Below are 144179 nucleotides of genomic sequence, written 5' to 3' on the forward strand. Positions count from 1 at the left end.
CTCCCGAGGCGCTTAAAATTGAGGTGTTTAAAGTGGGCGAGGGCTACAGGGGTGATGGGGAGGGGGAAGGGAGGGGTGGCCTGGGATGAAGGGGAGGGGTGACTCAGGGGGGTGTTATTCAAGGGTTATATATTCACAGGCGTCACGTGACCAAGTGGGGGCGTGTGGTCAGGAGTAGTGGTGGTGAAGGTGGTGGTGACTGAAGGTGGTGATAGTGGTGAAAGGTTATATATATATATATATATATATATATATATATATATATATATATATATATATATATATATATATATATATATATATATATATATATATATGTACAAGGGAACCGAAGGCCCACAAATTTTGCCTTCCCCAAGAAACCCAAGCAAAGATAACCTTAGTTCATATCTGGTTTGCGCCAGGGTTCAAATCTTGGTGCGGGCAACTGGCGTCACTCATTCAGATGTCCATCCACCCCTTGGGGTTGGTAGGTTCAGGTAGTGTCTGGGAACACAGCGAGGGGAGGTAACTGTGGTAACCTGGATAGTAATGTGGCACTGCATATTACGACAGTGGGTGAATAGCCGAACCCTTCACAGGCTCAAAGGCCGAAGTAGTGAAGATGAGCACCGCGGCTGAGGACCATATGGTGTCTGAAGGAAAGTATGCTTGTGGTGGTGGTCGTGAAAACGATGTTAGCGATGGCAGTGATGTTAGTGATGGTGTGGCCATGGGAGTGACTAGTGGTTGGTATGGTGATCCTAGTTGTAGTTTTAATGAGGAGTGATGATGAAAATAGTAGCTAGTTAGTGGTAGTTAGTGGTAGTTACAGTTCATTCACTTCAACCTGGCACGAACTTTCTTCTTTTTGCAGGTTATTTCAGGGACCCGAAGGGCAGAAAAAGACGGTGTTACAGCTCTACATCCTTTTCATAGCACTTCTTCATGATTAACACCATATTCGAGTGTTAACTTATGTTTTACAACCTAGCATAGAAGATGGAGAGATGACAATTTTAGGCCAAGTTAATGTGGACAGAGTATAGTGAACACAGTGATGGTGAAGGTAGTGTCATTGGAGGTTGGCGGGAATTTTAAAGGAACGTCGGTATTGATCCCCCTGCATACGAGAGGAGGCAAACTTCTCCCCTAAAGCTGCGGATCAACTCACAACCATCACATAAAGACATCGGAGTGTTATGCGGTCCGGTCACGCTCTGCCAAGGGGAACATGATCCGTATAAAATTGGAAAATATTTGACTGAAGAAAATACTGCCTCCTAAAGCTCTATACCCGTTTCACTTTGACTTGGCCTAGCATTGCCGTCTCTCCATCCTGAATGCTGAACTGTGACGATAGATTAGTAGTGGAATATGATGCTTGTAGCGATAACGATGGAAAACATTTGAATGAAGAAAATACTGTCTCTGAAATTTCTATACTCGTTTCACTTGGCCTAGAATTGCCATGTCTCCATCTTGAATATTGACTTGTGACAATAGATTGGTACTGGAATAAGAAGCTGGTCACGATCAAGTGCTACGGAAAGGCTGCCCTAGTTATGTCTTTCCTGGCATTGAGCTACGTGTAAAAAGCTGCAGTGAGACGAAAATTTGGGCCAAGTTAAGATGAAAAAACTATAGGCAATATTCAGCTCTTTCTTGCATGATTGTTTTCTGAAATCCATTGTAAATAGTGAGATACGTTGAGACAAACAGGGTTCAGTACAAAACCATCTTCCATTTTGGGTGTAGGAGACAACGGCGAGCAAAATATGTTGTAGAGAAGCAAATAATTTCAAAACACCTTGTATAAAAAACAGAAAAACTAGGATCCTGATGCAAGGCGTAATTAAAACAAGCAAGTGTTGGCAAAAACGTGCTTATGAGACGCCAGACAAGTGTACAAAGAGGTTGCTATCAGGTAAACGACACCTAATACATGCCTGTCTCTCTGACGACGTATGAGGTCCCCGCCACACTCAGGATGGTGGGTAGGGAGAGGTAGAGTGGGACGGAGATGAGTGTAATAGTAGTAGTAGTAGTAAAAGTAGTAGTAGAATAGATGACGGCATTCAACAAATTTATAATGATGATGAATGCTGCTGATGATGATAATAGCAGACGAAGAAGGTCAAGGTAATAACAGAAGACTTCGTACTATAGTAAATTTAATGGTAATGAAGAAAACAAGAGAGGAAAATGATAGAGGTGATGATATGTGCGATGATGAGGTGGGAAATAGGGTCAGGATGATAATGATAAGGCAATAAATGGTGATGAAGGGAGCATTAGTGGGAGAGGGTTTAGGTGATGACAGTAGTGGTGGTGATGAAGTATACTGTGTGGTAATAGTTTTAGTGGTGAGGGTGGTGCCTCAGGGTGATCCCCGGGGCGGTCACCAGCACACCCACACCCACCCACCTACCCACCCCACCCACACACCCACTTACCCTCCAACTCACCCACATCCACCCCACCCACTCGTCCATCCACTACCCCATCCATCTTGCCAGCACTCACACCCACTAGCCCATCCACATCCACCCATTCTATCCACTCATCCACTGTCCCACCCACCTTCCAGACATCCACCACCTCACCCACATCCACTCATCCCCCACCCATCCACCCACCTACTTCACTATTCTAAGCCAACCTACTTGCCTAACATCCACTCCCTCCCGCCCACATCTCCCTCCCACCCACCCATTTTCCTCCCACCCACTAGATGAACAGTGTTATGTTTTCATGTCCCAGATATTTCACTGAACATATAACATGAACAACAGAACATAACTACTTAACAAGAAAACGTAACAGTAACACATAACAGGAGCCCATAACAGGAGCACATAACAGTAACACATAACAGGAGCACATAACAGGAGCACATAACAGTAACACATAACAGGAGCACATAACAGGAGCACATAACAGGAGCACATAACAGTAACACATAACAGAAACACATAACAGGAGCACGTAACAGGAGCACATAACAGGAGCACATATGAGTAACACATGACCGGGTTTGTGATAATTACCGTCATTTTCGTCGAAGCTCGTCACACTCCCTCCCTCCACTTTCAGTCCACCCCACTCCACCCTGCCACACTCCTACCCCACCCTTCCACACCCCACCACACCATCCCTCCACCCTGCCACACCCACACTATCCTCCACCCTGTCACACCCCACCACACCATCCCTCCACCCTGCCACACTCAACTACACTATCCTCCACCCTTCCACACCCAACCACGCCATACCTGCACCCTGCCACACTCCAGCACACCATCCCTACACCCTGCCACACTCCAGCACACCATTCCTACACCCTGCCACACCCAACCACACCATCCCTACACCCTGCCACACCCCACCACACCATCCCCCCACCCTGCCACACCCCACCACACCATCCCGCACCCTGCCACAACATCCCCCATCCTACCACACCCACTACTGTACACCCCAACCCCAATCCCATCTCACCACACTATCCTCCACCCCACACAATCTCACTTACACAATCTCTTACTTCCTCACCCCTACCCTGCGCCCCTCCTCCCTCCTCCTCCCCCGCCTGCGTCAGGTGGTGGGCGGGCGGGCGGGGTGAGCTGGGGGCGGTGGGGGAGAGGACAGATTTAGTACCGGCGGTGTGAGAAGCGTGAGAGCCGCCAGGTAGGGCCACGGGGCTCACTCACGCCGAAGCAGGTGAGACAGGTAGGAAAGGGCAGCAGTAACTATATCAGAGGTAATAAGAACAGTAACATCAGCAACAGCATCAGCAACAATAACATCATCATCATCAACAATAACAGCAATAACATCATCATCAGTATAAACAGCATCAACAGCAGTATCATCATCATCAACAACAACAGCAATAACATCATCAACAGCATCAACAGCAATAACAGTAATCTCAACTACCACCATAACAATACAGAAATCAGCAATCATCATCATCATCATCATCAACGACATTAATTACACTGACATCAACTGCAGCACTAATAATAACATCAAATGCAACATCAACAACCACAGCATCAAATTCATCAGCAACGAGAATAGCAACAACAATAACAACGATAACAACAACAAAAATAACTACAACAAGTTACTGTTACTATCAATACTACGATTACCACCACCACTACTACTATTACCACTACCTGCTACTACTACTACTACATACTACTACTACTATTACTACTACTACTACTACTGCTACTACTACTATCATCACCACTGCCATTATTATTACTACTACACATACACATACACATGCACATGCACAAATATCACACCACACCACACCACACCTCACCACACCTCACCACACCACACCACACCACACCACACCACACCACACCACACCACAGTAACATATTATCAGAGAGAGAGGGGGAGAGGGTCAGAGACAGAGAGAAAGAGAGCTCCATGACTGCTTCAGAGATAAGACAGGATATTAACAGAGTCTAAGTCACTCATTACCCAGACTGAACTGGTTATTGATTAAAAAAACAGAAAGGTGGCTATTAGTTAGAGTCAATTATTGCCCTCAGAGAAAGACTAGACATTTTTTTGCTCAATTCTCTCAGAGCTAAGTATTGCTCATTATTGACAAATTAACCCTTCCAGCCAATGATGCTATCTGTTATTTCATCCTTGGTATCTGACATGAAAGTTATTTAGTTTTAGAGAGACTTTTCAACCTGAAGAAGTTAAGTATAACTTCCATTTACCCATTCACAACTAGACTTCCGTTGAATAAAATCGGCTTGAGTTAAATTAGGCTAGACTAGGTTAGTTTAGGTCAGGGTGTAAGAATTAAAACAAAATACATCATCTGACAGTCTGAAGAACTTTATCCCTTTGGTAAAATCCGAAGCTTTATACATAATTTTCTTACAATTGCCAGACCATTCACCTTGTTAGAGACCCGTAGGAGAGCTTCATTAGGGGACGCGTGACTTACCTGCGAGAAGGAACAGTAGCGACCTTGAGCATACTCCAGACCTTAGCTCCTTAGGACGAGAACCCTCCCCCTCCCCCCGTTTTTTTTTTTTTGTCTACCCACCAATAGACTATCTTCTTTAGCTTAGACATAATTCCTCGCATTTAAGAGGTTAGGACACACTTTTCATTCATCCACTCCCCAAAAAACAGGAGACCTTTATTTTTGCATTTGACTCTACATTTTATCAAACTTTTCCCCAGCTTAGGCATGATCTCTGACCTTCACGGGGTTAAGAAACTATCGCCTCACCTCGCCTCACCTCGGCTCACCTCTCCTGCGCCGCGAGAGTAGTGCTGGCGGTGATGCTGTCCTTCAGGCTAAATAGCTACACCCTCCAGACATGAACTTAGCGGGTTAGGCCACTTGCATATGAAAATCCTGGGAACACTCTCTCTCACTACACCTGCGACGCTTTACATACCGATGCTATGTATAAGTGTACTCGTATATTTTGTCTACACGGTGTTCATTCTGTATCAACACCACAATACTGTACATATTCATCTCCTTCTCTGTCCCCCGAAGAGTGGAATGCGTGCAGGGGAGGGACAGTTTCAGCCTGCAGTTCACCAGGTTCACGTTCAGATGAATCTAGGTCCACAACAACTCTCCTTATAAATTCATATGTATTATTTCCTGTGGACATCAAAGATTTCCCCTCCCCAAAGGAATTCGTTCTGCTGTAGACACATTATATTCCTACATCTGTTGACTTCATAGGGAGGTGTGAATCTGCCCTGTCTGTCTGGCCCTCCTAGCAACCTCCCTAAGCATGAAGGTAGCAGGTTAAGATTGATTAGGTTAGGTTTACGTTAGGTTAGGTTGGGTTAGGTTAAGATGGTTAGACTAGATTAGGTGAGTTTTGACTTAGGTTAGGTGAGGTGCATCAGAAGCCTGTAACCTGGACTACCTATCGACCTGCCGAAGCCTGGAGGTGGCAGGCCTGTGTACACGTGTGATCCATAAATTAGGCCAGTCCTGCCACCTGCCGCCCCTGAAACGCTCCCAGTCCCTCCCTCTGCCCCTCCTACAGCTCTACAACACACCCACCCACCCACACACACACACACACACACCTTCATACCCTCCACACCCACCCATCTTACCCCCCAGCACTCACATCCACCCACTTCTCACCCGCCCTCCCACACCCACATACCACACAGACATATATGCACACCCACAGCCACCTATCCAGCGGGGGGGAGGGTGGCTTTTGGTCTAATATATCCACCGTAATGTTAGCTAATCCGTGATATTGATACAGAATCTGTCTCCTGGGGCAAAAACCACTCACGGGCCACCTGTCACCTCGGGAAAGGACGGGGAGATGAGGGGGAGGGAAAGATGGAGAGACTGGGGGAGGTGGAGGGGAGAGAAAAGATGAGGATGGAAGAATGGAGAGAGAGAGAGAGAGGGGGGGGGGTAGTAGAGGATAGATATACTGTGAAAAAAGTGTAGGTAACCAGAAACAGGAAATGAAGCAATGGAATGGGGAAGTGGATGGGTCTGGAACATCGAGGTTTGGGGAAGAGAAAGTGGGAGGGGTACCAAAAGAGATATCAAGACCAGACACATCAAAAATAACAAAATAAATAAATAAATAAAAGCGTAATTAGGTGAAAGAATAAATTATAAAGCAAGCGGAATACTAAACAAAGAAATATTGACGAAACAGACGAAAAAAAAAGAAAGTAGAAAGCTGAGAAGGAAACAAACACCAACCGCTGCAATATGATAGAAAGAAATTGCAGTTGGTATATTGAAATAAATTACTGTGAAGAAAACGGGACGCTAAGAGAAATTTGGACCGAACAGAGCAGAAAAAAAAACGTGAGAGTGGAGAGCTAATAAAAGAAACGAAGACCAGACGCCGCTATAATGAATAAGAAGATAAATAGATAAATATAAATGTGGATCTAAGTGAAGGCCTGACATAAAGAAAATGGGGTATTAAAAAATGTCTCGCCAAAATAGAAAAGGAAAAAAAAAAACGAGGATGAAGAAGGTTAATAGGAAAATCAAGACCCAGACACAACAATAAAACCAAGTAAAACTGTAACTCGGGGGGACTGAAGGAAACCCAAGGAGAAAGAGAAGACAAAACCTAGACACTCCTTTCTTTTCCCTCGCCTCGCCCCTTCAGTTTTAATGACGAAGGTACGGAAGAGAGAGTAAAAACCTTCAGTCCCCCCTTCCCTAAAAATTCACCGTGATTGTTTCGTGGGTGGGGGGGGGGTGTAGCGGGGAAGGGGGAAAGAGAGGAGAGGGGGAGAAGATGTGAGAGAGAGAGAGGGAGGGAGATAGTGGGAAAAGGATGTAGGAGATGGGAGAGAAAGGGGAAGGGAAAGGAGAGGAGTGAGGAGGTATATGAGGAGAGAGGGAAGAGGAGAAAGAGAAAGGAGGGAGAGGGGTTAGAGGGAGAAATAGAGTTAAAGGGAATGAAGGAAGGATGAGAGAGGGAGAGGGGTGAGGAGGCAGGAAAGAGAGGGGGTATGAGGGTAAGGGGTAGAGGGAGGAGGGAAAGGACAGTGAAAGAGAAAGGCAGAAGAAGGGATAGAAAAAAGGAGGAAATGGAAAGAGGTGTAGGTGAAGAAGAGAGGAGATAGGGGAGAGCAAGAGGAAAAGGGAGCCAAGCAGGGAAGAGGTAAGAAGGAAAAGAAAGAAGAGGGGAAAGAGAGGAAGAGGGGTAAGGGGGGGTTAAGATAAGGGTTGAGAGGGAAGGAGGAAAGAGAGGAGGGGATGAGGCAAATGGGGGAAAGGAGAGGGGAAGGGGGGTATAGAGTGGGGGGATGGGGTGGAGAGTTAGGGCAGGGAGGAGGGGGGTATATTCCGACATACAACAACCGGGTGAGGGAAAAATACTTGAATAATTCTGCGGTAATGAATGGACATGTGGGTGTGTCATTTCCCACACGCAGGCCACAGATTAAAACTGTATTCTGAACTTAATGAGGCCAACTCCCCCATCTCTGTCTGTCTGTTTGTTTCATACACACACACACACACACACACACACACACACACACACACTCCCTCTCTCTGTCTCTGTCTGTCTGTCTGTCTCCCCACCCCCCCTCTCTCTCTCTCGTGACAAAACCAAACTCTATTCCAAGATGACTGGCTGAGCAAAACCCAATACGGGGCGGTGGGTGAGAGCGAGGAAGTGTTTATTCTACGTAATTATTATTCCCGTGACTTAGGAGATGAGGGAGGGGGAGGGTTCAGTGACCGAGGGAGGCAGTCGAGGGTTGCAGGCGCCTGAGTTCGAATCCCTAGACCGCCAGCGGAGTTTTGAGGGGTGCACATTCCCGAACTCACATCTCTCCACCTAGCTTGTGCCATTCCACCGTCTGCTACTACTGTCTACAACCAATGACTACTACTACTGACTACTACCACTGTCTTCTGTTTCTCCGTCTGTTTCTGTATCTTGTCTCTGTCGCGCACTCTTTCTAACCTTCTCTCTCGTTGGTTTTAATACCCTGACTTCCACATTTTTTTTTCTTTTTGAAGGGGGACGCTCACAGACTGACGCAACTATGAAATAATCAAACGCACACCGCATCACTGTTTACTGTCTTCTATTTCATCGTCTATGCTTTGTCTCTGTCCTGCCTTCATCAGCGCCACATCACTGTCTCCTAACAACTATCTTCTGGTTCGCCGTCTGTGTTCTGTCTCTTTCCCACCGTCTTGTGTCAGTTTCTTTTCCCCGCATTTCTTCGTTTAGTCCAGTTATCTTTAGTTATGATCTTATTCACCTCTCCTGTAGTTTTCATTATTTCATTTTCTTTTAATTGCATCCTCATTCCACACGCTGTTCTTTGTTATTGGTGTTTTGAGGTGATACTGACATGGTTCAAAAGGAGAGTTTGCACACACACACACACACACACACACACACACACACACACACACACACACACACACACACACAAACACCATATATATTTTTTTTTCGCTGTGCACTTTTATGGATATCAACCAAAAAAACTTTACAAGTATTTTTCACACTTTTTCACCCTGCCCAACACAAACTGTACACACGGGGTATTTTATATGTACAAATAAATGAATAAGAGTAAGGCAGCGTTCGTGAAAAATCAACTGTGCTTCTTTATCCATCATTTCGGAATGGTTGTGGAAGGGATCGTGTGTCTCCCGAAACGAGCAACAGGACGCACCCGGAGAACCACTGTGACATATTGGCTGCCTGGGCGGTATCCCTCGCTTGGTGGGGCAAAAAAATTACAAAAAGCGAAGGGGAAATAACATATCGCTCTTCCCTCCGTCCAGTGTCCATTCCCGAAAACTCATTAGGGAAATAAAAACCCACAAATTTCCTCAATGTATCGAATAGGGAAAAAACATGAGGAATGGATGGCGTCGTCTTGAATCAGATACGCTGGACGTCAACCTCCGCCGGTGGGGGATGTGAACCAAATAAATTGTCCTTTGTGTCAGGCATTCGCACAAAAATAAAACTCCATTTTCTCCCAGCTCAGCGAATGGACGTTTCTGTTGCTGCCAGTATATAGACCGCCCCTAAAGGGGTATTTGTGGGGAGAGGACGGCACGGGTGAAGGGTTCGGCAGGTACACTTCCTCTTCAGAATTCCTCGACATCTTGAATATCATTTGCCAAAAGTCGGTCGCTTGTTTATAGTTGGTTTATAGTAACTTTCACCCAAAGAAACTAAGTCACTTCCTCAAACTGAATACTAAGTCGTGTTTGCATGTCATTCTATGAGCCTTAGTTATGAAGCAGAAATGAGTCTCCTTAGCTAGTAGCTAAATCGACCTTACATTCTGATTGCACATGGCGACTAAGCTGAAAGTAGGCTAGGGATCTTCATCAGTTATCAACCAATGTGCTATAGTTATCTTATCTTTATTTATGTGACTATAGTGGCATTATCTTTGTCGACGAGTTGTTTATAATAAAAATAAAGATCGAAGGTTCTTGGTAAGGCACCGTTAAGAATAATAAAAATAAACAGACAACCTTAGCCATTAAGGAAAATATACCGCTCACTACCGTATCCCCTTTTTCTCCGGATTCCAGTTAATGTCGTGACTCCTATCATTTATACGCTTCCTAATCTGACGCTTAATAAACTGCGAGCGGGAAAAGCATAAAAATTCCAACGGGTTATAATTCCTCCATTTCAAAGAACCATCCGTTTCAATAAAGGCGAGGAAAGAAAAGCTACCGTGACAGGACCGAACCCTCCCACTATCACCCGTGCGAGCGACATTGGACCTTGACAAAAACATTCCCGCGCAACTCCCGCCCCATTTCTCACTTTACGGAAGATTCACTTGACTCTACACAATTTCCTTTTACACCGAATTCGACTATGAGGGTCTGAGTTTTCCTTTTGGGTCTGTCTGCGTCTTTTCAACCCCCTCTTCCTCACCCTACCGCCCTCAGTGTTTTTTTTTTTTTTTTTTTTTTTTTTAAATCAAAATCCATCTACGTGGATTGAGGTTCTTCGGTTCTGTTTGGCTTTCATTCCATACTCCTACACCTCATCATCCTCAGTGAAGTTGTTATTATTATTTTTCACCAACTTCTACTGTGATCGTTGAGTTTGTTGGATCTGTTTGCGTCTTTCAATCCATACTCTTTTCATCAACTGCAGGTATTATTTTTTTTCTTATTCTTTTTCTTTGTATTTGTTGTATTTCTACACCCAGTTCGACGAGGAGGGTTGACTGTTGTAGGACCTATCAGCGTTTCTCAACCCTTCATCCACATCTGCCCTACCAAAGAGAAAGTTATTTTTTTCCCCTCTTCACTCTCTAGCATTGAATCTAACTGTGAGGACTGAGTTTTGTTGGGGTTTGTCTGCACTCATCAACCTCACTTTCTCCTCTACCAACCCCAGTGAAAAAGTTAACTGTTTTCCCTTTCCAACTTAAGCTCTAGAAAATACTCTAAAGAACGCATTCGTAAACTGAAAGTGACGTCGAGGTATTAAAAAAAATTACTTTCTCCTCGATTTATTAAACTTATTATTAACTTACAAAATCTGTACATTCTGTGTGTAAGAAAAAAAGGGGCATTGGAGCCAAACTGACTGTCAGGCATATACGCATAAAATCTCTCCAGTCTCCATCGTGAGCTTTATGATCTGGAAGCAGGTACACCTTGCTATGAAAATAATAAAAGTAGCGTCACTGTTTTGCGTGGCGGTGATGGTAGTAGAAGTAGTAGTAGTAGTTGTAGTAGTAGTAGCTGTAGTAGTAGGAGGAGGAGCAGTAACAGTGGTAGTAGTAGAACGGTAGTAATAATCCGAGGTTCATCTGAAATGTGAAGCCAGTGGACCACAGATTCAAGTTGTTTTCCTCCTACAGTCCACCATCCTCCCTTGGGGGTACAGAGAGAGAGCTGAGGGACATCTGTGTAACCAGGCAGTGGAGACACCCGGTTACATCGGTGCCACCACGTGAAGGCGTTTCTCTCCAGCACCTGGCCTGTGTAAAGGAGCGAAAACAAACACAGGAGCAACAAGGACTGACCCGCGCACCCTACACACACACACACACACACACACACACACACACACACACACACATACACGTTCCTCAATGATCTGGGGACTAGTTTTTCTTTTTTCTTTCCTATTTTCTTTTTCCTTTTTCCTTTTTTGTGTTCCCCCTTTTTTTGTGCCTGGATGAGAGACAAAGAATGAGGCTTTTCCTTTTTGCATCACTCAGGGGGGGACGTGGGGGCATCATTACTCACTGATAATGAAGTGAGCATCGGAAAAGCACTCTGGCCATCGCTGTCCTTCACGCCTGCCGTATGTCCGTTTTTGGGTACCTTCGCTAAGTTAACTATGGTACGTATCTATCTGTCTATCTATCTATCTGTCTATCTATATTTATCTTTGTCTGCCCATCTATTTATTTATCTGTCAGTCCCTGTCTGTATATCTTCCTGTCTGTCTGTGTGTCTGTCTGCTCTCTCTCTCTCTCTCTCTCTCTCTCTCTCTCTCTCTCTCTCTTTCTCTCTCTCTCTCTCTCTCTCTCTCAGTCTACCTGTTTTTCTGTTTGTCTGTTAGTCTATCTCTATCATCCAGTTCTTTTCTGCCTTGTCAGTAGGGGTCCGGGGCTAGGATACTGAGTGCGGACATTTAAGGTGAGAGAGACCAGGTGCTCGACCATGAGTAGCAATATGTGACCAATAAGCCATAACTGCCCCACGGATATTATATACCGCTTATCGGCCACATCCAATAGGAGCGCCTTACCTCCTTAGACCACCAGGCATCCACTTGGTTATATGGTTACCTCCCAACGTAGTAGATGATTTCTTGGGTAAAAAACACCGTTTAACTTGGCAGAGTCATCCAAAAGTACACTACATCGAGTGGGTGGATGGTAGGCGCCCCGATCTACCATGTCTTGAAACACGTTTTTCCTACGCCATGACATCTTTTTCCCAGTCCACAGCTAGCTCAGTTGGGAGTAGATAATGTGCTGATTTTCTCTGTGGGAGGAGGAGGAGGAGGAGGTGGTGGTGGTGGTGGAGGCGGAAGTAGTTCTGATTTAAAGGATAATAAAAAAAATAAAAACAAACTGTAGGGCTCTAGTACACTTAAGGAAATCGTTGTAGGGCTAAAGATGGACTGATTTGTTGTTGCTGTTAGAGTCTCCTAATTTGGAGTGGAGCTGCACAGTTTTGTTGTGCATGTTTTACTACTTCCCCGTTAACTATCATATGATTTCGATACGCTCATGAAAATCTTGAACTAAGATGATTAGCAACAATTCCCACGAATCCATTCAGTACAATGTTTAACTCTGGCAACAGCCTTATGATTTCATTGAGCGTATGGGACAACTGTCAGTCTGAAGAGCTTACTGTATATAATGTTGGAGATTTTTTTTTTTTTTTTTACATCACTCATCACAATTTCCTTTCACCATTCACATGTTCGACTTGGATATAAACTTCATGGTTTCGTGTCGTATTGTAGGGAAGATTAAGTCTTAGCAAAAAATGGTCTAACTTTATTGACTTACTTAGGCTACTTCTTACTTATGTTAATTGCTTCCGAGAGCAGGTCTTTAAATCTCTATGACCGCCGTATGGTCAACCTCAAGCCTTATTCATTTATAAAATGTTCGTCTTACACAAAACCTAACTTGAGCCCCTCACTGCGATGACGTCTTTTTTACACTTCATACCATCATGTGATTTTGTTCATCTTAGAGGGAGATAATGACGAGATTAATAAAAGCTATACCTAATCCCTCTGTTTCGAAATATGTCTGTTGCACAGAATAAAATGGTGTAGAATAGCAAGACTAAAGTTCAAAGACGTCACTTAACTGAAGGGGTTAATCTTGTGGCACTAATTGCCTCCTCTTACGTAACATTCGTCCTGTAAGTCTGACTTCATTCCTATGTAAGATTTTGGGAAAAATGTTGAAAAGAAATATAGCTGAACCTTTGGATAAAAACAGCATCCTGTCTGCACACCAGCATGACTTGAGATCCAGGAGATCGTGTCTTAATCATCCAGAGTGTTTTGAAGAACTGCAGGACTCAGTAGATGACAAGGACATCGTGGGATGCAATAGGCTATACCTGGAGTGCAAAAAAGACCTTCGATACTGTCCCCCATCGCCGAATACTAGCGAAGCTCAAGGCTGTAGGAACTAGGAGTGACATCTGGAGATGGACTGAAACCTTTCTTAAGAACAGGAAACAAAGAGTTTGCTTCAGAACTGTCCGCTCCAGGTGCTTATATGTCTGAAGCGGCATCCCCTACGGCAGTGTTCTGGGTCCTGTTTTGTTTTTAATCTTCATTAATGACTTAATTGGTGATTAAGTCTAAAGACAAATTATTTCCAGACGACGCAAAGATTAATGGGATGATCAAGGACCCACAGAACGGAAATTTTCCAAACAGATCTTGACAGGCTACAGCAGTGGAGTGAGAAATGGCTCCTATCGTTCAATAGGGACAAATGCAAGGTGATGTATGCAGGGAAGAAGAACCCTCTCTACGAGTGCCACATAGATGAGACTTCATTTTAAGTCATAAAAGAAGAATAAGACTTGGGGTATATATAACCACAAGCCTATCACCGACAGTGCCCAAGGCCAACTCCATATTGGGAAGGATAAAAAGTACGTTCTCCTGGCCCTTTACTCAGCACTTGCCAGACCTTACATGGAGTATGCTGTGCAGGCATGGTCCCCATTATAAGAGAAGGAAATTGATAAACTGGAAAAAGTCCAAAAGAGGGCTACCTGAAGTACGTGAGCGGCCCAGCCATGAGAGACTTGCTGCCCTTGAGCTCACCTCCTTTAGAAAGAGAACTCGAGATGATATGACTGAAGTGTGCAAAATACTGAATGGGTATGAAAATATTGATAGCTGCCAATTTTTCCGGTTGACTGAGAGGGACTCATATTTGGAGACAAGAGGACACTGCTGGAAACTCGTCAAGCCTAAGTACAGTACCACGAAGAGGAGCAACTTCTTTAATGCGAGGGTGATAATCAATAGAATAGTCTGCCGGAGAATGTGATTAATAGCCCCAGTGTACATTCAAAAACAGGTATGATCAGCATCAGACTGAACTTAAGAGGTGAGGCCACCTTTACGAGCTTTAGCTCCCTTACCTTTTTGTCATCACTAACGTAAGCAAACGTCACTTATTTCTTTTTATACAGGACTCAAAATCTGTCAAACTTTTGACATTATATAAGAATAATGAGCAGTCGATGATCATTCCAGCTTACATATTTATAATATGTAGAGGATGAATAGAGTAAAGTTAAAAAAACCATTAAGAACAAAAAAAAAAAACAAAAAAAAAATTAAAACATATTTTACAATAGTTACCTATAAAGCTGTTGATTTTCTATGTCATATTTGTGAGAAAAAATGAGAAACATGATGGGTAACTATAAATATTTTTTCCAATGACACGTAATAACAGAATTATGATAGTTCCTCCTCACTATATATATGCAGAATAATATTGCCTTTATTATGGCATTTTTTTCCTCTATGTTTTGCGCCTGTGTTAGTAATTCAAATACTGATGCAACGATATCGAGAAAAATTTCATAGGAAAGAATTACTATAAATCAAAACACGTCAATATTATGTTATTTTGTAAAAAGGTAATTTCTTTGTTTTTTATACGCTCTTCTTGCCACATAAAACAGCTTCTGAAGTAAAGACGAAATTATGTAGGAATCTTTCTAGTTTACATGACCTGGGGTTAAAGAAGCAACCATGACATCGATGAAGCAACACAATCCTGGTTCCTGCAGGTAAATATTAGTTTCCATGTCCTCCAGCAGCACCCGATAACTTTTTCTGGGTTTCTGTTAATGTTTTAAGCATCCATGGCAATCAATGGTTCACCGAAAACCACTGGAGTTGATTGTAAGACAGAGATAGTGAAGTAGGCGGGGTCGTCGTCAGTGTTCTGTCAACCAGAACTGATACAAGATGCTCATGTTAATATGGTTATCCGTCTGGAGGAATCCAATTTTTTCTCACTGGGTGAAGATGGGGTGGGGAAAAGGTAGGCTTCCATAATTAGAAAGCAAGGGATAATGCCCTGATAAGTGCACTGTAATTCAACCACAAAACACATAGGCTACCTACCTAACCAAAGGGCTACTAGTACTCTGTTATCTTGCTAGAAGAGGTAATACAGAAGACATTGGACCACCTCTTAAAAATTAGCAAAATTTTTTATCTACCTTTGAAATGATTCAGTGACGTAAATGTGTGCAGTAGTGCATTTTAGTGTATGGAGAGGATCCATCAGTAAACAATGAAAACATGATTACATGAGGGATAGGTGAGGTTAGGATAAGTTTGGTTAGGTTTGCATGAAATAGGCAAGGATAAATATGGTTGGGTTATAAAAGTTTAGGTTAGGTTTGGATAAACAGGCACTGATAGGGTACAGTACTTACATTAAAACATGACATTCTAAGAAGACATCTGTTTGTCTTCATGTCACAAGATGGCATCAGACTGTCTTCAATGACTTTTCAGGTTGTAAACAAACACTACTTTTAACACTTCGCCACTTGTAAGAAACAAATAACACTGAAACTTGAAAATGCAGTCAGAAAATACTCAAAGAATCCCATGAAGAACTCAAGCAGAGAAAAAATTAGAAATAAAATAAAATTGCAAAATAAGGTGGTCCTATATGCCCTTCAGGATTATTCAAATTGATGCTGTAGCATTTTAATCAGGTTATAATACTAGATACTTTACTAGGCTAAGTAAAGGAGAACCCCTATTTTTTTAAGGTAAATAAGATTTAATTATGAAAGTGTTTAATGGGCTGTTTGTCCATTGTGTGGCAGGGCCACCTTCACCTGAATAAGATCATCTGGTCGTAGCCATTATCACAGTATATGTGACATCCTGCCCGTCAAAGCTTAGACCCCTGTGTTAAGAAGTGGATGATGGGTGCCCCCACCTAAAAGTTACTGAAATGCTATGCAGACACCGTCAATAGAAAGTCTAAGTATTAAAGGCTTTGATTCAGATTTCAGTATTATCATGTACGTATGTATTTTGAAGGGAAAGATGTTTCTGCAAGAAACTTCATCTTCTGCTGTATACTACAGAAGGACAAAAAACAAATTGTAATAAAATGGTACTTTTATATAACTTTTTCCTTGCACAGTGTGAATGTAGCCAGTGGTGCGGTGGTTTGCCTGGAGGCAGACTTTATTGGTGACATAACTATTGGAGCACGCACAGTTCTTCATCCCAAGGCACGTATTGTTGCAGAGGCTGGACCCATAATTATTGGGGAGGGCAACCTGATCGAAGAACAAGCACAGATTATATTCAGGTAGGATTGTGACACTTGTCCTAATGATGACAGATTTTGTAATCTACAGTAGCAACTGGCACTGCATCTTTAGAAAACACTTTTCATCTTAGTAATTAAGTATTCATACAGCATAAAAGAAATTATGTAGTTACCAGTACAGTATATTTAATTACTCTGTCATTTTTCTGTCTTGTATTAGATGATGTGTTTATGTTGTCATTCCATTTAATAATTTTTCCAAATATCATAGTCTTTCAATCTGTCCCTTCTCTCTCTCTCTCTCTCTCTCTCATTTGTATGTCATCAGTCTTTTATTTTGATCACTTCCATTTCTCCACATTTGTTCCTACATTTTTGTTCTTCTCTCTGTAATTATCATCTAAACCCAGAGACTCACCTAAATTTGGTGAGATGACATTGAGAAACAAAGAAAAGTAGGAGAACTCAGACTATTGAACAGCATACATATCAGTCATGTATGCTGTTGCTCCACCTCACAACCAAATTCATCTGAACATCGCATAAATTTTTAAATAGTTATTCCATGTGATTTTGTATGTTTTTTCTCAGATGCTAATTACAGTTTCTTTGACAGATTACCAGAAGGAACAGAAGTCACTGACCCACCTCCAGTAATGGTCATTGGGAATAACAATGTTTTTGAGGTTGACAGTTACTGTGAGGCTTCAAAAGTTGGAGACAATAATGTCTTAGAAGCCAAATGTAAGTGTCTTCATTAGCTACATGTCATGTTACATATCTGAGTCTTCCTTTTCCCAACATTTTCCAGTGCCGGCAATAATTGGTGAGTAGCCTAATTAGCTGGTTCTGGTGTAGGTTTAAGCTTCCAGCCCAAGGAAAGCCTCAGCTTGACCACTACCAGTCCCAGCATGAGGATTCTGTAAGAGGAAGCATGACATAATTTTAATTTATTTATTGACTGACTAAATATATCTTTGTTCTGAAAAAGAACTAATTTTAATGATATTCAGCTTTATTTATTCTGATGATAGTTAATTATGAACAAAAGAGTCTACTATGATACAGTACCGGTATGTTTATTTCATATCTTAAAATTTTACTTTCTACATAAATGTAACTTAATAGAAGACTGAATGGGACAGCATGTTGAATAAGTATAGGCCTATATTGTCTGTGTTAAGAGGGCATGGCATTGCACCTGAAGAAGTGTGGTGCCTATTAATCCCTTATGTTTGATTATGTCTAGTGTTTTTCTGGATACTATCAGATGATTTAATTCAGCTTATTAGATCTGCTGAATTGGAAGGTTTGGATATAGTCTTCTTTAACTCCATCCACTGCAAGAGATCTCTTCAAGCTGAATAAATCATCTGGTAGTTGCACCAGTAAAATAAGAATGATGTACTTGGGTTGAAGGGATTAAAGGAAGCATGTAGTCATAAACCCTTCAGTAAGTCCTGTCTCAGGGCTATTATTTACAAACAAATTTATTATCAGTTCCCAGTTGGATCAATGAAGTGTTTTTGTATGAAAAACAAGGAGACTGTAGAATTGCCCAATCTCTCATTCTACAAAATCAAATCTTAAATTTATGCAAGAAAAATTATCATGAGCTGGGAGTGCAGAAATTTCCTGTTTCTTGCTTCTGCAGATTAAATTTTAAGTTACAAGAGGGAGTTTATCATAAACTTTTTAAAATCAGGTCCAAATCTGTAATGCCTTTTTGAGAAAATAGTCAGTTCATGCGTAGAGCCTGAGGTGTGTTTTGGTGGAATGCTACCAATACTTTAAGTGAAACATGCTTTTGACCCATAATTTAGATGTTATTATCACAAAAAGAAAATAATAATAATAAGATTGATAATTTAGAAAGATAAAAATTAAGAAAATCATTATTTCAAACTGCTTTATAGAGAGTCAGCTGCAGCTTTATGTGAAAAATATGTATTAATTTATCAGCAACTTAACCACATTGAAACTGTGATGTATGTCAAACATCATAGCAGTCCATGTATGCCAGGCTGTAACGTATGTCAGACGTCATTTATGTACTGTTGTGTATAGAGGAAAGCTGTGATGGTTTGCTTGCTTGCCTGCTACTTTGGGTATGTCTGGGTAAGCTTACCAGGCTACTGTTTAACTTGTCCCACTTCAAATGTTCACCCAGTCATTTCTTATGTTGGTGTCTCGTAATTCCTGCTGCCTGGACACAATAAATATGAACCAGTGTGAGAAGAGAAGCAGTAGCTATTTTCCACCAGAAAAGTCACATGTTTGCACAGTTTTTCTTGCATTTTTTTTTTCCTTAAAAGTAGGTGAAGATAGTGAAAATTCAAGTGATGAATCTGTCAGGTGAAAATGAAGTTGATAGTGATGATCTTGCTGATAGTGATCTGACTGAAGTAGAGGAATATACTTTAGAAGAGCAGGAAGTGGAGGGTGGCTTGGTGCTTGTGCCCAGTGTGTTAGAAGACTGTTGACCACAACCGAAACCACGTTTTTTTTTTTTATGTGTCCAACCCTGGGCATAGGCTTCACAGCCTGCTCTCAAGGCCCAGTAGTCCTCCTACATACCATACACCTCTACATGTCACCACTTCGGCGCTATCACCTACCGTCCATATTCAATACATGCTAGGGCTCTCTCATACAGGACTAATGTCATGGTATCAGTGAGGGTATTTGTACGACATGTCAGCGGGTCTTATGGTAGATCAGTAAAGTTTGATTTCATGAAATTCAAATCCTTAAACTGTTCCCTGCCCCAGCGTGGATTTGAACCTGGGTCCGGTTGGACTGCAGGCCACCTCTCTACCGATTGAGCCACTGCCTCCCCTGACGTGTTCTCAGGTGTAAGTCCTGCATTTGACCCCATACCTTTTCTCACTCCAGATGATGCATATACCGTTAAATATTTTTTTTATGGTAATGCAATGACAGAACTGCATTCATTGATAAATAAAAGAACAGACTTGTTTTTCCAGACATGGGCAGGCAGCTGTTTATTATTATTATTGTTTTAACATTATCATGTGGTAGGTGGGGGCACTCACCATCCACTCACTCGATATAGTGCTGCCCTTGGGTGTCTGCCCTTTCCTCTCCTGCTTCCATCCATCATCTTCTGTCTTTCTTTCTTTCATTCTTTCCTCATCCTTCTACCTACGGGTGACTGTACACCCTCTCTTCTGTCTTTCTTTCCTTCATTCTTTCCTTTCCCTTCTGCCTGTGGGTGACTCTGCAATGAGTGACAAGCCAAATGGTTTCCTGTACGCCAAGAAACCATTTACTATGCTGGGTGGTAACCACATTACCAAATTTTGGCGCCTGGTGGTTTAGTGGGTAATTACAGTGTTCCAGTCAGATTAAGCTGGTGAAGGTTTATATCCAAGAGCTGGTTTGGGTTTATTGTTCATGTAATGCCACTCAGGGATGAGTGAGACTTGTCACTCTCATCTTAAATGTCATGACCAACTTGCCTAGCTCTGGGCTTGTATGCTTCTCATGGGGCAGTGCAAGATTGGGTGATGATGATGATAATGATGATGATATTATCATTATCAACTGTGTCTTCATGAATAATTATTTATGGTATTGATTTCATAAATAATGTTGGTATGAATGAAATTTTGGTAAACTGCCAATTATCATGCATGATGTAGCTTGTGCAAGAAATTGAAATTATGTGGGATACAGGGTGTGAGACTGCAGATGACATCTGGTACTGAAGGGATGATATTGAAGCAGCTTTAAATGAGGACTGTCTTACCCCTCTTACATCCCCTCAGGTTATGTTGGACCTGGTGTGGAGTTGACTCGAGGGTGTGTGATTGGATCCCTTTGCAAACTGAAGTGTCCCCAGGTTATTCCAGAGAATACAGTTATTTATGGTGATCAGCTCAACCGACGAGTGCAGACGGAGAAACCAGCTGTGAGTCAAAAGCTATTTAGCTTATTGACTTTGGAATGTGTTTATTAATTGAATAAAATCATCTGTTGTAAAATATGAAGATTGTTGTTCGTAGCCACACCATTAATAAGCATACTGTACTGTAGTTTAAAAATATCAAGTGCTCTGGTTTTCTCTTGATTTTAATAATAATAAAATTGTCTAATGTGAGCTGAAATTGGGAATTTGCAGCCATAAAGATAATTTTTTTTTATTTTTAAGATGCTTGAACCCAGCATAGGAAAGACTTTGCTAACTAGAGGAAATAGATATAGCCTTCACTAGCCCCTTTAATGCTTGGATGCCCTCTTAAGCTGAATTAAATTGTTTGGTATCAGCAAGAGTAAAAGTGGTTAACCCCATAAATTTGATATTTTTTCATTTAAGTTTGTAGAAGTCACTTACATTGATGGAGTTAGAGTCTACGTTGACCCTTACACAGCCAGATTTATCTCATTAAGCTGAATAAAAGCAGCTGAAAGTAGCAAGAACAGGATTTAAAATTCATCATTGGAGTTTTTATTATTATTATTATTAGCTGTCATTATTATTATTATTATTATTATTAATCTATCTATCTATCTATCTATAGCCCGACGCCCTAATCCCGCAAAGGGTGGCCGCAGACAAAACGCCTCCAAGTCACTCTGTCACCCACCAATTGACTACCCTCCCCCCAACTCACCCCCCCCTCCCTCATATACCTCTCAACTCCATCCCTCCACCTCATCCTCGGTCTACCCCTCCCTCTCCCCCCCTCCACCTCACCTACATACACCCTCTTAGTCAGTCTTTCATTCTCCATCCTCTCCACATTATTATTATTATTATTATTATTATTAGTTATTATTATTATTGTTTTTATTATTAGTATTATTAGTATTTATTATTTTTTTTCTACCTCTTATACCACATACATTATAGGTTATCAAGCAGTCACATATTTTACCTGTTGGTTCAAAGGTTCAGCAGAACATAGTATACAGTATTGGTGGTGTGTGTAAAAATTTGTATCCAGGTAATACCTGTATCTACTAATTACCATAACTCACATTGTTAATAATCGTATAATACATCAGAGACTTTCTTCCCAACATTCGTCAGTACCTGTTGGGAAGTAATTAACTGGTTTTGGTACTTAGTTTAGTTTTCAGTCCGTAGAAAACATCATCTATACCATGACCAACCTTAGCATATGGATTCCTATGGAGGAAGCTTTACATCTTTTGGATTGATTTATTGGTTTATTTGTCATTAGCTATTAATTTCCTCATTATTTTGTTTTCAGCAATTAACACTACAGCTAGATTTCCTAACCAAGATTCTACCGAACTACCACCGTCTCATCAAGCCAAAGAAAAAACCTGCTGCATGAAGAGGGAGTATTAAGAAAAAACATAGAATATATATATTTACTGTACCGAATCTTTACCTTATGGCTTTATTAGGAATGATGCTGAAGGTTTGGGTAAGATTTCTCATAGCTATATGCTTAGCAAAGGTTACCATTGCTTTCTTTCCCTCCACGAAGTGTTAGACTGAATATATTTCAGTACGTAAAGGTTACTACAGTACCGTATTGTTTTGTATACAAGAAGAGGTACAGCGAATATGTTTAGCTTAGCAAAGTTACTGTTTTGTATGCATTCAAGGAAAGCTGGACTAAATGTTTAAATTGCAATCTTACAAATTAAAAAAAGAGTATGCTGTTGCAAGACTTTGTTATAAATCACCTTTAATACATTCCTTTTGCAAGTCATTGCACAGTAAATCACAGAAGAACAATGTTTTTGGATATGGTTTGAAACAAAATACTAAGAATATTTTCAAATAGTCTATATGCACAAAGCAACTAAATGTGTCAGTTTTCACCATAATATGTTTCATATATGCACCAAGAGCAGTAGCGTCACTGCTTAGCTAGCAGTGATGTTATTTCATAGCTAGTGGTTGACATCACCTTATGTCAGTCAGTCAGTGCTTGAGACCCTGGGAGCATTTTTTATTTGCATTGCTTGTTATCTGATTTTTATTTCAAGTTCTGTACTCTGCAGCAGTAAAAAAAAAAAAAAAAAAAAGGAGGGGGTGGGGAAGAGGGGCATTTGGATTGCATGTCATATTGTTGTTTGAAAACTTAACATGTATTGTATTCCTGATAACATCCCATTGCTACCAATAAAACAGATTGACTGGTGTCAGCCAGTATGCAGAACCATTTGTATGAAAAATGTTGATACTGTTATTGAACACAAATATGTGGCCAGAATCTGTATTTATAATATTTGAAATATTATTGCACTGATTTTAGGGATAATGGTTTTATATTCATCCTTTTGATATTGTAAACATATAAGTTATCTACCCATGCTACCACAAGATGATTTTGTGCAGCTGAGGGGAATTCCAGTAGTCAGAGGGTTGATAAATATCTTGATTAACCTTTGGATTGCAGGAAATTGCCTCAGCTGAATAAAATGGCCTGGATGTAGCCTGAATAATATACCCAAGTGTACCCATGACAACAGTATGGTTAGGAAATTTCTATTTTCCTCACTCAGTAGTTGTGATAATTGCTTCTGTAACTGCAGTATAAAGTGCACTTTGGTGTAATTGCCAGTTATTTGGCAGTTAATTCTAAGCAAAGAATGTCTCCCAAGCCTCGGGGAGGGATGATGATTCTGCAGTAATATGCAGTTTATTGCCTCACTAGATATATAAATAATAAATACAGTAAAGAAAGAAAGACAGAAAAAAGGATCAACAGAGTAATAAAAATTTCTCATATGGGTACTGAGAAGGAGGATCATGTAACATAAAATGAGGGAACAAGAATCTGACCAGTGTATAGTATAGTAAATCCGTGTTATATGTTGCCTTTTTCGTGACCCTATTTGCAGTTTTTCAGAGTATATTATAGAAAGATTGCTTATTAAATTCCAATGCAGTGTAGAAATCGGATTTAACATTATGTCAATACGTTATTTACGGTACTGGTTATTTAAAAATAGCTATGGTATTTTGGAACATGTCTCTGACATAGGCAATAATAAAGACTTTCTGTACAATATAGAGCATATGATCACAATCCAAACTAACATGAACTTCATACTATGTTTCAGAAAATTACTTTATATCACAAGGCAGTAACTAAGCAGAATGTAATGATACTTTTTTGAAAGCTTGTCTCTTAATAAATTGGTTATACACTAGAAAGTACTGTATTATACAATCCATTATACAGTAATATTCTCACTTGTGGTTGATCAGCCTCAATCTGTTTTGCTGAGCAGACCCATCAACCATTGGCAAGCAACCACCCCTCCAGGGCTGTCCTGTGCAGTGAACTGATGTTCCATTGTGACTGACAGTAATGTGGAAGTTTGGTTCCTGGATGGTTGGCACATATGCATCTACACCTAGTTAACAGAGACACCATAACGGCCTCCTTATCGCCAGTGAAGGTTATATGGTTACCACCTAGCACTGTAAATAGTTTTTGGAGTATTTTCCCATAAAGAGACAGTTCTCTGAAGCATGTAGGGAGATCAAGGGTGAGCTTTCATGATGTGTAGTGATATGCCGTAGTGCTTTAGCACTGAGGCCCTCAAGTGATATTGAGACACCTGGTGGTCTGTTGATTGGGTTACTCAAACTGGATGTGGTCCATGAAGGCTGATTCCAAGGGGTAGTTAGGGTTTGTTGCTCATGTAATACTTCTAAGGGATGAGCATCAGGTCACTCCATAAATGTCTGGACTGCATATCTTAGCCTCAGACCACTATGCATCTGATGCAACAGTACAGTACTGGATTGGATTCCTCCTTCCCATGGGACCTCCTAATGTTCTTAATCCTGTAGAGGCAGTACTGTAGAGGTCTTGGCCATTCAGTTTCTCCAGTTAGTTGTGAAGGTCACTGAAATGGTTAGTCAAAGGTGCCTTGCCTTTGGTGGATGACTATGTTCGAAAATTATACCAAAGGAATAAATACAATAGATGTAATACTTCACACAAATTATTGTAGAATATATTATTTCATTCAAATCAGGGCATCTCTTCTGGAATTACGCCTATGTTGATATGTGTATGTTTTCAGTACAGGCAGGTCCAAGGGAGGTGTTTGGGTTTCATTATACTTTTGATTTCATGAGTCTTACATCTGTATTAGGATATTTAAATTTTGGAAAACTTCTTGTACTAAGGGGATGAATGGAGGCTATACAGTATTTCGAGAAGTCTCCAGCAATCTCTCTCTCTCTCTCTCTCTCTGAATGGATATTTAATGGTTAGGGAATGTAGGTAGTCAAAAAGTGCGGTAATTATATGGAATGAGTCCCAGCAATTCTATGAACAGTGATATTTTATGGTGAGACAGGTAGAATATTATATATATATATATATATATATATATATATATATATATATATATATATATATATATGTATCATCCTTTTTGATGTCACTGAGGTCAGTGGGTAATTCGTCGCACCCTTTGTTTATTCTGCCGGGTGGTGTTTAGAACTACCGAGAGATTATTTAATCGGGTGGTTATTGGTAGCCGAGGGAATTGCATATGAAAACTTCTTTTTAGAGGGATAAGTGGCAGTTCTAGCACATGAGATCGAGTGGTAACAGGCCTGTGATGCACCCCTTGCCTAAGAAAGTAAAATCCGTTAATTATTATGTATGAACATATACTCCATCTGCGACGCGAGAGTGTAAATCTGGTGATCTGCTGGCCGACGCTCATAACAAACCACCACGAACAAGACCGAGAATGGTAATTGCAGAGGACAAAATCTAGATCTCCCATTCACAGATGTTGAAAAGATGAAGGAAATAAAACAGTGCGGATCATTTGTAATTCATCTGTGACAACCAGTTTCTGTGGAAATAAACATGACACCAAGGATAGGGCATGAATATTGCTTTCAAGCATAGGTTTGGCTCTGTAAGGATTGGTTTGTGTGTAGAATTGATGAGATTATATAACTAATTCTATCCATCTATAGCCAGACGCCATAATCCTGTAAGGGGTGACCGTTTGTCTTGAGTGGTAAATATTTCCTTTATTGCCGTTTCCTATTTTTGGTGTGTTTTTTTATTTTCCATTTGATAGTTTTTTTTTTTAGTTCGTTTGAGTGTGTTGAGGCCTCATTTGTTGTGTAAATGAATAATAACTATAATATGACTGACGGTCTTGGGTGAATTTTTACTTTACACCTATAATGGCTTTCTTGAAAATGAGGCTGATTAAACCATGTTTTTGAACTTCCCTGATATGAATCTGCTTGAATTTTCTGTCAGAAATAATATTTGAATTGAATAATCTGATGGAAAATATTAGTAATTGTGGAAGGGACTGGCCTTATCTAAGTGTTTAACTAAAACTAGCCTAACCTAGCTTAACTGTACCAAATAATTTAATTTGCCCATACCTGACCTAATCTAACTCAACCCAACCTATCCTAACCTAACCCAGCATCCAGTTGGGAAGTTGGGAAACAAAATCCCCCTCTCAGTACCGTATGTTGAGCAAGATTTGGTAATATTCCTTTGCACACACAAAAAACATATAGAGGCATACACTATATGATAGCACAAATGCACTGGGTATGGTAAGATTGCCCACTAAAGGAACAGCAGTAAAGGAAATAAATACCTCTTGAGCTTGTGGTTTTACAGTACAGGGAAGGGCACTGACCCTCCACAAACCTACTTGTTAATACGTAGGGAATGTGTGGGTTGGTTATGTGGTTACCACCGAGTGTTATAAATGGTTTCCTGGCTTACAGGAAACCATTTGGCTTGTCACTCAATGTAAAGCCAAGTGAAAAGGAAAGTAGAGCAATAGAAAGTGATAGGAAAGATGGGAGAAATAGGAGAGGAGGGCAGACACAGAAAAAGAATGATAAAGGTGAAGGAAGAAGTAGGCAGCATTACATCAAGTGAGTGGATGACCAAATAATGCATACCATAGCTTCTTAAATATATTACTTTGATAATTGTGTTATTTGTATTTCAGACTGGAGGCTACGAGAGGATCACGTGAAGGTACAGGTATGTTAGTGCTGACAGTGACTTATGAGTGTTCGAAAACTCAAGAGTTAGAGCAGTGAATACCAGCAGTTTCCAGTAAGTCCTCTCATAAACAGCCTTTAAAAGTGTTTTTCTTATAAGTCCACAGTAAATTACATGAAGTGCTTATTAAACCTTCAGTATGATGACACCAGTTTTGTTTTATTCTTGCTACTTCCAGACAATTTTATACCTTTCAGGAGAGTCTTTTTGAACAGGAATGATTAGATATAGCTCCGTAAGTAGCCTGTTAAAGATGAACACAGTTGCTGAATAAAAGTTGTCTGGCAATACCACGAATAGAACAGATTGCATCACCACAGTGAAGAGGTTAAAGTTCTCATGGTATCTTAAGGTAAATTGCAAGTTCTTCCTATTTTCTGTACAAGTCAGTACTGTTGCAAGTATTTTTTTACGGTACAGTACAAGTGTGTGGAGAAAGATCTGTTATTTTGGAATGCATCATTTACTTAATAAGGAGGGTTGCCTGTATTTTGCTGTTAAGGAATAGGCTTATATGTGGGTTGCATAGAGTGCGTAGGATAAGAACTGTAGAGATTTTCAAAATTCCGGAAGTGAAGAAACCCATCCTTGCTGATAAGAGTAGAAGAAAAGGCTTGTATGGTATGGTCACATAAAGAAAATTTTATGATCAAGGGGAATTTAAGTGACTGAGTTTGCATGGAAGGCCAAGAGGGTGGGGTATAGTAAAATGAGGGTGTAAAAAAACGAGGTATGGGAACTGAGGAAGGTAAGAAATTGACCTTGGATCACATTGGAAGGATGAGATATGTATGGGCAGAGCTGCATCCCATTTTTAACTTTGTGGTTCTTGGAATTATTTCATTCCATGGGTGTATGTAAAGACATAAATAAGGAAAGTTTATCTGTCTGTATACAGCTAGACACCTTAATCCTGTAAGAGGTGGCTAGAAACAAACCGACTCCATGTCACATTTGACTACCCACCATCCAGATTACACCACCCTCCCTCATTTATCTCTCCACTACATCCCTCCTTCTCATTCTTGGCCACTCCACCCTCTCCCCTTCCACCTCATTCACATACACTTCTAGTCAGTATCTCATTCTCCATCCTTTCCACATGGCCAGATAAATTTCTGGGTATTTTTCTGAATGCTGTCAAACACATCGTCATCAATACCACCATGCTTCTTATTCATTTGTTGGTCTGTCTTTCCATGTAGCTTCACGTGCTCCTCTCAGATAACTCAGGTCCATCGCTCTCACACTTGACTTGTGTCCTTCCGGCAGGATCCAAGTCGGGGATCATAGTACTCTCATGTAGTGTCTTTTTCTTCCATGGTCACTTCTCTGTTCCTTATCACTGTTTTCATTGACCCATCAACCTTTCTTCGCTATAGTACCCTATTCAAGCTCATAATCTTATGAACTTCATTCTCACTCATTACGCTTCTTAAGTGCCGTACTTGAATGCACTCAGAATCCCATTTCATCACCATCCAGCTCATGTGCAGTAATATACTGTATAAGGATGATTTTTGTTTGTTATATGGAACCAATATTTTCAAGACTTTGATGATGGTGAATGATTGTATGGCTTGTTTTGCTGAGCATGTTGTTTTATATGTTTCCTTCTTTTGTGGTTCTTTTTTTTTGTTTTTGAACATACCTTATCCCATCTCTTAGATGGGATTTTGGTTGATGATGATGATGATAATGATGATGATGATGATGAGGTCCTGTATTCCAGACCAAAAACTGTGCTTGGACATTACTCATTTTCATAATAACTTCATTCTTTGCAGGAATTGATGCATTTAAAAGTCTTCAGGGTGGTTTATAACACTGGTGAACATGAGGCTTGATCAGCTGCCAGATGATGTGTTGCTCTGTATACTGCAGTATTGTGGAGCCAGAGAGCTTGCTGCTCTTAGTTCAACTTGCAGCCTTTTTCATCGCTTAACTTGTGATGATTTCATCTGGAAGAATTTATCTCACAGAGGTAAGATATAATTCATGTTGTCATCATGACAAATTACTGTATTGGATAGGTACCATACTGGCATAATTTCTGCATAGTAAATAATAATTTAGTTCATTTAGCATACTGCAGCCCTGATGTGATTGATATGAATTTTAGAGTACCTGTTTTCAGAAAATCCATGATGCAAAGTACAGTAGCTGTAGTCTACTTCTTTGTAGTTATAATACAGTATTAAAGAAGAGCTTGTCTGTTGTTGTATGTATCGTTATTAATAGAATTTGAAATGTTAAAAGTCACTGAGGCAGTCTTACAGCATTTTCCTCACTTCTTTTTGTTGTAATCTTCATACTTTTGGCATGGCCTTAGTACAGCTATCCTTTTTAACTTATCCTGACCACATTCTCAGTCTGAAAGGGTCAAAGCAATTTTCTACCTGCTCAGCCAGTGCTGGTGAGGGACAAATTCATGTGGTGGCACCAATAGAAGCAAGTAACTCTGCTGCCGTGTTATACAAACGTCCCATAGCTTTCTCCCTGTCCCCCAAAATAAGAATCATGGATTGCAAGAAAGGGACAACATCAGCCCAAAATGCACTTGGTGCACATCAAGATGAGCCTGGGTTTTCAGCTACTACAACTACTGGTACTAGTCTTTTCAGGTTGAGGATACTTTCATGTACAGTCTGCTTTTTATATTAAAAATTATTTGAGAGCAGTACTAATACTGTATATACTGATTTCAGAATTTGATCTTTCGCTTCTTAACACTGGAGACATAAAGTCATATCGGAAACTGTACACAAATTGTAAGTATAATCTTCAACATGTGTAATTGAAAAGTGAATTGTAGAAGAAGAGTACCCATCCTATAATGATTTCTGATCAGATCAGTATTACATATTACCTGAAGTATTTTAATAATGAGCATGAGGCTTAATTATATAAAGATGACAATAATTAGATGGATGTGTAGTGCGTCCTTGCATGCAGGGCCCTGGGGGCAGGGATAGGAGTGTGCATGAAGAGTTGAGAGGAAGGATGGGACTTGAATGTATTGGTATTACAATGAAGAGAGGTAGATTGAGATGGTCTGGGCATGTTGAGAGGACGGAGGATGACAGTTGGGTGCGGAAGGTGAGGAGCATGAACGTTGGGGGTAGGCTGTGAGAGGCAGACCCAAAAAGACATAAGATGATGTCATAGAATGCAGCTTCAGGGATATGGGACTGAATAGGGAGACTGTCAGAGATTGAACAATGTAATGAGCTGCCATTAGGTGACCAAGGCTGACACATGTAAACATGTTGGAGCCTTATAAATGATATTATACAAGTTTAGTAATGAGCATTGCTGAACTGCACCATCCATGCTTTGTAATGTTAACTGAAAATATAGTGTAATGCAAATGAAAAACAGTTCAGGGCCTTCCTGAGTCCCAAGCCTCATTACAGTAGTGTTACAGACCTTTGCTTTTGAAAGGGTTTAGAGGCTTTATTGGAGCAGCAGCAATAATTACTCTTAATTTTTTATTGTAGTTATTAATATTTACTATTATTAATTCAGTGTATGTGACTTATTTTTCTGGCATTGTTTTGCTGAACAACATCATGTATACTGTAATAACATATATATTTGTTACAGTGCTGCACAAGTATGGCCTTATGTTGGGTCTGTACCAGTCTCAAATTGGACCACTTGGAGGATTGCTGGAAATAAGGGTGAGCTTGAGTAAATACAGTAGGTTTGCAGTGTACAGAGGTATTTTATGTTCATAGTGTACCCATTCAATCCAGTGACATTTTCATTTTTTGTCTTTTTATTTCCACAGTTTTATTCACCTCAGGATAGACTTTTAGACCCTAGGGTAGGAAAGGAGGTCTGGATGATGATGATGATGATTAGATATGACTTTCTTTAATTCTCTTCATTTAGTGTTGTCGTAGTGTGATGAGTAAGGATGGAACTTTGGGGGATGAAGTACGTGAAAGGGTACAGCAGGGAAGAAAGGTTGTTGGTACACTGAAAGCAGTGATGAGAAATAGGGAGGTGAGTATGGAAGTTAAGAAGTCACTGCATGATGGTATTGTGATCCCTACCCTGACGTATGGAAGCGAGGCGTGGACCTTGCAAGAGGGGAACAAGTCAAGAGCGAGAGCAGTGGAAATGAGTTACTTGAGAGGAGCATGTGGAGTGACGTGGAGGGACAGGTTGACGAATGAAGAAGTGAAGGAACGTTGTGGGGTAGATGTGGATGTGGTTGAAAAGATTAGGAGAAATACACTGAGGTGGTTTGGACATGTGGAGAGAATGGAGAATGAAAGACTGACTAAGAGGGTGTATGTAGGTGAGGTGGAGGGAGGGAGAGGGAGAGGTAGACCGAGGATGAGGTGGAGGGATGGAGTTGAGAGGTATATGAGGGAGGGGGGGGGTGAGTTGGGGGGAGGGGAGTCAAATGGTGGGTGACAGAGTGACTTGGAGGCGTTTTGTCTGCGGCCACCCTTTGCGGGATTAGGGCGTCGGGCTATAGATAGATAGATAGATAGTTAATGAGAGATTAGAGATTTTGCCATTCTTAGTGGTATACACATACTGTTTTGAAGTAAAAACTGGATATTTAACAGCCTGGTGTATGTACCATAGTCCTTGATTCTCCTTTTTTTGTGATTTAGCCGGGATTTTAATATCAGCAGCAGTAGTAGTTTAAAAGTATAGTATATTGATGTTATATATATATATATATATATATATATATATATATATATATATATTTTACAGTATTGTGATGGAAAAATAGAGGGAGTTTCATGGGAGCCATCATCAATGCAAGATGTGTCTGCTCCACTGACTGAATGTGTGTTCTTTTCTGTGCCTGGGGACAGATTTCTCACACCCCAGTGTTTCCCTGGACCCAATGCTCACCCCTGCTCCCTCACCTTTGATAAGGTTAGTGAGTAAGAAGGATTAATTTAAGTGCTATTGTTTAACTATTCATCTTATTGCTCACCCCTACTCCCTCACCATTGATAAGTTTGATGAGAGAAGAGCTGAGTTCACAGCTGTTATTTTACTGTTCATCTTGATCAGTGTGAGCGTGATAGTTAGAATTCCTTTGGCTGACAGATTATAAATGAAGGAAAGGTGTCTTTAGGAAGAGTAATACATGTAAAAGTTGAAGTGTTGCTGTGGCTTAGTTTTACATGTGTTAGAGTCTGTATATGCTATTGATAGAACTGTCAAGGTGCAGGTATATGAAAGGGAAGGCAGCTAGCATACCACATTAAATTTTTTCCTAGGCCGAGATTTGAACCCTGGACTCAAGGCACATGTATCTCAGAACAAGTATTCTGGTAACTGGGCCAGTGTAGCTTCATATTGCCTTTAATTTTTCTGTAATTATCCATCTCATAGTGTGTTTATTTATATCCTCAGCAAACTTATAACGTGCTTAGTTAGATTAAAGGAGTGGATTTGTATTTCAAGCCTCAGGAGACTAGCTCTCTAATGCTTCATTCCTATGACAGAGCTGTAGGTGGTGGTGACCATCATCCACTCACATGATGTAATGCTACTTACTTCTTCCCAAGGTGACTCTACACTGAGTGACAAGCCTAATGGTTTCCTGTAACCCAGGAAACCATTTACAGCTGTGAGTGGTAGCCATATAACCAAATAACAGTTTGGTGCCTATTATGGTGCCCCTGATAAATAGGTGGACAGACACAAATTTGGCATTCATCCAGGAACCAACTCTCCATGCTCTTTCTCATGTCATGCTGTGGTGAGTTGTCCATGGCATGGAAATATCAGTTCACTGTATGGGATGGCCCTCCAGGGGTGTTTGCTTGCCTACATTTCATGGGTCTGCTTGGTCAGATGGACTGGGCTTACTCTGCTGCTACCACTGCTACTGTTCCTATGATGTATATCTTGCCATATGCTTGCTATACCCAGGCAGATCTAATCAGCTTAAGGAATAATTTTTGAAGTGGAGAGTTTAAACACAGCATTTATTAGCCCCATCACTATCAGGAGGGTTTCAGATATTAGTAAATTCAACTGGTAGTGTTAGATCATGCTAGAAGAGTTATATTAGCAGTTTTAAAAAAGTTCAGTCAGGTGAATAGGCAGTGAGGTTAGTAAGTTAGGTTAGTGAGACTGACATTAAGGGCACTGATAGGTTTGGATATTAGTTCAAGCTAAACAGATGCTGTTTGGTCATATACAGTATTTCTTTTACTATTAAGTTATGAGATTTACCCATCTTTATCTTAGGCAGGAGAGGATTGGAACACAAACCATTATTCATCCCTACAGCCAGCAGTATATAATTACTGCAGATATATGTCACTGGGCTGAAGTGAATTACTTGTGCAGTCAGATAGCTGCCTATATGAGTCACAGAATTAAATGATGCTGATGAGTAAAGTGCAGTATTTTATTTAGCCATACCAGGTGTCTGATTTGTGTTTTACTCTTTTTCAGTGGCGGGGAATTGTGACCCAGCGCTGCTTCAACTCTTTCAAGCACACTAATGACAGCTCAGGCCTAGATCTCATTCATTTGAATCTGAACCCCAAAAAGCTTCGTCTTATTTTCTTAAATGAGGTTATGGGGTGAGTGCACCATTTTTGTCAACATTATGCTTGGATTCTTACATTTATGTGTATCATAGTTTTTGATTCTGTGCAGTATTTTAATAATAGAATTTAAATGAGCATGGAGGAGTGCATGTACTTGTTGCCACAGGAGCTCTGGCACCTGGAGTCAGTGAATAATCATTTTATGAGGCCATCATGCCATTCCTGTACAAGTTTCTGAAATAAGTATGCAGTATTTACAAATCAGGTTACACACTATTCCCCCCAATTAAAAAAATATGTATGGCTGTAAAGGAAGAGACAATAAAAAAAATTGCTTGAAGAAAAGGTAATTGCAGCAAGTCAAACCATAACAAAAAACAGTTGAATTTGGACAGAATATTATTACTGGATGGATGTTTGCCATACCACATAGCTATGGAACTCATGTAGAAATTTATTCACAAAATTTTAGGTTATCACATTTGTAAATATGTTAACAGCCAGATGGCCTTGGACCACAACAACAGTATGTATGTAGTGTGGTAGTATGTGCGGTAGGTATCGTAGAAATAATGGCAACTGATCTTAAGGATACTTATATAATAAAACACTCAGCACTGTTATTGTGCACAATTCACAACTAAATATAAATTTCAGCCAGGCATTGTAAGATGTACATTGTAACTTATCTCCTCCTACAACACACTGTAGCTCATCATTTGTTATTTCTTCATAAAACCCAATAATCTCTGGGGTATGGTAGTGTTAGATCAAGCCAGAAGAATTATATTAGCAATTTTAAAAAAGTTCAGTCAGGTGAATAGGCAGTGAGGTTAGTAAGTTAGGTTAGTGAGTCTGACATTAAGGGCACTGATAGGTTTGGATATTAGTTCAAGCTAAACAGATGCTGTTTGGTCATATACAGTATTTCTTTTACTATTAAGTTATGAGATTTACCCATCTTTATCTTTGGCAGGAGAGGATTGGAACACAAACCATTATTCATCCCTACAGCCAGCAGTATCCCAAAGTCATTACTCAATAAAGATGGGTCTGTTCCCAAGCAGATCATAACACCAGGCCTCTTTCAGGGATATTATGGGTCGCATGGTCATGAGATTATACTTTTCAAATACAAGGATGAAAATGAAATGTGTGGATATAAGGTGAGTTTTATTATAAAAGTAATATTAGGATTTTATCAACATCATTACCCAGACCTCCTTTCCCACCACAAGATTTTCTATAGGCAGTTATTTCAAAATGGTAATTGGATTGGAGTACAGTATTATATGCATGTTGTTACACAGGAACAAATGATAGGACCCCATCTCTCTTTTCCTTGTATTAGTACTGTATATGCTTGTTGTAATCACACTTCACAATCCTTGTTGAGAGCAACTTCCTATCTCCTGTGGCATAGAGAGGGCTGGGAGAGGCAGAATGTTACTTTCAGTGAAGCAACTTTATGAGAACTATTGAGTTACAAATACATAAAAAGACACATGTGTCTTACTTTAAAGCAACTTTATAGTGAGTTAAGAACAACTTTCAGTAAAGAAAAAGAGTTAATTTTTGGCAGTCTAATGATAGCTTAAAATTAAACACCTTTAAGAAATGACTAATTACAGTATATATTTTTTAGGTTACTGGTGATGTTAATGTGTATGCTAGTAAAGTGACAGTCAAGATACAATTGAAATATCCTGTGGCACCATCTAAAGCAGACCAGAAGTGTTTAGAAACCCTGAAAAACATGGAGCCAGCCCGGACAGATGCTGGAGTCCATAAGATCCTTGAGCAGCCCTTCTATGTGCCAGCCGAGTGCTTCGAGCCCACTACACCTTTCCCCGCTCGTTGCACAGCCAGGTCAGTTTTTCTAGTTGTTGTTATGGCCTCAGGCTCAGCTGAACATGATCCCTGTTATCTGCAGGCCAAATCTGCCATTCCCTTGTAGTCCATCATCCTCTTTTCAAGGGATAGATAGGGAATTGATCAGTGTCTGCATAACTGGGCAGCAGAGCCACTCATTTATACCAGTCCCACTGTGTGAAGACATCTCTTTCCAGCACCTCAGACTTTCATAACAGCCTTAACACCATACAATTCTATATCTTTAATGTCTTCCAAAATATCATAACTTGTCAGTTGGTGCTTTATATTTGGGGAACTGGCAAACCAACTTCTTAAGTAGCAAGGGAACTTTAATAAACAGTATTTCTGTAAGCTGCTGTGGACCTAATACAAAAAAGTAGCAACAGAAAGGTGACAAATAAAGAGGCCTTTCAGCACTTGCTGTACAGTTTGTTCACAGTATCTGCATGTCTTTGGTACTGGGAAAACCACTCAAATTATGAATTCATGAATGCAGTGAACAATCTGTTATATAAAAGCATGTTACATGAGGAATTACTTCATATATAGACAGATAGATACTGAAAATATGAACAGGATCTATGACAGGTCACAAGTTGACAAAAGCATAATTCAAGTAATATTAACTGTGATATTCTTAATATTATACAGAATATGATAAATAACAGTATGTTAACATTTCCCATTTCAGATACCATGGCTTTGGGCAGGTAGCATCCACATGGTATCAGAATCCCAGTTTCACTCCAGTTCAAGTTGTCATCTTTAATAATGATCTGCTTGGTGTTTTATGGTTGGAGATGTCACTATTCAGCCTTTATTCTCGAATAAAGAAAAAATTCACCTCCAATGCACTTAAAATTGGAACTAGTGCTCTGTAACTATAATACTGTGTTCAGCAGTGGACATTAGTGGTAGTATTTGAGTTGCAAGTTCATTTTTTTGAAGAACTGTATTATCCTCCCGAGCCTAAATTTACTCCTTATGCACATTGATGAGATGCAGGGTATTATGACATTAAAAGTAAAGATATTTTGACCAACTTTGGTATCATTTATTAACCATTGTGTTGATACCCAAGTCAGTATGATTGAATCTTAGTCTAGATCAGTCGCTGTTGCTCCCAAGGTATTTTGAGTGATATTGGCTTGATATTGACTTCTCCTTGATGTAAACACACACAGTGAGTCAGCTTCCTAGATGAAATGTAGTCTTTTATGGTAAATTAAAACACTTCAGTGGACATTAGCTTAATGTAAATTGATTTAATGGCACAGTAAACATGGCATGATATGATGAAATGTGACCACATGATCAGTTGATATCCTATTTTGGTAACCCTCTCCATATTCAATATTGTTGGAAAAACTTGGTCAGAATTTATTTTGACTTACCTTTTTTGCTATAACCAACCTATACTGTACAGTAAATCCCCTGCGTAACAAAGTATTGGGGGAGAACAGTGGGTTGTTAACATGAAAGGCTATTCATTCTTGCTAACACCAACCTGTACTGTACAGTAAATCCTCTGCATAACAGAGTATTGGTGGAGAACAGTGGGTTGTTTGATATGAAAGGCTATTAATTCTTTGTTCATTAATCATAAACTCAGACTTGTTATATGCATACACCAATTCACTAGGCATATTGAGTTACCTAAGTGTTCACATATTATGTTTTCGTTTCTGTGGGCTGAATACGATATTATACAACTCTGTATTCTATGCAGTATATATGTGTATATACAAGTATATACAGTAATACCTCGATGTCCGATACCCCTAGATGCAATACCCCAGTTTAATGATGGGGATAGATATACCACTTTACCCTGCATAATGATGGCCAACCCCCAGTTTAACGATGGGTTTTGATTTTTTTCACCAATTTTGATTATATTTTAGACTTAAATTATGTGTTTAGGTCGATTTATAAACTGTTTTTGGACTTAGATTAATGTGTTTTAGCCATAGGTGGGGTGAACATTGTCCTTTTGGGGTACAGTTTACTAAGCTTGATTTTTTACAGACTTATATTTGATGATTTTCAGATTTTATTTGTTGGTTTTATGAGTTATTTACAGATGTTAGGCTTAGGGTAGCTTCCTTGACAGCTGTTAGGCCATTTAGATTGGCTTTAAACTTGTTTTTGGGCTCATTTGGGTGGGTTTTGGGCTTGGTTTTGGGGGAACCCAAGGCTGGTAAATGCTTCACATTACTTTACATGGTAAAAGTACCCCGATATACGATACCCTGCTTAACGATGGGGTTTTTACCGAACCAATTACATCGTTAAACCTGGGTATCCCTGTATGTATATATGTATATATACTGGTGTGTATATATATATATATATATATATATATATATATATATATATATATATATATATATACTGTATATGGTTTGTTGTTTATCACTTAATGTATGGTATTGTACAACTCAGTACTCTATACAGTACATGTATGCTGTACAATTGCTTCGTTAAAGGGTATGCCTGTATGTATATATGTATATATACTGGTATATATATATGGTTTGTTGTTTATCACTTAATGTATGGTATTGTACAACTCAGTATTCTATACAGTACATGTATGCAGTACAATTACTTCGTTAAAGGGTATGCCTGTATGTATATATGTATGCTGTATATACTGGTATATATATATGGTTTGTTGTTTATCACTTAATGTATGGTATTGTACAACTCAGTATTCTATACAGTACATGTATGCTGTACAATTACATCGTTAAAGGGTGTGCCTGTATGTATATATACTGGTGTATATATATATATATATATATATATATATATATATATATATATATATGTATGGTTTGTTGTTTATCACTTAATGTATGGTATTGTACAACTCAGTATTCTATACAGTACATGTATGCAGTATTTTTTTTCACAGAATTTTAAATCAGTTGTAAATTATTACAGTTAGATAAAAAGATTTTTCAACTTATGATCCAGGCTGTCATGTGGTCAGTTTTTCTGTTGACCACAGATGCCTAATAAAGTACTGCACTGTACACCTTTTCATTATGTGAGGAAATTGTTACGTAGGCTCAAAAAGTATGGTAATCCTGAAATTCAGTAAATCACAGTTTGTTATAAAAGAGGCCTGGCCTATCACACTGTACTTTTATTTTTTCAGTATCACAGTATTGTGAATTGTTCAGATGGAAGAATTATACCATTACAGTACTTACATATAGAAATGTTCTCTAATTATAAGGTATATGATAGTACATTACTTTTGACCCAACTTGTACCTTCCCAGTAAACAACATTTCAATATGTGGATATAATTCTTCCACTGTAATTTTCATTTTAAGTCCTTCTGAGGAGCTGTGCTCCCAAGAATTTGGGATTTTGGCTCAAAATAGGATTCAGGAACTGTTGTAGCACAAGCTAAATAAGGGGTATACTCAAATTGATTAATATGAAAGTTCAAATCGTTGAGTGAATACCATCTCCATTTAACACGTTGAAGCTCTGTGATTCGTAGGAAAGGCTTCTAATGTTCAAGGAGTTAAGCTTAGAAAATTTCTCCAGTAAAGAAAGTCTTTCCTTAGCTGAATTTAGTCATCTGTTAGCAGCAAGAATAAATGAAAAGGATGTCACATGATCCCAAGGGTTAAGCACTGCCCCATCAGTTTCTTTGTGTGGTGCTGGGACCCCCTTGACTGGTACCTGTCATTGTATTTTATGCAGCTTCCAGAATCAGGTGTTCTAGACTTGTAAATACTTTGGAGATGGTAAATCACTCTTATACCTGTTTTTTACTTAGTAAAGATGAAAGTGTTCTAAGCAATTTCTAGTATTTGTTATTATTCAAGCATTCTAATGCTGGGATGGTTTTAGGATCACTCACCAGAGTAATTTCTCCAGTACTTGATGTTACTTTAAGTATTGTATATTGAACTGTATATTGTATATTCTTTTGATTAATATTCATATTACAGTAAAACCTCACTGCATTGTACTTTGCTAAATCACATGTTTTCTTTATCAAACACCATAACCCTGTCAGCCTAACGATGTATTTTATATTTTAATTTATATGATACCAAATTACTTTATTCATCTGAAGCAAGACCCCTGGACTGAATGGGGTAAACTTGCCAGACTTACTCTTTTACAACAGATCCAGGGCCATTTTGTAGGTGCCATGGGAGACTTTGTATCTCCTCATTCTTGGTGGTTAATTTCCAATATTGCACTTTAATATCTTCTTGTATGCTGTTTATTGCAATATTGAAGTAGTTTATGTCAGTAGCATATAGGTGGATTCTTAAGTGTGAAGTGAAGAATAGATTGCTAAGGAAGGAGTGGTATGATATCTCTTTAAGTCACAGGAATACAACTCAGTCCAGTGCAAGTGAAACTTCCAAAGTTATCTGTGCAAAACTATACATACTGTACTGTTTTGGCCTTTATAAAAGTTTATAAAGTTCAGTAACTGGTAAATATGTTTCAGCACTTTTTTCCAGAAGTACTTTATTCTGGATTCTTCATTTTATAAGTTTCGGATGGTCAGTTAGCACAGGAGGTTCCATAGCATCTCTTCCTTACTTTTTCTTTTTTCAGTCTTTCACATTAATGTTATTTTTTATGCTTTTAATATAAACACAATTTGCATTAGTAGTAAACACTCCGAAGGATATTGAAATGTAATGTGGAGAATAAATCATGGAGGATGAGGTGTTATGAAGCCCATGAAGCTACTTAGAATATGACTCAGACTCTCACGGTTGTCCTGAACTCATTCCAGACACTGCTATATTGAACTGCAGTCTTTTTATAGAGTAGCCACTGCAAGACTTTTGAAACTGAGAGGTCTTTCCAAACTCTTTGGATCCACATGGTTCCTTTACAGTTTACTCTTGCTGCTACATACTACCCCAGACACCTTCACATTACCCCTTACTACCTCAGACACCCTCACACTGCCACTCACATCCCTTCACGACCCCACTAACTACTACACACACACACACTACCTCACACACCCTCACCACCACACACACCCTCACATCACCATGCACCACTCACACCACCACACACATACACACCACACACACAACTATGCATCCTCACACCACCAGACACACACACACACACACACACACACACACACACACACACACACACACACACACACACACCTTTACATCCATTCTCTCACTCTCACACCACCACCTTACACTCTCAGCTGTAAATATATATATTTTCCCCAGAATGGTCACTGTTCCTTTAACCTTGAGATAAATAAAATTGTCTGAAGGCAGCTATAATAAAACTACAGTTGGTTTGTTTTCATCTGATGGAACTAGGCAACTTCCATAACAGTGTTAAATCAGTGCTCCAGTAATTCAATGAGCCTTAATTATTATGCAGGACTGAGTCTTCTTGTTTACCAGTTGGTTAAACCCTCTAACCTGCCATCAGCTAAATTGAAGAATTGGGGATCATTTGGGAATTATATGTACGTGTGTGTGTGTGTGTGTGTGTGTGTGTGTGTGTGTGTATTAAACATTACTGGGGTACACTATACTGATATTGAAATGTTACTAATATTATAAAAGAGGAGAAAAGGAAGAAAAAAGTAAAAGGTAATAGAGGAGGGGAAAAGGGAGGAGAGGTGATTGGGGAGGAGAGGGGGGGGAAGTGAAAGAAGGGGGTGGGGATCTGAGGAGAGGGATGGGGAGAAAGAGGGGAAGGAAAGGTAAGGGGAAAAAGGCAAGGGGTGATGGGGAAAATGAGAGAGAGGGAGTAAAAATAAGATGATGTGATGAAAGGGGAGATACTAAGAGAAGTGGTGGAGGGATGCAAGGAGAGGGAAAGGGAGTTAGTGGAGGCAGGAGGTAGAAGGGGGATAGAGAATGGGAGGTGATGGGGATTTGGGATGGAAGAGAGGGAAGGGGAGAAGAGGGATAAGACAAAGTAGAGGGGAGAATGGTGGAGTTCTAGAGGGATACCCACTTTTTTTTTGTTTCCACAGAGATTCTTAGTTTCTTTCCGACATTTCATTATTTGTGGTCAATCATCCATCTGTTTATCTATTTATTTGTTTATCTATCTATCTATATCCTGACGCCTTAATCCCGTAAGAGGTGACTACAGACAATAGTCTCCATGTCGCCCTGTCCCCTGCCATTTCGCTGCCCTTCCCCCGCAGTTACCCCCGCCGCTAACATATATCTCTCTTTTCCAACCCTCCATCTCATCCTTGGTCACCCGCTGTCTCCCCTTCTACACCTCACACACTTCCTAATTAGTCTCTCTCCATCCTCTCCACATGGCCAAACCACCTCATTATACAGTGTTTCTCCTAAAATTATAACCTTCACTGGATATATTGCCCCTCTCTTCAGTGCTGCAATGCTTCCGGCGCTATTACCCTGTAATTTCAAGTAATGCTTCTATCCATTCTCGTAAGTATAATCTAAACTCAATGAAAACTACTTAGATTTATACTGCTTGTTCAACGTTTGACCTAGCGAGCGCGGGTGTAAAAATAGCCTACATGCTGGGGATGGGGATGGGCGATGGCATGGTAAAATAACTAACCATGGGCGATGGCAAATGTAGCTGAAAGATATTTAGGTCACCCGTTAAACTGGATATACACTTGGCGAACGAACACCAGCGAACATAGTATTGGGCGGCCTATCTGGCGAGCACAGTCGAACCTTAAACTTATATGAATGACCGAATGTGTCCGGGTAGCCTCCTTTGCTGGGAGGGGTAGCGCTCTCCTGTAACCCTAGCAGGGCTATATGATGTCTAAGAGTCTAACTCGAGGGAAAATTCCCTTATCCAGCACATGCAATTGTCAGAACAAAAACGAATGCTTACGGAAGCAAATTCGGTCATGAACAATCATGCATGCTCGCTCGGCAGTCGTTTCTCGCCTAGGGTAAATCCACCCTTGCATATATCATTTATAAATTCCATAAAAAATTAGCTGAAGAGATGTCAGATTTTTTCTGAATGAGCAATACATCTGTATTATTAAGCTATACCTAAATGACAATATTTGATTAACCTCGTACTCATTTGTTTTCTTCCTTTCGACATCGTCGCGATTTAACAGGTGAGTCTTCTCCGTTATTTACTTTATTTCTTCATTTTTTTTGGCATGTAAAACTGGTGTGAGCATTTCTTTCTGCTATAGGAGTTCTGGGAAATATGTTGAAGTTTTTTTATTTTGCATTTTTGTGTGATTATTTTTAAATACAGATTCTAGGCTTCTAGGTAGGTGAGCTTCAGTCCATATCAGGTTGTATTTATGATTTTGAAGCTTGAGATGGACGCCTTCATGTGGTAACACTGATATAACCGCGAAATGGTTCTTCCTGATTATACAAGCGTCCCACAATTCCCTCCCTGATCCCCAGAAGGAGGATGGTGGACAGCAGAAGGATAACCTTGGCTGGCAGATCACCATCGCACTACTGTATGACAATTTAATATTCTTTACATTAATTAGTTGTTACATCTCAGGACTTAATATAAAAAAGAAAGGATTAAATCACAGAGGTGATTAGGACTGAATGCTTCTGGCCCTTGGTTCCTTCTTGCTTGCATTAAAAAAAAAAAAAAAAAAAAATTATGCTCATTGGCTAGTGAATGGTTATCTTTTAATGACAGGAGTGATGTTAGAAAGGATACCAAACTGCATCATGTATTTTTCTCTGCATTCTAAGACACCATTTTCATCCATCAGTTCCCTAGCGTCATCAGCTTCCATTTCCTTTGCTTTCTTACATAATTTACTATACGGTACCCATTTAAACTTAGGCGGAGTTATTGAAGATGGCTAAGGAGTATGGTGGAGAGTAAGTCATGGATGTAGTCTGGCTGGACAAGGGAACCCCTAGGTATAATGTGATTGTGGTGAAACTATGAAGTGGAAACAGCACAGAAAGTAGTGTTTTAATACACAGAAGAAGTGGTAGAGTTAGGGAGTTACCTAGTGATTAAGCATGAGGCCTACAAGACTAGGACATATAAGGAAATAACTAACAAGACAAATGCAAGAGATAGAAAAAATCTGTACTGTACTAGTGTATTTTTAGATTTGGGGAAGGCATTTGATACAGTCCCTAGGGTGACAGTAAAAATGGGCTGTGGGAAAACAAGTTGGTGGTGAAACTACTAGGCTATATGAAGGGACAACTGTCTGTGAGTGTGAATGGAGGATGAAGCAAGGAATTTAGTCAGTGGGGTGCATCAGAGTTCTGTGTTGAATCCTTTGCTATTATCCTGGCACTTCTGTCATTGTCAGTTAGTTACTAACTTGGGAGCTTTTATATGCTCATGAATTATCTTTGACAGCTGAGCCTGACAGTATGCAGAGGGCTAGAGAGAAATAGAAGAGGTAAAAGGATGGAATGGAAGCAAAGTACCTGAACATTAATACTGTACTAATAAACAGAGGCCATAATCAGGTGGTAATGTAGGACAGGGTATCATGCCTTCTGCTGTGAAATTCATTTGAAATAATCTTGTGTTGTGATTGAAAGTGTAAAGAGAAATACTTTGAGTTAGTGTGGCCAATTGGAAAGGATGGAGAATGAGAGACTGGCTAGAAAAGCATGTGAGAGTCAGGTGGAAGGGGAGAGGAGGAGGGGATGACCAAGAATGAGGTGGAGAGGTGGGGTGGAAAGATAGAGCTAGTGGGGTGTTTTAGAGAAAGGTCAGCCAAATAGCAGAGGACAGGGCAATAGAGAGAGTAGTTTGTGATCACCCCTAATGGGATTAAGGCATCTTGCAGTAGATAGATAGCTAGGGGAGCGCAATGATAGTTCGGCCAGGAGGATGGTTCGGCCACTGGCCTTCCTGAATAATGTAGGGGACCTAGATCATTGAGATTTCACATGAAGTTGCGTGATCTTGCTGACAGATGGTATATGTGTTTTTGTTTTGGTTGGCCGGGAAACAGCAACGTCAGGTTAGATTTTATGATTTTTCATGACCCCTATGTACTTTTTCGGTGATCCAACGTAAGCAGTAGCTCCATTAATACTTCAGGGTTGTTATCCATATATAGTGCAAATATCATTTATTGTCTATAGGTGACGTGAGAGTAGATAACGCTCGAACAGCTTATGAACTCTGGGTTTCGGGGCGCCATGTGTACATCTTTATACATGGGGGATGATTCGGCCACTTGAAGTGAGGGATGGTTCGGCAGGGTTGCCAGGTGGCCGAACCATCCCTCATAATTATCTAATGATTTATTTTCTTTATTTGATGATTTTTTTCTGTCTATCTATCTTTATACCTAGGCTGCTTCCCCCAAGGAAAGGGAGGTAGCCGAGACAGGACGACACACTCCCCATTTACTCATCCATTCAACCACTCATTCGCATCTTTGCCCCAAAGGGGAGAACGGACTGGTCCTCACCGCACCACACCGCACAAGGGTCAACTGCGCAATGCACTCAGTAACATCCGCAGCAGGGCCCAACAGCAGAGCTGGTTTACCCCTGCCACATCATAACAGACTCATCCCCTTACCTTTTTTCTATAAAATTACATATTCTCTCTCTCTCTCTCTCTCTACTTTCCCTCAGAAATTGATGAAGCTTCTGTTTCAAGAAACGCTATAATTGGAATATTACCTGAACCAGTTTCACAAAGCACTAAGCGAAGGCAAAGGTATTACAACTTTGGATTTTTGTTTCACTGAATTTAAAATGCGTTAAGAGTAAACAGCATGTAAGAGAAGTGGCTTTCATTTGACTCGGATATTTTCTTTCACAAAATTATAGTTTTATTTTATCTGAGATAGGCAAGAGTAGAGCCATTTAATTTCATTATAAGGAGATTGTTTGTTACTTGTTTCATTAAAAGGAGATTGTTTAGGTAAAAATAAATCCAATAAATCATGTCAGCACAGATGAAAATTAGATTCTTAATTTTTCTACTGTATCTAATCTTTAATTGAGCCCCAGAGACAAGTGGCCAAATCATCCCACATGGTGGCCGAACCATCCAACGCCAGTGGCCGAATCATCCACACCAAGAGGGATGGTTCGGCCATTTTGGAGACCTTAAGAGTTTGGATTACTGCCAAGAAATGTCGTAAGTTTAAGAACTGACAATAGCACACAAAAGAGCCAAAAGATGTGGCTTCCTCTTGGAATAAGCAGATTTTAAGAATTTCTTAAACTTTATTTATTACGATTTTTTCGAAAAAGTGGCCGAATCATCACCGCCCTCCCCTATGTTTTCAGTACAGGCAGGTCCAAGGGAGGTGTTTGGGTTTCATTATACTTTTGATTTCATGAGTCTTACATCTGTATTAGGATATTTAAATTTTGGAAAACTTCTTGTACTAAGGGGATGAATGGAGGCTATACAGTATTTCGAGAAGTCTCCAGCAATCTCTCTCTCTCTCTCTCTGAATGGATATTTAATGGTTAGGGAATGTAGGTAGTCAAAAAGTGCGGTAATTATATGGAATGAGTCCCAGCAATTCTATGAACAGTGATATTTTATGGTGAGACAGGTAGAATATTATATATATATATATATATATATATATATATATATATATATATATGTATCATCCTTTTTGATGTCACTGAGGTCAGTGGGTAATTCGTCGCACCCTTTGTTTATTCTGCCGGGTGGTGTTTAGAACTACCGAGAGATTATTTAATCGGGTGGTTATTGGTAGCCGAGGGAATTGCATATGAAAACTTCTTTTTTTAGAGGGATAAGTGGCAGTTCTAGCACATGAGATCGAGTGGTAACAGGCCTGTGATGCACCCCTTGCCTAAGAAAGTAAAATCCGTTAATTATTATGTATGAACATATACTCCATCTGCGACGCGAGAGTGTAAATCTGGTGATCTGCTGGCCGACGCTCATAACAAACCACCACGAACAAGACCGAGAATGGTAATTGCAGAGGACAAAATCTAGATCTCCCATTCACAGATGTTGAAAAGATGAAGGAAATAAAACAGTGCGGATCATTTGTAATTCATCTGTGACAACCAGTTTCTGTGGAAATAAACATGACACCAAGGATAGGGCATGAATATTGCTTTCAAGCATAGGTTTGGCTCTGTAAGGATTGGTTTGTGTGTAGAATTGATGAGATTATATAACTAATTCTATCCATCTATAGCCAGACGCCATAATCCTGTAAGGGGTGACCGTTTGTCTTGAGTGGTAAATATTTCCTTTATTGCCGTTTCCTATTTTTGGTGTGTTTTTTTATTTTCCATTTGATAGTTTTTTTTTTTAGTTCGTTTGAGTGTGTTGAGGCCTCATTTGTTGTGTAAATGAATAATAACTATAATATGACTGACGGTCTTGGGTGAATTTTTAATTTACACATATAATGGCTTTCTTGAAAATGAGGCTGACTAAACCATGTTTTTTAACTTCCCAGATATGAATCTGCTTGAATTTTTTGTCAGAAATAATATTTGAATTGAATATTCTGATGGAAAATATTAGTAATTGTGGAAGGGACTGGCCTTATCTAAGTGTTTAACTAAAACTAACCTAACCTAGCTTAACTGTACCAAATAATTTAATCTGCCCATACCTAACCTAATCTAACCCAACCCAACCTATCCTAACCTAACCCAGCATCCAGTTGGGAAGTTGGGAAACAAAATCCCCCTTTCAGTACCGTATGTTGAGCAAGATTCGGTAATATTCATTTGCACACACAAAAAACATATAGAGGCATACACTATATGATAGCACAAATGCACTGGGTATGGTAAGATTGCCCACTAAAGGAACAGCAGTAAAGGAAATAAATACCTCTTGAGCTTGTGGTTTTACAGGGAAGGGCACTGACCCTCCACAAACCTACTTGTTAATACGTAGCGAATGTGTGGGTTGGTTATGTGGTTGCCACCCAGTGTTATAAATGGTTTCCTGGCTTACAGGAAACCATTTGGCTTGTCACTCAATGTAAAGCCAAGTGAAAAGGAAAGAAGAGCAATAGAAGTGATAGGAAAGATGGGAGATATAGGAGAGGAGGGCAGACACAGAAAAAGAATGATAAAGGTGAAGGAAGAAGTAGGCAGCATTACATCAAGTGAGTGGATGACCAAATAATGCATACCATAGCTTCTTAAGTATATTACTTTGATAATTGTGTTATTTGTATTTCAGATTGGAGGCTGCGAGAGGATCACGTGAAGATACAGGTATGTTAGTGCTGACAGTGACTTATGGGTGTTCGAAAACTCAAGAGTTAGAGCAGTGAATACCGCAGTTTCCAGTAAGTCCTCCCATAAATAGCCTTTAAAAGTGTTTTTCTTATGAGTCCACAGTAAATTACATGAAGTGCTTATTAAACCTTTCAGTATGATGACACCAGTTTTATTTTATTCTTGCTACTTCCAGACAATTTTATATCTTTCAGGGGAGTCTTTTTGAACAGGAATGGTTAGATATAGCTCCGTCAGTAGCCTGTTAAAGATGAACACAGTTGCTGAATAAAAGTTGTCTGGCAATACCACGAATAGAACAAATTGCATCACCACAGTGAAGAGGTTAAAGTTCTCATGGTATCTTAAGGTAAATTGCAAGTTCTTCCTATTTTCTGTACAAGTCACAGTACTGTTGCAAGTTTTTTTTACGGTACAGTACAAGTGTGTGGAGAAAGATCTGTTATTTTGGAATGCATCATTTACTTAATAAGGAGGGTTGCCTGTATTTTGATGTTAAGGAATAGGCTTATATGTGGGTTGCATAGAGTGCGTAGGATAAGAACTGTAGAGATATTTAAAATTCCGGAAGTGAAGAAACCCATCCTTGCTGATAAGAGTAGAAGAAAAGGCTTGTATGGTATGGTCACATAAAGAAAATTTTATGATCATGGGGAATTTATGTGACTGAGTTTGCATGGAAGGCCAAGAGGGTGGGGTATAGTAAAATGAGGGTGTGAAAAAACGAGGTATGGGAACTGAGGAAGGTAAGAAATTGACCTTGGATCACATTGGAAGGATGAGATATGTATGTGCAGAGCTGCATCCCATTTTTAACTTTGTGGCTCTTGGAATTATTTCATTCCATGGGTGTATGTAAAGACATAAATAAGGAAAGTTTATCTGTCTGTATACAGCTAGACACCTTAATCCTGTAAGAGGTGGCTAGAAACAAACCGGCTCCATGTCACATTTGACTACCCACCATCCAGATTACACCACCCTCCCTCATTTATTTCTCCACTGCATCCCTCCTTCTCATTCTTGGCCACTCCCCCCTCTCCCCTTCCACCCCATGCACATACACTTCTAGTCAGTATCTCATTCTCCATCCTTTCCACATGGCCAGATAAATTTCTGGGTATTTTTCTGAATGCTGTCAAACACATCGTCATCAATACCACCATGCTCCTTATTCATTTGTTGGTCTGTCTTTCCATGTAGCTTCACGTGCTCCTCTCAGATAACTCAGGTCCATCGCTCTCACACTTGACTTGTGTCCTTCCGGCAGGATCCAAGTCGGGGATCATAGTACTCTCATGTAGTGTCTTTTCTTCCATGGTCACTTCTCTATTCCTTATCACTGTTTTCATTGAACCATCAATCCTTTCTTCGCTATAGTACCCTATTCAAGCTCATAATCTTATGAACTTCATTATCACTCATTACGCTTCTTAAGTGCCGTACTTGAATGCACTCAGAATCCCATTTCATCACCATCCAGCTCATGTGCAGTAATATACTGTATAAGGATGATTTTTGTTTGTTATATGGAACCAAGATTTTCAAGACTTAGATGATGGTGAATGATTGTATGGCTTGTTTTGCTGAGCATGTTGTTTTATATGTTTCCTTCTTTTGTGGTTCTTTTTTCTTTGTTTTTGAACATACCTTGTCCCATCTCTTAGATGGGATTTTGGTTGATGATGATGATGATGATAATGATGATGATGATGAGGTCCTGTATTCCAGACCAAAAACTGTGCTTGGACATTACTCATTTTCATAATAACTTCATTCTTTGCAGGTATTGATGCATTTAAAAGTCCTCAGGGTGGTTTATAACATTGGTGAACATGAGGCTTGATCAGCTGCCAGATGATGTGTTGCTCTGTATACTGCAGTATTGTGGAGCCAGAGAGCTTGCTGCTCTTAGTTCAACTTGCAGCCTTTTTCATCGCTTAACTTGTAATGATTTCATCTGGAAGAATTTATCTCACAGAGGTAAGATATAATTCATGTTGTCATCATGACAAATTACTGTATTGGATAGGTACCGTACTGGCATAATTTCTGCATAGTAAATAATAATTTAGTTCATTTAGCATACTGCAGCCCTGATGTGATTGATATGAATTTTAGAGTACCTGTTTTCAGAAAATCCATGATGCAAAGTACAGTAGCTGTAGTCTACTTCTTTGTAGTTATAATACAGTATTAAAGAAGAGCTTGTCTGTTGTTGTATGTATCGTTCTTAATAGAATTTGAAATGTTAAAAGTCACTGAGGCAGTCTTACAGCATTTTCCTCACTTCTTTTTGTTGTAATCTTCATACTTTTGGCATGGCCATAGTACAGCTATCCTTTTTAACTTATCCTGACCACATTCTCAGTCTGAAAGGGTCAAATCAATTTTCTACCTGCTCAGCCAGTGCTGGTGAGGGACACATTCATGTGGTGTCACCAATAGAAGCAAGTAACTCTGCTGCCGTGTTATACAAACGTCCCATAGCTTTCTCCCTGTCCCCCAAAATAAGAATCATGGATTGCAAGAAAGGGACATCAGCCCAGAATGCACTTGGTGCGCATCAAGATGAGCCTGGGTTTTCAGCTACTACAACTACTGGTACTAGTCTTTTCAGGTTGAGGATACTTTCATGTACAGTCTGCTTTTAATATTAAAAATTATTTGAGAGCAGTACTAATACTGTATATACTGATTTCAGAATTTGATCTTTCGCTTCTTAACACTGGAGACATAAAGTCATATCGGAAACTGTACACAAATTGTAAGTATAATCTTCAACATGTGTAATTGAAAAGTGAATTGTAGAAGAAGAGTACCCATCCTATAATGATTTCTGATCAGATCAGTATTACATATTACCTGAAGTATTTTAATAATGAGCATGAGGCTTAATTGTATAAAGATGACAATAATTAGATGGATGTGTAGTGCGTCCTTGCATGCGAGGCCCTGGGGGCAGGGTAGGATTGTGCATGAAGAGTTGAGAGGAAGGATGGGACTTGAATGTATTGATATTACAATGAAGGGAGGTAGATTGAGATGGTCTGGGCATGTTGAGAGGACGGAGGATGACAGTTGGGTGCGGAAGGTGAGGAGCATGAACGTTGGGGGTAGGGCTGTGAGAGGCAGACCCAAAAAGACATAAGATGATGTCATAGAATGCAGCTTCAGGGATATGGGACTGAATAGGGAGACTGTCAGAGATTGAACAATGTAATGAGCTGCCATTAGTTGACCAAGGCTGACACATGTAAACATGTTGGAGCCTTATAAATGATATTATACAAGTTGAGTAATGAGCATTGCTGAACTGCACCATCCATGCTTTGTAATGTTAACTGAAAATATAGTGTAATGCAAATGAAAAACAGTTCAGGGCCTTCCTGAGTCCCAAGCCTCATTACAGTAGTGTTACAGACCTTTGCTTTTGAAAGGGTTTAGAGGCTTTATTGGAGCAGCAGCAATAATTACTCTTAATTGTTTATTGTAGTTATTGATATTTACTATTATTAATTCAGTGTATGTGACTTATTTTTCTGGCATTGTTTTGCTGAACAACTTCATGTATACTGTAGTAACATATATATTTGTTACAGTGCTGCACGAGTATGGCCTTATGTTGGGTCTGTACCAGTCTCAAATTGGACGACTTGGAGGATTGCTGGAAATAAGGGTGAGCTTGAGTAAATACAGTAGGTTTGCAGTGTACAGAGGTATTTCGTGTTCATAGTGTACCCTTTCAATCCAGTGACATTTTCATTTTTTGTCTTTTTATTTCCACAGTTTTATTCACCTCAGGATAGACTTTTAGACCCTAGGGTAGGAAAGGAGGTCTGGATGATGATGATGATGATTGGATATGACCTTCTTTAATTCTCTTCATTTAGTGTTGTCGTTAATGAGAGATTAGAGATTTTGCCATTCTTAGTGGTATGCACACACTGTTTTGAAGTAAAAACTGGATATTTAACAGCCTGGTGTATGTACCATAGTCTTTGACCCTCCTTTTTGTGTGATTTAGCCGGGATTTTAATATCAGCACCAGTAGTAGTTTAAAAGTGTAGTATATTGATGTTAAATATATATATATATATATATATATATATATATATATATATATATATATATATTTTTTACAGTATTGTGATGGAAAAATAGAGGGAGTTTCATGGGAGCCATCATCAATGCAGGATGTGTCTGCTCCACTGACTGAATGTGTGTTCTTTTCTGTGCCTGGGGACAGATTTCTCTTACCCGAGTGTTTCCCTGGACCCAATGCTCACCCCTGCTCCCTCACCTTTGATAAGGTTAGTGAGTAAGAAGTATTGATTTAAGTGCTATTGTTTAACTATTCATCTTATTGCTCACCCCTACTCCCTCACCATTGATAAGTTTGATGAGAGAAGAACTGAGTTTACAGCTGTTATTTTACTGTTCATCTTGATCAGTGTGAGAGTGATAGTCCGAATTCCTTTGGCTGACAGATTATAAATGAGGGAAAGATGTCTTTAGGAAGAGTAATACATGTAAAAGTTGAAGTGTTGCAGTGGCTGTGTTTTTCATGTGTTAGAGTCTGTATATGCTATTGATAGAACTGTCAAGGTGCAGGTATATGAAAGGGAAGGCAGCTAGCATACCACATTAAATTTTTTCCTCGGCCTAGATTTGAACACTGGACTCAAGGCTCATGTATCTCAGAACAAGTATTCTGGTAACTGGGCCAGTGTAGCTTCATATTGCCTTTGATTTTTCTGTAATTATCCATCTCATAGTGTGTTTATTTATATCCTCAGCAAAGTTATAACGCGCTTAGTTAGATTGAAGGAGTGGATTTGTATTTCAAGCCTCAGGAGACTAGCTCTCTAATGCTTCATTCCTATGACAGAGCTGTAGGTGGTGGTGACCATCATCCACTCACATGATGTAATGCTACTTACTTCTTCCCAAGGTGACTCTACACTGAGTGACAAGCCTAATGGTTTCCTGTAACCCAGGAAACCATTTACCGCTGTGAGTGGTAGCCATATAACCAAATAACAGTTTGGTGCCTATTATGGTGCCCCTGTTAAATAGGTGGACAGACACAAATTTGGCATTCATCCAGGAACCAACTCTCCATGCTCTTCCTCATGTCATGCTGTGGTGAGTTGTCCATGGCATGGAAATATCAGTTCACTGTATGGGATGGCCCTCCAGGGGTGTTTGCTTGCCTACGTTTGATGGGTCTGCTTGGTCAGATGGACTGGGCTTACTCTGCTGCTACCACTGCTACTGTTCCTATGATGTATATCTTGCTATATGCTTGCTATACCCAGGCAGATCTAATCAGCTTAAGGAATAATTTTTGAAGTGGAGAGTTTAAACACAGCATTTATTAGCCCCATCACTATCAGGAGGGTTTCAGATATTAGTAAATTCAACTGGTAGTGTTAAATCAAGCTAGAAGAGTTATATTAGCAGTTTAAAAAAAGTTCAGTCAGGTGAATAGGCAGTGAGGTTAGTAAGTTAGGTTAGTGAGTCTGACATTAAGGGCACTGATAGGTTTGGATATTAGTTCAAGCTAAACAGATGCTGTTTGGTCATATACAGTATTTCTTTTACTATTAAGTTATGAGATTTACCCATCTTTATCTTTGGCAGGAGAGGATTGGAACACAAACCATTATTCATCCCTACAGCCAGCAGTATATAATTACTGTAGATATATGTCACTGGGCTGAAGTGAATTATTTGTGCAGTCAGATAGCTGCCTATATGAGTCACAGAATTAAATGATGCAGATGAGTAAAGTGCAGTATTTTATTTAGCCATACCAGGTGTCTGATTTATGTTTTACTCCTTTTCAGTGGCAGGGAATTGTGACCCAGCTCTGCTTCTACTCTTTGAAGCACACTAATGACAGCTCAGACCTGGATCTCATTCATTTGAATCCGAACCTCAAAAGGCTTCGTCTTATTTTCTTAAATGAGGTTATGGGGTGAGTGCACCATTTTTGTCAGCATTATGCTTGGATTCTTACATTTATGTGTATCATAGTTTTTGATTCTGTGCAGTATTTTAATAAAAGAATTTAAATGAGCATGGAGGAGTGCATGTACTTGTTGCCACAGGAGCTCTGGCACCTGGAGTCAGTGAATAATCATTTTATGAGGCCATCATGCCATTCCTGTACAAGTTGCTGAAATAAGTATGCAGTATTTACAAAACAGGTTACATACTATTCCCCCCAATTAAAAAAATATGTATGGCTGTAAAGGAAGAGACAATAAAAAAAATTGCTTGAAGAAAAGGTAATTGCAGCAAGTCAAACCATAACAAAAAACAGAGTTGAATTTGGACAGAATATTATTACTGGATGGGTGTTTGCCATACCACATAGCTATGGAACTCATGTAGAAGTTTATTCACAAAATTTTAAGTTTCACATTTGTAAATATGTTAACAGCCAGATGGCCTTGGACCACAACAACAGTATGTATGTAGTGTGGTAGTATGTGCGGTAGGTATCGTAGAAATAATGACAACTGATCTTAAGGATACTTATATAATAAAACACTCAGCACTGTTATTGTGCACAATTCACAACTAAATATAAATTTCAGCCAGGCATTGTAAGATGTACATTGTAACTTATCTCCTCCTACAACACACTGTAGCTCATCATTTGTTAATTCTTCATAAAACCCAATAATCTCTGGGGTATGGTAGTGTTACATCAAGCTAGAAGAGTTATATTAGCAGTTTTAAAAAAGTTCAGTCAGGTGAATAGGCAGTGAGGTTAATAAGTTAGGTTAGTGAGTCGGACATTAAGGGCACTGATAGGTTTGGATATTAGTTCAAGCTAAACAGATGCTGTTTGGTCATATACAGTATTTCTTTTACTATTAAGTTATGAGATTTACCCATCTTTATCTTTGGCAGGAGAGGATTGGAACACAAACCATTATTCATCCCTACAGCCAGCAGTATCCCAAAGTCATTACTCAATAAAGATGGGTCTGTTCCCAAGCAGATCATAACACCAGGCCTCTTTCAGGGATATTATGGGTCGCATGGTCATGAGATTATACTTTTCAAATACAAGGATGAAAATGAAATGTGTGGATATAAGGTGAGTTTTATTATAAAAGTAATATTAGGATTTTATCAATATCATTACCCAGACCTCTTTTCCCACCACAAGATTTTCTATAGGCAGTTATTTCAAAATGGTAATTGGATTGGAGGACAGTATTATATGCATGTTGTTACACAGGAACAAGTGATAGGACCCCATCTCTCTTTTCCTTGTGTTAGTACTGTATATGCTTGTTGTAATCACACTTCACAATCCTTGTTGAGAGCAACTTCCTATCTCCTGTGGCATAGAGAGGGCTGGGAGAGGCAGAATGTTACTTTCAGTGAAGCAGCTTTATGAGAACTATTGAGTTACAAATACATAAAAAGACACATGTGTCTTACTTTAAAGCAACTTTATAGTGAGTTAAGAACAACTTTCAGTAAAGAAAAGGAGTTAATTTTTGGCAGTCTAATGATAGCTTAAAATTAAACACCTTTAAGAAATGACTAATTACAGTATATATTTTTTAGGTTACTGGTGATGTTAATGTGTATGCTAATAAAGTGACAGTCAAGATACAATTGAAATATCCTGTGGCACCATCTAAAGCAGACCAGAAGTGTTTAGAAACCCTGAAAAACATGGAGCCAGCCCGGACAGATGCTGGAGTCCATAAGATCCTTGAGCAGCCCTTCTATGTGCCAGCCGAGTGCTTCGAGCCCACTACACCTTTCCCCGCTCGTTGCACAGCCAGGTCAGTTTTTCTAGTTGTTGTTATGGCCCCAGGCTCAGCTGAACATGATCCTGTTATCTGCAGGCCAAATCTGCCATTCCCTTGTAGTCCATCATCCTCTTTTCAAGGGATAGATAGGGAATTGATCGGTGTCTGCATAACTGGGCAGCAGAGCCACTCATTTATACCAGTCCCACTGTGTGAAGACATCCCTTTCCAGCACCTCAGACTTTCATAACAGCCTTAATACCATACAATTCTATATCTTTAATGTCTTCCAAAATATCATAACTTGTCAGTTGGTGCTTTATATTTGGGGAACTGGCAAACCAACTTCTTAAGTAGCAAGGGAACTTTAATAAACAGTATTTCTGTAAGCTGCTGTGGACCTAATACAAAAAAGTAGCAACAGAAAGGTGACAAATAAAGAGGCCTTTCAGCACTTGCTGTACAGTTTGTTCACAGTATCTGCATGTCTTTGGTACTGGGAAAACCACTCAAATTATGAATTCATGAATGCAGTGAACAATCTGTTATATAAAAGCATGTTACATGAGGAATTACTTCATATATAGACAGATAGATACTGAAAATATGAACAGGATCTATGACAGGTCACAAGTTGACAAAAGTATAATTCAAGTAATATTAACTGTGATATTCTTAATATTATACAGAATATGATAAATAACAGTATGTTAACATTTCCCATTTCAGATACCATGGCTTTGGGCAGGTAGCATCCGAATGGTATCAGAATCCCAGTTTCACTCCAGTTCAAGTTGTCATCTTTAATAATGATCTGCTTGGTGTTTTATGGTTGGAGATGTCACTATTTCGCCTTTATTCTCGAATAAAGAAAAAATTCACCTCCAATACACTTAAAATTGGAACTAGTGCTCTGTAACTATAATACTGTGTTCAGCAGTGGACATTAGTGGTAGTATTTGAGTTGCAAGTTCATTTTTTTGAAGAACTGTATTATCCTCCCGAGCCTTAAATTTACTCCTTATGCACATTGATGAGATGCAGGGTATTATGACATTAAAAGTAAAGATATTTTTGACCAACTTTGGTATCATTTATTAACCATTGTGTTGATACCCAAGTCAGTATGATTGAATCTTAGTCTAGATCAGTCGCTGTTGCTCCCAAGGTATTTTGAGTGATATTGGCTTGATATTGACTTCTCCTTGATGTAAACACACACAGTGAGTCAGCTTCCTAGATGAAATGTAGTCTTTTATGGCAAATTAAAACACTTCAGTGGACATTAGCTTAATGTAAATTGATTTAATGGCAGAGTAAACATGGCATGATATGATGAAATGTGACCACATGATCAGTTGATATCCTATTTTGGTAACCCTCTCCATATTCAATATTGTTGGAAAAACTTGGTCAGAATTTATTTTGACTTACAATTTTTGCTATAACCAGCCTATACTGTACAGTAAATCCCCTGCGTAACAAAGTATTGGGGGAGAACAGTGGGTTGTTAACATGAAAGGCTATTCATTCTTGCTAACACCAACTTGTACTGTACAGTAAATCCTCTGCATAACAGAGTATTGGTGGAGAACAGTGGGTTGTTTGATATGAAAGGCTATTAATTCTTTGTTCATTAATCATAAACTCAGACTTGTTATATGCATACACCAATTCACTAGGCATATTGAGTTACCTAAGTGTTCACATATTATGTTTTCGTTTCTGTGGGCTGAATACGATATTATACAACTCTGTATTCTATGCAGTATATATGTGTATATACAAGTATATACAGTAATACCTCGATGTCCGATACCCCTAGATGCAATACCCCAGTTTAATGATGGGGATAGATATACCACTTTACCCCGCATAATGATGGCCAACCCCAGTTTAACGATGGGTTTTGATTTTTTTCACCAATTTTGATTATATTTTAGACTTAAATTATGTGTTTAGGTCGATTTATAAACTGTTTTTAGACTTAGATTAATGTGTTTTAGCCATAGGTGGGGTGAACATTGTCCTTTTGGGGTACAGTTTACTAAGCTTGATTTTTTACAGACTTATATTTGATGATTTTCAGATTTTATTTGTTGGTTTTATGAGTTATTTACAGATGTTAGGCTTAGGGTAGCTTCCTTGACAGCTGTTAGGCCATTTAGATTGGCTTTAAACTTGTTTTTGGGCTCATTTGGGTGGGTTTTGGGCTTGGTTTTGGGGGAACCCAAGGCTGGTAAATGCTTCACATTACTTTACATGGTAAAAGTACCCCGATATACGATACCCTGCTTAACGATGGGGTTTTACCGAACCAATAACATCGTTAAACCTGGGTATCCCTGTATGTATATATGTATATATACTGGTGTGTATATATATATATATATATATATATATATATATATATATATATATACTGTATATGGTTTGTTGTTTATCACTTAATGTATGGTATTGTACAACTCAGTACTCTATACAGTACATGTATGCTGTACAATTGCTTCGTTAAAGGGTATGCCTGTATGTATATATGTATATATACTGGTATATATATATGGTTTGTTGTTTATCACTTAATGTATGGTATTGTACAACTCAGTATTCTATACAGTACATGTATGCAGTACAATTACTTCGTTAAAGGGTATGCCTGTATGTATATATGTATGCTGTATATACTGGTATATATATATGGTTTGTTGTTTATCACTTAATGTATGGTATTGTACAACTCAGTATTCTATACAGTACATGTATGCTGTACAATTACATCGTTAAAGGGTGTGCCTGTATGTATATATACTGGTGTATATATATATATATATATATATATATATATATATATATGTATGGTTTGTTGTTTATCACTTAATGTATGGTATTGTACAACTCAGTATTCTATACAGTACATGTATGCAGTATTTTTTTTCACAGAATTTTAAATCAGTTGTAAATTATTACAGTTAGATAAAAAGATTTTTCAACTTATGATCCAGGCTGTCATGTGGTCAGTTTTTCTGTTGACCACAGATGCCTAATAAAGTACTGCACTGTACACCTTTTCATTATGTGAGGAAATTGTTACGTAGGCTCAAAAAGTATGGTAATCCTGAAATTCAGTAAATCACAGTTTGTTATAAAAGAGGCCTGGCCTATCACACTGTACTTTTATTTTTTCAGTATCACAGTATTGTGAATTGTTCAGATGGAAGAATTATACCATTACAGTACCTACATATAGAAATGTTCTCTAATTATAAGGTATATGATAGTACATTACTTTTGACCCAACTTGTACCTTCCCAGTAAACAACATTTCAATATGTGGATATAATTCTTCCACTGTAATTTTCATTTTAAGTCCTTCTGAGGAGCTGTGCTCCCAAGAATTTGGGATTTTGGCTCAAAATAGGATTCAGGAACTGTTGTAGCACAAGCTAAATAAGGGGTATACTCAAATTGATTAATATGAAAGTTCAAATCGTTGAGTGAATACCATCTCCATTTAACACGTTGAAGCTCTGTGATTCGTAGGAAAGGCTTCTAATGTTCAAGGAGTTAAGCTTAGAAAATTTCTCCAGTAAAGAAAGTCTTTCCTTAGCTGAATTTAGTCATCTGTTAGCAGCAAGAATAAATGAAAAAGGATGTCACATGATCCCAAGGGTTAAGCACTGCCCCATCAGTTTCTTTGTGTGGTGCTGGGACCCCCTTGACTGGTACCTGTCATTGTATTTTATGCAGCTTCCAGAATCAGGTGTTCTAGACTTGTAAATACTTTGGAGATGGTAAATCACTCTTATACCTGTTTTTCACTTAGTAAAGATGAAAGTGTTCTAAGCAATTTCTAGTATTTGTTATTATTCAAGCATTCTAATGCTGGGATGGTTTTAGGATCACTCACCAGAGTAATTTCTCCAGTACTTGATGTTACTTTAAGTATTGTATATTGAACTGTATATTGTATATTCTTTTGATTAATATTCATATTACAGTAAAACCTCACTGCATTGTACTTTGCTAAATCACATGTTTTCTTTATCAAACACCATAACCCTGTCAGCCTAACGATGTATTTTATGTTTTAATTTATATGATACCAAATTACTTTATTCATCTGAAGCAAGACCCCTGGACTGAATGGGGTAAACTTGCCAGACTTACTCTTTTACAACAGATCCAGGGCCATTTTGTAGGTGCCATGGGAGACTTTGTATCTCCTCATTCTTGGTGGTTAATTTCCAATATTGCACTTTAATATCTTCTTGTATGCTGTTTATTGCAATATTGAAGTAGTTTATGTCAGTAGCATATAGGTGGATTCTTAAGTGTGAAGTGAAGAATAGATTGCTAAGGAAGGAGTGGTATGATATCTCTTTAAGTCACAGGAATACAACTCAGTCCAGTGCAAGTGAAACTTCCAAAGTTATCTGTGCAAAACTATACATACTGTACTGTTTTGGCCTTTATAAAAGTTTATAAAGTTCAGTAACTGGTAAATATGTTTCAGCACTTTTTCCAGAAGTACTTTATTCTGGATTCTTCATTTTATAAGTTTCGGATGGTCAGTTAGCACAGGAGGTTCCATAGCATCTCTTCCTTACTTTTTCTTTTTTCAGTCTTTCACATTAATGTTATTTTTTATGCTTTTAATATAAACACAATTTGCATTAGTAGTAAACACTCCGAAGGATATTGAAATGTAATGTGGAGAATAAATCATGGAGGATGAGGTGTTATGAAGCCCATGAAGCTACTTAGAATATGACTCAGACTCTCACGGTTGTCCTGAACTCATTCCAGACACTGCTATATTGAACTGCAGTCTTTTTATAGAGTAGCCACTGCAAGACTTTTGAAACTGAGAGGTCTTTCCAAACTCTTTGGATCCACATGGTTCCTTTACAGTTTACTCTTGCTGCTACATACTACCCCAGACACCTTCACATTACCCCTTACTACCTCAGACACCCTCACACTGCCACTCACATCCCTTCACGACCCCACTAACTACTACACACACACACACTACCTCACACACCCTCACCACCACACACACCCTCACATCACCATGCACCACTCACACCACCACACACATACACACCACACACACAACTATGCATCCTCACACCACCAGACACACACACACACACACACACACACACACACACACACACACACACACACACACACACACACACACACACACACACACACACACACACACACACACACCTTTACATCCATTCTCTCACTCTCACACCACCACCTTACACTCTCAGCTGTAAATATATATATTTTCCCCAGAATGGTCACTGTTCCTTTAACCTTGAGATAAATAAAATTGTCTGAAGGCAGCTATAATAAAACTACAGTTGGTTTGTTTTCATCTGATGGAACTAGGCAACTTCCATAACAGTGTTAAATCAGTGCTCCAGTAATTCAATGAGCCTTAATTATTATGCAGGACTGAGTCTTCTTGTTTACCAGTTGGTTAAACCCTCTAACCTGCCATCAGCTAAATTGAAGAATTGGGGATCATTTGGGAATTATATGTACGTGTGTGTGTGTGTGTGTGTGTGTGTGTGTGTGTGTGTGTATTAAACATTACTGGGGTACACTATACTGATATTGAAATGTTACTAATATTATAAAAGAGGAGAAAAGGAAGAAAAAAGTAAAAGGTAATAGAGGAGGGGAAAAGGGAGGAGAGGTGATTGGGGAGGAGAGGGGGGGGAAGTGAAAGAAGGGGGTGGGGATCTGAGGAGAGGGATGGGGAGAAAGAGGGGAAGGAAAGGTAAGGGGAAAAAGGCAAGGGGTGATGGGGAAAATGAGAGAGAGGGAGTAAAAATAAGATGATGTGATGAAAGGGGAGATACTAAGAGAAGTGGTGGAGGGATGCAAGGAGAGGGAAAGGGAGTTAGTGGAGGCAGGAGGTAGAAGGGGGATAGAGAATGGGAGGTGATGGGGATTTGGGATGGAAGAGAGGGAAGGGGAGAAGAGGGATAAGACAAAGTAGAGGGGGAGAATGGTGGAGTTCTAGAGGGATACCCACTTTTTTTTTGTTTCCACAGAGATTCTTAGTTTCTTTCCGACATTTCATTATTTGTGGTCAATCATCCATCTGTTTATCTATTTATTTGTTTATCTATCTATCTATATCCTGACGCCTTAATCCCGTAAGAGGTGACTACAGACAATAGTCTCCATGTCGCCCTGTCCCCTGCCATTTCGCTGCCCTTCCCCCGAAGTTACACCCCCTCTAACATATATCTCTCTTTTCCAACCCTCCATCTCATCCTTGGTCACCCGCTGTCTCCCCTTCTACACCTCACACACTTCCTAATTAGTCTCTCTCCATCCTCTCCACATGGCCAAACCACCTCATTATACAGTGTTTCTCCTAAAATTATAACCTTCACTGGATATATTGCCCCTCTCTTCAGTGCTGCAATGCTTCCGGCGCTATTACCCTGTAATTTCAAGTAATGCTTCTATCCATTCTCGTAAGTATAATCTAAACTCAATGAAAACTACTTAGATTTATACTGCTTGTTCAACGTTTGACCTAGCGAGCGCGGGTGTAAAAATAGCCTACATGCTGGGGATGGGGATGGGCGATGGCATGGTAAAATAACTAACCATGGGCGATGGCAAATGTAGCTGAAAGATATTTAGGTCACCCGTTAAACTGGATATATACTTGGCGAACGAACACCAGCGAACATAGTATTGGGCGGCCTATCTGGCGAGCACAGTCGAACCTTAAACTTATATGAATGACCGAATGTGTCCGGGTAGCCTCCTTTGCTGGGAGGGGTAGCGCTCTCCTGTAACCCTAGCAGGGCTATATGATGTCTAAGAGTCTAACTCGAGGGAAAATTCCCTTATCCAGCACATGCAATTGTCAGAACAAAAACGAATGCTTACGGAAGCAAATTCGGTCATGAACAATCATGCATGCTCGCTCGGCAGTCGTTTCTCGCCTAGGGTAAATCCACCCTTGCATATATCATTTATAAATTCCATAAAAAATTAGCTGAAGAGATGTCAGATTTTTTCTGAATGAGCAATACATCTGTATTATTAAGCTATACCTAAATGACAATATTTGATTAACCTCGTACTCATTTGTTTTCTTCCTTTCGACATCGTCGCGATTTAACAGGTGAGTCTTCTCCGTTATTTACTTTATTTCTTCATTTTTTTTGGCATGTAAAACTGGTGTGAGCATTTCTTTCTGCTATAGGAGTTCTGGGAAATATGTTGAAGTTTTTTTATTTTGCATTTCTGTGTGATTATTTTTAAATACAGATTCTAGGCTTCTAGGTAGGTGAGCTTCAGTCCATATCAGGTTGTATTTATGATTTTGGAGCTTGAGATGGACGCCTTCATGTGGTAACACTGATATAACCGCGAAATGGTTCTTCCTGATTATACAAGCGTCCCACAATTCCCTCCCTGATCCCCAGAAGGAGGATGGTGGACAGCAGAAGGATAACCTTGGCTGGCAGATCACCATCGCACTACTGTATGACAATTTAATATTCTTTACATTAATTAGTTGTTACATCTCAGGACTTAATATAAAAAAGAAAGGATTAAATCACAGAGGTGATTAGGACTGAATGCTTCTGGCCCTTGGTTCCTTCTTGCTTGCATTAAAAAAAAAAAAAAAAAAAAAATTATGCTCATTGGCTAGTGAATGGTTATCTTTTAATGACAGGAGTGATGTTAGAAAGGATACCAAACTGCATCATGTATTTTTCTCTGCATTCTAAGACACCATTTTCATCCATCAGTTCCCTAGCGTCATCAGCTTCCATTTCCTTTGCTTTCTTACATAATTTACTATACGGTACCCATTTAAACTTAGGCGGAGTTATTGAAGATGGCTAAGGAGTATGGTGGAGAGTAAGTCATGGATGTAGTCTGGCTGGACAAGGGAACCCCTAGGTATAATGTGATTGTGGTGAAACTATGAAGTGGAAACAGCACAGAAAGTAGTGTTTTAATACACAGAAGAAGTGGTAGAGTTAGGGAGTTACCTAGTGATTAAGCATGAGGCCTACAAGACTAGGACATATAAGGAAATAACTAACAAGACAAATGCAAGAGATAGAAAAAATCTGTACTGTACTAGTGTATTTTTAGATTTGGGGAAGGCATTTGATACAGTCCCTAGGGTGACAGTAAAAATGGGCTGTGGGAAAACAAGTTGGTGGTGAAACTACTAGGCTATATGAAGGGACAACTGTCTGTGAGTGTGAATGGAGGATGAAGCAAGGAATTTAGTCAGTGGGGTGCATCAGAGTTCTGTGTTGAATCCTTTGCTATTATCCTGGCACTTCTGTCATTGTCAGTTAGTTACTAACTTGGGAGCTTTTATATGCTCATGAATTATCTTTGACAGCTGAGCCTGACAGTATGCAGAGGGCTAGAGAGAAATAGAAGAGGTAAAAGGATGGAATGGAAGCAAAGTACCTGAACATTAATACTGTACTAATAAACAGAGGCCATAATCAGGTGGTAATGTAGGACAGGGTATCATGCCTTCTGCTGTGAAATTCATTTGAAATAATCTTGTGTTGTGATTGAAAGTGTAAAGAGAAATACTTTGAGTTAGTGTGGCCAATTGGAAAGGATGGAGAATGAGAGACTGGCTAGAAAAGCATGTGAGAGTCAGGTGGAAGGGGAGAGGAGGAGGGGATGACCAAGAATGAGGTGGAGAGGTGGGGTGGAAAGATAGAGCTAGTGGGGTGTTTTAGAGAAAGGTCAGCCAAATAGCAGAGGACAGGGCAATAGAGAGAGTAGTTTGTGATCACCCCTAATGGGATTAAGGCATCTTGCAGTAGATATATAGCTAGGGGAGCGCAATGATAGTTCGGCCAGGAGGATGGTTCGGCCACTGGCCTTCCTGAATAATGTAGGGGACCTAGATCATTGAGATTTCACATGAAGTTGCGTGATCTTGCTGACAGATGGTATATGTGTTTTTGTTTTGGTTGGCCGGGAAACAGCAACGTCAGGTTAGATTTTATGATTTTTCATGACCCCTATGTACTTTTTCGGTGATCCAACGTAAGCAGTAGCTCCATTAATACTTCAGGGTTGTTATCCATATATAGTGCAAATATCATTTATTGTCTATAGGTGACGTGAGAGTAGATAACGCTCGAACAGCTTATGAACTCTGGGTTTCGGGGCGCCATGTGTACATCTTTATACATGGGGGATGATTCGGCCACTTGAAGTGAGGGATGGTTCGGCAGGGTTGCCAGGTGGCCGAACCATCCCTCATAATTATCTAATGATTTATTTTCTTTATTTGATGATTTTTTTCTATCTGTCTATCTATCTTTATACCTAGGCTGCTTCCCCCAAGGAAAGGGAGGTAGCCGAGACAGGACGACACACTCCCCATTTACTCATCCATTCAACCACTCATTCGCATCTTTGCCCCAAAGGGGAGAACGGACTGGTCCTCACCGCACCACACCGCACAAGGGTCAACTGCGCAATGCACTCAGTAACATCCGCAGCAGGGCCCAACAGCAGAGCTGGTTTACCCCTGCCACATCATAACAGACTCATCCCCTTACCTTTTTTCTATAAAATTACATATTCTCTCTCTCTCTCTCTCTCTACTTTCCCTCAGAAATTGATGAAGCTTCTGTTTCAAGAAACGCTATAATTGGAATATTACCTGAACCAGTTTCACAAAGCACTAAGCGAAGGCAAAGGTATTACAACTTTGGATTTTTGTTTCACTGAATTTAAAATGCGTTAAGAGTAAACAGCATGTAAGAGAAGTGGCTTTCATTTGACTCGGATATTTTCTTTCACAAAATTATAGTTTTATTTTATCTGAGATAGGCAAGAGTAGAGCCATTTAATTTCATTATAAGGAGATTGTTTGTTACTTGTTTCATTAAAAGGAGATTGTTTAGGTAAAAATAAATCCAATAAATCATGTCAGCACAGATGAAAATTAGATTCTTAATTTTTCTACTGTATCTAATCTTTAATTGAGCCCCAGAGACAAGTGGCCAAATCATCCCACATGGTGGCCGAACCATCCAACGCCAGTGGCCGAATCATCCACACCAAGAGGGATGGTTCGGCCATTTTGGAGACCTTAAGAGTTTGGATTACTGCCAAGAAATGTCGTAAGTTTAAGAACTGACAATAGCACACAAAAGAGCCAAAAGATGTGGCTTCCTCTTGGAATAAGCAGATTTTAAGAATTTCTTAAACTTTATTTATTACGATTTTTTTTCGAAAAAGTGGCCGAATCATCACCGCCCTCCCCTATGTTTTCAGTACAGGCAGGTCCAAGGGAGGTGTTTGGGTTTCATTATACTTTTGATTTCATGAGTCTTACATCTGTATTAGGATATTTAAATTTTGGAAAACTTCTTGTACTAAGGGGATGAATGGAGGCTATACAGTATTTCGAGAAGTCTCCAGCAATCTCTCTCTCTCTCTCTCTGAATGGATATTTAATGGTTAGGGAATGTAGGTAGTCAAAAAGTGCGGTAATTATATGGAATGAGTCCCAGCAATTCTATGAACAGTGATATTTTATGGTGAGACAGGTAGAATATTATATATATATATATATATATATATATATATATATATATGTATCATCCTTTTTGATGTCACTGAGGTCAGTGGGTAATTCGTCGCACCCTTTGTTTATTGTGCCGGGTGGTGTTTAGAACTACCGAGAGATTATTTAATCGGGTGGTTATTGGTAGCCGAGGGAATTGCATATGAAAACTTCTTTTTTTAGAGGGATAAGTGGCAGTTCTAGCACATGAGATCGAGTGGTAACAGGCCTGTGATGCACCCCTTGCCTAAGAAAGTAAAATCCGTTAATTATTATGTATGAACATATACTCCATCTGCGACGCGAGAGTGTAAATCTGGTGATCTGCTGGCCGACGCTCATAACAAACCACCACGAACAAGACCGAGAATGGTAATTGCAGAGGACAAAATCTAGATCTCCCATTCACAGATGTTGAAAAGATGAAGGAAATAAAACAGTGCGGATCATTTGTAATTCATCTGTGACAACCAGTTTCTGTGGAAATAAACATGACACCAAGGATAGGGCATGAATATTGCTTTCAAGCATAGGTTTGGCTCTGTAAGGATTGGTTTGTGTGTAGAATTGATGAGATTATATAACCAATTCTATCCATCTATAGCCAGACGCCATAATCCTGTAAGGGGTGACCGTTTGTCTTGAGTGGTAAATATTTCCTTTATTGCCGTTTCCTATTTTTGGTGTGTTTTTTTATTTTCCATTTGATAGTTTTTTTTTAGTTCGTTTGAGTGTGTTGAGGCCTCATTTGTTGTGTAAATGAATAATAACCATAATATGACTGACGGTCTTGGGTGAATTTTTAATTTACACATATAATGGCTTTCTTGAAAATGAGGCTGACTAAACCATGTTTTTTAACTTCCCAGATATGAATCTGCTTGAATTTTTTGTCAGAAATAATATTTGAATTGAATATTCTGATGGAAAATATTAGTAATTGTGGAAGGGACTGGCCTTATCTAAGTGTTTAACTAAAACTAACCTAACCTAGCTTAACTGTACCAAATAATTTAATCTGCCCATACCTAACCTAATCTAACCCAACCCAACCTATCCTAACCTAACCCAGCATCCAGTTGGGAAGTTGGGAAACAAAATCCCCCTTTCAGTACCGTATGTTGAGCAAGATTCGGTAATATTCATTTGCACACACAAAAAACATATAGAGGCATACACTATATGATAGCACAAATGCACTGGGTATGGTAAGATTGCCCACTAAAGGAACAGCAGTAAAGGAAATAAATACCTCTTGAGCTTGTGGTTTTACAGGGAAGGGCACTGACCCTCCACAAACCTACTTGTTAATACGTAGCGAATGTGTGGGTTGGTTATGTGGTTGCCACCCAGTGTTATAAATGGTTTCCTGGCTTACAGGAAACCATTTGGCTTGTCACTCAATGTAAAGCCAAGTGAAAAGGAAAGAAGAGCAATAGAAGTGATAGGAAAGATGGGAGATATAGGAGAGGAGGGCAGACACAGAAAAAGAATGATAAAGGTGAAGGAAGAAGTAGGCAGCATTACATCAAGTGAGTGGATGACCAAATAATGCATACCATAGCTTCTTAAGTATATTACTTTGATAATTGTGTTATTTGTATTTCAGATTGGAGGCTGCGAGAGGATCACGTGAAGATACAGGTATGTTAGTGCTGACAGTGACTTATGGGTGTTCGAAAACTCAAGAGTTAGAGCAGTGAATACCGCAGTTTCCAGTAAGTCCTCCCATAAATAGCCTTTAAAAGTGTTTTTCTTATGAGTCCACAGTAAATTACATGAAGTGCTTATTAAACCTTTCAGTATGATGACACCAGTTTTATTTTATTCTTGCTACTTCCAGACAATTTTATATCTTTCAGGGGAGTCTTTTTGAACAGGAATGGTTAGATATAGCTCCGTCAGTAGCCTGTTAAAGATGAACACAGTTGCTGAATAAAAGTTGTCTGGCAATACCACGAATAGAACAAATTGCATCACCACAGTGAAGAGGTTAAAGTTCTCATGGTATCTTAAGGTAAATTGCAAGTTCTTCCTATTTTCTGTACAAGTCACAGTACTGTTGCAAGTTTTTTTTACGGTACAGTACAAGTGTGTGGAGAAAGATCTGTTATTTTGGAATGCATCATTTACTTAATAAGGAGGGTTGCCTGTATTTTGATGTTAAGGAATAGGCTTATATGTGGGTTGCATAGAGTGCGTAGGATAAGAACTGTAGAGATATTCAAAATTCCGGAAGTGAAGAAACCCATCCTTGCTGATAAGAGTAGAAGAAAAGGCTTGTATGGTATGGTCACATAAAGAAAATTTTATGATCATGGGGAATTTATGTGACTGAGTTTGCATGGAAGGCCAAGAGGGTGGGGTATAGTAAAATGAGGGTGTGAAAAAACGAGGTATGGGAACTGAGGAAGGTAAGAAATTGACCTTGGATCACATTGGAAGGATGAGATATGTATGTGCAGAGCTGCATCCCATTTTTAACTTTGTGGCTCTTGGAATTATTTCATTCCATGGGTGTATGTAAAGACATAAATAAGGAAAGTTTATCTGTCTGTATACAGCTAGACACCTTAATCCTGTAAGAGGTGGCTAGAAACAAACCGGCTCCATGTCACATTTGACTACCCACCATCCAGATTACACCACCCTCCCTCATTTATTTCTCCACTGCATCCCTCCTTCTCATTCTTGGCCACTCCCCCCTCTCCCCTTCCACCCCATGCACATACACTTCTAGTCAGTATCTCATTCTCCATCCTTTCCACATGGCCAGATAAATTTCTGGGTATTTTTCTGAATGCTGTCAAACACATCGTCATCAATACCACCATGCTCCTTATTCATTTGTTGGTCTGTCTTTCCATGTAGCTTCACGTGCTCCTCTCAGATAACTCAGGTCCATCGCTCTCACACTTGACTTGTGTCCTTCCGGCAGGATCCAAGTCGGGGATCATAGTACTCTCATGTAGTGTCTTTTTCTTCCATGGTCACTTCTCTATTCCTTATCACTGTTTTCATTGAACCATCAATCCTTTCTTCGCTATAGTACCCTATTCAAGCTCATAATCTTATGAACTTCATTATCACTCATTACGCTTCTTAAGTGCCGTACTTGAATGCACTCAGAATCCCATTTCATCACCATCCAGCTCATGTGCAGTAATATACTGTATAAGGATGATTTTTGTTTGTTATATGGAACCAAGATTTTCAAGACTTAGATGATGGTGAATGATTGTATGGCTTGTTTTGCTGAGCATGTTGTTTTATATGTTTCCTTCTTTTGTGGTTCTTTTTTCTTTGTTTTTGAACATACCTTGTCCCATCTCTTAGATGGGATTTTGGTTGATGATGATGATGATGATAATGATGATGATGATGAGGTCCTGTATTCCAGACCAAAAACTGTGCTTGGACATTACTCATTTTCATAATAACTTCATTCTTTGCAGGTATTGATGCATTTAAAAGTCCTCAGGGTGGTTTATAACATTGGTGAACATGAGGCTTGATCAGCTGCCAGATGATGTGTTGCTCTGTATACTGCAGTATTGTGGAGCCAGAGAGCTTGCTGCTCTTAGTTCAACTTGCAGCCTTTTTCATCGCTTAACTTGTAATGATTTCATCTGGAAGAATTTATCTCACAGAGGTAAGATATAATTCATGTTGTCATCATGACAAATTACTGTATTGGATAGGTACCGTACTGGCATAATTTCTGCATAGTAAATAATAATTTAGTTCATTTAGCATACTGCAGCCCTGATGTGATTGATATGAATTTTAGAGTACCTGTTTTCAGAAAATCCATGATGCAAAGTACAGTAGCTGTAGTCTACTTCTTTGTAGTTATAATACAGTATTAAAGAAGAGCTTGTCTGTTGTTGTATGTATCGTTCTTAATAGAATTTGAAATGTTAAAAGTCACTGAGGCAGTCTTACAGCATTTTCCTCACTTCTTTTTGTTGTAATCTTCATACTTTTGGCATGGCCATAGTACAGCTATCCTTTTTAACTTATCCTGACCACATTCTCAGTCTGAAAGGGTCAAAGCAATTTTCTACCTGCTCAGCCAGTGCTGGTGAGGGACACATTCATGTGGTGTCACCAATAGAAGCAAGTAACTCTGCTGCCGTGTTATACAAACGTCCCATAGCTTTCTCCCTGTCCCCCAAAATAAGAATCATGGATTGCAAGAAAGGGACATCAGCCCAGAATGCACTTGGTGCGCATCAAGATGAGCCTGGGTTTTCAGCTACTACAACTACTGGTACTAGTCTTTTCAGGTTGAGGATACTTTCATGTACAGTCTGCTTTTAATATTAAAAATTATTTGAGAGCAGTACTAATACTGTATATACTGATTTCAGAATTTGATCTTTCGCTTCTTAACACTGGAGACATAAAGTCATATCGGAAACTGTACACAAATTGTAAGTATAATCTTCAACATGTGTAATTGAAAAGTGAATTGTAGAAGAAGAGTACCCATCCTATAATGATTTCTGATCAGATCAGTATTACATATTACCTGAAGTATTTTAATAATGAGCATGAGGCTTAATTGTATAAAGATGACAATAATTAGATGGATGTGTAGTGCGTCCTTGCATGCGAGGCCCTGGGGGCAGGGTAGGATTGTGCATGAAGAGTTGAGAGGAAGGATGGGACTTGAATGTATTGGTATTACAATGAAGGGAGGTAGATTGAGATGGTCTGGGCATGTTGAGAGGACGGAGGATGACAGTTGGGTGCGGAAGGTGAGGAGCATGAACGTTGGGGGTAGGGCTGTGAGAGGCAGACCCAAAAAGACATAAGATGATGTCATAGAATGCAGCTTCAGGGATATGGGACTGAATAGGGAGACTGTCAGAGATTGAACAATGTAATGAGCTGCCATTAGTTGACCAAGGCTGACACATGTAAACATGTTGGAGCCTTATAAATGATATTATACAAGTTGAGTAATGAGCATTGCTGAACTGCACCATCCATGCTTTGTAATGTTAACTGAAAATATAGTGTAATGCAAATGAAAAACAGTTCAGGGCCTTCCTGAGTCCCAAGCCTCATTACAGTAGTGTTACAGACCTTTGCTTTTGAAAGGGTTTAGAGGCTTTATTGGAGCAGCAGCAATAATTACTCTTAATTGTTTATTGTAGTTATTGATATTTACTATTATTAATTCAGTGTATGTGACTTATTTTTCTGGCATTGTTTTGCTGAACAACTTCATGTATACTGTAGTAACATATATATTTGTTACAGTGCTGCACGAGTATGGCCTTATGTTGGGTCTGTACCAGTCTCAAATTGGACGTCTTGGAGGATTGCTGGAAATAAGGGTGAGCTTGAGTAAATACAGTAGGTTTGCAGTGTACAGAGGTATTTCGTGTTCATAGTGTACCCTTTCAATCCAGTGACATTTTCATTTTTTGTCTTTTTATTTCCACAGTTTTATTCACCTCAGGATAGACTTTTAGACCCTAGGGTAGGAAAGGAGGTCTGGATGATGATGATGATGATTGGATATGACCTTCTTTAATTCTCTTCATTTAGTGTTGTCGTTAATGAGAGATTAGAGATTTTGCCATTCTTAGTGGTATACACACACTGTTTTGAAGTAAAAACTGGATATTTAACAGCCTGGTGTATGTACCATAGTCTTTGACCCTCCTTTTTGTGTGATTTAGCCGGGATTTTAATATCAGCACCAGTAGTAGTTTAAAAGTATAGTATATTGATGTTAAATATATATATATATATATATATATATATATATATATATATATATATATATATATATATTTTTTACAGTATTGTGATGGAAAAATAGAGGGAGTTTCATGGGAGCCATCATCAATGCAGGATGTGTCTGCTCCACTGACTGAATGTGTGTTCTTTTCTGTGCCTGGGGACAGATTTCTCTTACCCGAGTGTTTCCCTGGACCCAATGCTCACCCCTGCTCCCTCACCTTTGATAAGGTTAGTGAGTAAGAAGTATTGATTTAAGTGCTATTGTTTAACTATTCATCTTATTGCTCACCCCTACTCCCTCACCATTGATAAGTTTGATGAGAGAAGAACTGAGTTTACAGCTGTTATTTTACTGTTCATCTTGATCAGTGTGAGAGTGATAGTCCGAATTCCTTTGGCTGACAGATTATAAATGAGGGAAAGATGTCTTTAGGAAGAGTAATACATGTAAAAGTTGAAGTGTTGCAGTGGCTGTGTTTTTCATGTGTTAGAGTCTGTATATGCTATTGATAGAACTGTCAAGGTGCAGGTATATGAAAGGGAAGGCAGCTAGCATACCACATTAAATTTTTTCCTCGGCCTAGATTTGAACACTGGACTCAAGGCTCATGTATCTCAGAACAAGTATTCTGGTAACTGGGCCAGTGTAGCTTCATATTGCCTTTGATTTTTCTGTAATTATCCATCTCATAGTGTGTTTATTTATATCCTCAGCAAAGTTATAACGCGCTTAGTTAGATTGAAGGAGTGGATTTGTATTTCAAGCCTCAGGAGACTAGCTCTCTAATGCTTCATTCCTATGACAGAGCTGTAGGTGGTGGTGACCATCATCCACTCACATGATGTAATGCTACTTACTTCTTCCCAAGGTGACTCTACACTGAGTGACAAGCCTAATGGTTTCCTGTAACCCAGGAAACCATTTACCGCTGTGAGTGGTAGCCATATAACCAAATAACAGTTTGGTGCCTATTATGGTGCCCCTGTTAAATAGGTGGACAGACACAAATTTGGCATTCATCCAGGAACCAACTCTCCATGCTCTTCCTCATGTCATGCTGTGGTGAGTTGTCCATGGCATGGAAATATCAGTTCACTGTATGGGATGGCCCTCCAGGGGTGTTTGCTTGCCTACGTTTGATGGGTCTGCTTGGTCAGATGGACTGGGCTTACTCTGCTGCTACCACTGCTACTGTTCCTATGATGTATATCTTGCTATATGCTTGCTATACCCAGGCAGATCTAATCAGCTTAAGGAATAATTTTTGAAGTGGAGAGTTTAATTCATTCATTCATTCATTCATTCATTCGGCTCCCAGGTAGGCATTTAGCCTGTCAGGTGGATCAGCCGTCTCCAGTTGGTTCTCTCAAAGGCCTCTTGATTTCTCAATGCTTCGATGTTATCCATACCTCGTCTGTCCAACAGTTCCTCCACACCATCTCTCCATCTTTTCCGAGGTCTTCCGACTGATCTTCTGCCATCAGGACTCCAATTCCATCTCTCCTTCACTATTCTTGACTCGTCCATCCTCTCAACATGTCCTAGCCATCTCAGTTGTGAATTTTCGATTACTTTTCTCACCGATGTTACTCCAACCATTTCTCTTATTGTTTCATTCCTGATTCTGTCTCTCCTTGTTTTGTCCACTATTGCTCTCAGTGGTCTCATTTCTGCTGCTTGAACTCTGCTCCAGTCTCGGGTTGTCAGAGTCCAGCTCTCAGATGCGTATGTGAGTATAGGTGTTAAAATAGACTGGAATATAGTTCTCTTTGCCTCCAGTGGTACATATCTGTCTTTGAGTATTGGATATAGAGAGCATACACATCTGCTATATTTAGTTATCCTTTCGGTGATCTCTCTCTTATTCTTATCTCCCTCCTTCGTGAAAATACACCCCAGATATTTTACAAGTTCTACTTCTTTGACCTGATCGCCCCCAACTACTATATCATCCGCGTCATCATTTTGCTTTTTCACAGTGAGTATTTCTGTTTTGTTTATGTTTATTGTTACTCCTGCTTCTTCAAAACATTCCCTCCAGCACTCCAAAGCTCTTGTTAGTTGTGGCCGGCTATTACTCCAACATGCGATGTCGTCTGCGTAGGCCAATATATCCCCTTGCTCTTCATTTCCAAACCTTTCCTTGAATCTTTTAATTATCATGGAGAGTTTAAACACAGCATTTATTAGCCCCATCACTATCAGGAGGGTTTCAGATATTAGTAAATTCAACTGGTAGTGTTAAATCAAGCTAGAAGAGTTATATTAGCAGTTTAAAAAAAGTTCAGTCAGGTGAATAGGCAGTGAGGTTAGTAAGTTAGGTTAGTGAGTCTGACATTAAGGGCACTGATAGGTTTGGATATTAGTTCAAGCTAAACAGATGCTGTTTGGTCATATACAGTATTTCTTTTACTATTAAGTTATGAGATTTACCCATCTTTATCTTTGGCAGGAGAGGATTGGAACACAAACCATTATTCATCCCTACAGCCAGCAGTATATAATTACTGTAGATATATGTCACTGGGCTGAAGTGAATTATTTGTGCAGTCAGATAGCTGCCTATATGAGTCACAGAATTAAATGATGCAGATGAGTAAAGTGCAGTATTTTATTTAGCCATACCAGGTGTCTGATTTATGTTTTACTCCTTTTCAGTGGCAGGGAATTGTGACCCAGCGCTGCTTCTACTCTTTCAAGCACACTAATGACAGCTCAGACCTGGATCTCATTCATTTGAATCCGAACCTCAAAAGGCTTCGTCTTATTTTCTTAAATGAGGTTATGGGGTGAGTGCACCATTTTTGTCAGCATTATGCTTGGATTCTTACATTTATGTGTATCATAGTTTTTGATTCTGTGCAGTATTTTAATAAAAGAATTTAAATGAGCATGGAGGAGTGCATGTACTTGTTGCCACAGGAGCTCTGGCACCTGGAGTCAGTGAATAATCATTTTATGAGGCCATCATGCCATTCCTGTACAAGTTGCTGAAATAAGTATGCAGTATTTACAAAACAGGTTACATACTATTCCCCCCAATTAAAAAAATATGTATGGCTGTAAAGGAAGAGACAATAAAAAAAATTGCTTGAAGAAAAGGTAATTGCAGCAAGTCAAACCATAACAAAAAACAGAGTTGAATTTGGACAGAATATTATTACTGGATGGGTGTTTGCCATACCACATAGCTATGGAACTCATGTAGAAGTTTATTCACAAAATTTTAAGTTTCACATTTGTAAATATGTTAACAGCCAGATGGCCTTGGACCACAACAACAGTATGTATGTAGTGTGGTAGTATGTGCGGTAGGTATCGTAGAAATAATGACAACTGATCTTAAGGATACTTATATAATAAAACACTCAGCACTGTTATTGTGCACAATTCACAACTAAATATAAATTTCAGCCAGGCATTGTAAGATGTACATTGTAACTTATCTCCTCCTACAACACACTGTAGCTCATCATTTGTTAATTCTTCATAAAACCCAATAATCTCTGGGGTATGGTAGTGTTACATCAAGCTAGAAGAGTTATATTAGCAGTTTTAAAAAAGTTCAGTCAGGTGAATAGGCAGTGAGGTTAATAAGTTAGGTTAGTGAGTCGGACATTAAGGGCACTGATAGGTTTGGATATTAGTTCAAGCTAAACAGATGCTGTTTGGTCATATACAGTATTTCTTTTACTATTAAGTTATGAGATTTACCCATCTTTATCTTTGGCAGGAGAGGATTGGAACACAAACCATTATTCATCCCTACAGCCAGCAGTATCCCAAAGTCATTACTCAATAAAGATGGGTCTGTTCCTGCAAGCAGATCATAACACCAGGCCTCTTTCAGGGATATTATGGGTCGCATGGTCATGAGATTATACTTTTCAAATACAAGGATGAAAATGAAATGTGTGGATATAAGGTGAGTTTTATTATAAAAGTAATATTAGGATTTTATCAATATCATTACCCAGACCTCTTTTCCCACCACAAGATTTTCTATAGGCAGTTATTTCAAAATGGTAATTGGATTGGAGGACAGTATTATATGCATGTTGTTACACAGGAACAAGTGATAGGACCCCATCTCTCTTTTCCTTGTGTTAGTACTGTATATGCTTGTTGTAATCACACTTCACAATCCTTGTTGAGAGCAACTTCCTATCTCCTGTGGCATAGAGAGGGCTGGGAGAGGCAGAATGTTACTTTCAGTGAAGCAGCTTTATGAGAACTATTGAGTTACAAATACATAAAAAGACACATGTGTCTTACTTTAAAGCAACTTTATAGTGAGTTAAGAACAACTTTCAGTAAAGAAAAGGAGTTAATTTTTGGCAGTCTAATGATAACTTAAAATTAAACACCTTTAAGAAATGACTAATTACAGTATATATTTTTTAGGTTACTGGTGATGTTAATGTGTATGCTAATAAAGTGACAGTCAAGATACAATTGAAATATCCTGTGGCACCATCTAAAGCAGACCAGAAGTGTTTAGAAACCCTGAAAAACATGGAGCCAGCCCGGACAGATGCTGGAGTCCATAAGATCCTTGAGCAGCCCTTCTATGTGCCAGCCGAGTGCTTCGAGCCCACTACACCTTTCCCCGCTCGTTGCACAGCCAGGTCAGTTTTTCTAGTTGTTGTTATGGCCCCAGGCTCAGCTGAACATGATCCTGTTATCTGCAGGCCAAATCTGCCATTCCCCTTTGTAGTCCATCATCCTCTTTTCAAGGGATAGATAGGGAATTGATCGGTGTCTGCATAACTGGGCAGCAGAGCCACTCATTTATACCCAGTCCCACTGTGTGAAGACATCCCTTTCCAGCACCTCAGACTTTCATAACAGCCTTAATACCATACAATTCTATATCTTTAATGTCTTCCAAAATATCATAACTTGTCAGTTGGTGCTTTATATTTGGGGAACTGGCAAACCAACTTCTTAAGTAGCAAGGGAACTTTAATAAACAGTATTTCTGTAAGCTGCTGTGGACCTAATACAAAAAAGTAGCAACAGAAAGGTGACAAATAAAGAGGCCTTTCAGCACTTGCTGTACAGTTTGTTCACAGTATCTGCATGTCTTTGGTACTGGGAAAACCACTCAAATTATGAATTCATGAATGCAGTGAACAATCTGTTATATAAAAGCATGTTACATGAGGAATTACTTCATATATAGACAGATAGATACTGAAAATATGAACAGGATCTATGACAGGTCACAAGTTGACAAAAGTATAATTCAAGTAATATTAACTGTGATATTCTTAATATTATACAGAATATGATAAATAACAGTATGTTAACATTTCCCATTTCAGATACCATGGCTTTGGGCAGGTAGCATCCGAATGGTATCAGAATCCCAGTTTCACTCCAGTTCAAGTTGTCATCTTTAATAATGATCTGCTTGGTGTTTTATGGTTGGAGATGTCACTATTTCGCCTTTATTCTCGAATAAAGAAAAAATTCACCTCCAATACACTTAAAATTGGAACTAGTGCTCTGTAACTATAATACTGTGTTCAGCAGTGGACATTAGTGGTAGTATTTGAGTTGCAAGTTCATTTTTTTGAAGAACTGTATTATCCTCCCGAGCCTTAAATTTACTCCTTATGCACATTGATGAGATGCAGGGTATTATGACATTAAAAGTAAAGATATTTTTGACCAACTTTGGTATCATTTATTAACCATTGTGTTGATACCCAAGTCAGTATGATTGAATCTTAGTCTAGATCAGTCGCTGTTGCTCCCAAGGTATTTTGAGTGATATTGGCTTGATATTGACTTCTCCTTGATGTAAACACACACAGTGAGTCAGCTTCCTAGATGAAATGTAGTCTTTTATGGCAAATTAAAACACTTCAGTGGACATTAGCTTAATGTAAATTGATTTAATGGCAGAGTAAACATGGCATGATATGATGAAATGTGACCACATGATCAGTTGATATCCTATTTTGGTAACCCTCTCCATATTCAATATTGTTGGAAAAACTTGGTCAGAATTTATTTTGACTTACAATTTTTGCTATAACCAGCCTATACTGTACAGTAAATCCCCTGCGTAACAAAGTATTGGGGGAGAACAGTGGGTTGTTAACATGAAAGGCTATTCATTCTTGCTAACACCAACTTGTACTGTACAGTAAATCCTCTGCATAACAGAGTATTGGTGGAGAACAGTGGGTTGTTTGATATGAAAGGCTATTAATTCTTTGTTCATTAATCATAAACTCAGACTTGTTATATGCATACACCAATTCACTAGGCATATTGAGTTACCTAAGTGTTCACATATTATGTTTTCGTTTCTGTGGGCTGAATACGATATTATACAACTCTGTATTCTATGCAGTATATATGTGTATATACAAGTATATACAGTAATACCTCGATGTCCGATACCCCTAGATGCAATACCCCAGTTTAATGATGGGGATAGATATACCACTTTACCCCGCATAATGATGGCCAACCCCCAGTTTAACGATGGGTTTTGATTTTTTTCACCAATTTTGATTATATTTTAGACTTAAATTATGTGTTTAGGTCGATTTATAAACTGTTTTTAGACTTAGATTAATGTGTTTTAGCCATAGGTGGGGTGAACATTGTCCTTTTGGGGTACAGTTTACTAAGCTTGATTTTTTACAGACTTATATTTGATGATTTTCAGATTTTATTTGTTGGTTTTATGAGTTATTTACAGATGTTAGGCTTAGGGTAGCTTCCTTGACAGCTGTTAGGCCATTTAGATTGGCTTTAAACTTGTTTTTGGGCTCATTTGGGTGGGTTTTGGGCTTGGTTTTGGGGGAACCCAAGGCTGGTAAATGCTTCACATTACTTTACATGGTAAAAGTACCCCGATATACGATACCCTGCTTAACGATGGGGTTTTACCGAACCAATTACATCGTTAAACCTGGGTATCCCTGTATGTATATATGTATATATACTGGTGTGTATATATATATATATACTGTATATGGTTTGTTGTTTATCACTTAATGTATGGTATTGTACAACTCAGTACTCTATACAGTACATGTATGCTGTACAATTGCTTCGTTAAAGGGTATGCCTGTATGTATATATGTATATATACTGGTATATATATATGGTTTGTTGTTTATCACTTAATGTATGGTATTGTACAACTCAGTATTCTATACAGTACATGTATGCAGTACAATTACTTCGTTAAAGGGTATGCCTGTATGTATATATGTATGCTGTATATACTGGTATATATATATGGTTTGTTGTTTATCACTTAATGTATGGTATTGTACAACTCAGTATTCTATACAGTACATGTATGCTGTACAATTACATCGTTAAAGGGTGTGCCTGTATGTATATATACTGGTGTATATATATATATATATATATATATATATATATATATATATATATGTATGGTTTGTTGTTTATCACTTAATGTATGGTATTGTACAACTCAGTATTCTATACAGTACATGTATGCAGTATTTTTTTTCACAGAATTTTAAATCAGTTGTAAATTATTACAGTTAGATAAAAAGATTTTTCAACTTATGATCCAGGCTGTCATGTGGTCAGTTTTTCTGTTGACCACAGATGCCTAATAAAGTACTGCACTGTACACCTTTTCATTATGTGAGGAAATTGTTACGTAGGCTCAAAAAGTATGGTAATCCTGAAATTCAGTAAATCACAGTTTGTTATAAAAGAGGCCTGGCCTATCACACTGTACTTTTATTTTTTCAGTATCACAGTATTGTGAATTGTTCAGATGGAAGAATTATACCATTACAGTACTTACATATAGAAATGTTCTCTAATTATAAGGTATATGATAGTACATTACTTTTGACCCAACTTGTACCTTCCCAGTAAACAACATTTCAATATGTGGATATAATTCTTCCACTGTAATTTTCATTTTAAGTCCTTCTGAGGAGCTGTGCTCCCAAGAATTTGGGATTTTGGCTCAAAATAGGATTCAGGAACTGTTGTAGCACAAGCTAAATAAGGGGTATACTCAAATTGATTAATATGAAAGTTCAAATCGTTGAGTGAATACCATCTCCATTTAACACGTTGAAGCTCTGTGATTCGTAGGAAAGGCTTCTAATGTTCAAGGAGTTAAGCTTAGAAAATTTCTCCAGTAAAGAAAGTCTTTCCTTAGCTGAATTTAGTCATCTGTTAGCAGCAAGAATAAATGAAAAAGGATGTCACATGATCCCAAGGGTTAAGCACTGCCCCATCAGTTTCTTTGTGTGGTGCTGGGACCCCCTTGACTGGTACCTGTCATTGTATTTTATGCAGCTTCCAGAATCAGGTGTTCTAGACTTGTAAATACTTTGGAGATGGTAAATCACTCTTATACCTGTTTTTCACTTAGTAAAGATGAAAGTGTTCTAAGCAATTTCTAGTATTTGTTATTATTCAAGCATTCTAATGCTGGGATGGTTTTAGGATCACTCACCAGAGTAATTTCTCCAGTACTTGATGTTACTTTAAGTATTGTATATTGAACTGTATATTGTATATTCTTTTGATTAATATTCATATTACAGTAAAACCTCACTGCATTGTACTTTGCTAAATCACATGTTTTCTTTATCAAACACCATAACCCTGTCAGCCTAACGATGTATTTTATATTTTAATTTATATGATACCAAATTACTTTATTCATCTGAAGCAAGACCCCTGGACTGAATGGGGTAAACTTGCCAGACTTACTCTTTTACAACAGATCCAGGGCCATTTTGTAGGTGCCATGGGAGACTTTGTATCTCCTCATTCTTGGTGGTTAATTTCCAATATTGCACTTTAATATCTTCTTGTATGCTGTTTATTGCAATATTGAAGTAGTTTATGTCAGTAGCATATAGGTGGATTCTTAAGTGTGAAGTGAAGAATAGATTGCTAAGGAAGGAGTGGTATGATATCTCTTTAAGTCACAGGAATACAACTCAGTCCAGTGCAAGTGAAACTTCCAAAGTTATCTGTGCAAAACTATACATACTGTACTGTTTTGGCCTTTATAAAAGTTTATAAAGTTCAGTAACTGGTAAATATGTTTCAGCACTTTTTTCCAGAAGTACTTTATTCTGGATTCTTCATTTTATAAGTTTCGGATGGTCAGTTAGCACAGGAGGTTCCATAGCATCTCTTCCTTACTTTTTTCTTTTTTCAGTCTTTCACATTAATGTTATTTTTTATGCTTTTAATATAAACACAATTTGCATTAGTAGTAAACACTCCGAAGGATATTGAAATGTAATGTGGAGAATAAATCATGGAGGATGAGGTGTTATGAAGCCCATGAAGCTACTTAGAATATGACTCAGACTCTCACGGTTGTCCTGAACTCATTCCAGACACTGCTATATTGAACTGCAGTCTTTTTATAGAGTAGCCACTGCAAGACTTTTGAAACTGAGAGGTCTTTCCAAACTCTTTGGATCCACATGGTTCCTTTACAGTTTACTCTTGCTGCTACATACTACCCCAGACACCTTCACATTACCCCTTACTACCTCAGACACCCTCACACTGCCACTCACATCCCTTCACGACCCCACTAACTACTACACACACACACACTACCTCACACACCCTCACCACCACACACACCCTCACATCACCATGCACCACTCACACCACCACACACATACACACCACACACACAACTATGCATCCTCACACCACCAGACACACACACACACACACACACACACACACACACACACACACACACACACACACACACACACACACACACACACACACACACACACACCTTTACATCCATTCTCTCACTCTCACACCACCACCTTACACTCTCAGCTGTAAATATATATATTTTCCCCAGAATGGTCACTGTTCCTTTAACCTTGAGATAAATAAAATTGTCTGAAGGCAGCTATAATAAAACTACAGTTGGTTTGTTTTCATCTGATGGAACTAGGCAACTTCCATAACAGTGTTAAATCAGTGCTCCAGTAATTCAATGAGCCTTAATTATTATGCAGGACTGAGTCTTCTTGTTTACCAGTTGGTTAAACCCTCTAACCTGCCATCAGCTAAATTGAAGAATTGGGGATCATTTGGGAATTATATGTACGTGTGTGTGTGTGTGTGTGTGTGTGTGTGTGTGTATTAAACATTACTGGGGTACACTATACTGATATTGAAATGTTACTAATATTATAAAAGAGGAGAAAAGGAAGAAAAAAGTAAAAGGTAATAGAGGAGGGGAAAAGGGAGGAGAGGTGATTGGGGAGGAGAGGGGGGGGAAGTGAAAGAAGGGGGTGGGGATCTGAGGAGAGGGATGGGGAGAAAGAGGGGAAGGAAAGGTAAGGGGAAAAAGGCAAGGGGTGATGGGGAAAATGAGAGAGAGGGAGTAAAAATAAGATGATGTGATGAAAGGGGAGATACTAAGAGAAGTGGTGGAGGGATGCAAGGAGAGGGAAAGGGAGTTAGTGGAGGCAGGAGGTAGAAGGGGGATAGAGAATGGGAGGTGATGGGGATTTGGGATGGAAGAGAGGGAAGGGGAGAAGAGGGATAAGACAAAGTAGAGGGGGAGAATGGTGGAGTTCTAGAGGGATACCCACTTTTTTTTTTGTTTCCACAGAGATTCTTAGTTTCTTTCCGACATTTCATTATTTGTGGTCAATCATCCATCTGTTTATCTATTTATTTGTTTATCTATCTATCTATATCCTGACGCCTTAATCCCGTAAGAGGTGACTACAGACAATAGTCTCCATGTCGCCCTGTCCCCTGCCATTTCGCTGCCCTTCCCCCGAAGTTACACCCCCCTCTAACATATATCTCTCTTTTCCAACCCTCCATCTCATCCTTGGTCACCCGCTGTCTCCCCTTCTACACCTCACACACTTCCTAATTAGTCTCTCTCCATCCTCTCCACATGGCCAAACCACCTCATTATACAGTGTTTCTCCTAAAATTATAACCTTCACTGGATATATTGCCCCTCTCTTCAGTGCTGCAATGCTTCCGGCGCTATTACCCTGTAATTTCAAGTAATGCTTCTATCCATTCTCGTAAGTATAATCTAAACTCAATGAAAACTACTTAGATTTATACTGCTTGTTCAACGTTTGACCTAGCGAGCGCGGGTGTAAAAATAGCCTACATGCTGGGGATGGGGATGGGCGATGGCATGGTAAAATAACTAACCATGGGCGATGGCAAATGTAGCTGAAAGATATTTAGGTCACCCGTTAAACTGGATATATACTTGGCGAACGAACACCAGCGAACATAGTATTGGGCGGCCTATCTGGCGAGCACAGTCGAACCTTAAACTTATATGAATGACCGAATGTGTCCGGGTAGCCTCCTTTGCTGGGAGGGGTAGCGCTCTCCTGTAACCCTAGCAGGGCTATATGATGTCTAAGAGTCTAACTCGAGGGAAAATTCCCTTATCCAGCACATGCAATTGTCAGAACAAAAACGAATGCTTACGGAAGCAAATTCGGTCATGAACAATCATGCATGCTCGCTCGGCAGTCGTTTCTCGCCTAGGGTAAATCCACCCTTGCATATATCATTTATAAATTCCATAAAAAATTAGCTGAAGAGATGTCAGATTTTTTCTGAATGAGCAATACATCTGTATTATTAAGCTATACCTAAATGACAATATTTGATTAACCTCGTACTCATTTGTTTTCTTCCTTTCGACATCGTCGCGATTTAACAGGTGAGTCTTCTCCGTTATTTACTTTATTTCTTCATTTTTTTTGGCATGTAAAACTGGTGTGAGCATTTCTTTCTGCTATAGGAGTTCTGGGAAATATGTTGAAGTTTTTTTATTTTGCATTTTTGTGTGATTATTTTTAAATACAGATTCTAGGCTTCTAGGTAGGTGAGCTTCAGTCCATATCAGGTTGTATTTATGATTTTGGAGCTTGAGATGGACGCCTTCATGTGGTAACACTGATATAACCGCGAAATGGTTCTTCCTGATTATACAAGCGTCCCACAATTCCCTCCCTGATCCCCAGAAGGAGGATGGTGGACAGCAGAAGGATAACCTTGGCTGGCAGATCACCATCGCACTACTGTATGACAATTTAATATTCTTTACATTAATTAGTTGTTACATCTCAGGACTTAATATAAAAAAGAAAGGATTAAATCACAGAGGTGATTAGGACTGAATGCTTCTGGCCCTTGGTTCCTTCTTGCTTGCATTAAAAAAAAAAAAAAAAAAATTATGCTCATTGGCTAGTGAATGGTTATCTTTTAATGACAGGAGTGATGTTAGAAAGGATACCAAACTGCATCATGTATTTTTCTCTGCATTCTAAGACACCATTTTCATCCATCAGTTCCCTAGCGTCATCAGCTTCCATTTCCTTTGCTTTCTTACATAATTTACTATACGGTACCCATTTAAACTTAGGCGGAGTTATTGAAGATGGCTAAGGAGTATGGTGGAGAGTAAGTCATGGATGTAGTCTGGCTGGACAAGGGAACCCCTAGGTATAATGTGATTGTGGTGAAACTATGAAGTGGAAACAGCACAGAAAGTAGTGTTTTAATACACAGAAGAAGTGGTAGAGTTAGGGAGTTACCTAGTGATTAAGCATGAGGCCTACAAGACTAGGACATATAAGGAAATAACTAACAAGACAAATGCAAGAGATAGAAAAAATCTGTACTGTACTAGTGTATTTTTAGATTTGGGGAAGGCATTTGATACAGTCCCTAGGGTGACAGTAAAAATGGGCTGTGGGAAAACAAGTTGGTGGTGAAACTACTAGGCTATATGAAGGGACAACTGTCTGTGAGTGTGAATGGAGGATGAAGCAAGGAATTTAGTCAGTGGGGTGCATCAGAGTTCTGTGTTGAATCCTTTGCTATTATCCTGGCACTTCTGTCATTGTCAGTTAGTTACTAACTTGGGAGCTTTTATATGCTCATGAATTATCTTTGACAGCTGAGCCTGACAGTATGCAGAGGGCTAGAGAGAAATAGAAGAGGTAAAAGGATGGAATGGAAGCAAAGTACCTGAACATTAATACTGTACTAATAAACAGAGGCCATAATCAGGTGGTAATGTAGGACAGGGTATCATGCCTTCTGCTGTGAAATTCATTTGAAATAATCTTGTGTTGTGATTGAAAGTGTAAAGAGAAATACTTTGAGTTAGTGTGGCCAATTGGAAAGGATGGAGAATGAGAGACTGGCTAGAAAAGCATGTGAGAGTCAGGTGGAAGGGGAGAGGAGGAGGGGATGACCAAGAATGAGGTGGAGAGGTGGGGTGGAAAGATAGAGCTAGTGGGGTGTTTTAGAGAAAGGTCAGCCAAATAGCAGAGGACAGGGCAATAGAGAGAGTGGTTTGTGATCACCCCTAATGGGATTAAGGCATCTTGCAGTAGATAGATAGCTAGACAGACATCAGATGAGCTAAAACTGAGGACTACTGTAGCCCTCCAGTGTTCCACAAATGAACCTCTTTTTTTTTTTTTTTCTACAGGGTATAGATAACTGAAAAAGGAAATCTTGATGTTTTAACGCACCAGCAGTAGTTGGTTAAATAATGGCTATATACCCTCCAAGGAGAGAGCAGACAGATGGCCAGTTCTGCACTTGCCTTTGTTTCATTCATTCATTCATTCATTGCCAGACGCCATGTATCCCAGACAGGGTGGCCAAGGGCTTAGAGTTACGGTAATTGTTTTACAGGGAGGGGCACTAATCCTCCACCAACCCCACTTGACGTAGGGATGCCAACAGCATCTGGTGTTCCCAGGCGGTCACCCATCCAAGTACTAACCAGACCTTGCCTTTGTACAAATGTAGAAATGATAATTTTTTTCTCAGTCTTTGTGTGTTCCCCATGTTATATAATGTGGGATTTTTTTTTTTTAAATGTAAGTTGATTAATGTATGAGGAGTTTGAGTATAATGATATACATGAAAACATTATTGTGATAAGGATTTGTAGATTGACATGGTCTGGGCATGTTGAGAGGATGGGGGATGACAGTTGGGTGTGGAGAGTGAGAAGTGTGAATGTCGGGGGTAGGATTGTGGGAGGCAGACTGAAAAAGACCTGAGATGAGGTCATAGACGTCATGGATAAGGTACTGAATAGGGAGACTGCCAGAGATGAAGCAGCATGGAAAGCTACCATTAGGTTACCAAGGCTGATGAATACAAGCATATTGGAGCCTTTATAAATGATACAATTCGGTACGATCTTATTGCAGATGCATTTACCTGTATTATTGTTCTCATACGGTATGATTAAAACCAGTAAAATAAATGAGTATTTTCAATTTTATTTTTTTCTTAATGCTCTAAGTACATTAAGGAGTAAATCTTTTTGGAATCCTGCCCAACCCTCCATATTAAAATTTATTTATTTTTATTTATTTATTTATCTTTTTGAGTGCTGAGTCTGGTCCAGAATTTGGTCGTCTGATTTATTTCTTTGTATTAAAAGACAGATTAATTTGGCATATGGTAAACTTTTTTAACCCTTTAATATGTACAGTAAACTGTAGCCAGTGTATACTATAATTATATGGATTTTGTTCTTGTCACTCCAGGTTCAACAAGTAAACCTGGTAGACTACAGGCTGGGTTTTCTTTTTTATTGGTACTGTATTATTTTTTTTTAAAGACATATTCTGCATTTGGTTCATTTCTCATTCATTCATTGCCAGACGCCATGTATCCCAGACAGGGTGGCCAAGGGCTTAGAGTTAATTGTTTTACAGGGAGGGGCACTAATCCTCCACCAACCCCACTTGACGTAGGGATGCCAACAGCATCTGGTGTTCCCAGGCGGTCACCCATCCAAGTACTAACCAGACCCAACGTTGCTTACTGCCATGTAATTGAACTCCTGTTGTCCCTTTTGATGTTCTTGCTACCAACCAAATAATTTTATTAATCAAGGTTTTGAAGGAAAGGATTAATGTGTAATATATTTTTCAGGTGCATGAGTTGACTCAACCATGGAAACTACCTACAGACAGGGGGAAGGTGAGAGGAAAGCCAGATTAATACCAGGCAACTGCCAAATTAATACCAACCAGCTGCCAAATTAAGACCAACCAGCTTCCATATTAATATCAGCCAGCTGCCAAGTTACGGTAATACCAACCATTTGTCTCCACTCTCCAGTAGGTGTCTGAATGTTAATATAATCAGGCAGCCCTCCCCCCATCCTATTAATGCCACTGCAGCACCAATATGAGAGGGGTTGATTAAGATCTATATTGAACTCCTCCATAGACAAAGGGCTGAATTATCAACAGACCTGAGAATATCTCCTAAAAACTTGCAATATTTTCAGGGGCCTCCCGTGCTACTCGTGCCAGTGGTCCTCCTGCCGCTGCTAGGGTGGTGGTGGTTCTGCTGCTGGGTGTGGTTGGTGCTCCTGCCGCTTGATGTGGTTGGTGCTGCTGCTGCCACAGCCGCTAGGTGTGGTTTAGTGATGGAAAACTCGATTCACTTTGGTGACTCAAGTTTTTATGAGTCAGTCACCGAAGAGAATCGGGTAGTTGAGTCACTCGATTCACCAAGTCAGTAGCCTGGCTGCAGCAACCGTTATTTCTGCCAGCCGACTAGCCGAGCACGTCGGTGATGGGTGAGAGAGCGTAGCTCGCTCGCTCAACACTCGGTTAATCATTGAATGTTGCCAACTCCCTCCTATTCATACTATGGACCTGATGCAAGAACATTTTAATTATCGGGGTAAAGAATGAAACACCTATATTACATAAAAAAAAAAAACTTTACTATTCCGTTAAACAAATTGAATAATGACATATTTAGAGCAAAAATAAACACAATCCATTAAACTGTGGCAGTTAAATTCTATCTTTCTATCTTTCGGCCGACGCCATTATCCTCGATGGGGTTACCAAAACTGAATCGTCTCTAAACCAACCTTAAACAAACTGAGGCACTGAGAGGACTGCATTAAAAAAAAAAAAAAGTTAAAAAACGTTCAGCCATTCTGAGGTGATGTAAATAGCTTTATATTATTAGTAGAATAAAGAAAAACATTTAGATTGCTTAATAAATTATTATTTAATTGCTAGAATAAAACAGAAATGAAAAACACAGCGACCTGTTATTTAAAATCCTTTCCAATTCGTGCGTCACCAGTGACTCGGTGAGCCGGGCCTTGGCCGGGCCCCATCGCATCTGTCCGGGGTGGCCTGAGTCATGTAATACGAGTTCTACGAAATCTTGTTCACACTCAATAATCGAGGCTGGAACACGCTGCCTGCAAGTGGTCGTGTGCTATGAGTGGTGATGTGTGCTCACACTACTGTTCATACCAAGCAGTGGTGTGAACACTGAGCAATACTTATACCGCGACCGGGTACTTCAAACTCGTGAGTGGTGAGCCGGGTCGGGCCCCGCCACATTTGCCCGGAGCGGCCTGAGTCAGTCGAGTTTTAAAGTTGTCACTCGTGAGACTCGTGTCCATAACTCGAGGCTGATACCCGCAGCCTGCCACGAGCTGAAGGTCTGGTCACTAGGTCAGTGAACAGCCAGTGATGGTGTGGTATGAGTGGTGGTGTGTCCTCATACCAGGCAGTGATATGAGCAGTGCACATACCACTCTCGAGTCTCAACCGAAATATAATGTTAGAATATAAACTAATACTAAGTGAACGAGTTAATGAAAACAATGACTCGATACACCCGATTCAGCGAAAGGAATCGTTCGATGTGAACGATTGACTCGCGAGTCTGACATCACTAGTGTGGTTAGTGCCGCTGCTGCTGCTGGGCGACGCTTGTGCAGCCACTGCTGCTGGGTTTGGTTGGTGCTGCTGCCACTGCCACTAGGTGTGGTTAGTGCTGTCGCTGCTGCTGGGTGTGGTTGGTGCTGCCACTGCCTGGTGGAGTTGGTGCTGCCGTGCTGGGGTTGATGCTGCAGGATCAGTGCACTTCATCTCCTATTACTATTACAGCCACAGCTACTACCTCCCTTCTGAAATGTGAGTTTGAAATTTTTTGGTTCGTCCACCTTGACTTGGCAGAGAGTGTCATTAGGCTCCCTAATCCCTAGAGCGCAGAAGCAGAGTAAGACAAGGATAGCAATACTGTGGCACTGCATTCTTTCCAGATCACTTTTAAGCCAAGTTGAGGTGGACAGAGTATGTTAACTATCTTTATTCCATCTAACACCAGATGGTTTTATTCAACTGAGAGTGATGCTTGTGGGTCTGAGGATAATAATGATCTTTATTTTTAACATTTATTTATATTAGTCTGTGCTTAATTGTCATAGTTCTTGTATCTTAACTTGGCCCAGGATTTGTCCCTGCACCAGCCTTTTTCATTAGCTTAGTTGTTGAGTAACACATTACTACAGGTCTGCAACCTTCCCATTGCACTTTTTCATGACTAGCATTCTGCTTGATAAACTACCGGTATTGCTGAGATGGTTATTTTATGCCAGGTTAGAGTAACAAGAGTAGAATAGGGAAATTCCCCAGGTATACCAGGAACAGATACTTCTGAAACCTTTCCATTTCACTTCTTCAAGATTAGCATGTCAACCTGTCAAGCTGTTTCCTCAGCTCAGCATTATTTCAAGTTGATAGATAGATAGACAAGTACACAGATAGATAAATATTACATGGATACACAGATAGATAGATTGCTAGATGAATGTTAGCTAGATAGATATACTGCAAGAATTTTGTGATAGAAAGGTTCCTCATGTTATTTTTAATGCCTTTGACTGCTAGTACGGTCTTTCTCTCAGTTGAATAATGTCTGGTGTTAGTTCAGTGAAAGTGGCTTGTCTTCTTTGTGGCTGTGGTGTTTTCCTAACATGACTTCTTAACAAGCCTCCTGAGCCACTCAAAAGGCACCCCAGTGAATTATGCATATGATTATTGCTTGATATTATTATAATGTTTGTATTGTAATTGATGCACAGTATACAGATTTTTATAGCCTGTGGTTTGGCCAGTTGTTTCAGTTCAAACACTTCAGATTAGCATACTGTACTCGGCTGTATTGTTGTCATGTTTTCCGTTTCAGTCACCCACACCAGTCGACCCTGCAATGTTGCCATTATTCATTATTTACAAACCTTAACTAATTAACACCATCATGTGACTGTCTAGTTGTATGTTACCACCAAGTGTAGTAACTTATATCCTGGGTAGCAAGAAGCCACTTGGCTTGTCACTCAGTGTAGTCACGAGATGTCCACTTTGATTAGTAGTCATATCAAACAACCAGTTTCATTACATCCTGCTGTCAGCTCTGAAAGAAGACATCTTCACCAGATTCGAGTAAAGCGACTGAGGTTATAGACAACTGGCCAACCGTATGTTGCCATAGGCTATGAAATGTGTAACGGGACTTCTGTTCTGAGCATGAGCAAAAGTATGTAGACACTTTTCTGCCAGCTGTAGGAATGGAAGGTGTTATTTGAAATATGTGGTAAGGACTGCAGACCACTGATACCATTCTTTCATAGTCCACCATTCTCCATGAGGGGGATTGTAAAGGAACTGAAGGATGTTAGTATAACCTGACAGCATCTGCATCTGATCATTGCCATATGATGGTGTCTGTCCCAAACGAAAGGGAATGTTACTCACTTTCAATTTGTGGAAGAGTGATTAATGTGAAATACAAGTTAGTACTGGCAGAGTATTGTTGGCATATTTTTGCACATACCTGTACATCACAAACCGATGCAGTAAGTCCTAGTTATATGCCACAGATGGCAAAAAACACAGGGTGGTTCATATATAACATGTCTGATTCTATGTGTTTTGTCCTTGCTTTTGGGACAATACCTTACCCCATCCTTAGGTGGGAAGAAGAGGTTAGGATGATGATTATTGCAATGATGAGTATAGGGAATGATGTAGATTATTATATTGATTATGATGATTATAGTGATGATGATTGATGTGGTGAAGGCTCAGTCGGCATTACCATCACTGGCCTACATCATGTTCTGTTTCCCATAACCCTTTGTAACTTCATAGTGATTGTTGGCATCCATTGTTTGCATTATTATTTATCAAGTAATCAAATATCTCTTCTTGCATTTGCTTCAAGTAATTGCTGAAAGTTCATTAATTTTAGTAAGCAGAAGTTTTTACCCTCCTCTGACTTCTATTGCCATACATCTCAGTCCCATAAGGGGGCGCCACACACAGATTAACTCCATGTCGCAATGTTATCTGCAGTTTGACTGTCCTCTCTCCAACGCATACACTCCACCCTCTATCTCTCCACTCCATTCTTCCATTTCAGCCATGGTCTCCCCTCCTCCCATCCACCTCCACCTCACTCACATACACTCTTCTAGTCAGTCTTTCATTCTCCGTCCTCTCTACATGGTCAAACACTCTCAAAGTATTTCTCCTAATATCACCACAATTCATCTTTACTTCCTCATTTGTCTGTCTGTCTGTCTGTCTGTCCATAAAACTCCACACACTCCTCACTTCATTTCCACTGCTCGCATTCTTGAGTTGTGTCCTTCCAACAGGCTCTAAGCTTCATTTCCATGCTCACTTCGACCCCCCTCCCTCATAGTCCTATATCTCTCCACTTCATCCTTCCATCACGTCGTTGGTGTCCTCCTCCACCTCACTCACATGCGCTTTTAGTCAGTCTCTCATTCTCCATCCTCTCTGTATGGCCAAACCATCACAAAGTAATTTTCATAATTTACTTCTCATTTGTCTGTCTGTCTGTCTCTACATTTCTCACTTCACTTCCATGGTCACTTCCCTACACCTTATCACAGCTTTCAATGATCCAGCAACCTTTCTACCCTGCTGTACCCATCCAAGCACTTCCTTGCACTCTTACTCATCGCACTACTGAAGTATTTGGATGCACTCTCATTCTCAATTTCCTCACCATTGAGTCTCACTGTGTATGTTGTGACTTCTTCTCCCTGAAGACCATAACTTGACTCATATATACATTCTTTTTTAAATTCCATTTCCTACGTACATCCCCAAACACATTTGCCAAGCCTTGCTGTTCACATTCTTCCTTACAGTATAGTATCATCAGCAAGCAACAGTTCAGGAAGTTTCCACACCTTACCTTCTCTCATTAAACACTCCAGTATATGCACATCCCTGCATATTATCTCTCCTGCAGCTCCATCCACTTACAAATTGAACAGCCACTGAGACATGACACACAGAAACATTACACACAAGAACATAACACACAGAAACATGACACAAGGAGACATGACTCACAAAAACATGTCACAAGATATGACAGAGGCATGACACAAAAACATGACACGCGGAGACATGACACAAAGGCATGACACACACAGACATGACACACAGAGACATTAGATTTTTATCCTTATGCGGATTCATTTCCGATACCTCACTGGCAGAATAAGATAATATTGTGGCTTAACATCCATTCCATAGCATTTCTTTGTGGCTAGTACCATATTACAGTATTTTTTCAACTAGCATTTACAAAGGAAAGATGGTAATTTAATCCCCATTTGAATAACTATTTCAAAAAGTCGTCAAATACCTCCATACTCGCAGACTGAGCCAACACCACCAGAGACATATTACGGGTAGCCCTGTATTATCGTTTAGTAAATTGTGGGCTGCTTTTGCTGTGGTCCTTTATTCCTCTGTAGTAATAATGTCTGGTGTTAGTTCAGTGAAAGTGGCTTGTCTTTTTTTCGGCTGAACCAGTCTTGCGTCAATTTCAGCATTTTTGCTGATACAGTATTTGTTCCCTATGTAAACTTTCCAAAAGCTCATATTGCCTCTTTTCTTTCATTAAATTCCAGTATTTAGTTTCTCCAGCATTGCTTTGATTTGTAGTTAAAAGGAGTTTGGGACCACCACAAGAGCTGGTATTACAGCCCAAGAGATCGTAAATAAATGTGGCAAATAAAAGGACCTCGCCAAATGCCTTAGTGCTTTTTTACCAAACAATAGAAATAGGTGTTTTGCATAATTATGTTATCTGTCCTGAAGTATTGATGTTGATTATTATATTTGTACGGTATGCCTATTTTTATGCCCATTTTCTTGTTATTTTTGCATCAACATTATTGCCGTGTCATAATGATGTACTGCACAGTTTGCCACAGGAAAAAATATGCTGAAAAAAATATGTACTCTTGTCTTTCTTTGGTTGATTTTAATTGGCAACAGGTCAGCTATGAAATTGTCATCCTCAGTCTGTATTTCCCTCTGCCTATGACCTCCAGTCTATTAAACACAATGTGTGCAGGAATTTTAGAATTAACAGATCTTGACATTGGCTCTCTTATGCGTATTATTTCTTGCAGCCTTCAGTTTCTCCTTCTCTGCATTAAAAAGAAAAATGTATTGCCCTAAATAGCACTGAGAATTTAAAACTAACAAGCATCCTTAGTTAATGTTCATTTACAGTATGTCATGTACTAATTAGCATCTTGAGTTGTGTCCCTTCATGTATGTCCAAGAATAACAATAATTCTGAGTTGATTATCTTCATTAAACATCCCCAGTTGATTCTCTTCATTTATGTCAGAGATTAATGAGTTGAGATTTTTCCATGTCATTAATATGGCTTATGTTTTTATTTATTTTTTTTTTTCCTGTGGCTGACTGTATGTTTATATATTGATGTAGGTATGTTTTTCTGGTGTCTCTATGTTCCTGTTGATTTATTCTATAGTCAGTTTGTTTTCACCTGAAGGAGATTCATAACCCCTAGTTTGGATTATGGCCAAGTGTTGTCAGACCGGAGAGTTAATTTGAATAGTAACCAAGGAGTCTCATCCCTACTTCATCACTAAGGCTTATCAAATTTTATATAGCCACAGAGATTCATTACCTCTTAGCTTCGATTATGGCCATGTGTAGTCAGACTTGAGAGTTAATTTGAACAGTAACCAAGGAGGCTCATCCCTACCTCATCACTAAGGCCTATTGAATCTTATACACCAATGATTTAGTACTGAAGTTATAAAAGTTGCCTTGTTCCGTCAGATGAAAATAAACTGGCTATAGTTATGTATGTGTTGAATTGTAATATGTCATCTTTATACCTCATTTCTTACTTGTAATTGTATGGGAATATGTGCCCCTTTAATGTCATTTACAGGTGTTTGAAATTTTATTACTAAATGGAAAGATCCTAAGGTGCCCCAGTGGACTAAAATGTTTTGATATAGTTTCAGATCACTTAGTTATATGCCATATTTTCCTAAGCATGTACAAGAACTAATTTGCCTGTCAGGTCCCAGTCATAATTATATTAACCCATGGCATCTCAGAAATCAGCAATATTATGTGATGAGCAGATTATTTTGTGCAGTATGCAATATTAAGTTTGGCAGAATATGTTGTATATAGTTGTAAGCACTCCAGCATCACAGCCAATTGTTTGTTCATTTTAAGAATTACTCATTATGCTTATTCTTAGGCTATGCTGTGAATATTTCTCCCACTTTATTGCTTTTTCTTAGTTTGTGGACCTTTGGTAGTTTGTGATAGTGTTGGTTTCTCTTGGGTTGGGTTGTGTTGGTTTATGATTCGAGAGAGAGAGAGAGAGAGAGAGAGAGAGAGCGAGATGTAAATGACAGTGATTTAATATCGATGTTGGAATGAGCAAGCATGTGTGATGTTCCCATGGTTTTGTGTGTGTGTAATTCACCGGGTCTGTCAGGATCACTTGATGGTCGTGATCGTCAGCTTTTACCCTCCCGGAAGGGAGCTGAGAGCTCATATAGTCCGATCTAAGGGCAAGGCTGTGACCTTCACACATTCACACACCCGTCCCCTTGCTCCAGGGGGACAGTAACCACCCACTTCGTCAGTGAAACTTTTCGCAACCTGAGCGAGGCGCGAACTCCCGTCCACCAGTTGGCAAGCGAAAACGTTACCACTGCACCAGCGAGCGGTGTGTGTGTGTGTGTGTGTGTGTGTGTGTGTTTTTAAGATACTGGGATTTGAATGGTGAGTGAATGAGTGTCAGAGTCATTTCAGTGGGACTGCAGTTGGCTAGTTTCTCCCTCTTTTGGGTTTCCTCTTTGCCTTATGGGCTCTATAGATTTCATCCATATGTATAAAAAAAAATGAATAGGATGGTAATGACTGCTTGAAAAAGAAAGAAAATGGTTATGATGATGATTGAAAAATAATTGCTTATGATGATGATGATGATTTTCCACTTCACTAGGCATGATACTGATAGTTTCCCCCCTTATTGCTTGTTCATTCTTTGTTCTTTGCTCCAACCACAAATATTTCCATCAGGAGAGAGAGAGAGAGAGAGAAACTGGGAGAGAGACCCTGTAGTCTTAGTGCTAAAAATCATTACAGGCCTCTGACCTTCCCATCACCTGTATTAACAGTCTTTTCCTCCCACCTTCCCTTCAAGCAGACAGATTAATTCTCATGATAAATATAATTCCTTTGTCAGTGATGATAAACCTATTAGATCAAGATTATGCTGTTTTGAAGAATATTAGTAAATCTTGGCTTGTAATCCCACATGACTGACTACAGAATTCCTGGCAGTCACAAACGTAAGTGTTGAAGGATTGTCTGTTGTAGTAGTGTGGTGATTGTGTTGTGGTGTGGGAGGAGGCATTACACTGTGGGCATAGTGTATTGTCTGTGAGTTGAATATTGTGTTGGCACTGAAGTAGAGAAAGATGATGTTTGTGTTGAAGTGTGGTTATACTCATTGCACTCTAACTTGGCACAAATTTTCATGTTTTTGCAGCTTTTTGTGACATTTCCCAGTGGCAGAAACAAAATATTACAGACCTACTTTCTTTCCATAGCTTTTCGTAATGACATGCATCATATTTTAATGCTTGTTTACTATATTCTTACAACTTAGCATTCATGAGAGAGCATAAGCCATTTTTAAACCAAGTTAAAGAGAGAGAGAGAGAGTATAGATGTAATTATGTTTCTCTGGGTATGGTTGTGTCTGAAGGGTCGGTGTCTCGTGATGGTTTTTGAAGGTTTTTGTTGTGTGGCTGTAGTGTATATCTAAGTGGTAGTTATGTACCGTCTGACATAGTAGAAATAAAGCTGAAAAAAAAAAATTATGGCCACAGCCACTGGCAGACTGCACTTAGGCTACCGGTATTGCAGATGATTGAAGCCGGTGACCTGTACCGTGAAATTCCATATGCTTTTCACAGCGCAGTTCTGTTGGAATGGGGGTCATTTTAAGGGGATAGGAATGTATCCTTGTGAAATTTAGTGTTGGGCATAGGATGAGAACAGATGTTTTTGAATCAGTCTGTGTAATGTAGGTTTTGAATACATTCATTCCATAGCATTTCTTCATAACCAGCATCACATTTTAGTGCTTATATACTATATTGTTACAGCTCAGCATCCATGAGAGAGCAAAAGGTATTTTTTGACCAAATTAAAGTAAAGAGAGGGAGAGAGAATAAGTGTATTCATGTTTCTCTGAATAGAGTTGTTTCTGAAGGGTGAGTGTCTGGTGATGGTTTTTGAAGGTTCCTGTTTGGCTGGAGATTTTTGGATGGCTGTAGTGGCCTTGTGTGTTGAGGTAGTAGCTATGTACAATCTGAAATGATAAAAATAAAGTACTGTATATATTTAAAAGAAAAAAAAAAAAAAGGAAGAAGGTTGACGGCCACGGCCATCGGTGGACTGCGAATAGTGCAGGTGGTCGAAGCTGATGAGCTGTTCTGTGAAATTTCATATATTTTCACAGCACAGTTCTTTTTGAATGGGGGCCATTTTCCGGGGAAGAAAAAAAAATGTATCAAATATATCTGCAAGATTTAGTGCTGGGTGTAGGATGAGAACATGTTTTTGAAGCACTAGTGTAGATTTTGAATTGGTGTAGGTGCTGGGTTGTGACTATACATAGTAGCAAAAACAAGTATTTGTGGAGGAGGGAGTCAGGGTTCCCAAAGGTCAAATGGTAATGAGTGATATTTCGGAGGGTTGATATACATGATTTCGCCCACCTGTCTTTAGTGTTACTGTACAAGAACAGTATTACATTTGATTACTGTGTCTCAGTATAGGGAGACAGTTCTTACCACAGCTAATATTTGGTGTGCATAGTCCATCTGCCTATAGCCAGACACCATAATCCCATAAGGGGTGGTCATTTGTCTTTGAATTAATTTTATGGGGAGGAGCACTAACCCCCCAGCAAGAACTTGTTCACACGCAGGGAACAGGTATGGTTGGGTTATATGGTTACCACCCAGCGTCGTAAATGGTTTCTTGGCTTACAGGAAACCTTTAGGCTTGTCACTTAATGTAAAGCCACCTGAGAAGGAAAGAAGAGTAATAAAAAGTGACAGAATGGATTTATACAGCCCTGGAGTTATTGCATACAAATTGCCTTGACACTGAATGTCACATAATAATTGAATCATAAGACCAAGTTTGTTATTCAGGAACCTGATTCACAAAACATCCCACTGCCGGAGCTCTGCCAGGACCAGCTTGTGGCAATATCACATTTCACAGTATTAACACTTATTTAGGATGCCATATCAGATGCTTAGCAATACAGAGAGAAATTATATACTGTTTAGAAAGAGTGGTTACCATTTACAGGAAGATATATGCCACTACAAAAATGGAAGGTCAGGCTTTTACGAGATTATTGCATTGTAAAATGTATTAGGGTGAATAATATCATAAAGCTGTTTAATATATTACAAGCTTGATGCCCCAGAAATTATCACGCTATATCTCCAGTTTTAAGGCAGTTTGTCCAGGCATCTCAAAATGAACGGATCTTGAATTTGGCTGTTTTATTTTTTAATTTTTTCTTGGAGGGAACAGTCATGCTGGCTTCTGGCCATCAGTTACTTCTTCTTTGCATAAAAAAAAAATCCTCATGTATTGTGCACAGATACTTGTTTTTAGCCACTCAACACACTGAGAAAAATAAAATGCTTTTCAGAACACAGTCCCTCTAGGATGAAGGTCATTTAGGTAGGGGAAAAAAAATTGTGTGAGGTGTTATGCTAGGTAGAGGAAGAAGAGGGAAGTGTAGTGCTGGGTATAGGAAGAAGAGGGAAGTGTTGTGCTGGGTAGAGGAGGAAAAGGGAAGTGTAGTGTTGGGTAGAGGAGGAAGATGGAAGTGTTGTGTTGGATATAGGAAGAAGGGGGAAGTGTAGTGCTAGGTAGAGGAGGAAGAAGGAAGTGTTGTGTTGGGTAGAGGAAGAAGAAGAAAGTGTTGTGTTGAGTAGAGGGGAAAGAGGGAGGTGTTGTGTTGGGTAGAGGAAGAAGAGGAAAATGTAATGTTGGTTTGAGGAGGAAGAGGGATGTTGTTGAGGCAGTGCATGTAGTGTTATAGGCTTTGAATGGCTGTAGTTGCTAGGTAGTGAGTATGTACCGGATAAATTATTGACAGAAGAAAAGGAAGTAGAAAAAAGGAATAATAAAACACAAGAATGGTTGCACGTTTTATTTGGATGGAGGTCACTTTTAAATTAATTTGGGGCAGTGGTCAAGTGATAGGTCTAGTACAACTTCCTTGGTGGTTTGAATTTTCCTCTGACACAGTGGGGCCAGACTGGAGGGTCAGTTTGACTAGTAATCAATTGGACTCACTCCTGTCCCATTACTAAATTTCACTATGTTTCATGAGATTGGTCCAGTTCTGTTAGATAAAAATAACTTCTTATGAAGAGGTACATTTTGAGGCTGGGGGGAGGAGGTAGCCTTATAAGTCTGTGTGGAAGTCTTGTTGGGGTGTGGTGGTTGTTTACATGTTCGTGTTTTTCTGGATCGAGAGTCCTTTGGTTGTCCTGTGTCTGTGTGTTTAGCCACGAGTGATTTTTGGCACTGAGAGCACCAGCTGGTATTGTATTGGTGTTGATGTTGAATGGGAAAGTCATGAAGTTGATAATTACGAAGCACTTATGTAGAGAAAAATGTGCGAGGTAGTCAGGATTCCAGGGGCTTAAATGGCCAGTGAGTGAGCATCTGGCCCTTTTTACTGGACATGGCTTGGTTATATCATTGCCACCACATGAAGGTGTCTGCTTAGCACCACATTTTTATGACAGTTGGGTGCCATCACTGTCTTGTACTTCGATCACTGTCCCATCACTCCTGTTCTGCCATCCCTGCCCTGTCCTGTTCTGCCATCCCTGCCCTGTCCTGTTCTGCCATCTCTGCCCTGTCCTGTTCTGCCATCTCTGCCCTGTCCTGTTCTGCCATCCCTGCCCTGTCCTCTCCTGCACCCATGCACTGTCATCTCCTGTACTCTTGCGAGAGGCAGATTGAAAAAGACCTGGAATGAGGTCATAGTGTGTGAACTCAGGGATAAGGAACTGAATAGGGAGGCTGGCAGAGATCAAGCAGCCATTAGGTGACCAAGGCCATCACAAACATGTTGGAGCCTTTACAATTTATGTATGACCAATACGAAAATACTGAATCACTTCTACAGGCTCACCATGCACTCTTAATTTCAAGGATATTTAAGAGGCTCAGTATATATATATGCATAGGATTGAATTATATGAAAACACATCATCTGAGATGTAAGGGCACATTTTCCACACTATTACAAACTATATATGTGTAAATTGTGAGTTTTGTTTGTGTATAATGCCAGCAAAAGTAATTCCCCATTTAAAAATAATTGATAAATATTCCCGTAAATTGCTGATAGGTGAACATTGCCTGAAGTTAGAGTTATGTCCCAGCAAGAGGGACTTTTTCTCAAGCATTTAAGGATCATATGCAAGACAGTAACAAAATATCAAGCTATGTATTTGTGTTAAATTTAAATTAATAATTTTTTTAGATTAATTAATCTTGACCTTTCACAGCACACCTTTGAGATTAATTGAGAAGCATATGATGTTAAAAATGTTTGTATTTTTGACCGACAGATTGAGAGAGAAACTGTGCTTAGTGAAATTATCTTAAATGGGGAATTACTGATAGGGGTTTGCCAGTAAATTATTATTATTTGACTAACAAGCATTTTCTGACGGTTAATTTCATGATACCCCTTGTTGACATTGTGCAGTACCAGAAATGAAAACATTTCAGTGTTTATTCTATGTGTGTTTTAGTATATCATGTAGTTAAGTATTGTATTAGGCTTCTGCTTCTCCTCCTCATTCTTCTCTTCCCCTCTTCTTTCGCTTCCTTCCTCCCCTCTTCTTTCTCTTCCTTCCTCCCCTCTTCTTTCTCTTCCTTCCTCCCCTCTTCTTTCTCTTCCTTCCTCCCCTCTTCTTTCTCTTCCTTCCTCCCCTCTTCTTTCTCTTCCTTCCTCCCCTCTTCTTTCTTTTCCTTCCTCCCCTCTTCTTTCTCTTCCTCCTCCTAACCTTACCACCCTGCAACCCACCCTACCACCACAACCCTGCAGCCTGCCCTTGCTATGCCCTGCGAGGTGTCTCCTGCTATTCTTGTCATCCTTGTCCTGTCTTGCCATCACTGTCTTGTACTTCTATCACTGTCCCATCACTCCTGCCCTGCCATCCCTGTCCCATCACTCCTGCCCTGCCATCCCTGTCCCATCACTCCTTCCCTGCCATCTCTGCCCTGTCCTGTTCTGCCATCCCTGTCCTGTCCTGTCCTGTCACCCCTGCACCCATGCACTGTCATCTCCTGTACTCTTGCTGTGCCATGCCATCCTTGGCTTGTCCTCCCCTCCTTGCTCTACCTACCCTGTGTCCTGCCCTGCTGTGTCCTGCTGTTCTTGCCTTGGTGTGTCCTGCTCTTCCATCTCTTGCTGTATCCTGCTTGTCTTGCGTTGCTGTGTCCTGTCCTGTCCTTGTCCTGCCGTGTCTCTGTGCTTATGTCCTGCTCCATGTGTCTTGTTTTGTTTGTATATTTCTTTTATGTTTCTTTTATACTTTCTTGTCTTAATATATGTTCTTTAGTATTGTAGTATATCGTCCTTTTTTTTACAAGTTCATAATTTTTTCTAAGTGCAAAATTTATAAGTTACTTATATATGTATAGTACTTTGAAAAATATCAGAAAAAGAATACCAATAGACATGAATAGTACGAAGTGGTCTCCTTCGTACTATTCATGTCTATTGCTATTCTCTTTCTGATGTTTTTCAAAGTACTATACATATATAAGTAATATACAATAAAGGTTTATGTATAAAATAAAGACATTGTAATAATACATTGGTTTTATTTCCAATAGATATATACACAAGAGTGGAGAAGGTGCAAAAAAAAACCTATCTCGATAAATCGGCCAGATAAATACGGACTGGTAACCCCAAGGGGTGAGGGTTGCCAGTCCGTATTTTCGTGGCCGATTTATCGAGATAGGTTCTGTGCCCTACCCCAAGATGCTTCCAAGACCGTGCCCTTCAAATCACTGTGTAGATGCCATGTCTTGTATTGCTCTGCCCAGCTAATGCCAGCCAGAGCTATACAAGAACACATGGCATACAACAGAGTGATCAAAAGGGCTACTTAACATGCATTGCTAAACACTGTGTGCACCACGCAACGTGTGTTTGCTAAGGCATGTTAAACAGGAAGCAATGCACCATTAATCAACATGGCATACAGTATACCAAAGACATGAGCCAATTAACCTCTTCAGTATGAGGACATTTTATTCCTGCTGATGACAAACGATTTATTCAGCTTGGGGTTCGATCTCATACTGGGGAGGACATAACAGCCTTCCTAAGCTGAGTAAAATCGTCTGGCAGCAGCAAGAATTAAATCTGGTACACAGCAACAATACATTGAGAAACGACATAACGGTACTGAAGAGGTTAAAAAATACCAACATGGACTGGTGGTGATGCATGTTAAATAGCAACAAAATCACATTCCACTGAACAATATTTACTCTTCACTAACTTGGCCCAGTTTTTCATTCTTTTCCAGCTGTGTCTCACAAGAGTAACTCGAGGCACAAAGGCAATGCTATTACTCATAATCCTTTTCACACTGTGCCTATCATCCTGTTTTAAGAATTATAACTCGTAAGTCAGGCTGGACAGATTTAAAATTTTAGGCCCGGCTAAAGTTCAGAGTATAATCTCAAGCAAACAAATAAAACTACAAATATATATAACTCACGGCCATATTACTATAGCAATGTGAAGGTGTGAACATGCTATATCTACCTATAAAGTGCCTTTTTCCTATAAGGGTACATATCTCCTCCCTGTCCACTGCCATCTACCTGCCCTCCCCCCAAATTACACCCCCCCACTTCTCATATACCTCTCCATCTCTATCTTATCCTCAGCCCCTCTCCCCCCACCTCATTCACTCTCCTAATTTTGTCTCCTACTCTCCATTCCCCCAACTTACACCCCCCTCTCATATCTCTCCGTCCCTCTCACATACACTCTCCTAGTTAGTCTTTCACACACCCCAACTTACACCCCCCTCTCACATATATCTCCACTCCATCCCTTCATCTCATCCTCGGCCTCCACCTTACTCAACATACACTCTCGTAGTTAATCTTTCTACACCGCCCAACTTACACCCCCTCTCTCATGTACCTATCCATCCTTCCACCTCACTCACATACACTGTAGTCTCCTACTCCATTCCCCCCAGCTTACACCCCCTCTCTCATATACCTCTATTCCATCCCTCCACCCCACTCACTGTCCTAGTCAAGTCACTCTTCACCCCCAACTTACACCCTCCTCTCCTATGTACCTCCACTCCATCTCTTCATCCTCAGTCTCCCCCTCCCTCTTCCCCCTCATCCACCTTACTCACATACACGTGGGCCGATTCCACAGTTGTTTGTAGTGGTTTGCAAGCACCCAAACAAAAGAAACTGAACTGTGTAAATGACTTGTGACTGAATTATATGATGATTTTGGTGACTAAACTATGTAGCAATCTTAATTATCTAACCATTTGACAGGGGTAGTGAAAGTGGATACTGAACTTTTTGGAAAAAAATGTAGTTATTAAGTGTGACTGGGGAGGAAGCAAACAAACGAAAACTACTTTAGTCTCCCTATCCATTTCGCTTCAATTTACATCCTCTACTCCATCCCTCAGTTTCCCTCTCTCCACCTCCACCTCACGCAGTCTCTCACTCCATCCCTCCATCTCATCCTTTGTCTCCCCCTTCCCCCTCACACACATACTTTCCTAGATAATTCCATCCCTCTGTCTCCCAGTTTTAATTTATGGAGCAAAGACAACCAAATGGCGTATAATATCTTAAACTCGTGGAATGTTGCCATAACCTATCTACCAGTAACAGATCGTTAAAAAAACAAAAAAATCACCCCAGTGATATGGCCACAAGTTATTTACAGTATTTTACATGTTGTGAAGTAACATTTCTCGCCTTTAAGACTTTGTTCCCTTAAAAAACCTTGGAATAGCACTTTAAAAAACTACAGAGTTACTCATGAACTGGCTGCTACAGTTTGTATACCCTTTGTTAATTTCTTGGTCATAAACAGACACGCATCTTAACCAAGACGGGCTGAAGTTTACATTTATAGCTCATGGTCTGGTGCAAGTAGGCAACTAATGAAGTACGGTATGTATGAATTCAGTATGCTGTTCCTGGCCTACCCAGCCATTTCATACCCAGGCAACTGGTCTTTAAGTCCAACATGACAGATGAACACTACAGCAGGTAATTTTTGGGCAACGTTGTTCCCACAACGGTTTTAATACTTTATGCGAGGAAAAAGGAACCAAATGCCAGAAAATCGGAAAGACTGTTCCCTCCAACAAAAAACTAAGTGCCAAATTCAAGATCCGTTCATTTTGAGATGCCTGGATACAGCATTAAAAAGACTGGAAGATCATAGGCAGTAGGAAGTGTGGCAGGCAATTCCAGAATTGACCTGTTGCATACATGAATGAATGGGAGCAATGGTTAACTCCTGCATTTGAGAGTTGGACAGAAATGGGACGAGAGTTTGCTGCTAGACAGGTGCTACACACCCGCCAGATTGGTGGAGGGATTCAAGCAGACATTTCTGACGGGCAGTGACCATTGACATAACAAAAGAAATGAGATAAACATGCAACAGTTGCAGTCAGATGGAATAAAAATTGGCACACTGCACCACTATGTGCCACTGATGCAATATGTCGAAGTTTCAAATATTTTTTTGTCTGCACCAGAAGCATGTATTTATTTATTTATTTATTTATTTTTAGCTGCAGTTCTTTGGTTGTGTGTTTAGTATTTTGATTTCACTCTTTGGCAAAACAACTGACATTTTAAAAAGCACAATTTTACTACCTCCAAAATATCAGAAATTTTACGACTGCCTTGTCAAAATCAAGCTGTTTTTCATGTTACAAAAGTCTTAAAGGCGAAATAATTGAGTACTGCATTAGACAGAATATTAAAACATTTATATTAAAGAAACATATATTAAAGAATCATTGGATTAAAGAAAATATTTTATGGTCAGCACATATATAAGTAATGGATGTGGGATCATGAGGGCCGCAATATATTACAATCTACACGAATGAAGAACTGCTGAAAAATCAAATGGTCTGACTGACTAACTGGCCAAGAGATGCTCCCACATCCACAAATACACACAGTGCATATACAGATGTCCTCGTTTAGCCACCCCTATGGCCTAAACTAAGTGTTCTCCCAATACAACTGGTAATGGAAAATTTTGTACCCTGACTAAGCATCATAGGAACACTTATCAACTGACAATTGGGAAAAAAATAAAGTGGGGGAGAGGGGTGGCATTGTTTGAAGAAAAATAAAATAAAAAATGAAGAAGAGACAGGGAGGTGGAGAGGGGTTGCACTGTTTGATGATCCTTTGTTATGAGATAGGACGGTCTCCTTGGTTACTTCAACCTACAAAGGCTTCAACATGCTTGCATGAGTCGGCCTTGGTCACCTAATGGCAACTCTCCATGCTACTTGATCTCTTGCAGTTTCCCTGTTCAGTCCCTTATCCCTAAGGTCTCACTCTGACTTCATCCCACGTCTTTTTAGTCTGCCTCTCACAACTCTACCCTAAACAATCACAGCTCTCACCCTCCATTCTCTCCACAAGTCCAGACCATCTCAATCTACCCCTCATCACTACATCAATACATTCAAGTCCCATCCTTCTTCTCCTAACACCCCTCCCAAGGCCTGTCATTCAAGGATGCACTACGGACAAGTCTAATCGTTGTCATTTCTGTATGTTTAAGCCTACGAACATCCTCATCCTTCACTACCCAGGTCTCACTACCATACAGCATTGCACACCTAACACATGCCACATACAAAAAATCCCTTACCACTGAGGGAGAGCCCTCTCAACGTCAGGAGGCAACAGCTCTCTGACCTTCCTCCAACCACTCCTTACCCTAGCCACAGACTAACACCAGCCCCACCTCCAGCACATAACATGTCCCCGGAAAAAAAAAAAAAAAAAACACAGCAAAATCAATCTTTTCAGGCCAGAATCTCCATATGCTCTCCCCCACACACTGCACACACCAAATCAGTACTTTCCAGTCTGCCTCTAACATCACTACATCTTTTATCTGCCCTCTTATCAAACACTCAACAAGACGCAGTTACTTCCCACACCCCTATCGATAAACCACACACGGCCACACTTCCTCTGCTTTGACAGTATTGCCACCAGCCCTAGATACCATCACTTTTGTCAACTAGTCATATCAACCCTCTAGTCTGATTACACATTCCCATCAACTGAGACAAAAGGGAATAGGGATGTGTCAGGTTTGAAAACATGCTATAACAAACTTAATAGGCAATGTAGAAGGTTGCCTTCATGAAGTGGCACAGTCTCCATGGTTACTAGTCATATCAGTGCGGTATAGAAACAAGATTTTATAGGCACAAGAGGTTTACTTTCCTGAGTCTCCCTGGTTACTAGTCCCTCGGGTGTTAAGTGGTGGTATCCATCATACACTCACTTGATGCTGTACTCCCTACTTCTTCCTTTACCTCTGTCATTCTGTATCTGTCTGCCCTCTCTTCCTACTTTTCCCTTTCCTTCCTATCACTTTTAATTTCTCTTCATTCCACTTCTGGTGGTTCTACACTGAGTGTTTTCCTGCAATCCAAAACCATTTCCAGTCCTGAGTGGTAACCATACAACTAGATAATGGGGTGATGTGGAGCTTGCTATGGTGCCCGTTAACTAGGCGGAGAGATGCAAATGTGCCATCCATCCAGTAACCAAATCTCCACACTTTTCCCCTGCACCTTGCTGTTGCAGGGCACTGTCTGACGCCAAGGTAACATTGATTCACTGCATGGGATGGGCCTGCAAGGGGCTGTTGCTTGCCTGTAGTTGATGGGTCTGCTTGGCCAAACAGACTGGGGTTAACAACTAGTCTCATTTCACAGTCCCATTAAACAACACGTTCCTCAATTCCCTCCCTGTCCTCCCTAAGGATAATGGTGGACTGCAGGAGTCTCCTTAGTTACTAGACATATTAACCCACTTTATAGGCTCTGAACAGGGTTGCCTTCTTGAGTCTGTTACTAGTCATACAACTCCCTATCTTCCCAAAGAATAATGGTGGACTACAGGTGAAGGGAAAATTCAGCCTGCAGTCCACCATGCTCAAGCTCTTGAGCATGGGGACAAAATAATTCAGCACATCATGACTGGCATATTTACGAGCATGGCAAAATGAGTAAACTGCTTGGATAATTAAAAAAAAAAAAAAAAAAAAAAGGGTAAACGAGGACTTTCTGTATATACAACAATAATTCTTTCATTAACTTTCCACTGCACTTCGTGACTTGCACAAAGGACGGCTTTCTGTATATACAACTATAGTTCTTTCACCTTAACTTGGCCAAGATTTACCCTTTGGCAGCTTACTTCACACCTGATTCAGCAGCAAAAAATAGACAGCCATGGCTCTACAACGTTTCCACGGCACTTCTTCGTGACTAGCATCACTAATTTTAATATACTGTTATAGTTAAATGTTTAAGATTCAAAGATGGTAATTTTAAGCTAAAGTTGAGCCCTTCTCAAAGCACTTCGTGACTAGCATGGTAATTTTAGGTCAAAGTTAAACCCATTCCACAGCACTTCTTCGCGACTAGCAAGGTAATCCTGGGCCAAGTTACAGCAAAATGAGAGATACAGTGTTAACACATTACCAATCTTCTTGGAACATATAGCATTTTCTTCTCTATAGCTTGGTTGATCTTGCAGTCTTGATGCAGTCTTCAGCCATCTTGTTAGAAGTCAACTCGCCACCTGAAAATAGACAGACATTAGCTGGTTTGTTTTCATATGATGGAACTGTACCACTCAAAACTGAAATATTATGCTGTGGTTACTCAGGCACCCAGACCCACCAGACCACCAGGCACCCAAACCCACCAGACCACCAAGCACCCAGACCCACCAGACCACCAGGCACCCAGACCCACCAGACCACCAGGCACCCAGACCCACTAGATCACCAGGCACCCAGACCCACTAGATCATCAGGCACCCAGACCCACCAGATCACCAGGCACCCAGACCCACCAGATCACCAGGCACCCAGACCCACCAAACCACCAGGCACCCAGACCCACTAGATCACCAGGCACCCAGACCCACTAGACCACCAGGCACCCAGACCCACTAGACCACCAGGCACCCAGACCCACTAGACCACCAGGCACCCAGACCCACTAGACCACCAGGCACCCAGACCCACTAGACCACCAGGCACCTAAACACACACACACACACACACACACACACACACACACACACACACACACACACACACACACACACACACACACACACACACACACACACCAACTTGATCATCCAAACAATATCAGAAGCTTAAATTCCGTACCTGAAAACGATATAATATTCCAAAGCACAGTTAGCAGGACCACCTTAACCCCCTAGACCACCAGGCACCTACAGTAAACACAGTAGGAAACACACCCACGTAAACTCCAAATATCAGCCAATGGAAGCAACTTAATCCGCTAAACAACGACGACGACCAAATTTTTAAGGAAGGCAAAAACCGTAAACATCGCTAATACATCTAAAGATAATCCACCATGTTCCCTGTGTGCTTTATCTATCTATCTATATCTGTTGAAGTAATCCTAGACAGTATATTAAAGTCTGGATTACATGAGAAATCTAGAACAGAAAAAAATTCCAAACAAAAATTGAACAAAGTCAAGATCCATTTCCTGAAAGATGCCTGGACACTGGATTTAAAAGACTGTCACTGGCAGACGGTCACAGGCAGCAGCAGTCATAGAAAGAACGATTTTTAAAAATTATTATATTTTACATATTGTGCCTGATATAACAGCTGCTTAACTGCCACTTCCCTGTCCCTTGAAAGGAGGATGGTGGAATGCAGGAGAGGGAAAACTTAAAACTGCAATCTACCGTGTTCAAATTTCAAATGGGCCAAGGGATGAATTCAAGCAGATATACTAATTCGTTAACACCCCTAGTAGCTCTGCCTTAGTGGCTTTTGTTATACTCTTGCTACCACCAGGAATTTTACAATTAAGGGAAGACCTAAGGCTCATAGGGTTAATGAAGGCTGCGTTTTCCATTTAAAGGATGTATGATAACACTCCGAAATTAGCATGAATAAAGTTTGAATCAGAGCCAAGGAGCTAAAGGTACCATTGCAACGTGGAAAATCACAAAATCACATGGAGGACAAGGCTTTACTATCACGCCATTGCTGTCCCTTTCAAATGCAGGGGTCTGAAGCTGACTGTTTCAATCCCTGCAATCCTGTCACTTGTTATTCACTCCTGCGAACACTCAGCGGTTTTATCCAGCTTCGGGAATACTTCCTTTAGTGATGGGTAATAAAGGCTATATCTAACGTATTCTAAGTCACCAAAGACTATTAAAAGTTTATAGAAAAATTTAGAATGCAACATACACAAGGTGGAACGGGTGCAAATGATAATTTCCAGGTATTATATGGCTGTCAGCCTTCTCATTTAAATATGTACTACACACCAGCTGTGTTTCCATTTGGTAAGTCTGAGTATAATTTCAGCAATACTATTGCAAATTTAGCTTCCTAAACTAATTAACTATAGGCTTTCGTGCGTTCTAACTTTCATGCACCTATTAAGGAAAGACTTTAAACCAATTAACAGTTAGCAAAAGCTAGTTACACTGCCTGATTTAACGAACACTATGCAGGTTGATGTATAGCACACTCAACTAGGCCTATCAACGGTTATTTCAACAGATTGGCATCTAAATGATTAAGTAGCTATTATACATTGGAGTACTCACCATTTTAGTATCCAGCTGAGTTGCTCTCCAATATCAAAGGTGGTGGTGGTGGTGGTGGTGGTGGTGGTGGTGACACCAAGCAGGGGTGGCCTCCTCTGCTGTCAAGCTGCCCCTCCTCTCCAACTGCCCCGAAGTACAAATATGCTTTAGAACTCATTAACCATTTAACTACAATGACACTGCTACCTCAACACTAGTTAAATCATATGCTGAAGGACATAACTGAAGGCTGTATCTAACCCATCCATCTCTAGGATTAAGTTAATATTCTTGCAATACAGGCATGTCTCTCTCAAAATGAGGATGATGAACTGCAGAAGGGTAATTTCAGCCTCAAGTTTCCCAGATTCATGATCAGATAAGCATGAACCCACAACTGAGTTAAGGGCTCTAGTAAACAAGTTTCTCTGAAAAATATTCATACCAAAATTTGCATAGTAACCAATGCATTTCTTAAACAGTATAATGCTACTTCCCTATTCAAGTTAATGCAAAATGTGAATTATCTAGTGAAAATCTTAATTTTCCTTCAGCCCGATCTTTTCCACCTAATGATGGGGTGAGGCAGGGTGCAGAAAGAAAGGATAGAGAAAACACACAATAAGGTAAGTACTCGTAGTTAAATCTATATCATCTCAGCCTCTCTACCCATTGATGGATGGGATAAGGCACGGTTCGGTAAAAGAGGGAGAATTAGCCAACATTTATAAAGGCTCCAAGATGCTTGCATACATCGGCCTAAGTCACGTAATGGCAGCTTTCTAAGCTGCTTAATCTCTAGCAAGTTGTCTATTCAGCCCTTTATCCCTCATCTCACTATGGCCATCCCAGGTCTTTCAGTCTTCGTCTCAGCTCTACCCTCAACTTTCACATATATCACCCTCTACACCCAGTTATACTCCATCCTCTCCACATTGTCAAACCATCTCAATCTACCCCTTCTCATCAAGAAACTAATACATTTATGTTCCATCCTTCCTCTCAGACCAATCTATCCCTTCTCAGTCTACCTGTTCTTTTCAACTCTACCCTCAACAATCACTCCTCACAACCTGCACCCACTTGGAATCCTCCAACCTCTCCTCATTCCCAAACCATCTCAAGCTACCCCTTCCTCTCAGCTCCACTCTCAACTTTCACACCTCTCACCCTTCATAGTAATCCTCCATCCTCTTCACATGCCCAGTGAAATTGACCACATTAAATTTCTGTTTTACTGCACCTACATATTTATTTTACCTCTGCTCCCACCCACATTGGATACAACAGGTCTCAGTTTCAACCACAATAGTTCTCTAATATTTCTTTCATAGTCTAGGAATATCCTGATAACTTTCTCAGTATCTAAATGAAAGATGATATTTATGCTACTCAAAGAACTGCTATGGCAAAGGTGTATAGGCAAGGTAGTAACACTGGCATTAAGACGTTAAAATACAAAATGACAAGAATCTACAGCTCTAAAAAAAATACAACTCATTCAGTTTCGTAACCGTGAGAAAAACTAGCATCACCAGAGGTCAAAGGACACCATAATCGAAGAGTGTGTACTGAGATGGTATGATGTGGAGAGAATGGATAACAACAGTGGTGAAAAAGGTATATCTGAGCGAATTTGAAGGAGGGAGGGGGTGAGATAGGCCAAGGAGAAAGTGGAGGGATATGGTGGATCAGTGTGTGAGGAAGACGTTTGGAAGTCGGTGAGGCTAGGAGACTGACAAGAGATCGAGCCGACTGGTTGAATGTTGTGAGAAGTGCATGATCAGGGATTTGGCACCCCTTTTTAACGTGACAGCGTTCGGATTGACTATCGGATACGTTTATGTGATGCTACAGAATGTGATGAAAGTTTTTTTTGGCGTATTAGATAAGGCCAAGATTCCGGGGGCTTGAGTGATGAGTGAATGGAAAAGCGGCCCATTGGACTGGGCAAACTTGGGCTGTCTGGAGGTTGCTACTCCTCACTCTGCCGTAGGGTGGGAAAGGAGGTTCGGATGATGGAACTGGTCTACTCCCACAACTTCAGTATGCAGTTGACTACACAAAATTTTACTAACTTCATATTACGGAGGTAGGAATGAGTCTCCTCGGTTACTATAACCAGTCTTTTCACTGGACAGAACTAACACTCCAATACTGTGTGGTTCCCTGAATCCAGTTATCTATCACCAAATACCTTAATCCTGTAGGGGGTGGCAACAAACAAACTGTCTCCACATCAGCCATTTGCCTGCCCTCTTTCCAACTGACACCTCCCACTCCCACCTCCACTCCATCCCTCCATCTCATTCTTGCCTATAATGTTGGAATGAGTTCTTGGTCTATTCAGCCTTCCATTATTACCTAACTACACTAACAGCTGAAAATGCTAAGAGATGTTATCAATTAAACAATGCATTACAGTACTGTACTTATCCCAGCTGACTTCTGCTACTCTCCTACAAGGTCCCTCGCTACTTGAGTTCTCCATGGAGTTTCCAATCGCTCCTCGAACCAGAATCAGGCCGCCCTCTCTCTCGAACAAAGGCTGTCGTGACTTCGTTTTCACCCATACGAACCCAAGTCCACCATAGGAACACCACTGAAATGAATGTAGAAATACAGGACAATTTAGTTACATTAAGAGTAGGCAGTTATACAGTGAATAGCACTAGTACTTCTACCTTCTACTTGTCCTAGATTTTGCCTTGTCCGGTCCACTTCCACACAGTTCAGTGGCAGAACAAGCTAATGCTACAGCTAGTTATCCTTTCCATATCACTTCATGATCACATTCTAGTTTTCATCTACTGTTACAACTCAGAATTCAAGATGCCGAAATATTTTGGATCAAGCTAAAGAGAAGAGAATCATTAGTTTTGTTACACGTAAATATTCAAAGCGTGGTGTGGTCGCTTTTAGATATTCGATAGCCGGATTTTCTGACAAAGGGTGAGTCCCAGTAAAAATACGAAGATGTGTTTGCGTGGACTTTGATGCACCGTGGTTGTGAGTTGAGAATGAGTCCTTGGTTACTTAACTGCTTTTACTCTAACTTAGCCTAACATTGCTATCGCTCCATCCTAGTATATGATAATCATGAAGTGTTATGAGAAGAATGTAGAGCCATACCACTGTCCTGCCAATGAGCTGCGTGAAAACTTACGAAAAAATGAAAATCTGGGCCAAGTTATTGCGAAAGATCTATAGTAAAAAATACCCCCTCAGTCTGACTACACTGCCATTAGCGAGCTGAGAAGGGGTTGGGGATCTATACGAAGAGTCTCGTTAGTTACGAATGTCTCACTGGTTACTTGTCAATTATGCCAGTCTGACTAAACTTGGCCATAAGCTGACTGAAAAGGGGCTAGAAATCATTGTTAGGTGAGATTTGCCATACCATGTGACTAAGAATTTGTGAAAATACCTAAACCTATCAGAAAAGCCATGTGCAAGAGGAAAGCAATTATATAATAATAATAATAATATAACTAGAATGCACTCAGTGCGCATACCTCCGCAAATGCCATTAAAATGGATCCGGGTCCGAATCGGGATCCGCCCCCAAATTTAATAAGTTCTTTCTTGGCCCATTGCCCACCCTTCCACAATGTCATTGAAATTCTTTGAGAACTTTTGGAGATGTCTGGACAAAAACAGGTGAATACGTAACCAACTTCGTTGGCGGAGGTAATAAGATAAACTGAAAAGGCTTTATCATACTCACCATATTAGTCTCCAGTTAAAAGCTCCCTCCAAAGTGATGGTTGTGGTTGCGCTAATTGTGGTGATGGTAGTTGTGGTAGGTGTGGTGATAGCCCTCAACAGCGAAGTTAGCGAACTGCCTGGGAACCGGGAAGTGTGGTCACAAATTATACGCCTCCATGTCATGCCGTTTCTCGCCATCATGCTGAAAAAAAAAAAAAAAGTCCTTATAAGCTATCAAAAATATATCAATAAACACTTAAAAAATCCATAACCAATACCTGTATATCACACTGACACCAAACTCCACACACCTCACGCCAAACTCAACACGCTCCTCTCTCTCCACACACAGCTTTATTACCCCTCTTTTGTCCGCTATTATGATTTCAATGACCCGAGTAAGCTTTAAAACTACTCAGAAATGTTTACAGTACAAACTAAAAATCATTATCTTCATAAAAAGTAAATTAATGGAAATGAAAAATAAAAATATCTTACCAAAATCGTAGACAGCCTTCACCAGTCAAAGCTCAACGCTGACTGAGCAAAAGCCGGAGAATTCCACCCCCTCCCAGATTCTTTCCTCCCACTTGTTCCCTCCCCATCCCCCCGCTAGTTCTCCCCCCCTCCACTAACTCCTCCGTTTCCACTACCGTCCTCCTTTCACATCCCTTCTCCCTCCTTTCCTTTCCTCGATCCCCCTCCCTCTCCACTTTCTTCCTTTTCCCCAATTTCCTTACCTTCCTTTCCCCTTCTTGTTTTTCCAACTTTTGTCTTTCTCCTTCCCTCCAGTCCTCCCTGCAAAACACGCTTCCTCCATCATCCCTCCCCCTCCTTCCCTCCTCCCTCCCTCCTTCCCCCTTTGCCTCCTCCCATCCCCTCCATCCCTCCTCCCTCTTTCCCCCCATCACCTTCTCCTTCCCCTCCATACTCCCCTCCCTCCCCAGAATAAGGATGGCATTCCACCAGGTTCACGTTTTAGATTAACATGGGGCTACATCAACAACAACAACAACAACAGCAATTACTACTACTACTACTGCTACTACTATTGATCTGTTAAAATACCTTGAGTTGAGCGATACACGATTGCAGCTTGTAGACAAATACCGTGTTGTTTAGATTTCTGCTAGGTCATATAAAAATCCTCTAAGCTGTAGTCTTCTTTATTACGCTTCAGATAATGTCAACACCATTCATAGGTTTTGTTCTGAAACTAGAGTAACGGTTGTAAGTTAAATAAAGGGCGCAAGATAGCAAGATACTTCACTTCATTCACTTCTTTATCCCTCTTTCCCTTTCCTCTTCCCCAAGCTTCTCCATTTTTTTCTCTTTCCTCTCCCTCAGACTTTTTTTTTTTTTTTTTTTTTTTTTTCACGTTCCACAAGCCCTCCATCACGTCTCTCCCTCAGTCCACCAGTTCCTCAAGAATATGCTCTCTCTCTCTCTCTCTCTCTCTCTCTCTCTCTCAGAGGACACAATATGCTGTGGACGTTCAAGTCTGTGGGTATAACTTCTGCTGTCTCCGCACAATACTTCATGGTGGGTGTTAAGAAAGAGAGGTTATTCTTGAACTTCTCTGGAATCAGCTGCATCACGTTTGGTAGGGAATATCTAAAGAAAGAAATCGTTTTCTCAATTGTGGAATATTCATAATGGATGGATGGATGGGCATAATTCCTTCCATTGTCCTTGCACTTCCTATTCACATTTGCTGGAGGTTGTTCAGAGAGAAGCGTTATCCCTGAACTTCCTTAGGACCAGCTCGATCCAGAAGCGGTGTGGCTGGACGTGTGTGTAGGCGATGGGGACGGTCAGGGCAGCGTTAGCCACAGCTCCCACACCCAGCACTTTCACTCGCCCCGTCCTCTCGTCCACCTCCATTATCACCGATCTCCCAAGCTGCGGTAGAAGAGACGGGTTAATTCCTCGATCTGTTTTCCTATTAGCTTAAGTGGCTATCTAGAGCAGTGTTAACCACCGCCCCCACACCCAGAACTTCCACCCGCCCTGTCCTCTCATCCACCTCCATCATTACCGATCTCCCAGTCTGCAAAGAAGCATACAATAGTCTATCATAACAGTACTTTGTTTTTGTAGGAAGGGCAAGAAGAGAACAAAACACGAGGTCTGATTCAAAAGAATCCGACCTTGAAAAAAAAAATGATATCAGACTTTAATCCCCTTCAAAGTATGCCCCTTGGGACTGAACACACTTAGCCCGACGGTCCTTTCATTGCTCGAAACATTTTGTAAAGTCAGTTTTTGGGATCGCCAGCAAGATCTTTGTCGCATTCGTCTTTATCTCAGTTGTGTCCTCAAATCTCGAACCCTTCAGCGGCATCGGTTTAAAAAACAGACAAAAGTCGCAGGGAGTCATGTCAGGAGAGTAGGGAGTCTGCCAGACCTGTGTGATCCTGTGTTGGGCGAAAAAAAAAAAAAAAAAAAAAAAAATCCTAGATGAGATGGGAGGAGAGGGCTGGAGTACTGTCGTGGTACATACATAATGGTCAAACACATTTACTCTACTCACAGACCGGGACGTGTATCGTATGTCTGATTGTGAATGTATGTATGACTGTATGACTATATGTATTGTACAGTAAGTATGTACCTTGAACCATATGAGCCATTGATAAAAACTCCATCACACACAAAAATAATACCAGACTTTCAGAGCTTCGGTCGATAAAGATTTTTTTTCTTTTTTAAATATATGTATTGATGGGGATGTTATTTTGACTTCTTGTCTAAGAGTGGGCCGTAATGTAAGTGGCACAGGAGGCTTCGTGGTATTGCTTTCTCGGCGATTTGTTCTGCCTCTCAGTATATAGACATTCAAGCGATATAAATAACATACGCGATAATGTTGGGGTGTGGTATGCAAAATAAAAATAGCTAAGGAAGAGACGCTACAAAGCCGCCTCCCACGTCACCTACAGAGAATGACTCACAACACATCATACATACTCCTTCGAAGTTTTTGACGATGCAGAAGTGGTTTTTGGTGAGGATGTTGTAGAGGGTAGTTGGCCTGGTGCGGCTGAAGTCCTTTGTTTCAATGTAGCACAAGGCTGACCCCAAGTATGAGGCATCCGATGAAAAAAACAGGGAGGCCTCACGTTCAGAGCCAACTGTAAAATGAGAAGTTTATTATTGTAGTCTCTCTCTCTCTCTCTCTCTCTTTCTCTGCACACCCATTTTTGCTAAGTCCGTCCCGTGAATCCACCTCCTCACCCATTCATTCTCCCCAGTTTTACTCTACTTCCAACCCAACTACCACGCCATTTATATGTTCTCATCCCTCCCAATCAGTACATGACCAGGGTCCAAGTCGTGCAAAAAATGTTGTATCTCTCTAATAAATAAATAAATAAATAAATATACAAATAATAAAATGAAATATAAATATGAATATAATTCTTCCGCTAACCCTTACGATCCGTATTTTTATCATCCCCATTCCGATGACTAACTATAGGACATGATGGAATGTTTCTGTTGTTGTTGCTATTGCTTTTGTTGCTGATGTTGCTTAACTCAGATCTGCCTGGCCGAACAGACCCATCGATCACAGGTTAGCGACTGCTTCTGTGTGGGCGTCCTACAAGTAAAGCACATACATCGTACAAGGAACTCGTGTTCACTTGTGGCAGATATCGCATCGCCAGAATCAGACCATGGCGAGGTACAGGGGAATAGGGGGAGGTGTGGCTCCTGCACAGAGACGGATCGATAGATATACAGACAGACAAAGATAGCTGCTTCGTTCCACCCTTGGTACACAGCGTCACCACGGGCGTGTTCATCGTCGGAGCCATAAAGAAGAAGTGAATGTAACGAAAGGAGACTAGAAAGACTGGTTAAGTACAGTAACAATGGCGCCATCCTAAACACACATGTGGTCCCGAATTCATGGAGAAATTAACAGCTACAGTGATTCCAAGTTAAGCATGTTCGTTTGTTTGCATCTGATATCACGTATATAATTCAGTACCAGAGAAAGTCCATGCTGTGACACTATATTCACACCACAGCACTTCTTCGTGAACTAGCGTTATACTCGTGTCAGTCAATTGTTATAACTTAGCATTAAAGATGGAGAGATGGGAATTTGGAGTCAGACTAGCGTACAAAAAGTACAGTACAAGTCCTTACTGTAATTCGAATTCTTATTTCCAGGAAGAACAGGCTTTGTCTAGACAATTTTATAAAGTTCTGAAGAGGCTTTTCGAACAGGAGGGGTTATAGATTTGGCCTTCAGTTACATAAGATTGTCTTGAGTTAGCTAGAATACAAAGAAGAATGCATCACCGGGCTAAAGTTGTAATATATCTTCTTACTCTTCGCAGGTACAAAAACTATAGACGAAAAGGACGAGGACGAACCATGTTTCCTAAATCAGTATAGGAGGGCGAGGGCGGACGATATTTCCTCAGCCAATAATCATAATGAATTAACTATTGGCGCCCCGATCAGGATTTTAAATACTGTAGTAGTCTCAAATGAGATGAGCAGCAGCAGCATCTTCTTTAGTCGCGGTTCTTCAAAAGTAGCCCAACTGGGTGAGGAAAGCTGGTTTTAGCAATAATGGGCGGCAAAGGAGACTCTTTAGGAGGGTGGGGGGTTTGAAGTGAGGACAGGGTAAAAGGAAAGTGTAAATGGGGCATGGTATCTGACATCAGGGTTTGGGTACGGGTTAAGGGTAGGGTGTGGGTTAAAGGTAGGGTATGGGTAATGGGCAGGGTATGGGTTTGGGAGAGGGTATGGATATGGGACAGGGTATGGGTATGGGAGAGGGTATGGGTATGGAAGAGGGTAAGGGTATGGGACAGGGTATGGGTATAGGCCAGGGTATGGACAGGGGTATGGGTATGGGGTAAAACTGTGCTGGTCAGGGGATGGGTTTGGTGATGAGGCAAGGGGAGAAGGATGTATTCCCATATCCGTCCCCTTTACCCCGTCCACACCCTCTAACTCGCCCATGCCCTTTACCCCGTCCTCACCCTCTACCCAGTCCACACCCTCTACCCGGTCCACACCCTCTACCCAGTCCACACCCTCTACCCAGTCCACACCCTCTACCCAGTCCACACTCTCTACCCAGTCCACACTCTCTACCCAGTCCACACTCTCTACCCCGTCTACACCCTCCATCCCGTCCGCACCCTCTACCCCGTCCGCACCCTCTACCCAGTCCACACCCTCTACGGAGGACGAGGAGCTGGTGGTAATGGCGGCGGCGTTGGACAGGGTGGTGTGATGATCATGGCACAGACTATCATCATCATAACCATCCACACGCTGGGAATCTGTCACCGCTGAAGAGTCCACTTCAACATCGGCATCCTCCCAGTCCATCCAGAACTCACGGGAGGTCTCTATCCCACCGTCGCCTCCACCATACAAGGGGCTGCCGCTGTAAATGTCCCCGGAATCAGTAGGAGTGCTTACAGGCCTGATGGAGATGTTGCTGGGGAGGATATTCAGGTGGCTATCCTCGCTGTAAGACACATATCCCCCATAGTCGTCTCCCTCCTCCAGTATCTTGTCTTCCCACCTACTCCTGCTGGTGCTGGAGGTGGCGGTGGAGGTGAAGGGAGCGCTGGTGGGTTGGATGCTGAGGCTGACGTCCTTAATGATGTCGCTGATGGAGAGGTCCTTGGTGGTCTCCTCGCACGTGACGTTCTGGCTGCTGATGTCAATGGTGATATCCACGTTGATGGTGATCCGCTTGTCTGTCATTTTTACTTTTGTTTTGCTATCAATTTTTTTTCTGTTGCAAATCTTTACCTTTAAACGCCCGTTATATGACTTAGTTACGTCTTGTGAACGGAAATTCCAAAATGCTAACTAGGATGGTCTGTGACGCTTCCTACTTTGCCTCCAACTTCAGCTATACCAAGACTCATTCCTCATTCACATCTACCTACCAAACATACCTAACCTCTTTCAGCTCAGTTGATGTTCAGGTTTAATCAGACGGGAGGGTTGATTTGACTAGTAACCAAGAAGATTAATAACTACCTGACAAAGGGACCTTACCCTCTTTCAGCTCAGTTGATGGCCAAGGGTAGTCAGACTGGAGGGTTGATTGGACTGGCAACCAAGGAGACTTTTTCATCAACCACCCAGATAAAGATCCGTAACCCATTCCAGCTCATTTGATGGTCATGGATAGTCTGACTGAAGGGTAGATTTGACTAGTAACCAAGGAGGCTCATTCTTACCTCATAAATAAGGTTCATCGATATTAACAGGAGGCTTCGTAATACCATTTCCTTAGCGATTTATTTAGCCTATTAAACATCAACGTTCCCTTTTATCTTATACTATTTTAATATCGACGTAGTCTTCATTAATAACACACACACACACACACACACACACACACACACACACACACACACACACGCACACACACACAAACGAAGATACGGAGCTATACTGCACAAATTATAAATCGAAGGGTAGTGCAGTGCAGTGAAATGTAGCAGTGCGGCGATGCAGTGAAGTGTTGCGCAGCAGTGTAGTGTAGCGTAGTGAAGTGCAGTGAAGTGTGGTATAGTGTAGCCATATAGTGTAGTGTAGTTAAGTGTAAGTGTAATAAGGAAGAAAAATCACTCACAGTCTTCAATAAGGAAAAGCAAGGCGGTGGTGGTGTTTTTCTGTGCATAGGGGTCAGGTTCCTCAGACTGGCCCGGGAGACACGCAGGCTGAACGTCATCTAAAAAAAAAAAAAAAAAAAAAAAAAAAAAAAAAATTGCCGTCTTCATTATATTGATGATTGATTTCCTGGTGTGGTGTAAGAGAGAGAGAGAGAGAGAGAGAGAGAGAGATCACATAAATATTATCCACGAACACACATAATAGAAACAATGATTATAATAGTAGTAATAGTAGTAGTAGTAGTAGTAGTAGTAGTAGTAGTAGTAGTTGTAGTGGTAGTAGTAGTGGTAGTAGTAGTTTTAGTAAAAATATAATAATAATAATAATAATAATAATAATAATAATAAATACACCAACCTACCATTAAATTCCACAGGTAAGGCCAGCTCCACCAGACCGATGTTATTGCCGGAAAGCAAGTCACTCTCCTCCCTGATCCTCGGGTGAACACGCCTGCCCGCTACGTAGTTCACCACGGCGGCGCTGGAGGGGGCTGTTGTTACGTTCAGGAGCACCACGTTCCTGGGGGAGGGGGGAAAGGAGCACAGAGGGACGTTAGAGGTTAAAAGCGCGTCCAAACAAAATGCAGGCGGACTTGGGCGGGAGTTACTGGGGAAGGGATGTTGTTTTATTGTTTTATTACACTTTTATTAATAGTTTTTCTTTATTACTCATGTGTTTTAAAATTTCCTTACATTTTCATGACTGATGGTTGTTTTAAGTGGTCGTGGAGAAATCGCAACAACTCTTCCTCAGCGATTTGCTCTACATATAACGCGTTCTTATCCTCTTTTATGTTCAGAAGGCAAACTCTGTCGATACTAGATGCAAATCTATATGAGCACATCGACAGGTGAGGGGAGTGAGAGGTGACAGAAAGGAGAGGTGAGGGAAACATGTGAGGCTTACACGTCGGGCGAGCGGGCACATTCGGCGTCGGTGAGGATGTGGTGGCGGGAAATAACGACGCCTATGCACTGGTAGCGGAAGCGGGAGTCCTCAATGGAACCAAGGGCGGCGACCCAGGGCACACGACCCACTCTCAGGGGGTCCTCGGGGGCCAGGGGGTTCTGAGGGAGGGGTTGAGAAGAGAGAGAAGTTATGGGTTTTATTCTACGTGACATAGCATAACCCAAACTTTTTCTTAGCGGCTGATTGAACGTATTACATCTTAACTTTCTCTTTTATATAAGGAACATGTCCAGCTCCCATGGGGTCATAAGGGGCTAGTGGGTTGAGATGAGGGGATCTGGTGGCTTAGCAAACTTCATACCAACACATTCTTAGCGATTTATTATTTATCATGAGAGTGTGTTATTAAGAGCGGGATCCATTCGATAGTGCAGATTCTTCTTTAGTTTTTCCTTCTGTTTTTTTTTTTTTTTCCTCTCTCTCTGGATTCTCCCTCACCCCATCCATAGGTGGGAAGAGAGGTCTAAATGATTATGATGATGATGATGATGATGATGATGATGATGATGATGGAAATGAATTACAACTTAACGTTCTCTTTTATGCTGTTCATAGAATATCAGTTTCAAAAGAGACAGACAATGCTAACCTTGCCACAGTCCAAAGGGAGGACCGCATCAATGCCAGCGATGGATAGGAACTCGTCGACCCTTTGCCTGAAGCCCACTGCATTGGTGTTGTTGTTGATGTTGCTGGTCATGTTCTGGGTCACCATTTCCTTGAAGGTGGTCATCAAGGGGTCATCTTCACCTCTACCTTCACCTTCTCCCTCTCCTTTCTCCTTCTCCTTCTCCAGCTTCATTATGTCCTTCATGTCTTCAATGGCCTGAGCATAAGAAAAATTATTTTATTATTATTTTTTTTTTCAATCTTCGTCTTATCCTTCTCCTTCAGTTTCATCTCACCCCATCCTTAGGTTAGAAAAGAGGTGTGGATGTCTCTATCACATCACCTCTTCATGTCTTTATTAGAAATGAACATGGAAATAATGATAACACTCCTTAATTGGTGTAAACATCAAGCACGTTCCCTTGGGTCTCTTCCCGTGTGGTCGTGTGAATACATTATGGGTTTGAATCCTCACGGGTCGGTCCTCTTGCTTCATCTAACCAAACCAAACCTAATTTAACCTAACCAAACCTTACTTTACCTGTCCTAACTTAAATCAGCTCATCCCACTGAACCAAATCTATCCTCACATAATCTAACCTAATTTAAGCCTTAACTAATTTAAACCTCAATTAACTTAACCTAGCTTAACTGGAATCTGACCCAAGCTAAGCTCAGATAACTTAACTTAAGCCTCAGCTAACCTAAACTAACCGAAGCCTCAACTCATCTAAACTCAATAATGTAACCTAACAGCCTAACTTAATCCAGCCTCATCAACCCCACTCACATTCTGCTGGTCCTGTTCCGGTGTGGTGGTCAGGGCTGTTTCCATCGGGGAAGACCCACTGATGGCCTTCATCCTCACGGGGCGGTCTTCTATGCTCGTCCCCACCAGCATCGTCATCTTCAGCTCTTCCATGTTAGCCTCCTGGGGACGTAGGAGAGGGGAGGTGAGGGGAGTGGTGAAGAGAATGGAGTAAAACGGTGAGGAAAAATGAGGAAGTAGTTAAGTGGTAGGTAGGTTGGGTCCTTCCTAACCTGTTAAAACTCATTTTGGTAGGAAGAAACCTGAACCGTCGCCATCGTTGTGAAGGGATTCGGAAAGAGGCTGAAAAAAAATCGACATTAAATACAGTAGATAAAATACACTTTAAGCTGAAAGCCGTGTAAAAGTCCCATTTTATGCTGTTATTTCAAAGCTTTCACTTGTATACTTTATTGCGGTACCTTTTTACTGAAAATGACGGTCAGAAGACTTTAAGAAACTACAGGGATACTCAGTAAAGCGCAAATTCTCATCACGTTTGAGATAGGTATTGTATGGGAAGTGTTTGAAGTCGACCCTATAAGAAATATAATGAAAACAACTCTATGTTCCTTAGTGCGACTGCTAGTACTCTCTTATCCACCAGTGCAAGACTTCGTCATTGTGATGTGTACTTTCACCAAAATTAAATCACATAATCAGACAGCCAACAGCATCTTCACCACAAATTGTCGTCATAATCTTCCCACTGAATTATGCGTAATCCAGTGGATGGATGCATGAAGAGACAAAGTGGGAGAGAAAATTATAATTTGCATCATCTTATATGGCTGAGGTAGTTATAAAGAGAATATTATAAGATTTAGAAGTCCAAAGACGTAGAAAGCGAAATGGCTGTGTGATGTAAACTTTTGAAGACCGTGAAAACACTTGACATGGGAGCAACTTACATTTTGTGCATGGTGTTTGTGGACGGTCCCGGGTTCCTCCGAGTGGTAGGAGGCAGCAGCAGCTGCAGGGTAGGAGACATTAACGTCACCCAAGTCATTATCACCGCCATCACAATCATAACTATCATCATATTCGCCACCGTCATCCTATATCATTAGCATTAGCTTCAGCATTATAACCACCGTCACCAGTACCATCATCATTTATTATCATGAATATTACCATCATGATATTCATTATCTTACCAAGGCGAAAAGGCGCAACCCATAACAACTAGATACTCAAGTCGTGTGTCAAGAGAAACATTATAAAAGAACGTATATCTAGATCTTAAAAAAAAGTGTGTCAGGGGATAAGTACAGTATGGTTGTTGTGTTGGACTTACCGCCATGGTCGAGTATCGCAGCAGCAGCGGGTTGGGTGAGAACGATCACTACAATTAGCACCAGAGCCACCAGTACCACACCTACAATTTCATGTCTTCTGTGAAACTCCTTCATATTCCCCGTTTTCTGCTGAGGCACACAACAGAGTCAGTAAAAGACATTAACATATCGGAGTTAAACTGGGTAGGATGAGAAGAGTCAATACCATGACACAACCAACATGACCACACTCACACTTTCTTGGGAACTTCGTCACCTGCATCATCTTGCAGTATTTTTAACACTTCTGAGACATTTATACACAAGGGTTAAACTGATTAGGATGAGGAGAGGCTTTATTAATCTAGCATCACATTCATCATAACTGCATCCAAACTACCAATGAAACTCTGTCATTTTCATCTTTTCTTGAGGCAAACAGTTGCGTCTAACAATTTTTAAGCATCTAATGTACATACTGGAGTAAACTGGGAAGGACGAGGAGAGATCATTAGACGCATCGAACTAATGTAATCCTAAATATAGCTCTTTTAATTCTATATGTGAGAGGATAATATTATATTCTCAGGGACTATGCATCTAACCTCTCCTTTCTGAATAAAAAATGTGTCCAGAAGGCAAGTATAAAGTAAAGTACTGAACCCGTCTAACACTCAGGCCACTCGTTAGACTCACTCAAACTTGCCCTCTTAGCCATGAGACTCGCTCATGGCTCAGAGTGCAAGCTTGGGTGAAGGTCGAAGAAGCAACATGCAACTTTAACGTAGTCTGAGTTACTAACCTAACCTTCAGACTAACTATTGTGTCAGTACTATATAATATATTGATATTCAGACGGCAACCTTGTGTGTGAGTCAAAGAAGCACCCAAGTAATAACAACTACTTCCCGACCTTGCACACTACTTCCTCAACAATTTTCTCTCTTCTGCAAAGAACTAAACACACAGATGATCACCTCAATGACGTGTTTATATATATATATATATATATATATATATATATATATATATATATATATATATATATATATATATATATATATATATACACATATATATATATACGCTGTATATCACCTCGATGCCGAAGGTTGGGAAAAATTAATGAAGTTCCCTGCATCTGTTGACTTTATGATGAATGACAATTTCTTCCCACTGTGTTGCTTTCTTTCCTGTCTATTGCTCGGTCTATCTATCTTATTATTCTCTTTGATTAGTTGCCAACGCTCTTGCTTATCCATCCATCTGTCTGTGAAACAATGCATGCGTGGAGGGGATGTGTCTATGTATGTATATATGTATGGTGGGTGAGATGGGGATCGGTACTGGGGACCAAGTAGAACAAACCACTCACCCAAAATACACATAAGAACACACCTGAGGTACACCTGAAATACAGAAAAGAACACCCGAAATACACCAATGAATACACTTAGAATACACCTAAGGACACACCTGATAATTTAAGAACACCCCTAGACATACACCTAAGAACACACCTGAGATATACAAAAGAACTCACTTAAAATACACCTGAGAATACACCTGAGACACACCTGCTAGAGCACCTGAGACAAGACTGGAGCTGGAATCACGGGCTGAGGGTACATATGAACCAGCCACACATCCCTCGACAATTTTTTCCCATTTTGGAAGTTGCCAGATGCTGAGTTTGACTCGAGCAAGTTGCCACACTCTTTTTACAGTTGAAGTAAATATCTAAATAATACGAAAATACTCAAATTCATTCTACAACATGCGCAGGGTGAGATTATTTCGAGTTATATGATGCACATAATGGAATACATGTCGACTTACAAAAAACAATGAATGTGTCTGTCTTTGCTTGCACCACTATAACTATGTTCGTGTCTATAATCTACATGCTCCTACTACTTTTAAATATTCAACACTGCAATCATTTGTCTGGTGGGTGGGTGGCTGGGGAACCATCAGTCTAGTAAATGAGTTATAAGGCGCATATGTGTGGAAAGGTGTGCATGTAAGATAAAGTAGAGATTGAGAGGGTGATTGAATGAGACTGTGGCCTGTTTAGTTGAGGAGACTTGGATTAGTTCTCCCTCCATCAATTACGTCTTGCTCTCTGAACCCTACCTCACTCTATCTAAAGGTGGGGAAAATAGGTCGAGATGATAATGATGATGATAATGATGTAATTCTTTGGGCGATGGAGGCTTCACTCATCTAAATACCTGATGCAAGTATAATCATCTAATGACAACTCAAGTTAAACAACAAGTAAACGAAGTGAATCAGGAAGCTCCACGGATATACTTATACTAACAACCTCGAAGGCCTTGTCCGTTAAAAAAAAAAAAAAAAAAGCTAAATTGTGGTAGTGTTGGAGTCTAGCCATCCTCATCCCTTTAGCTGTAGGCCTAGCTGTATTTGTATGTCTGTATCTGTATTTGCATTCGTACCCACATCTATATATGTATCTGTATCAGTCCACATGATACCCAGCGGCATACAAATCCCTAAGCTGGTCCTTGAGAAGCCGCCTCTTGCATCACTGCCTAGCCTCCTCTTCCCTCCCCCCTTTCCCCCTCCCTCTCGCAACCCACGGCAAGGTGGGACAACGATAATTACTCGTACCACTAAACTACTCGAGGAAAAACTTTGCCTCTTTGTGTACACGTCTTAAATATTTATTACTTGTACTGGTATGCTACGTTCCTTGTCGTCTACCATCCTCTTTCACTTTAACCTGGCCTATAACTGTCATCTCCCCTCGATGGTGAGCCGTAACAACAGATTACTTTTGGAATACGGTGCTCGTGTTATTGGAAGGATTTACCAGTAAACTCGTAGTATTTCTTGTTCTGACACTGAGCTACAAGATGCATGCCGCAAAAGGACGAAAATATGAGCAAGTTAAGGTTAAGAGTATGGCATTCATTCCCCCCCCCCCCCAATCTGATTACATTCTCGATGAAGCCTAACTTAGAGAGTCGCACATGAGTGAGGTTGGGGGGAGGGGTGAAAACCAAATCAATCTGAGGAACTAATACATCTATCTCTTATCTAGCTGTGTTATTAACCAGATGCTTTAATTCCAAATAAGATGACCACGAACGAATCGCCTGCACGTCACTACATCTCGATCATCCTCGGTCTCCCCCTTTCCTCTCCTCCACCCCACCCACATACACTCTCCTACTCAGACATTCTCTCCATTAATTCTCAGAAGGTATACTTCAGTAAGAGTTTATTCTTTCCTACTGTATATATAGTTTGAGATTAAACCTTCATCCCGAATATTCTATCTCTCTCACTGTTTTGTCCATTTCATTCAGCCATTAATCTGTATAACGATATTCAAGCAAACGACAGTAACACTTCCTGGTACAGAGGCCTACACGATTCTGAATAACAATCGTCCGACAGAAAAAAGAGCAAAAAATAAATATATAAAGTAGTGAAATGATTTTATTTTTAATACTTCCACTCCAAGAGATCTTCACCTCAAGCTGAATAACACCGTCCGGTAGTAGCAAGTATTAAAAAAAGGTCATCGAATTGAAGGGGTAAAGGAAGGCTTGGAGGGAAGGGATATTGTTCGAAACCAGTGTCAGAAAAATACTAAAAGAGGAAGACAGAGAAAATTCGGCCAGCTATAAAGGCAAATCGACGCACTGGTCAATACATACTTACACGGAGACAAATCGATGGACAGATGCACAGTAGCCTACAGTAGACAGACAGATATTGAGACAGACTAACAGGAAACACACACACACACACACACACACACACACACACACACACAAAACGCTGCCAAACCTACAGTCAGACGGATGAACACAGATAGGTAAATAGTTATAAATATCCTAGCCAATGCACCAACCCTGCATGAGACAGCCAGCCCTAGCACGTATTCGATATGGACGGAGGGTGTTAGCGCCGAAGTGGTGGCATGTAAAGATGTACGGGTATAGACTATGAGAACTGCTGGACCTCAAGGAACATACTATGAAACTTGTACCCAGAATCGAACCCATAAACAAAAAAGATAAACAGACAAACAAGGAGAGAGGGAGGCAAGGGGACTTTCAAATTACGTCATCGCTAGTAATAACTTCACGGGGGAAGCTTAGAGGTCCCGTAAGGAAGCTGGAACTTAGGAAGAGTAGGAGAAAAATAATAGAGATGAAATAAGAAAGATAATGGGGCTACAATGATAAGATATGCGGAAGATGATAAATACGAGGATGAAAAGAGAGACAGAGAGAGAGGGGAGGGGGGTGAATATGATAAAAAACTGAAAACTGTGAAAAGCGTGTCCCAGTCAGCGAACTCAAATGGGGTAGAGTGAGTAAGCAACAGTGTGTACCTTTATCATTGGCCACTAGCTCGTAGCCAAGGTCAAGGGGCCCAGGCTTACCAGTGTGGGAAATATTTGGCTCTTACTCCCGACGCTTCTCACATTCCTTCCCCCCCTCCCCCCCTTTATTTGGGTCTTTTCTTGCTGCTAATTCCACGGTAAATTAAGTAATTATTGTCCCTTACAGCTCCATGTATGCCTACAAAGCTGATCTGCCAGTTCTCCCATATTAAGCGACAAATAAACGACAATGGCTGTGATATTTTCAAACATATCACATAAAGATTGCCATGTACTGTGTCACATTTTAAAGTGGCTTCAGGATTTTTCTTAGCACTTCTTCTTAAGCCACTTACATTGCATACTGCACCTTAAAATTCACATGTTATCTTTATCGCTTTAATACCGACATAGTTTGCATCAGTAACATAAAAGTGTGTGTGTGTGTGTGAGAGAGAGAGAGAGAGAGAGAGAGAGAGAGAGAGAGAGAGAGAGAGAGAGAGAGAGAGAGAGACTAAATCGCTGAGAATGAGAGGCCACGAAGCCTCCCATGCCACTTGGAATGCGACTCTCACTCTCTTGCGAAGCACCTAAGGCCACAATTATCAAGGATCTGAACTTTATTCCTGGTATCTCTACTGCAGTTAATTTTCATCAGATATTCTTTAGTTTTGCGTATTTTTAAATTTTCATATTTAACTCTAGCTTGAAAGCGTATGGTAGCTACGTCAGTCTGTCTATCCCATAACGGCAATTCGTCTATCACACCACACTAATCCCTCACACCATCCCAGTCCATCTATTACATCTCACCAGTCCATCTATCACACCACACCAGTCATTCTCTCACACCACACCAGTCCATCTATTACATCACACCAGTTCATTTATCACATCACACCACACCACTCAGTACTAGCCCACTTTCTGCACAGTGTGTGTGTGTGTGTCATACTGCCTGAATCTCAGTCACATATTGCCCATTTTTTGATGCAGGAATGTCTCTTGGAGCACCCCAACTGGCCAGCCACTCCCTAAGGATTTTTCTACACAAGTGCTTGTGATGCTCCATATTCCTCTCCCTTTGCAAAACTCCATATGGGTCCAAATCTATCTGCAGTAGTACGTCTGTAATCTTATATGTATAAATGATAAGTTTCCCCATAACTTAGCCTCTGCTGAGAATTTTATTGCTATAAATATAAATAAATAAATAAAATAAATAATATATATATATATAATCTGGCTAGAAGTGAAAAAACGAAAAAGGGAAGGAAACAACTCACCTGGGCCTCTGAAAGTGGGCAGTCAGTCTGCAAATAAAACAAAGAAAACTGACTCAACAAGTAATTCACACTAAGCAGAGATAAGCCAAAGTAATCTAAACTGCAGCCAAAGTGATCTAGACAGCTTCAGACATTAGTGACTCAGTGTCAGGGAGAGAAACATACAGAAGAAGTGTCCCCCCTCATATACACTTACAAGCTGAGAGAAGCAAAGCAATGGTGGATTGGGACTGCACTTACTTAAAGAAGCCTTAGCAAAACTTGAATGTTGTTAAGTAGCTCCAGTATGTAGCCCCAGTCTGTTAATCATCACCATCCTGGATTTTCTTTTTGTTTTCACACTTTACTAGTACCTTGCTGATCACACTCTTCTCTTCAAGTTTTTCCTCTGTTGGGGAATTTAGGAAAAATGGGACACTAATTTTGGGCCAGAATGGGAAAACTAGCATTTAGCATTGTAGGAAATATATCTGATGTGATAGGAAAATATGGGCTTTCTTCTAAATGACAAATTGTGACATTCATATTTTCCTTCATAATTAACGATGTTTTGGAACTCTACAGATATTTTAATACAACCCCAAAGAGCAGCTCTTCACTCTGATGATGTATTTTATATTTCATTTTGGCTACCTTCATGTATTCAACTCTGGAGAAACACTTCATATTGGACTGGACTGTCTGCATTAACTACACTACTAAGAGTCCTTCTCATGCTGAATAAAATAATCAGGAGGCAGCATGAATACACAAAAGTACTGTATACATCACATCATCTAAGGAGTTAATGTGCAGCCAACTATAAAATAACTGTTGATTAGTAATGTGCAGCCAACTATAAAATAACTGTTGATTAGTAAGGTTAAACAATTACGGCACATGATTACTCTCCATTTTATTGATATGCCCATATATATACCCCATAAATATAACCTTCACACCTGCATGAACCAAACAGTTACATCATGCACCTTCAGTAAATATCATAAGCCAGATTATGATTGTTCAAGCTATGTACTAATGTAAATCTAAGTGCTTCTACCTCATTAACCATGGAGTATTAATGCAGCATATAATAAGAATCATACATTACTCAGTTAAGGCAAAGTGATACTTGCAAATATAGTACTAGCTACAGCATCCATATATTCCTCCTATAATTATGAGGAGTGGGACATAAACATTTCTGGCATAAAGAATATAACCACCTGGCACAATGACCAATAATTTTGGGGAGCATTAGACTCATATTTTGAGATACAGCTCTATGACAAGCAAGAATATTTATTTTTTCACCTAGTGTTGTCTCTAAAAATTAGCAACTGAACTTGTGAATGATGCTACCTCCCATACATGCTGATCATTAACATACATTACTACAATATGGGAAAAAAGCAAGAGATTTTAATTCTCATGCTGAAAATACAAAACAGTACTTTTCACAAAATTTAAACTCACCATTTAATGAACTTTTTGCAAGAGAAGGAGACAATTTCATATCCTCATGAAGCATTATTTGATGAGGTTTCCATGGTCTTAAATCTTGACTGCCCTTATAGTTTTGAGCAATTGATGAAAAGTTAAGGGGCTGTCACTGGCTTTTTGGCATGATCATTGGGATGGTTAGAGAATTTCATGTTTGTAAGGGACTATAACTATATTTTCCTTTTAAGATGCCAATTTCCCATAATATTTCAGTACCCCTAGCACAGTACTATACCGTTGTGTATACACATGAAGGAAAAATTTATTTATGATCAACATTTCTTCAATGTTTTCTTACTTAACTCCAGATGCAACATCTGTATCTAACTGTTTTTGAGAAACAATACAGTTTCCCCAGACATCAATGTTATGTGTGGGTGTCCCTGGAAGTTTAAATGATATAACTTGAGCAGCAAACCTGGCTGATTATTTTGTGCATGCACACTATGGCTAGCTGTCTGACTGCACTGAATATTATTTAAAATATAAATGACACCAAATTCTGCTTACCATAGATTAAGTTCACAAACTGGTTTTAGAGGATATTTTTAAAAAGTATTTAATGTTACATGGCATTAACTTACAGTGCAATGACTCGACAGACAACAGGTGTAGTGTATGGCAATTTAAATTCAAACATTACTGTATAAATACAAACCAAATATCACATCATATAGTTAATTATGAGCCAATAATCAGTTCACCTGGAAAACCACAATTAACATTGCATCATAAAACATTCCTAAATACTGTACAGTGAACCTAAATACGGCGCACTGTACGTGGAACAAATTACAGAGTAAATGAAAATCTGTAAAAAGCTACAATGAAAATACTGCATTTAATGGCAAGCTATTACTGACCCTGCAGAATTAACTTAAAACACACTCATAACTGCCTAATATTTTCATCTGAGAAAGCTTCAAGAAACAAAGCTCAATTACAGTACAACTCAGCTTCACTAAACCAATGATTCATGAACATATCTGTACATAATGGCATACTGGAATTAATATTTGTTGTACTGGTGAGGGTACAGCTGCCAATCAACTGGCCTTTTGTTCAAAGGGAGTGAATGTAAAGAATACTAAAAATATGTAGCATATCCATCTATTTATCTATCATTCACTCCTTTTTTGCCCCATTAGGACTGTAGGGGTCCAAGACCTACTGAGGTTTCCTATTCAGATAATGCCACTCAGAGCAAGCAACTACTGCCTTAAATGTCCGGACTGAGTAGCCTAGCTCTGGGCCTCTTTGCTTCTGATGGGACAATACTGCACTGGATGATGGATGGATGGAAGTCCTACTTATATCTGTATTACAACCTCAATAAACTGATATTTCTCAAGTACTATAATCTAGTATCCCTATACTGGAAATAAATTAAATACTAAAAATTTTCTAAAGTTAATTCACAGCCTTTTGGATTGCAGTAATACATTCAGAAACATACTAGATATATCATCAATCTCTTCAGTACCATATACATTTTACTTTATTATGGCTATGACCAGAATGTTAACCTCCTGCTCTGTGGATGCACTTTATGTATTTTAGTCATGATAACACTAATTTTGCTCAGGTGACAGACATGCTAATAATCAGTGAGTAGAAAACTGTCTCGAGTAACTTTTGCACTATTCAATTTTTCTTTACACAAATATACAGCCTGGATTTAGCTTTAATAAAATAATATACTCAGATGCAGCCATGGCAGTTAACGGGTTAACCAGCTTAGAACAAACCCCTCATAGAGAAAAACTTAAATTACTGTATTCAGCCTGGGGATGTCTTTTTCACTTAATTCTTACCATCTCCTTAACCCCTAAAGACCGCAAATCGTCAACCCTGTCTACTCCCGGAGCCACGAAAAGGGTCTGATTTTTCAACTTTCACCAAGTTAAATTTTGGTTTTACAGATTTCAAGGACTTGAATTTACACGCCTGAAAATGTATATTTCACTCTCATATGACTAATGGTTATCACAGTATTGATCGTCAAAGATAAAAAAAAATGTCACCCCTAGTGGTAAGAACGAAAATAGGAACACTTTGGAAAACACATTACAGGTATTTTTGCCAAAGAACTACTAAAATCTGTATGAATTATGTGCCTAGGCATGAAACATATTGAAGAAATGAGCATTAAAATAAATAAAAAAAAAAAAAATATATATATATATATTCAGCCTGCCTACAATCGTCGGCATTAGGACTTTACCGCACCCGATGGACAAAGGGGGAATAGGGAGGTGGAGGAACTGTGGGGGGTTTCAGGCAGGAGTGAGTGTGGCATGGGCACACACACACACACACACACACACACACACACACACACACACACACACACACACACACACACAATACATTCTAGAGGTGGTATGGGGGATAGTCTGGGTTGGAGGGGACACAGAGGACAGGATCCAATGGTGCAGAGGGAGGTGGAGAGACGACATGGGGGAGGGTCCCCTCCATACACCAGGGGAGGAGGCCAGATCATACCTCCCACCACCTGATCTCTTTGTTTCCATTGGCTAGGTACCATTTACATCATAAAAGGGGTGGAGTAATAGCTCTCCAGTTTTTTGTATCCCTTCTATGATCGTGGTACATAGGACTTCATGTACTAAGTTTGGAAAACCACAATCGTGGTACATAGGACAACAGGGGTTAAAAAAAAAAAAAAATGAAAGAGAGAGGTTTGCCTTTAGCCTAAATAAACCCTTTCATTACGAAATGTCTTTTCTACCTTGAATAAAACTATGCGGCAGGAGCAAGAATAAACTGAAAAAGATGTCACCCAGATTAATGGATCTGAAGAAACATATCAACCATCACAGTATAACACAGAGCAGTTTAGAGAAATTAATTAAAATATTCAGAAATTAAAATTACACTTGCTTCACCTTAGCTTACAGATTGTACCCTCATGCAAACACCATAAGTAAAGAAACTTATTATGGTTAAATACTATGTAGCTATAAACATAAATAAATTCAAAATTATTAAAGCATACTATATTTCATAAACTTTAAATTTTACTATATCAGCAAATATTTATCTAGATTTCAGAAAAACTACTGGAAAATTAATAAAGCTTGTTAATATGGTAAACACACTGTACATATTACTGCCTTAGCATTCATTTGCAATGGCAGTCATGGTCCCTTCCTTAATACTGTTATACCATATCATTGTGCTCTTTCCACTTTCACTTGACCTAAAATTACCATCTTTCCATCTAGATCGATGAGCTGCAACAAGACATTAACACTAAAATATGGTATTAATAATGATGAAGTGTTAAAAAAATAAGTTGGACTGCAGAACTGTCTTATACTGCCACTGAGCTACAGGAAATAAGCTGCAAAATGTTGAAAACATCTGCCACCTTAAGGTGGCCAGAACTAACTCCAGTAACCACAACTCTACCAGTCAAATAAATGGTTAGGTTTCACCATACTGAAGTAAGCGATGAGGTAACTGGAATAGGATCTAAATACATCTTAAAGCCTTGAATAACAACTGAACAGATACCAGTATAGGGGCCATTGATCTAGTCATCCTATTAACAGCTTCTCTTACCTTCCTGTTTCTCTTTGCAATTCATCATTATCATCATCATCATCTTTGCTATTCAACCTATTTAGTACAAGGGAACCAGGGAACTGAATGAAGATGAAGATGACAATGACAATGATGACGACAGTGGTAGTAATGGCACATGATGATGTGCTGTAGACCCAATATCTGCTTAATTGCTGCTCTCAATTACAGTATTTCTTTCACATGCATTTGTAACTCATATATGGAGATGTTGGCAGGATCTTGAAATGACAAAGACGAAGCATAAATGTACACATATCATTAAAGAACCCAGCGAAATGGACCTCACAATCATAACTCAACATCCAAGCCTTCAAAATCTTGGTTCCACGTTACAAACCATAACCATCCACAGCTATTTTTACTCTTTATTTGTGATACAATTCACTAACCATCTATTCCCAAATATAGAATACATGACACAACAAATTAACCATTTCCCATTTTTCTTGTGTAACGGTCATAAGAGATTAGTCGCTTATTCACTCATACTGGTCAAATATTTCTTCCCACTTATTGAACTGACCTTAGTGTGCAAAGATAACTATCAAGGACAACCTAAAATTCAGTTCAAGAGCCATGGATAGTTCTAATTTAAATACGGCACTTGCTCTGATACATCTTGGGCCACCAAACAGAGAGAGCAAGTATTTCATCAAGAACCCATAGTGAGGTTACTGTATGATTCACTACACATTTTCATATACACATCAGCAATTGTGAGAGACAAAACATAAAATCAGAGCATTATTAATGATATGCACTGATATAACAGTTATTGACTTGCATACACTGTATCTTGACACACAAAGAAAAAGGTACAGGCTGAAAGCCTGCCATAAATGTCCCTTCGCAATAAAAACAAAAAGAGAAAAAGCCAAATTCAAGATACCTTCATTCTGAGATGCCGAGATACAAATGTGAAATCATGTCGAAGATTGAAGGATGTAGGTTGCAAGAAATGGAACTAGTGAAGATGGTTCCAGAGTTAATTGGTTGTATATTAGTGACTAAGAACAACAATTAACCCTCACATTTGAAAGCTAGATAGAAAAGTGGTGACTGTGGTGTCACTAATGCTGAATGTCCCAACTAAAAAAAAAAATTAAAAGACAAAGGAGAGAGAGAGAGAGAGAGAGAGAGAGAGAGAGTGAGAGTTTCAACTACACAAAGGGTAAAGAACTGAGAATCTTAAGAATCTGAGGAATTCCAGTCTTACCTTTCTATTACACCTTTTCTTTTGGATTAGGGTTATTATGTAGCTCCTCTGCCACTGCCTGGATACACTCACTGGAACAAAACACCCAGTTTTTGGACATTTTGAACTTCTTGCCCAGGAGTGGCACTTTGCAGGTATGGCATGAGAAACACTGAGAGTTGGCATGGAAGAAGTAACCTCTATGTCCACACCGGGTCTCCTCTGGTGCTATCTTCTCCTCGCACGTCTCGCACATCTAGGTTATAAGTGACTTGTCATTTAATGGAGAATGCATACAGTATATGTAACATTATCCTCACGAACACTGCAAATATTCCTGACTTTTCCTCTACAGAATATCTGTACCTATCAGTCTAAACTATGATATGCTGTACTTAGGTGGGTCTCTTTTCAATATTTTTTCTGCACACCACATATGCCCACCTGTTGCAGAAAAATAATCTTCCCAACCCAGTTACATTAATAAACAGAACAGCAGTAAGGAATACTTGGTGATGTAAATATATTCACCTTTGCCAGGTATGCCATATAGCATGGCAGGCAATATGGACATCCTTCCTTGTCAGGGACATAGCGGAGGCCAGCCAGAGGGGTGTCACACATGAAGCAACAGAAATGGTGCAGATGCCAGTCAAAGTCATCAGCACGAGTCCAGGAGTTTCCAAAGATCAGCTGTCAATACGCAGAGTTGTCATAAGAATTGTGTTGTTACACAACTGAGTGCTGTGTTGCTTGATGCGAAAAATGTGTAGTGAATCCTACCATATTTGTCATGGTTATACCCTGGAATCATGCGAAATATCTAAACACATATATGACTGTTCAGGGGACAAATGGGAAATTATGCTATCCAAATATTCCTGGCATGTCATAAACAATTACTGTACTTAAATATGTAAAAGTGGAGGACCTTAGCCCCACCCACACTGGTGTAGACTATGAAAAACTCCCTGTAAATTTATTTCAAATAGCTCTGAACCTCCTATAACACAGACTGGCATGGGATTGGGAAACCATGTACTTGAGGTTTCTAAAGAAATGAAATAGTCTTAGATTTCTCTACTTAATGAGAGCATGACCTACTAAGAAAGAAAGACAGAGTGAGAAATACTGTACCTCATCACAGGCTTTGCAACGTGCCATGTGAGCAGCCTGAGTGAAGTGTCGTCCGCAGTACACCTTGCCATCTTGGTAGAAGTATATCAGGTCAGCCAGGAGCTCATGGCATGTGAAGCAACAGAAGCAGGCTGGATGCCAACACTGTGACAAAAACAGGATACAGCACACCATCACCTTATGTTATCATCTTAACCTCTTTTTCTCACCAAAGGAAGGGGCAATGAAGGATGCAGATAACAAGGGAAAAACATGCAAGAGGAAGAACTAATCAACACTAGCTATATCATAATAACTATGTACCAGCAAAAATATACTGTAAACTTCACCCCTTCAACCTAGGGACATCCTTTTACCTCTCACAGTCACACCTTGTCTTCTACATAAATCCAGTTACTGCCAGATAATTTCATTCAGTTAAAATTAGTTGAGGGGCATTTCCCCCAAATAATAACTATGTTCTAAATGCTATGCCTTTATTCATTTTTTCTATGTTCTGAAGTTGATTCTCTGGTGAATGATAATATATACATTATTTGCTTTAGAAGCAGACTGTAAACTTTACTAAAATATGCACACAAAAGGTAGTTTAAAGAGTCATGAATTGTAAATGTCAAATATTTCACCTTCTAGGATGTATAAAACCTATGATATGACAAGAATTGTTGTATGAGTATTTTCCATACCTTGTCTGGGCCAGCACGTTCACAGAAGACTGCCACATCGCCCACTTTCATAGGCTGTGAGCAATACTGACAGGAGAACTTGCTGTTTTGGCTTGGTATAGTCTCACTTTTGCCCCTGGGACCTCCGAGAACTTGGCTCTCTCCAGGGAACAACACATTCACATCTGTTCCAGGTGCCACCATCACATCTCCTGTTCAGAACAGAGCAAAATACATCATGATGAAATGGGAGATTCTTGAAAAATGTCTCTGTTACTGTACAGATTAAGAACTTGAAGCAGCAAGTAATATTAAAAGGCAAATACTGGGAAGAAGAAGAAGAAAAAAAATGCACTTCAGTAAAATGCTTTGAAATTGGCTTTGCAAAAGACAATCCGACTATTACCTCTGTTCTGTGTAAACTTAATACAACATACTGAGAGAAGTTACTACAATATTCTATTAATTTATTGCAATATTCAATTACCGGTACCTTATTTAAGCCTTTAATGAACAAAGATCTTCTTAGCCTCTTATGGATTCTGGATTTAGCCTTTATAAAATTTATACAGAACCATACTTATGGCTTTATAATCCATCCATCCATCCATCATCCAATCCTGCGTTGCCCCATGAGGGGTGTAGAAGCCTGGGGATAGGCAAGTTGGTTCTGACGTTTAAGATGAGAGTGACCAGCCTCACTCATCCATGAGTGGCATTTTGTAAGCAATAAACCCCAAACCATCCCTTGGATATAACCTTCACTGACTCAATCCGACTGGAATGCCATAATTACCCACTAAACAACCAGGCACCAAAATTTGGTTTAATGGTTACCATCTAGCGTAGTAAATGGTTTCCTAGTGTACAAGAAACCATTAGGCTTGTCACTCAGTGTAGAGTCACCCACAGGCAGAAGGAAGAGGAAAGAATGAAGGAAAGAAAGACAGAAGAGGGAGCATAAAGTCACCCACAGGCAGAAGGAAGAGGAAAGAATGAAGGAAAGAAAAACAGAAGAGGATGGAGGGAAAGAGGAATGGAAGAGAGGAAAGGGGAGACACCTGAGAGCCACACTACGTTGAGTGAGTGGATGGTGAGCGCCCCCACCTACCACAAACGGCTTTATAAACTTTCAGAATATTATTTACCTTTCATGGTGTCAAACTGAGCACCATAAGGTGCTTGTACAGCTGCAATAGCTGAGGTTCCCGGGGTCATGGCACTAAACTGTGGTAGTGATCCCTTGCCAAGCTGATTCAAGTTTGCATCGCCAGGTACATCTATGTTACCCTTGTTTTTAAAGTTGCCAGCTTCCTGCATAGCCTGCACATTAGCTGGTTCAGAGACGCTAGTGTGATATCCATATATCGTAGCCTCTTTCCCAGGAACATAAGCTTGTTGCTCTGGTATTATGTTATGTATATTTCTCATATTTCCATCCTGGTCTGGTATTAAGACTGGTCTGTAAGGTACTGGACCCATATGGCTTGGACTGAATGCTTGTTTGTCTGATGAAGCAGCCATCCAATTAGGAACTGTGCCCTGTGAACCTGGAGGAGAGCTTTCTTGAGTTTTACCATACTGGGGCATGGAACCAAGCTCATGGGGAACGTTTCCTTCTTGGACAGATGAAAGACTGTTGCTGCCTGGGACACTGTAAGAGGAAAGATTACTACCAGTACTGCCCAAAGCATTATAATCGGATGGAATATTTTGACTGCCATTTTCTGATGAGTAATTTTTGTTGCCTGGTGTGCCATACTCTGTGGGAATGTTTTTGCTGCCTGGTGTGCCATATTCATCATGAAGATTTTTGCTGCCTGGTGTGCCAAAGTCAACTGGAAGATTTTTGCTGCCTGGTGTGCCAAATTCACCAGGAAGATTTTTGCTGCCTGGTGTACCATATTCGCCAGGAAGATTTTTGCTGCCTGGTGTGCCATATTCACCAGGAAGATTTTTGCTGCCTGGTGTGCCATATTCACCAAGATTTTTGCCTGGTGTGCCATATTCACCAGGAAGATTTTTGCTGCCTGGTGTGCCAAATTCACCAGGAAGATTTTTGCTGCCTGGTGTACCATATTCGCCAGGAAGATTTTTGCTGCCTGGTGTGCCATATTCACCAAGATTTTTGCCTGGTGTGCCATATTCACCAGGAAGATTTTTGCTGCCTGATGTGTCATATTCTGAAGAACAGACTTTGCTGCCTGGTGTGCCATATGCTGTGGAAGTACTGTCACTCCCCAAAACACTGTAATCAGCAGGAAGGTATCCAGGAGCAGGTGGAATATTATAATCTCCTGGCTTGCTCATGACACTGTATTGCTTCTGTCCTACTTGGGGCTGACTAGAGTATACTCTAGAACTGGGAACTGAGCTTGATATTAGGGAACTTTGTGCAGGAGTCTGTTGGACAAGGAAAGGAAATGTATTTAACTGAAAGTTAAAAGATTTAAAAACATAGCTTATATTCCTAGAAAGACCTTTAACTATTACCTTCAATAAAATACAAAATGCTGCAGGGTTTAATAAAGTTTGCTCAACAGAGGCAATACTCTAGCCCCCAGGAGGGAAGTGGGCAGCATAAAAATGGTATTGTCAAAGATGCAGTTATAAACACCCCTTCTTCCTGTCTGACTATATCATCTAAGTACTCTCTTGTCATCTTCTATCAACAGATATCTATACTCCACATCTTACATGAATCATAATGTTGCTTATTCTAGCCACAAATGCACCTAACACACACTCTTCAATGCTCTCACTCTTACTGCTCTAATTCTTAACTTTTTTACACTCTAATTCCAAAGTCTCACACCCATACACCAGTGCAGGCACCAACACCTGTCTACTCTGGTAAATGCTTCACTAATATCGTACAAAAAACTACATTTATTGTTTAAAGTATCAAGAGGGTGCGAGCATACTGAAGATTTTGTACTATTCTACTGCATTCACCTAGTTACCTTAACGATGTAAGGGTAACATGTCATTCAGTGTTTGATAAGCTAGGTGTATAACAATTAATTTTCTCTGAAGAGTAAAGAGTACCGGTATTCTTAAATTCTTGCTGAATCATTTTTGTATTTAACTGTAACAACAAGAATGGCGTACCTGTTGTTGTGTGCTGCTTGCCAGGCCTGGATCACCCCTATTAATATCATGGTGAGTGCCCAAACCTCTCAGTGCTTGGGAGGTACCTGGAGTGACCCCATATGGCTCACTGTTTGCTAAATTCATGTTTTGGTAGTCCTGGATCATCTCTCCCATGAATTCCTGCATATTTGAATTCCTCTGGCCAAGTGGTGCTCTAAGTTGACCAAAAGGATGACTGTATTGCTTGTTATCAAGCTGCCCATATGTGTTAGATAGTGGAGTTTGATTATTTGGGGCATTTTCAGTCCCCTGTCTAAACTTTTCACTCTCTCGTCCATTGTCTTCATCCTGTAGACTAGGATGCTCAATTCCTGTGCCAAACCTTCCATCCCCTTGTCCAACAGTGGTACTGGAGCCGACTCTAGGGACCTGAGAGTTGGGCTTGGGTGGAGGTGGTGGTGGTATCTGATGTGACGACAAAGGTTGGGCCATTAACTTAGCAGGAGCAGGCAAAATCTCCTGCACCATCCCTTGTCCGGCAACTTGGGTCTTGATGCGGTCAAGGTAGGCCATGAAAGACTGGAGTTCCTCATCAGGCAAGTTGTCACATCGCTTTGTCTCATCCATGTCGTACAGAGGAAGCTGCTGCTCCAGTTGCTTTTTACGTTCTTTGGCAGCCTGGAAATTGTGTTTAGATAATTACCCTACTGATTTCCAACATTTGTCAAAGGTTTCTGGCTACCACAACAAACTCCTAGTTGGTTAAGTGTTTCATCCAGGCTCTAATTACTTTACAACAGTCTGACTGTTTCATGATTAAAAGTACAAAGTTGTGGTATCATAACAAATGTTTGTAATTAATTTATCAATGCAAGGTGAGAAAAAGATGCTTCATAAATACTGTATGAACATTATAGTAACAAACAACCCCATAATACCTAGGCTAGGCTACCACAGGTCAAAAAAGGATTGGATGCTACATAAAATAATAACAGAAAGAAAACACTTCATAAAATGGTTCTTAAATATACTCTCAAAATAATAATACATTAGAGATAGCTGAAGCCATTAAATATGATGATACACTCTACTTTTTATGTAAGAAAAACAATCTAAGCAAACATGTCTCAATAAAGATCAAAATAACAAACCGTACTCTGAGCCAGCCAACTGGCAGTAGATCCACACCTTCTCCTAACAGCTGCCCTTAATGGCCCAAGGCCATTTCTGTCTTACTGACACAACAGTTAACTTTGTCACACAGTATGTTCATTTATTCATAAATTTCAGTCAGGTTTTGGTGGAGTTTGAAGGGGCACAACTCTACAGCTAAGTTGACTGGCTTGAAGAACAGTCAACCTGGCAACTTTGTATTACTGTTGTCACTGAGACCCTAAACTTATCTATACTGGTGGACTGCAGGCTGAAGTTGCCCTTCTCCACTCCACTATCCTCTTTTCAGGGGAGTGGGAGGAGCTGAGAGTCTGTATGACTGGGTAGCAGAGATACCCAGTTATACTGGTGCTTCCACACGAAGGGTCTCTCTTCGGCACCAACTTTACATCAACATTTATCTTTCAACAATGTGGCCACAAACAAATCTTACCTCTGACCCAGCAATTGGCCTCTTGTTTGGGGGAAGAAGTGACATGTATCGAGCAGCCAGATTTTTACCAACATTTGGTGGGACCCAATCAAATTTAAGTTTCTCTGCTTTGCCAGTCTCTTCATTGACAATTTCCAAATGATTACCTAGAAAAGGCAAAATTAGTGAATGCAAATTATACCCACATCAAAGATAATCACCTTAAAAATTGGTTTTGTGTATTTGATATTATAACATGAGTATTTTATTCATTCAGGAACTCTGGAAGCAAAAATTATAAACTATATCTAAGGCACATATGGTACAGTATATGTTTATGACATGTATGATATATGTGCTACTGTATTGCATCAAGTACTCTAACATACATCCATGAACATCATAGGACAGCCACAATGCACATATGGCTATTGAAGTAATGCATCTAAGAACAATATCAGTTTTGAAAGCTGGCAATAAAAGTCTATCTATCTATCTATAGCCCGACGCCCTAATCCCGCAAAGGGTGGCCGCAGACAAAACGCCTCCAAGTCACTCTGTCACCCACCACCATTTGACTACCCTCCCCCCAACTCACCCCCCCCTCCCTCATATACCTCTCAACTCCATCCCTCCACCTCATCCTCGGTCTACCCCTCCCTCTCCCTCCCTCCACCTCACCTACATACACCCTCTTAATCAGTCTTTCATTCTCCATTCTCTCCACATGTCCAAACCACCTCAGTGTATTTCTCCTAATCTTCTCAACCACATCCACATCTATCCCACAACGTTCCTTCACTTCTTCATTCGTCAACCTGTCCCTCCATGTCACTCCACATGCTCCTCTCAAGTAACTCATTTCCACTGCTCTCACTCTTGACTTGTTCCCCTCTTGCAAGTACAGCATACAAAATGAGAAAGAGATGACTACCATAGCTGTACTCAAGTTCTTCTTTCTTGGTGCGTGCTGGCCGCTCAAACAGCTTCCCAATAACCACCTGACCAATGTCCTCATCCTCATCCTCAACTTCATGATCATCTTTTCCACATCTGCAGTTCTGGCATATCTTCCTGTCAAAAGCATAATTGACATGCAGGTAAATTATAATTCATAGTCTTAAAAGGTCTTCTTATTAAACACACATAAAATCAAGTAAACGTTAAGTATTGGCAAGCCTATTTTGTACATAAACTTAGTGCACTGCAAATATCATCATCATCAGCCTGACCTCTTTTCCCACCCAAAGATGGGATATGGCAGTGCCCACAAAAATGGAAAGAGAGTACAAAATGAGAGTAGGAGAAAAGAGCAACTGCATACCAAATGATATGACACACACTTATGGACTCACCATTCAGGCCCACAGAATCCAAACACCATGGCACAGGTATAACCTTCCACATAAGTGCACTTCATAAAGCCTATCAGACTGAGTAAATCCAATGACTACCAGAAATAAATTCACAGTATGAGTTCTGTTTTAACACACAACTGTTAGGAGTCAAAATTATACTATATATATATTTATATATATATATATATATATATATATATATATATATATATATATCATCACTTGACAAACAGTTCCTTGATCTCTTATGGGACACAATTAAAAGAAAAATGTCACCCCAGTTACAATCTTCTTCCTGAGCAGTAGAAGGAACAATGTTGTTTGCAACTTGAGCAGTCTGGTGCAATACACATATCAACCATTCTTCACACCAGTACCACCGCATAACACAACCACATAGCATAGGCACTGTAATGTCAAAATTCACATAAAAACACACTTACTCACCTCTGTTTCAACAAAGACAATCTTTTAACACTGCACCTACCATAATATGAGTCTCTGAGTGTGCAAAACTATCTATCTATCTATCTATTGCCAGACGCCTCAATCCCGTTTGGGGTGGCCACAAACAAATCGCCTCCAAGTCGCCCTGTCCCCTGCCATTTCACTACCCTGCTCCCAACTCACACCCCCCTCTCTCATATACCTCTCCACCCCATCCCTCCATCTCATCCTCGGTCTCCCCCTCCCTCTTCCACCCTCCACCTCACTCACATACACTCTCTTCGTCAGTCTTTCACCCTCCATCCTCTCCACATGGCAAAACTGAAGTGACCAAATATCTGTAGTACATCTGTTTTATGTCTATTTGCAACAGGGGTCACCACAACTATCACAATAACAATGGGGGAAGATAAGACCCAGAGCAAAGGCTTTTTTTGTACAGTGCATTTCTTTTCAGATATGTATCCTCGGAAATAGGAAGTTCCATCAAATATACACCATTAAACTCCTTCATGAATCTGGCTGCATTGCAAGGATATATACAGTATACTTGGTGGTGGGTGTACAGTACCATATCTCTTCACCATTATGATAAGAAGAGGTTTGCATGGTCTTGTATTACTGAGGAATAACAGCAAAAAAGCGAGGATCATACAGTTAATATTTTTTACTATTATTACTGCCCTGTTTTCATCATAGGGACTGATTTGGGACTCTAAAACCCTACCAGCAATGAAGATCAAACCATTTCCTTGGCATGGGATCAATATAATACTGTAAGTATATCATGATCACACGACATCTGATCACTGCCTATAAAAGTACAGCACATATTTTCAATACCAAATGATCTAAGTTAATTGAAAACAACACAGTGAACCCCTCATTTACTTAAATTTAGTACAACAAAAACACACTGTTGTAAACAACTCTACATTCCTTAACTCTCAAACAGCATGGGTAAAAAAGCGCAACTTTCCTCTAATGCA

At 40.0% G+C, this 144179-nt stretch overlaps 4 protein-coding genes and 1 pseudogene across 5 annotated transcripts in view; 4 read left to right on the forward strand and 1 right to left on the reverse strand.

Moving 5' to 3' along the window:
* Window positions 1-15284: 15284 nt before the first annotated feature.
* DCTN6-p27 (dynactin subunit 6) lies at window positions 15285-23995 on the forward strand. 2 transcript variants are annotated; one of them, XM_080277528.1, is made up of 5 exons: window positions 15285-15322; window positions 16708-16878; window positions 17456-17583; window positions 20631-20773; window positions 22080-23995. In XM_080277528.1, the coding sequence occupies exons 1-5, from the start codon at window positions 15285-15287 to the stop codon at window positions 22164-22166; spliced, it is 567 nt and encodes a 188-aa protein (XP_080133654.1). In that variant the 3' UTR covers window positions 22167-23995. The 2 variants fall into 2 exon arrangements, with proteins under 2 accessions (XP_080133654.1, XP_080133652.1); XM_080277526.1 differs by lacking the exon at window positions 15285-15322 and adding an exon at window positions 15508-15579.
* Window positions 23996-25355: 1360 nt separating this feature from the next.
* LOC145406312 (F-box only protein 31-like) lies at window positions 25356-37083 on the forward strand. Its single transcript, XM_080277476.1, has 10 exons — window positions 25356-25569; window positions 26815-26849; window positions 28658-28854; window positions 29579-29641; window positions 30477-30553; window positions 31611-31778; window positions 33318-33448; window positions 34392-34581; window positions 35061-35284; window positions 35982-37083. The coding sequence occupies exons 3-10, from the start codon at window positions 28707-28709 to the stop codon at window positions 36169-36171; spliced, it is 1191 nt and encodes a 396-aa protein (XP_080133602.1). The 5' UTR covers window positions 25356-25569; window positions 26815-26849; window positions 28658-28706; the 3' UTR covers window positions 36172-37083.
* Window positions 37084-43123: 6040 nt separating this feature from the next.
* On the forward strand, window positions 43124-56353 carry LOC145406453 (F-box only protein 31-B-like). Its single transcript, XM_080277609.1, has 8 exons — window positions 43124-43146; window positions 47459-47493; window positions 51120-51196; window positions 51714-51830; window positions 53370-53500; window positions 54445-54634; window positions 55114-55337; window positions 56034-56353. Exons 1-8 carry the CDS (start codon window positions 43124-43126, stop codon window positions 56221-56223), a joined length of 987 nt encoding a protein of 328 aa, XP_080133735.1. The 3' UTR covers window positions 56224-56353.
* Window positions 56354-63198: 6845 nt separating this feature from the next.
* LOC145406454 (F-box only protein 31-like) lies at window positions 63199-77330 on the forward strand (annotated as a pseudogene).
* A 57540-nt stretch (window positions 77331-134870) lies between these two features.
* LOC145406455 (uncharacterized) overlaps window positions 134871-144179 on the reverse strand; it is a 12825-nt gene continuing 3516 nt past the window's right edge. Inside the window, exons 2-9 of the mRNA XM_080277610.1 lie at window positions 142320-142459; window positions 141407-141552; window positions 139819-140478; window positions 137856-139110; window positions 136729-136919; window positions 136043-136186; window positions 135437-135598; window positions 134871-135161 (exon numbers count right to left, since the gene is read on the reverse strand). Of these exons, the coding sequence (XP_080133736.1) occupies window positions 134934-135161; window positions 135437-135598; window positions 136043-136186; window positions 136729-136919; window positions 137856-139110; window positions 139819-140478; window positions 141407-141552; window positions 142320-142459 (2926 nt within the window). The 3' untranslated portion in view covers window positions 134871-134933. The remainder of the gene's footprint in view (window positions 135162-135436; window positions 135599-136042; window positions 136187-136728; window positions 136920-137855; window positions 139111-139818; window positions 140479-141406; window positions 141553-142319; window positions 142460-144179) is intronic.

Source organism: Coenobita brevimanus, chromosome 70 (assembly GCF_032717465.1).
Source record: "Coenobita brevimanus isolate Jiangsu-jjx chromosome 70, ASM3271746v2, whole genome shotgun sequence".
NCBI lineage: Eukaryota > Metazoa > Arthropoda > Malacostraca > Decapoda > Coenobitidae > Coenobita > Coenobita brevimanus.

What these genes read in the sequence shown, in the direction of transcription:
- DCTN6-p27 (XM_080277526.1), top strand. Translation starts at nt 15,518, where the DNA reads ATGGTTATCCGTCTGGAGGAATCCAATTTTTTCTCACTGGGTGAAGAT. An exon ending in CAAGCACAGATTATATTCAG is followed by an intron (nt 16,879 to 17,455) that starts GTAGGATTGTGA and finishes TTTCTTTGACAG; the next exon opens with ATTACCAGAAGGAACAGAAG. An exon ending in TGCAGACGGAGAAACCAGCT is followed by an intron (nt 20,774 to 22,079) that starts GTGAGTCAAAAG and finishes TTTTGTTTTCAG; the next exon opens with CAATTAACACTACAGCTAGA.
- LOC145406312 (XM_080277476.1), top strand. Translation starts at nt 28,707, where the DNA reads ATGAGGCTTGATCAGCTGCCAGATGATGTGTTGCTCTGTATACTGCAG. An exon ending in GAAGAATTTATCTCACAGAG is followed by an intron (nt 28,855 to 29,578) that starts GTAAGATATAAT and finishes TACTGATTTCAG; the next exon opens with AATTTGATCTTTCGCTTCTT. An exon ending in CCCGCTCGTTGCACAGCCAG is followed by an intron (nt 35,285 to 35,981) that starts GTCAGTTTTTCT and finishes TTCCCATTTCAG; the next exon opens with ATACCATGGCTTTGGGCAGG.
- LOC145406453 (XM_080277609.1), top strand. Translation starts at nt 43,124, where the DNA reads ATGGCTAAGGAGTATGGTGGAGA. An exon ending in GCTAAGGAGTATGGTGGAGA is followed by an intron (nt 43,147 to 47,458) that starts GTAAGTCATGGA and finishes TTTGTATTTCAG; the next exon opens with ATTGGAGGCTGCGAGAGGAT. An exon ending in ATGAAATGTGTGGATATAAG is followed by an intron (nt 54,635 to 55,113) that starts GTGAGTTTTATT and finishes TATATTTTTTAG; the next exon opens with GTTACTGGTGATGTTAATGT.